Raw genomic sequence first — 121,896 nt, forward strand, 5'->3', positions numbered from 1 at the left:
CCTGAGAGAAATCCTAGTAGAGATTTTTTTCCATGCCTTTACTTTTACAGTGATATCTTATCTTTTCCAATGATATTCTTTGACACTGGCACCTTGGCAAACTGCCCAGATTGACTGGCCATTAATTGGGATCAGAAAAAAATCTCTAAAACACAGATTTTTAACATGAGTTTTTGTGGCACAGCAGCTGTTGGGGTAGAGGGATGAGGAAGGAAGGCAGAGAAGGGGCTATAAAAGATAGTCTTTATATCCTTTACAAAATTATGTCAAGGACAGGCTATAAAAGTGGAGCTTGGTGATTTTACAGGCCAGTTAAATAGAAGTGAGCATGCTGGCTTCTTCCCTTTTCTTGAACGTCTAAGTGGAGTTCTTGTATTCACATTGTGCTTCCTCTTAGAGCAATTCAAACAATTGATGGAGTAGGAGCAGTGGGAATCAAAGTCCAAATTCCAGAGTCCTCTCAAACAGAAATTCTCTCAATGATCAATTTCTATCATTTAATCAAATCATTTTTTAACTAAGCAGGAATCTGTCAACTGGTGTTCATTTCATGCGCCATAGCTCTGGTAGAAAGATTTTTTTTCCCCTTTCCTGTTGCTTCCTATTGTGTTAAATTGGCAATTTTCAGAGAGGTGCCTCCTGCCAATTATTAATGAGAATCAGTCTTGACTTTTGCAGATTCAATTTTATAAATCGGTTTTATTGAAAGTGAGAAATAGCATAAAGAACTACAGAAAGGAGAAAAATTAAGAGTGTACCCAAAGAACAGAGGCCTTGTTATAATCTGTCTTTAGAAAAGTGATTGTGGGTTTTGGGTCTGGACCTAGCACAAGATGGCTTACGATTCTCTTCCAGATTCAGACACTGACCTTTCCCACCCTGATCTAGACACACAGGACAGTAAATTATCATCACTACATAACTCTGAGGTATTGCAAGGATTAATAACTTACAGAGCAACCTGCGTGCTAGGATATAAAGGGTCTCATTGCAGAGAAAATTATTGTCATAATTCTTTCAACATTACATTGTTCACCCAAAAAGGTGATACTGAAGAACTCTACCCAAAGCTGAACCCAACAGAAACCTTGTCTCAACTTTCATTATTTACTGTGTCAAGATTATAAAGAAGTCAACTTTCTTTGTTTTTCTAATGTATATATATTTTTCATATTCTCTTTTAAAAAGTCAATTTTGAGGGTTGATGCTTTATACACAGAAATTTAAATTGGTCTAGCCTATCCGACTTGTATCTAGTATTTCTTATTTATCTTCAAAGAAGAAAAGATGATTTATGGGGCAAAATTTGACATAGAATATCAAATCCTGCTGATCTACTTTGACAAGAATGCTTCATCTCATCCAAATACATAAATCTACTTTATTTTAGCATGATATGATTTTCAACATAATGTTTTCATGAAATGTAAAAGAATAGCAAATACGTATCGAATACTTTAGTGTACTATGAGCTGCGCTAAGCAGGCACTTCAACTGCATTAAGTAGCTTTATACAACCCAATAAGGTAAAGATTAATATTCTCCTTTTTAAAAAAAAGAATAAAGAAACTGAGGCTTGGGGAGATTATATAATTGGCCCAATTTCACACAGTTATTTAGTAAAGGAGCTGAGAGCCAAACCAGATGGTCTGCCTCCAGTACTGTATTGCAAAATAAGGCTAGTGAACCTTGCATCCCGTGTGCGCTCCTCTTTGGGAGGATATGAGCAATGCCCTGTAGTGTAGAAGCCTATCTAATTTCCCTTTACCTAGCATTTCTAGAAGTTACTTCACTGCAGAACCTCTTCTCCCCCAGAGTGCTGACTAATATTAAGAATCTTCAGAACATAGTCAGGGAAGCTCTGCCTTAACCATCTGAGTACAGACTATCACACCACACATGCTCGCTCACACAACTCTCTCTGCCTGGGATGCCCCATCTCCATCTACTCGAACACCAGTCATTTAAAGCCTGGCATATCTTCTTTAACTTCCTTTGGGATATCTTTCCCAAGGATTCAGAGTGTTCTTTCCCTTTGTTTAACAAAAACCAAATAAGCAATAGCACTTTTCTAGCACTAGAACATTCTCTTGTTACTGCCTCGTTCTATGATTGTCTCCACTATATGACTGTGAGCTCCTTAAGGGTCTGCTTGAATTGTTGTATGACTAGTGGCAACCACAGACCTTGACACAAAATAGATATTCAGTGAACACTGATGGAATAAGTTATTGGTCCTCTTGTAAAGAAACAAAGTATTTCACAGTTATCCATTGTTCAAGAAAACAGAGGCAATAGAAAATGGTGAGAAGTTAAGAGAAGAAAAGAGATAAAAAAATCAAGCTAAACATACAAAATACTAGTATAATCTTTACTTTTGAGATTTGTAATTTTATTTTTCAAGTCTATAAATGTGGATATGCTGTAACTCATAACAGATGACAGGAATAGCATTTTTTGAGGGTTTACTGTGTGCCAGTCACCACTGTCCTCTTCACACATAGGAACTTATGGAAGACCAACCTCAATGAAGTAATTGCAATTAGCACACACAGTCTCCACCAACAAGGAAGAAAAAAGCGGAAATTTAATTCCCAGTTTATAGACCGCTCCGGTGAGTTCTGAAACAGCAGGCAAAACAGATGTTGCCCTGACTTCCACTCCCTGGAATGTGACAGCCACCTTGATTGCCCTTTTCCAGCCATTTAATTTGGTTATTTAGTGAGGCAGTGACATTCATGCATCTGTAAGAGGTAGGCTGACATAAATCAGATCCTCTTACATTTTCTAAGGAAAAACCTCCACCCTTTCCATCAGACTATTGCATTATTTCTATAGTGATGCTGAAAAGGGAGAGAGGTGATTCGTATTCATCAGGATTCTAAAATAAATGAAAAATCTGCTGGCCTGGCAAATAGGTAATGCTGCTATTCAGAAGACTTGCACGTATGACTGGTTTACCAACAGATGCCCATAAAATGCTCCTTCTCGCCTCCTGTCACCTAAGAATGAATTCTGTATGTTTCTTTTTCCTTTACTAATTTCCAGAACATCCAACTCCGTCTGGTGTTGGTGAGCCCTGAATAAAGGTCCTTGTCATCAAATCATTCACTATTGATTAGGAAAAGCAGATACACAAAGAGCTAACTACCATCCATACATATAACGGTAAAACTTCAAATGGCTCCCAGCCAATGAGGACCAACACTTTGCTAGGCTCAATAATGTATTAACTGTCCCATAATGAGGACGCCAGCTGTCAGCCACAGGAAATATTAAAACAGGGAACAGAATATTTTCAACAATTCAGTTAATGATTTCCATAATGTGCTTGCCAAAGCCCACGCAGCATCTTTGGATCATATTAAGGTCCCTGCTTTAAAATCTTCTCTGGCTCCTGATTGCACATGGGATAAAATTCTCACTCCTGTTCTGCATCCCATGGTGGTATGGTACTGTAATTAAGAGTTTAGCTTCTGGAGTCAGGCATGCTCTAACTTACCTGCTATGTGGTGTGTCAATTATTTATATTTGGTCTTCTCACCTGTAAAATGAGGGCAATACTAGTACCTACTCAAAGGGTTTGGAGAAATTTAAATGAGATAGTCTATGTGGAATGCTTAGTACATAATAAATTTAGAAATAATGGTGGCAGAGTAAGTTGTGCTGGTGGTAGTGGTAAAATAGTAGACAGGTAGTAATTCTAGTTTTTAGTTTTCTACAGTATAATACAATGTTATATTAACATATTTGTGTGCATGTATGTGTATGTCATATATTTATATATTCATATGCACATATGTATGTGCATATATGTATAATTTTAATTAGGCTATCTTAGTTTGAAATAACATTTCTTCCATTTATTTAATATTGGACATTTTATTTAACCTTAACTTTGCTTTGATTTATTACCTATAAACTGGAAATCATAATAATACCTACCTCAGGCTTATCTTAAGGTTTAAATGTCATGAAACATGTAAAGTAACTGACACATAGTAAGTGCCCAGTAAGTGTTTATTTTCAAAAATACCCTTTGCAAAATATCTTTTGAAAGATAAAGCATCTTTATTTCTATAGTAGGAAATATTATTATTATTCTTATTACTTCCCATTCATAAAAATTATTCATTTCCTGACTCTCCCCTTGAGTTTGCTAAATTCTAATAAATTTAACGGGCATACATGAAACAACATACCAACAACAGCTGTACTCCTAGGACACATACACAATTTCTGTAGTATGAGAAACTTCCAGTTTAAAGCCTAGAAACTCTGAGTTATTGAAGTTGAAAGTATAGAAATCTACTCTGTCACAGTCACTTTCGATGAAAACTACAATTTCTGGTAAGTTCCATAAAACCTTCTTAATTCAACATTTATGAGAGACACTAAAGATAAATGAAAGGTATAGAAATGGAAACCTTTTTCATCAGTCATTTGTCAAGAATAAAGGACAAGAATGATAGGCATGAGAACAGACTAGATGTGCATATAAATAACCTGCTGGAAATAAATGATTAAATATTTTTATAAATTTAGCCAAAATAGTCTTTAGTCCATAACATAGAGCTTAATTCACGTGCCAGTGAAAGATCAGGTGCACTGGTTCATTCAGCACACCTCGGCAGGCCCAAGTTGGGGTTTGGGAAAGCATGTACATTTCACATATTTCAACAGGAGTAAAAGAAAAGACAAGAAAGCTGATTTCACAAGACTAGAGAAAATCTCCTCTCTTCTTTAATTGCCATAGTGGGTGAGCTGCAGTATATAATTAATCCCCTGGAGGAAGTTTTGTAGCCATGTCATATTGTTGGAAATGAGTTAACACTGAAGCACAAAAACAACACTATTAAAGGAAGTGGATAGTTCCATAGAGTTAAGAGGATGTCACAGGTAGACCACTTTTTGAATGTCCCTTTCTTTAACCCAGTAGAAGGGGCAGATGCAGGAAGCTGGCATGGCCAGATGACTGGATCTCAGTGGGGAATGGGAATATGGTTTACCCTATACTGTGGGTCTTGGCCCCACAGGAAAGCTTTTGTGAAGCACCAGAGATTGGGCTTTCTCTATATGTTCAGTATCCATTTTCTCAGGACCTTAAGGAATGATAAATTGCTTGAGGAGTGATTTGATAAGTCTCCCAAGTCATGTTATTTTCCACCATTAGAACTTCTGCTTTCTCACACTGTCTACCCCTTGAGTGAGTCCAATGAGTGCAGTTGTGCTCAGTGTGAGGAGTGGCACGAAACCACCCAGCTCAACCCAGCCAGGCTTCTCCTAGCCCAGAGGTGCAGGTGCTTGAACACATTCCCCAAATGACTGTAATGTACACCCACATGGAGGAACACCGCCCAGCCCTTTCTTGACGGAAAGCTTCAGCCTCGGGCTGCCTCCATATCACTTAGCTCCATTCTCCCTAAGAACTGATTGTCCCTAACACCTGTATCTTCTGATCCACCAGTAAGTTTAGAAAGTCTTCCTACTATTCTAGTCCCTTTGGCCAAAATTAGCCTGACCTGCCTGTCTCATGGGCAAGCACTAATTTGGCCCAAGGTAGCTATCTTAATTTTAATTATTTTTAATTTACTTTTGGGCTGCAGGCTAAATACAAATAAAACTGATGCTTGCTTTTAGGTTTGTCTACATTCTCAAAATGTGCTCCCCAAATTAGCAGCATCAGCATCAGCTGGAAACTCATTAGAAATGCAAGTCTCAGGCCCCACCCAGGACCCAATGAATCAGAAACCATGGAGGTAGGACCTAGAAATCTGTGTGTTGACAAGCCCTCCAGGTGATGCTGATGCACAATCAAGTGTGAGAACCATGGTTTAGCCTCCCGATGGTTCTCAGATTATAGCTGGGTGGGGCTCAAAAAGGAAAGTTTGGCATGTTCCAGCTTCTTTAGAATTTTACAATGCCTACGAGAAACCTGAACTTTAGTAGGTGACCTTTTGTTTAAATTTTTAGACTATCAATCACAAACTCAAATGTTTATAGAGACCAAGAAAGTAAATAAGTAGATTGAGCATGGGCACATCACTTAGGGATGCAGTGGGATCCTGGTGAATTACAGAGCACTTGCCCCACTTGAGATATTGACAAAAGAATATTCAAAAACCACTATGCAGACAAAGCAAACATTTCCTCGGGGTCCCAATTTGTCCTGCAGGTAGCCTGTTTGTGGTCTTGATTATATATCATATCTCCTGCTATAAAACAGGAAATAAGGATGGCTGTTCGCTGGACCAAGTTTTTTGGTTCATACAAAAGGGAATGGTTATTTTAAAACAGGTTTAGTCCTCTAATAAGTTGAATAATTTTGCCTCAATATTTATAAATCCTGTGACCGAGATGCATGCTGTCCTGATGAATGAGGTCCTACAGCCCTAAGAGGAGACTTAAGGAAGAACGTTCTGCAGGAACAGTACATGGACTACCTTAGCTGTTTCTTGGGCATCAAAAGATGTTTCATTTTGCTTCATCTTCTCTCAACAAAATTTACTTGCAGTATGTGAGCCTCCAAAAAATTATAGTTAACTCACATGAAGGGGTAATATTTAGGATAATATGTTACCCACAGAAGGGCCATTTGCATTTAGAAAGGATGGAATCCTGGAGAAGGAATTAAGCATTCTCTAATTCCAAGTGTTGGCAGCAGCTTATAGTGAAGTTGTAATCAGGTCTATTAACTATATATTCATGTAGTGTCAGAATTTCTGATATTACTAACTTTGTTATGATTTTTTGTGTACAATTAAATGTTTTAGTGTATTCACAGAGTTGTATAACCATCATCACAATTTCAGAACATTTTCATCACTCCAAAAAGAAACCACACACCTATCAATAGTTACCCCTCAACACCTCTCCCCAACCCCAAAGCCCTAGGCTACCAATAATCTACTTTCTATCTCTATAGATTGGCTCATTCTGGACATTTAATATAAAAGGAATTATGCAACATTCAGTCTTTGTGACTGGCTTATTTCACTTGTAGTGTTTTCAATGTTCATTTGTATTGTAGCATATATTACGACATTATTCCATTTTTATTGATGAATAATATTCCATTGCATGAATATAACACATTTTATCATTCATCAGCTGATGAAAATTTGTTTACACTTTGTTTATTATGAATAATGTTGCTACAAACATTTGTGTACAAGTTTTCTGTGAACATATGTTTTCTCTTCTTTTGGATATATACCTGGGATTGAAATTGCTAGGTCATATGGAAACTATGCTTAACCTTTTGAGAAACCGACACTGTTTTCCAAAATAGCTGCACTATTTACACTTGCATCAGCAGTACATAAGGGTTCCAATATCTTCACATTATTTGTCTTTTTGATTAAAGCCATCTTAGCATCCTAGTAGGTGTGAAGTTGTATCTGGTAATCTTGGTTTGCTTTTACCTGATGACTAGTGTAACTTTGCTGGTATTAAATACAAATAGTTGTAGAGGATTTATGATGTACTAAACACTGGGAATACTAGAGTGCACAAAGCTTGAATGGACTGTGTACATGTCACATTCTATTGCCTTATGAACCATGTATATCTGAAAAATAGTAAAGATTTTGGTGGTTTAATGGAGCAACTTATATTCATTGGGTGCTTACTATATGCCATGGAGTATGCTTTAATGTCTTATAGGTATGATCACAATTATCTCCCATAATAATTCTGTTTTTAAGTAGTATTTTAATTCCCACCGAACATATAAACAATCCAAGGGATACAGAGTTTATGTGATTGTTCCAGATGACAGAGTCAAATGTTGATATTGCACCTACACAAGCTCAAATCTGCTTGCCTCCAAATTACATGCACTTTACTTCTAAACTGCTCATCTCATATTTTCAAGTGAAATTTTACATGTAGCAAAAATAAAGCAAGTAAAATTTGCTGCTTGACATTGCATTTGCTCATTCATTGCATGAGAATCAAACAAAGAGTTGAAGCTATGAGTTTGTTTACTTGGGCAAGACCTGAACCAAAAATTCAAGAACGTGGTCTTAATCTCATTCCTGGGTTTAATAGAAAATGAGCAAGTTTCCTTATCCGTCTCCCTCTCCACACAAGTGAGTGTGATTAAGCCCAAATTTCCAAGTCTGAAATAGAAAATATTTTGATATTGCTCAATGAATTACCCATGCTAACTTGTTGGATTTAAAATGGGTTTTCTTGGGTTTGTTTGCTATAATTTAAATTTAAATGATTTCTGTGACAGTAACCAAAGCACCATGAAATTTCATTTCATATCAGTTTTATTATTAAATTGACAATGTTACATATGTATTTACATGCTCATCTTCTGACAACATTCTCTTTACCCGCCCACCATTTGCAACCAGTTTACTGACTCGGAATGAATGACAGATTAATTCTAATTATAAATATGAACACCCTTTCTGAAGTTTCCATTGATTTGTTTTTGTCAGCTAAGATACTGTAAATGTCAGTGCTCCTTTTGATTCTCACAAAAATCTATGTGGATAAAAGGCAACAATTTCCTAAACATACTGATTATTCCCCATTGACCAATAACAAAAGGATTTATGATGTCAAAATAACATGGACAAAAGTACTGATGACAATACATTGCTTCTCTTATTTTTACACTGACTAAATTAAGCTCTCAGAAAAATTTTCTCTTAGTGCTTATTGCATTGATAATTTCTCCTTCTAACAGGCTAGGAATTTTTGTTTGCCATATTTTCGTTAGCAGTTTTCATTGTTCTGTGTGCCATTTAAATTCCCAGACTCCCTCATCTAATTTCTTCATGAGTGTCAGTTTGGTATCTCTGCTTGTTCAATGAGTTCACAGCTTAGTTAGGCTTACTTCTTTCAGTCACTGTAAGGAAAGTGATATACTTTAAAGTTTTTTAAAAGGCCGATTGCTAAAAATAACCTGAATAAACCCTTTGAACAGACCAAGCATATTTTGTGATTTAAAAAAAAAATTCTGGCATTAGACTAGCTAGTTGTAACTATAAAGTTTATATATTATTTCTATATTGTGTTTCTATTCAACATTTTATTCAATGTCACCTTCCTACTGAGATATCTCAATTCCCATGGTACATGTTCTTCTTCTCTGCAATGACTAATAATCTCCATTTGTTAATCACGGATGTGTTCCTGGTGGTCTTTGGCTAGAGGTCATTGCCAAGGGAAAGTTGTGGACTCTGCCAGAGATGTCCTTAAAGTACAGGGAAGATGTGACAGCACACAGTCGAAGGCAGTTATTGGAAAAAAACAAAACAAAACCGTGGACCATTTCATGCTGGTGTCCTGCCCTGTTCACACTGTTCAATCAACTGGTTATGCTTATTTTACTCTTTGTTCACTGAAACTGAAGATACAAGAGTAAACTCCAGTCTAGTTCCAACCTACAAATCTCAAATTGGTCATGTCAAAATTAATTGGTTGTGGCTGTCTGTTGCTCATTAATGCACTTCAACTGTTACAAAATATTTTTTGAAAATAAAATGTAGCGTTAGGAAAATTTAAAAGCATGAACACATCTAATCCTCACCAGCAGGAGTAATGGCTTTTATTTCTTCTACTTTCAATTCAAATCTGCCTTTGTCCCCATTTACATAATCACACGTAATAATTGTTACTTGACTTGCATTGGCATGTATAAATATGTGAAATGTACTTAAAAATCAAGTTTGCAATAACAATATCAATGAAATGAAAAAATTGGAAGAGCCAGGCCAGCTTGAAAGTGTGATCAATTTGATCGAACTTAATCCTTATTTGCATGCAAGTAACCTTAAAATTTCTCGCCGGAGCTCATTCCACCTTTCTCTTTTCCTCACTTCCTAATAAATGGACGGGTAAATAAAAATTAAGGTAAGCTTATTGTTAAGCTAGAATATTTCCCCTCTTTTCTCTTTTTTTAAAAAATCTTAGTATAGTACTTTTTCTCCCTACTCTCAGTTGCAACTCTGGGTCCCCAGTTTAAAATATTTTGGAGTTCTACTAAGATGTAGACCTCTCAATACCATCATTTCCAAATAGGCTATTTATCCCCCTCTTCCACACCCGCCACCCATAGCACCACTTTCTATTGTTTTTAAAAATGTATACACATCATATATAATTCTGGCTCTAAGTTATAAATAGACACAACCAAGTTATTCATTCAAATGGCATTCTCTTAAATTTTTTAAGACTAGAGATGGTGAAATCTGACAAACTTCAACTTGTTACTCTCCATATTCCTTTCCATATAGCGGAATACTGGGGAGATGATGAGTTTATGTCAAGAATGTATTTTTTTACTCAATAAAGCTAAATTTAATTTTCAATATAACTGTCTGCATTAACACTGCCAGGCTATTTGAAACCAATCTCAAACCCTTTTTGAAATAACACTAAATATAAATAAAATAACAAAGATTTTTAATAAGTAAATGACTGGAATGGATTTCAAGAAGCAAGCTTGCTATTAAATCAACACTTCTTGACCTTAGAATCCAGTAAATTCTGTAATTTTTTATCCTTCATTAAAAATATTGCTTTTTTTTTTGAAGGACCAAACATTTAATCCTAGAGAGTAAATATGAATTTTAAAGAAGTTATTTTTATCTCCCTCCAGATTTCTGGAGTAACTAAAATCCTCAAGGGGGAAAAGTAACTATTGCCCATTGAAGCTCTTATTCAGATAGGAATAGCACTGGGTAGTTGCAGGTGGATGGAAAAACCCAAAAACCAGCTAAAACAAGAACTAGGCAAAGAAACCACAGGATAATAGAAAACCCAAAATAAGGAAAAGAAAACAGTCAAAATCCCAATCAGGGTGACATGCCATGACTCTTCCAGGCAAACCCAAACAAGGGAGAAAGGGGGTGGCAACTGGAGGGGGGGTGTCCCTGAAATCCCCTCCTTTTCCAGAATACCTAGTAATTGATCTCACACCCTAATTAAAGAAACAACATAAAATTAGAAACCCAAACTCATTGTGAGTGACCCCTCAGGACCACACCTGCACTTCTCTGTTAAGTGTGTACTTTTGCTTTGCAATGAAAGCTTCTTCTGACTTATCCCTGAATTCTTTCTCAAGATGGTGTCAAGAATCTGGAAAACTGGCTGGGGCTGGAGTCCCACCAGCATCCAGAAGCCCTCCTGAGCCTTCCAGCAACATTATAATCATACTACTTTATGCATCAGGGTCTATCCAAGTACGATATGGAAGGATGTATTGCTAATGGGCAAAACCGTATGTTTGATTTGTCTCAGTGAAATATACAGTGTTTAGATTATTATGAGCCGATATCAGTGTGGACAGGCTGTCAAGATGGCCTTCCCTCTCTGTTTTGGCTCTGGTCTTGAAGCTGAGAACACCACAAAAAGTGCCAGGCCACCATAGCAGCATGCGATAAAAAGTTCGTAGAACTGGTTTTGTAAACTTTTAGCTTATCGGCCACTAACTAAAAAGGTATAAAAAAGTATTTGCAGACGCGAAAAAGAGGACATATGTTGTTTGACTCCACTCATCTGGGGCACCTAGAACCAGCAAATTCAGAGACAAAGTAGAATAGAGCTTACCAGGAGCTGTGGGGAGTGGAGAATGAGGAACACAGAGTTTGTTTGGGATGATGAAGAAGTTCTGAAAATAGATAGTGATATGGTTGCACAGCATCATAAATGCACTTAATGCCATTGAATTGCACACTTAAGAATGGTTGGAATGGTACATTTTATATTACATATACTTTATCACAAGATAGATATATAGACAAATAGATAAATGAATACATTAACAACATGGAAATTTAAAAATAAAAAGTGCCTGGAAATAGAAGAAACAGGCAGCTTTTTCCTCCTCTCAGGAAAAGACAACAGATACTATCTGTGGACGTGCTCCTTCTGAGTACGCATTACCCAACAGATCCCAAATACAAGCATGTGTAACTCTTTGACTGCAGGCTTTCTCTAGCTGACTTGTCCTGTACACAAGGTGGGCAGAAGTGAAGGGGATATAACACCCTCAGTGAAAGGCAGGGGATCTCTCAGTGAAAGGCAGAAAGGAGTTGGTGGATAAATGTCCCAGCTCATCTTTCCCCAATGGGGATGACTCCAAGCGTGTGCAACACTGTCTCCCAAAACTCCCCAATGAGAATGAGTCCCAGTTGCTTTCAGTGGTATAAATTGCTTGATAATTTGCCCCTTATTGGCTTCCTGCCCTTCCCTGTCTCAATCCACTAATAGTTCTTCCTGGGATCATCTCTCACACAAATAACTTGCACTTAAATCTTGGTCTCGGAGTCTGCTTCTTGGAGAATCACCCTGAAACTTGAAATGTTGAACTAGGATTTGAGGATGCAGGGTTGGTTCCTGGCACACACCAGAGAGACTTGCCTGGCAGGTGAGGAGAATCTGAGTTTACCGAAGAACAGCTTGCCTTCCCGAAGCATGGAAGTAGCAAATGTGCTCACCGATGTGGACCAGGGAAAAAGAATTATCATAAGAACTGCCCTTCCAAGAGGACTCCCTGGAGCCCAAAAGAAGGACGGTCTGGCAGAAACCAGATTCTGAGGGGCTGATCATATCTACAGTGGGCTATGCTTTTATTAGGGACATTTGCAAGGTTTCTGAAGAACTCACAAAATCACCCAAAAAATACAGAATTAGTTTTGGACATTTGAATACCAAGAGGTCACCAAAGTAAATGGTAGTTATACCAGCCTGATAAGGTATTTTTTGACACTGACTTCTCTCTCTCGCCTTCTGCTCCTGCCCTGGAGAAACTAGAGGCAGCCCAGAAAGTCAGACAGTGGATATAAAACATAAGGTGAAGAAATTACAAAAGAGCCGGTGAGACTTCCCCCAACTCCCTACTCCAAACTCACATCGGATTTATAAGCCCAAAGCAGGTCTGAATTGAAGGAGGGAAGTTGTAAGCTGGGTGAGAGTCTGGGATATTTATATGAGATGCAGAAAATTAGTGAGACTAACCTGAGATTTCAACTAAGAGGTGGAAAAGCACATGTTCATCAGAATTAGTGAGCAGATGCCATTGTAAGAATGAATAAGCTTATTTTCTGCTTGATTTCTATAGATTATGGTTTGCTCAACAAGCTACTACATAAATATTTTTTCCATTTTGATTCTTTAAAATAATAGCAAAATTATGTCTATAAAATGTCTAACAGAAATGTTAAAAAGTGTTATCAAAGTTGATTAACACCCACATTGTGCACAGAGAAAAACTGTGATGCTCTAAAATCTCATAATATTCACACTGTGCTTTTTGCCATAGTTGTACTAATAGAAAATGACCTGATTTTCCTTTGTTCCTTTGGAACATTTAATCTGTCTTCTACAGTATCTTCAATGAGCGTGTGTTGCTTGTATAAATAGAAAATAAAATAATATTAAAAAAGAATATCACCTTATAACAAAGAAGAGGAAATTGAGAAAGTTAAATTAATAGAAGCAACATTGATATCCATCATGTTATTAACCAGAACAACAAAGACCAACAGATTGTATTCCATCATTGGAAGAAATAATTCCTATTTATAATTTAAAAAAACCCTGAGGCCACTGGAAGATCTTGAAGCACCTTCTAATCTTTGAATGTAGATTAATTTCTAAAGCTAATTCTTTGAAAACTAGTCCAGTTTTCATACCAAAGGAAAAAAAAAAAAATACAAGCCTACTCGATTTACCAGAAGACCCCATAGCCTACCCTGCCAAATCACAGAATATATCTTCTTTTAAGTCCTAGTTGCACAAAAAACATTTTATGATGAGAAAACAGGCTTGTATTATCCAGAGTCCTCTACAGTTCTCTATTCTCAGAAATTCTACACATCATTTTGGCTACCAAACCTTCTTATTTGGACATCCCTTTTGTACAGACATCTCTAAATGTTCAGCTGGGAATTTCTGCTAATTAATTTTCTTCTTCTACAATAATTAAAGACCTTTAAAAGTCATGATCTTCTCTTTTTTAATTAGATGCAATGATTAGGAAATATTTTATATTACACAGCACTTTGCCTCTAATTGATTACATTTTCCCTTCCTTTAATTAATTTTTGTACAATGATAAAGCATTTTTGCCTTTGGGCCCTTGTAAATGTTTGTGTGCACATAAAAACACACATGTGTATATGTGTAAGTGCTGCTATTTCACTGACTTTGCCCCAAGAACAGTCTTGAGAAGAGAAGCAAATAAAATACATGTATGTGATATGAATATTGTCACCATATCTTATTGTTTGTTTGTTTGTTTATTTTGGTCTGGTTAGGGGTGTCTTTAGCACTGTTTTCATTAATTTTCTTGAAGCCCTAAGCATTTGAGGAGTAAGTGTTTATATGGCATTATCTAACTTTTTCCACCTCATTTTCTTCCCCAAACTATTAAGAACAGCTCATAATTTTGTGTTTGGATGCGCTCGCAATTTGGGGCTTTGAAATACCATAGAACCCAGTTCATACTTCAATGAACCCTTGTAGCTCTTCCCTGCCCTAGTGAGAGATGCTGAGTGTGGGGTGCCTAAACTACCACCTACAGCAATATTTCCCTCTCTCTGCATCTTCCTTCTCATCTTCACCAGAGATCTTGGTGACTTCACCTATAGAATTTCAGATTGCATGTCTCAGAGCTCTCCTAATCCCACCATTATTAGGAAGAGCTGTTTGTTTTGGCTTCTTGAGATGGGTCATTATATGTATAGTGGCCTATATGTGAGAAGAAAACAAATGCCTATGCAATAATCACCATAGTCAATGGAAAGACAGCAGCTTCCGTCCCCTTTCTGTCCTGTAGAAGCACTGATTTCTCATTCTGTACACTTTTGCACTTTATTTTATTCACCCTTGTATTGCCACATATACATCTTACTTACGTGTGCTTTGTCTTTCTATATAAGTTGTAAATTTCTCAAAGGAAAGACCTACATTGCATAGCTGTTGACTAATGTGGAGGTCAGGAAGTACTTGCTCAACAAACCTGACTGAATCAAGTTTAATAGTCCAATGGTCAAAGCACAGGATTGGAAAGCAAAAATTATTTCCAAAGAATACAATTACTGCAAAAGTTGCTATACTCTCTTTATTGTCTTCATTTGAGAAATGATCTGAATAATTTTTAGTATTATTTTTTAATTTTTTTTATTCGCAAAACTCGAGACTGTCAGTCATACAGTCTGTGGTCTTCAAACCAAGTGTATTCTTCAAACCAGCAGCATCAGCATCACCTGGGAGTTTGTTAGAGATAAAAAATGTGGGACCCCATTCCAGACCTACTGAAGTGCAATGTGTATTTTAACAAGATATCCAGGTGGCTTTCACATACATTAGTTTGTGAAGACCTGTTGTAAAATACATGACCAATGTTTTCCACCACCACCATCACCATCACCATCTCTACTAGTAGCATTACTAGCACCACCACCATCACCAACACCACCATGACCAGCAACACCATCACCACCACCACCATCTCCTATTATACATTGAGTATAAACACATGCCAGAAACTGCACTAAGCCCTTCATATGTGTAGTAGCACGTTCTCACACTGCTAATAAAGGCTTACCTGAGACTGGGTAATTTATAAAGGAAAGAGATTTAATGGACTCACGGTTCCACATGGCTGGGGAGGCCTCACAATCCTGGTGGAAGACAAAGGAAGTGCAAAGGGCTCATGGTGACAGGCAAGAGAGAACGTGTGTAGGGGAACTTCCCTTTATAAAGCCATCAGACTCGTGAAACTTATTCACTATCACAAAGACAGCATGGGAAAGACCTGCCCCCATGATTCAATTACCTCCTACTGGGTCCCTCCCCCAACACATGGGGATTATGGCAATTTAAGATAAGATTTGGGTGGGGACACAGAACGAAACCATAACAATATGCATTATTCTATTTGGCACACAAGTACTCTATTTGACAAATAATACTTTATTCTCATTTCACATAACAAGATACAACAGCTCATAAATGGAGGATCTGAGTCTCAAATACAGTTCCATTTGGGCCTGAAAATCTGCTCTGCATTCCAGTGCCTTTCATTTTCAAGTGAGAGTTTATATCAGTTACAAAGATGGATCATTTTGAGTGGAAAAACAATCTAATTGACAGAAAAAAAAGCTGTACTTGAATACAAAAGCTTTTCCTGCCGTATAAGTGTCTGATTAATTTCTGTTGAAATGTAACTTAAAATTTTTTAAATTATTTTTTCTCTTTGAGTTTTTATCCCCACAACCCCTTCTGTAATCAGCCTTCAGTTGTTATTTTGAGAAAAGGAAACACTAAAGAGTTTATAAATTATAAATTATCACAATCTTTAATCTTATTGAACCTCTCAGCTGTCATTGCTTCCTTTTACAGGTTGGTGCAAAAGTAATTGCGGTTTTGGCCATTATTTTTAATTACTCTTAATGGCAAAAACCACAATTACTTTTGCACCAACCTAATACTTAGGAAATTTATCTTTTAAAAAGGGAGGGAACAAATGCTGTGTCCTCACATGGCAGAAGGCAGAAGGGTAAAAAGGGGTAAAGGAGGCCTAGCTAGTTATCGCCTGCTCTTTTATAAGGCATTAATTTCACCTATGACAGTGGAGCCTGCATGGCCTGATTGATTACCTCCTAAAGACCCTTCCTCTTTATGTACTGTTACACAAGGAATTAAATTTGAACATGAATTTTTGAGGGCACACAAACACAAAAACCATAGTAGTAACTATGTGCCATTTTAATTGCAATATTCCGTAATAGGATCACTATTTTCTTGGTTGATGTCGTTTTGCATTCCCTAACTATCAAGAGCTAAAAACTTTCCAGTTCATCTCAAATCTAGTCAAATTCATAATCCTCTTCCAGACATTGTCTCCAGCAACTAATCTTGTGTCCCATTACTCTAGATTTTCATAATCTCTTGCAGTAATCTCAAAAATGATCTCTCTGACATTCCATACACCCAATCCGTACTTCCCAACGCCTTCAACTCTGTCCTTATCCAATACATATGACATTATCTTCCAATTTACAATTTTTTTATGGTTCCAGATTGCCTGTATTAGTAATAGCTAACGCTTTCCTCATACTAATTTAGTACTGCACTGGCTATATGTCTTGTGTGCATTAGGTCATTTACTCCATCAGCATTCAAGTAAGGTAAGATTTGCTATCATACCCACATTACCAATCAATCTCTGAGAAACCCAGTAGTTTGCCTAAGACCACACAGCTATTAAATGTTGGCTCTGGGTCTCAAACTCAATTTTGCCAGATTTCAGACTCCCACACCTGTAGCTCCCATACCTTATTGTCTGCAGAATAGATGGCAGCCCACATAATCTGTTATCCAATACTCTTCATGCTATGACTTGATGCCATCCTCCCAGCTGTGCCTTCTACAATATAGAGCTCAACATTTCACTGTCTTTGAACATCCCTTGGACTTTACTATGTCTATTATTTATTTATGCTATTCCTTCACCTCTATTGCCATTCCCCCTTTTATGGATGTTCAAATTGCCCACCGTTCTTGGATGCCAACACCTGTATTCTATTTTCTGTAATTTTTTTTTTTTTTTTTTGAGATGGAGTCTCTCTCTGTTGCACGGGCTGGAGTGCAGTGGCACAATCTTGGCTCACCGTAAGCTCCGCCTCCTGGGTTCATGCCAGCCATTCTCCTGCCTCAGCCTCCCAAGTTACTGGGACTACAGGCACCCACCACCACGCCTGGATAATTTATTTTCTGTAATTTTTAAGTTAAAATTAAGTTCCCCCTCTTCCATATCCTAATAGCACTTTTTTCTTGCAACACATGTAGTTTTAATTACAAGTGGATTTGCCATGTAAGGTTCTTGAAAGCACAGTGCCCAGTAAACACCTCTTGAGTAAAATTGAATAAAAATTTATTCTCATTCCACCTCTAATTTCTGACCTTAAAATGGATATAGTTTAATAGTTAAAAAAATAATTTTTGTTGGATGCAGTGGTTCATGCCTGTAATCCCAGCACTTTGGGAGGCCAAAGTGGGAGGATTGCTTGAGCCCAGGAGTTTGAGACCAGCCTGGGAAAAATAGACCCTTGTCTCTACAAAAATTAAAAAACAAAAAATTAGCCAGGTATGGTGGTGCATGCCTGTGGTCCCAGCTACTTGGGAGGCTGAGGTGGGATGATCATTTGTGTCTAGGAGGTCAAGGCTGCAGTGAGTCATGATTGTGCCACTGCACTCCAGCATGGGTGAAAGAGTGAGACCCTATCTCAAAAAAAAAAAGTAATTTTTAATATGCTGTTCACCTGGATTGTGTAAATTAGCAAATGGAAATCAAATCTCGTATTTTTACCTTCTCTTTTGGGATCTTCCTTACATTAAACTAAAAACTGACTTTTGATTAAGCTGTTATTATTACTTTTTGTTTTTCTTTTTTACAGTCATGAAATTTTACTAAAAGAATTGTCCCCTCAATGTGTAGAAATGTATTTAGTAGGTTCTGTCTTCTTAACCAGGAGGCTAAAAAGAAAATGTCAACACATAGAAATTAAAGAATGTACCTGTGAAGTCTCCCCAGATGTGGTACCTGGTGGTGGACAAGGGTCACTGGGATACTTTTCTGTTCTTTGTAACTTTATGAAAGCAAAAAACCTTAGTTACTTTTGATTTATAATAGTGGCAAGGTCATCTTTATCATGAAAAAAATAAAAGAAGAAAAACAAGGTCTATATTTTCAGACCCTGAGATTCAATTTATCATGAAGATCAATGACAGTTTTATTCTTTAGAGAGATAAACTATTCCTTTTGCTATAAAATTATCACCTTTGTTCAGACCTTGTGCTGTTGCTAAAGTACTGTGAAGCTGGAGTTGTAATAGAATAGTTTAACAATAGAAAAACATTACATTTGAACATTCGTTTGTATAGCTGTCTTCTCTTTCCAAACAAAAGATAGTATATGAATCCACTGCTTGAGTTGTGAGGACTGAGTGAGAAGCAGCCTAACTCATTAAACTGGTAATGTAACTAGAAGGTTGAGTATTTTCTGAGAGCCATCTGGAGGATGAGAAGGCAAGAGATAAGGCCAGAAGTATTTGGAGGAGAGTTCAGGGGGGCAAAAAAGGATAAAAAGTAGAAGAGAAATCCTTGCTGACCTAAAAACATTATAGAGCAAAAGAGAGAAAGAAAATAAATTAAAGCTGTAAATAGGAAGTATACTAAGTATTAGACATTGTTTCTGAATTTAAGAATTCACAGACTAATCGAGGAATCAGGTATACAGCCATTCTGTCATTTATTCATTCATTAAAAATTTACTTAGTGTCTATGTACTATCTACCAGGAACCAGGATGGGTGCTGGGGAATAAGATAGACACAATCCCTACCCTCACATCACTGTCAGTCTAAGGAGATGGACAGGCACTATAAATGTCATCTCAATAAGAAACATCACCAGCAGGGCCGATTCTAGCAGCTTGTCCCACATTTATATTGCCCAGAATTTACATGATCAGAAGAGCGGGACTCCACTTTTTTCCTCCAACGATTTTCTTTCCCAGGAGTCATGCCAAAGAATATAAGTGTAGGTTAGTCCTAGCTGCCATGTGCTCTTGCCAAGTAGATCTGAAATTAAGACATGGCCACTGGATGCTGAAAGAGTCACAGTTGATGTCAATGCTTGTAGCCTCAAGCATTGAATGTTGTTACTACTGCTTCTCTACCTCTTGATGTCACACATTGGTGAAATTACTGGTGATGGATACTCACTGCTAAATGTTATAACTCCTAATTAAAACTTTAAAAATCACTCGCACAGACTTTCCTGTAGGATGAGAGGCTTAGGAAACAATCTCTCTGACAAAACACCAACTTTTTGCTCTTCCATATAAAAGTTTTCGGAGAGATTAGTCCACTAGTCCCAATTCCTTCTACCTTGATTATGAATTATTTTAAGGGCCTCTGTGTACTTTCCTACTAGTAGGTCATGGTCAGATCCATCCCTGTTGATCTGATCCTTCAGTAATAAGGTCTCAAAAGTTACTTGATCATTCTCCAATCCCAGAAGACCTCTCTGCTCCTCTGTAATTTTATGTAATCTCCACTCAACCCTAGGCAGCAATATCCACACTCCATATTCCCAATGAATCTGCTAAAAGTGTGGTAACATATCTCTGTCTGCTTATAGATTCTGCGTCCTGATACTGGCTTACCCTGAATGTCCTGTCAAAAAGTGATTAGGGTTAATTTTTGTATAAGGTGTAAGGAAGGGGTCCAGTTTCTGTTTTCCGCATATGGCTAGCCAGTTTTCCCAGCACCATTTATTAAATAGGGAATCCTTTCCCCATTGCTTGTTTTTGTCAGGTTTGTCAAAGATCAGATGGTTGTAGATGTGTGGTGTTATTCTGAGGTCTCTGTTCTGTTCCATTGGTCTATATATCTTTTTTGGTACCAGTACCATGCTGTTTTGGTTACTGTAGCCTTGTAGTATAGTTTGAAGTCAGGTAGCATGATGCCTCCAGCTTTGTTCTTTTTGCTTAGGATTGTCTTGGCCATACAGGCTCTATTTTGGTTCCTATGAAATGTAAAGTAGTTTTTTTTCCAATTCTGTAAAGAAAATCAGTGGTAGCTTGATGGGAATAGCATTGAATCTATAAATTTCCTTGGGCAGTATGGACATTTTCATGATATTGATTCTTCCTATCCATGAGCATGAAATTTAGGCTGTGGAGAAATAGGAACACTTTTACACTGTTGGTGGGACTGTAAACTACTTCGACCATTGTGGAAGACAATGTGGCGATTCCTCAAGGATCTAGAACCAGAAATACCATTTGACCCAGCAATCCCATTACTGGATATATACCCAAAGGATTATAAATCATTCTACTATAAAGACACATGCACACGTATGTTTATTGCAGCACTATTTACAATAGCAAAGACTTGGAACCAACCCAAATGCCAATCAATAATAGACTGGATAAAGAAAATGTGGCATATATACAGCATGGAATACTATGCAGCCATAAAAAAAGAATAAGTTCATGTCCTTTGCAGGGACATGGACAAAGCTGGAAGCCATTATTCTCAGCAAACTAACACAGGAACAGAAAAACAAACACCACATGTTCTCACTTGTAAGTGGGAGTTGAACAATGAGAACACATGGACACAGGGAGGGGAACATCATATAGCAGGGCCTGTTGGTGGGGGAGGGCAAGGGGAGGGAGAGCATTAGGACAAATATCTAATGCATGTGGGGCTTAAAACCTAGATGACAGGTTGATAGGTGCAGCAAACCACCATGGTACGTGTATACCTATGTAACAAATGTGCGTGTTCTGCACATGTATCCCAGAACTTAAAATAAAATAAAAAATAATAAAAATGATTAGGGTGAGTATCTGTAGTACAACAGTAAAAATATACACATGATGGAATATAATCAAGTATAAAATGTGCAGGGCTGACTGTACATCTCCTTGGTCCTCTTCTACACCTTCACCATAAGGAGCTGTACTTTTTCTCACTCCACAAGTCACTATCACTGTCCTTCAAATAAAGCATCACTCTCTTATTTAAAGGACAGAAGAGTCATGTATAAGTCAGAGGCAGAAAGATGAGAACTGGTAGCTGATTCAGTACTTTTCCATGAGTCTTTCCTGATTGGTCCTAAGATTTTACGTAAATGTTGTATACTTGCAAACATAAAATAAGCCTCTAATAAATGTTTATTGAACTGAATAGAACATCACCAAAACTACTATGAGTATACAGATATACATTGAAGTTGCACCATCACATTAAATTTTATTAAATATCGTCACTTCTCCTATAAAAGAAAAATAAAGCAAAGAGACAACCAATTTAAATAATGCAAAAGAGGTAAATAATTAAACAATGCTGACAATGCCACCCAACAAGCACATGCCCTAAAGTGAATGGGCATGAGAAAGATGTAAAACTGCTCTGCCTAAGCATGATTTAGTCCCTATGGAAATACATACTGTTGTAATCACATCATGCTGAGTGTGAATGCGAGGGCTCACTGTAGGCACTGTTTATGCAATATGGCACCTCCACATGAGCTGGGTCCATAATCTTTAGTTGTTGCTCAACTGAAGAAAGCAAGGTCTGTTTCAGTGTTGGAGGAAAACTGACTCTGTTGGACTCGTTGAGAAATTCAATATCAGTTTCCAATGTGGTAGCCAATTTTGCATCTGCATTACCAAAAATATAGAGAACAGAAATTCATTAAGCTGTGGTGCCAAGCACTCTAATGACTACAATGTTGAGAAATGAAGTGAAAGACAATAGTAATTTGACCATATATGATTTTCACCTACCTGATATCTTTAGACTAACACTGCAAGGAGATGCAACTCCATCATATTTATGAAATTGTTCTAAATCTAAGCTTTGGAAATATGTTTTTCACCTACCTGATATCTTTAGACTAACAACCAGGAAGATGCAACTCCATCATATTTATGAAGTTATTCTAAATCTAAGCTTTGGAAATATGCACTTATTAACACATGCCTTATTTTCACTATAATTTAATTTAAAATACATATAGCATAGCTGTGTAACCTTGAACTAGTCACATAAATTCTGTTTCTTCATCTGTAAAACAAAAGGGCCAGACTTTGAACACTCATATCCCTTCCAGTAGTATCATTCTCATTCGGAATACATTAAATTCCATTCTATATGCAGAATAATCTAATTGGGAGATGATTGGTTGAAGCTTCATTATGAAAATCAGAGCTAGGAAGCCATTTCTGTGACATGGAGAATAGTCAGACAGAATTACATGTATGAGCTTGATGAGTGAACTATTAAGATTGATACTAATGAGATTCTATTTTTATAAGTTGTCCCTTGACAGCAATTCTTAAATAAAAAGATAGGACTAATGTCTCAGGCACAATTCAGTACACAGTCAGCAAATGAAGAAATACCTTTGTTAAATTACCTTTGAGTCAAAAGCCTGTTGTCTGTGAGATTAGTTCTCATAATCATTTTTTATTAAAAAACCAGCTGCCATTTACGGACAGGTGTTTAATTTGAGGTCATGTTAGAAAAATAACTATTTAAAACAGTTTTATATACTTGAAGAATTTATTGGACACATTTGAAATTCCATTCACAACAAATGCAAGAGGAAAGTAAAACAAAATTATGATTTCTCATTATTCTCTAGAAGCACTGGGAACTTAACCCTACCAGTCCCATAGTGAAATGATGAAGCCATTCTTTAGTTATGCATATTCTGCTACTCTATTAAGACATTTGCTAAAAAGTCAATTTTTCTTGAGCACATTAATATATATACGAATTGAGGTGTTTCAAATTATATTTTTATTGTAAAAGTTTACATTTTAATCCAGATTTCAGCATTGCCTATACTTAGAAGGAAAGACTGTCAGTCATGGAGGGAAAATACCATACCCTGTTAAACTCCTTGCAAGAAATTTCTTTTCTAGTAGTTATTTGCTTTGCTCTCAGAAAGCATAATTAGTCACATTTTAATAGTCCCTATGACCTCTTTCTATATAGACAGGTGTGGAAGAAAATATTGAAACTCAGGAATTTGTCAAAGTTAATTGAAAGCAACAGAACCAAAATTTCGAACTTGTTATTTGAAATTAGAGTTCAGATTATTCATATGTAATCAGATAATGCTTTGATGTCTTGACCTATGTGTTTTTGTTTCTAATATTTATTGCTATTCCATGGCTCTTCCCCATTTCGGCCCTAGCTTAAGTGTTTTATGTTCAAGATCTCAGTAAAGAATAAAAAGAATGACTCAGAAGAACACAAAATGATCAATTTTTGGCTTTTGGCTTTTGGCTTTTAAGATAGCATAATTGTGTAATGACAAAAGATGAGTGCTTTATGAAAGAATACTTTCTGATCTTTGGTCCTTCTCCCTAAACCCCACCACATTCATAACCAAGGGCTGCTAAAACAGGAGAATTAGTGGGGAAAAAGAATGTGGATATGGGTGGGCTTCAAGAAGGACCACTGAACCCTTGGATGAGCCCCAAGGTGGGGACAATGGAAAACCTAGAACAGCATGTTCTCACTCATAAGTGGGAGCTGAACAATGAGAACCTATGGACACCAGGAGGGGAACAACACACACCAGGGCCTGTCGGGTCCCCTCAGGGTGAGGGGAGAGAGAGCATCAGGATAAATAGCTAATGCATGTGGGGCTCAATGTGTAGGTGACGGATTGATAGATGCAGCAAACCACCATGGCACACTTTTACCTATGTAACAAACCTGCACATCCTACACATGTATTCCAGAACTTAAAGTAAAATAAAATTTAAAAAAAAAGAAGAGAAAAAAGAAAACCTAGAACAGGAAGGAAGGGCCTTGTCCCAGGTGTAGCAGATTCTCCTTGGTTACCCTCAATACATACACCACATCTATCTTCTCTCTCTCTCTCTTCGTTAGTAATAGAGATTGCGCATTTTAATCACCACAAAGCCTTTCAGTCAAAGGACTGTATTTCCTGGTATTCTATGCAGCTGGCTTTGATCATGTGACTAAGTATGGCCTATCTTCCCTCTCCCTCATGACTTAAACAAAAAAGAATAGTGAAAACTGGTCTATGAGATGAAGCCACAGCATGAGGATAGCAGAGCAACAAGGTAATGAAGCCTTGATAATGACATATTTAAAGGATTGTATCAGCCTTGAAACACCATATTAGCACAGAACCACCTTCCAGTATTTTCACATGAAGGAGAGATGAACATCTACCATATTCAAGTGACATTATTTTCATGTCTCATAAAACAGCTCAACTACTATCATAATACACTAGCTGAAGCCCAAAAGATGGCCAGATATTGTTTATTTTTTCCACCCAGCACAGTGTGAATGCAGAAAATTTTTCTCTAGACAGATGGGACTGAGACCTCCTCAGAGAGTTTCAGTGACCACCACAGAGTCTGGAAGGGCCAGGGAGCATAGGAGCAGAGATCCCCAGTACTCGGAGTAGTGCAGGAATGGGGGATGGTCTACCAGGTGCCACCAGATGACAGAGAGAAGAAGGATTGGAAAATGTCTGGCAGCTAGAAACAAGGAGGAATCACAGTAGCCACATGGACTAATGGCCAAAGTCCATATAGGAATGGCAACTTACCAGCAAATGCCAGTGCTGAGAGCTAATAATGACCCAGACAAGCTTGTGCCCACTCCCACTCTAAATTAATATGCTCTGACATTACAGACACCCACTGGAATTTAGATACAACCCCAGAAAGGGAGGAAATAGGGAAGCCCTGAATTCATTGAAATTAATTTTTTTTTACCACTTAGAAAAATAGAAACTTGTCATAGACATTAAGTTCTAAAACACTCAAGTTCGAAAAACTAAAATTGTTACCAGTTCTTACATTTCTTGGTTTGTGGTCTGTGACTTGTACTTGATACCAAAACAATTGTTAGGTGGTAGAGGACAGTGGAGTTAACAGTTATTAAATAATAACCAGTTTGTGGATTATTCATTGCATTCATTCATTTACCAGCCCTTACATAATGTATGAGCACTCAAATATTTCTAAATATCTGTTGAATTATTCCATTTCACTGACTGTGGTATTATATGAATAAACTTTCCTGAATAAATTATTACAAGTAAAACTTAAAATTTTCCTCCTCCTCTTTTAAATGTGGAGAAACTGCCTAAAGTTCCTTTAAACACTCTCTAATCTATACACCAACTAATTCCTTGAATATACATGTCCAATAGTAGAATCTTTTTTGTAATAGTCTAGTGAATTTAGTGCCAATATTGGGTAACATTTTTCTTTTCAAAGCTATTTGAGCGGTATTTTGCAGGTGATGAAACATTTAATATGGCATTATCCACAGGTAACCTTCCAATTTCACTTTTTGACCTAATAACCTATTACATATTGTATTAGTTATTTATTTAACACATTTTTTAGCATTCATTATATACCAGGGGCTGGGTTATCACTGCAAAGACAGCAAAGAACAAACCCATTGAGGCTCTTACAGATTCAATAACAAAGGAAAGTATTAAACAGAAGGAATAACAGTTTAAGATGAGGCCCGATAGTTGAATTACATTTACCAGGCCAATGGGGTAAAAGATGAGAGGAGGGGAAGGCAATATTTTCCAAAAAGGAGAACACATTTGAAGTCTTAGGTAGAGGAAACTGTGTCTGAGGAATTCCAATTTCCGTGTGACTGTATCATAGAAGGAGAAAGAAAGAGCAAATGAAAACTGAAACTGTTCACACAAATGCAGATTTGAGGAGCCATAAATCCCTAGAAGGAACCTATGGGAAAAGTCCATGTTCCTAAAAACTATTCTAGAAAAGTAGAGTCCTGCAATCACAAGTCAAATGCTTGCAAATTTGAAGCCCCCTTGAGGTGCCTGAGCTGAAGTCAATCGCTTTCCTTTCCACCTCTCAGGAGAAACTATCAAGAGATCCAGGGGGAAGAGTGACCAGCAGATTTTACCACTTTTACGACTGTATATTTTAGCAATTATTTAGAACCTTGACATATACTTTAGATTAATTTTATTTATTTTCACAAGATTTACAGCTTATAGATTTTTTAAAGAAAGTTTTCCCTATTCCCATTGCCAGTCCTCAATATGAGCCTGAAAAGCTTTTCAGAAAGGAGATCATCAGTTGAGATGAACAGAAAGGAAAACTGATTTGCCTTCCATCCCTCACACTGTTTTACTCCAGAAACAGGAAAAGGGAATGCCTGAATAAGGGATGATTGTTGGGGACAAAATTCTTAAATTAGAAAAGCTAATTCAGTTCATTAATAGATCATTAATAGATCTTCCCAAACCAACAGAATTTAAGATCATTCAAATATATCAAGAGATAGAAAACTTGAGTGTTCAAGGAAATAAGATTATACTTTAGGGAAAAAGTCATATTCCTCACATTCTAAACACTAACTCATCGTGGCAGGATTGCAACCAGATTCCTCTGATGACTTTTGGAGAAGAAACACCAATTAAACAGACAATGACAGAAGGAATCTGAACTTATAAAACAATCACATTGCACAATATTCCCTTAAAATTGCTAAACCAGAAGGCAGATCTATATAGGATGAATTTAAACTCCAGTTCAAGCAGAATTAAGGGGTGTAATGACTACTCCTCAAGGAAGACAGACCAGAAAAATTAGTATGGAATTCCAGAGTTTGTAAGATATTTACTATCCTAGACTACTATATCTGAACCAACTAGTTCACTGAATTGTAAGCATTCAAGGCTTAGAAAATAATTGAAAATAGTGAGAGAGGAAAGAACAGAATAATATTTAAATTCCCTAACTGTGCACAATTCAAAATCTGGCCATAAATAAGAAAAATATAAAATACACTACAAGACACCCAAAAGCCTTTCCCTTAAAAGAGGATTGTTCAAAGATTCAAAACTATAAACAAAAATAAAGTTTGAGTAACTAGGAGACTTTAAAAATTGACTTCAGGTAACTTTCAAGCAATATTCTGGGAGTAGACTCAACGTGGAAGTCAATAGAACCTATCCTGTCTTTTGTAATGGACTCAAATCTGAAATGGGGACTTGGTCAGAAAAATAAATGGAGTGAGATATCACCAGTTTAGAAGATCTGCAACAAGTAGCTGAGTATTTTCAAAAAGTTCTAGAAAGTAAATAAGCTAGAAATAAAAACAAATATCTGATTCTCAGATAAAACAACTGACCACCCAAAGAGCCAAGGATACTCTATTCTCTAAGAATCAAGAAACTGTAAATGAGGACACTTACAGATATCGCAAACAAAAGTGTTATTGGAAGACCCATGTCACTTATTGGTTGACAAACAAAAAGACAACTGTACAAATCTGTTGAAAGATACCGCTCCAACAAAACTATTGGAAGATGCCAATTCCTGTCCTTTCACTAAACTCCAGAGGGGAATTGTTTACAAATATAAATGAAGAACAATACACTTTTCTTGTTGATCAATGACACTCTGTACACCATCAATCCCACCATCAATCCCACTAAATCATCCTTTAGAGCACTAAAACTACTAAAATGCTGGGATTTTCTAGTGACTCTAAAGCTTTTCCAGTGTTCCAACATAAAATTGTTACTTCGAGATCAATATTGGAAAAACCCTCCTTTCTTTCCTGACACAACTTTTGCAAATTTAATAGGTAAACATCTACTTTGCCAGTGGAACTGCCAGATTAAACATACTACAGAAGTATTATTTTTAGATGTTTCAGGAAATTCTCCTGCACACAATCAAATTATGGCTGATATGGATATTAATATATCCTCATTATGTATGATTCAAAAAAATCTTAGAATTTAGCTGTGGTTCCAGAAACACTATGGACAAAAGATAGTCTTCTCTAGTTATTTCTTCTAGACTCTAGATTGATTTTTCTAAAACTTTACCTAAACTTTCTCAATGGCTTCTTAAAGCTGAAGCCAAAGAAGACCTTAAACTAATTGTGACCCCTACCTGGAACACTCCAATTTACCTATGAAATGATTGAAAAAGACATTTTACTGGTGCAGTTATTTATAAATTATGTAAGGTCTTGCCCCTTACTCAAAGTCTTCACTGTCTTTGTTATTCTCAATACTCAGAAAAAGTAGAAAAAAACAAGTAAAACATTAAAACTGAAATTACCTAACCAATCAAATGCCTTTCAGCTCCCATAGTCACACGTCCTACTCTAAGTTCTTTTCATCCTATCACCTTTTCCCTTCAGGATCTCAAAATTCTATTCTTGCGAACCATGAACTAGTCACTGCCAGACACATGTGCTAAGGGATAATGTCACATATACTTGACTCCAATCTTTTGCAAGTTCAATATTATAAAAAACTAATCCAATATACTTGGTCCTATCATTAACAGGCACAGGCTGTCTTTCCTCACCAATCACCTAATCTGTGTTTCACAACCCTAAAAGCAAGTGAGCTAGCATACTGGGAAAGAGTGATGTACATTCACGATCTCATACAAATCTTGCAGCAACTCTTTGAACTAGATTTTATTATTATCTCCATTTGACAAAAGAGAAAATTCTTGGTTAAATCATTTGCCCAAGCTCCAATGTCTGGTATTTGAACCCAGGTTGTACAAAAAAAAACCTTAACCACTTAGAAAAATGAAGCATGCAAGGATTTGGGCATTAATTGAAATCTAATTTCATTAACACTGGTTAGCTCTTCAAAAATGAAATTAAATTATGCTTGATGTTATATTCCATAGAACTATGGCCAAATTTATTAATGCTTGCCAAAACTCTTCAGTGTTTGAGGTAGTTCTTTCTTCTCTCCTTCATAGATTTGGCCACATTTGTTCATTGGAAATTGTTATTAAAAATGTTGTTTATCATGTATGCAAAGAACAGGGATAAGTCTTAAAGCTAATGATAAGAGAATGCACAATCCAGCTGTCATACAAGGACCTAACCAAAAATAATGTTGATTTTTGAGAATGGAGTGATTAGTAAAAGAAGAATGATCAGGTTTTCAGAGTCCCAGACAGTTCCATCATTTTGTGGTAGTAATTATGAAACATAACCTGACTTCTTGAGTACACACTTGGTGACTGTGATTGGGTGAAATTTCCTCCTCCAGCACTTTCTTCTAGATCTTCAAATATGTGACACCGACAGAAATGAAGCTGGCAAATCGATGCATAGAGAATTGTCTCACATATGTAGCTCTACCCAGGTCATACATATGCATATTGTTTTCTCATTAGCATGTACTGAAAGGAAAAGAGCATACAATAATAGAGGCACATTGGCAATCTGCAAAGAAATGGAAATAATGAGGGTCTTATCGCTTTTAAATTTCTTTAAATATATTTTTAGAAGGCAATTTTTGTTGATCTGTATATTCACTGGTGTGTGTGAAATAGCTCTCCTGGATTTGTTTTTGTTTTGCCATAGACATGACATACATTTCCCTTAAGTCTGAGAAATTAGATGCAGGCCCCACATGATTTTCTCATCCTGAAACTTACAAGCACTTGATTTATGGGTCTTTTAAAAGTGAAGAACACCCACAGATGTGCCAACTGACTTTTATTTATTATCAATTTTCTCTAGTGTGGACTGAAGTAACGCCATCAATTATTCTCCACCATTACCATATTCACTATCATCTACCTATATTCTTTTTCATTATGCAAACATTAATGTTCCTTTCAAATCCCTTTCTGCCCAGTGCTTCTTTTCATTTTCTTTCCCCATCTTTGCCTTTCATTTCCTACGCTAAATTTTTACTTACCTGGTGATTGCTTTCAAACCCTTTTGTATTAACCTTAGATTTTGAACTTTGTCATAAGTGTTTTATAGACCCATTTTCATTACCCAAAAAAAGCATACTTGGGTTTTCAAATCCATTTGATTATTGAACCCAGCCATTTGACTTCAACGGGGATATGCATAACAAAGGATATATTTCAAATGTAAAATATGTCACACAAAATATCTGGATTTTGGTGGGATCAGTTTTCTCATTATTCCATAGGCTCTAACAACTGAGTCAATTTTAACTGAATTTATCAAAGAAATATTCCTGAATTACTAATGCAATGTGCATCCTTCGCAAGAAGGACCTGTACTTTGTCATGAATATATGCAGTCCATGAATAAGCAAAATCATGTTCATTTAAAAGGCTTGTTAATCCTGAGTGAATTATTTAGATTCTGCCACCAGCCATTTTGTAAATCTAAGGTGTCACACTGATTTAATAAATGAATGAACAAATGAAAGGGCTGATAGAGCTGTGACAAAAATTTAAAAACCACAGACACTAAAGAAATAGCATATTTTAAAGCCTTTTTACAAAAACAAAGGAAAGACACTTTTCTAGGCATCTCCAAATTGTGATCCCAGCGTTTCCCCTACTTAGCTAATAAGTCTATCTAACTTCTGCTCATTATAAAGTTAATCATTGTGTTGTAGTATATTGTTTCTTTTCAATTCTGATATCAAAATTACCCTTGATAGCTGCTATATTTGAAGATGATTGAATTGAACTTTTAATCTGATTAATCAAAGAACTCAAAATATAATCATAGTAATTTTATATAGGAATACATTTTGCTAGAAATCACAGAAAAGCCTACCACAGTGGCTATAAACATATTTTAGTATGGTTATCCAGGAGTACCATGGCAGTTCAGTGGTATCAACAGGGATACAGGCTCTTCTGTCTTTTCATCCTCAACCTGTAGGCCTTAACCTTCATTTTGTTTGCCTCATGATCACAAGATAGTTGCTATGCTACTAAACCTCACATCTTAGTACCAGCAGGAAGGAAGAGAGAATGCAAAGAGGCATAGGTTATTCTTTTTTTCCTTGATGAGATTTTGCTTTATTTCAATAAAGAGAATCCTGCCTAGGAACGCTGACCTCATTAGCAAAAAATGGTATCACTTGACCAACTCAAAACTCTTCCAAAACCAAGAATATGAGTATTTTGGTTTTCTTGTCTGTCTACTTGAGGAAAACAAAGGTGAATAGGACTATGAATGACCATGGTGTAATCTATCTGCTGTATTTCCAGTTTGTTCCTATTGTAGAATCTAAAAGGAGAGCATGAGACACTAATGAAGATATTTGATAAGAAAGATAAGGGGATCACAAAGACAATAATAATTGAGCATAAGATATGTGGGTTAAGATTGGTGGAATATGGTGGGTGATGCAGCTAGGTAAGTTTGAACCAGACGTTGAAAACAGGTGAAACCAAGCCAAAGATATTAGCTGTGATGCTATGGACCACTATTCTCCACTGGGCTATATGTTAGAATCACTTAGGAGGCTTTCCAAAAATGTTAACGCCAGCTAAATCTGAAATTCTTGGGATAAGGCTTAAATATCTATATTTAACATTTTCTTCATGTTCTTCTTAAGTACATCCAGGGTTAAAAGAGTGACTCTGAAATTTATTTTGAGAACTGAAGGTTGTAGAGTAAGCCACCAACAGAGCAAACTATTTATAGATTCATTCAAAATATAAATATGGAGAAAAATTAGCTTGTCAATATAAGTGTCCTTTACAGAAAACTCAAATAAATATGTCCTTAATGGATAGAACTTGAATATGGATATACATTTAGATCTTGAATATCTCTTTAGAAATTATTTGAAAAAAATGTAATAGTATGTCATTATTTGTAGTTTTAATGCCATTAATCATGAAGACCGGAAAAGCCCAAAATTTATCAATGTCAATTCTGAATTACATATTTAAAGGAAACATCTACTTCAAACCACTTGAGATATTTTGATTTGTACAGTAGTCATGAGTATAATGTTTCAAGCTTTATGGATTATCTATTTACATTTACTCTGCAGATATTATTTTACATTGGTCAGGATAGGCTAACTTCTGTAACAAAAAACCCATATCTCAGGAAATAAATATTTATTATTCTAAAATAAGGGAAAACGGTGAACATGGAGAAGAGAGTGGGAAGTTTTAAAGAAATGGGCATGAACTTGGCCCACTATCTATTGTCCAGAGCTAAGTCAAATGGCCCCACCTAAATGCAAAGGAGACTGAGAAATACAGTCTTCTGTGCCCAGAAGGAAATGGAAACAGAATGTAGGAAACACATGGCATTGCATCTGCCCCAACTACCTAAACACTTTTGAAAGTGACCTTTTGAATAATCTAGAAAAAGCCATAGAACTTCTCCCTAGAAAAATGCATGCATTCACATCATTTTATATATGATTTCACAGGTTGTATGGATCCAGTTTAAAAAACCCCACTCTCCAACTCTGAGAGTTGACTACGTAGATTTGCCATGAGTACTTTCCATAACAGAAAAAAAATCACTGGACAATTTCAATGATTATAAAACATGTATACTCTAGTCTGTCTTCCATATCTCCCAATCATTCTCATAGGAGTGCAAATCCTACTGTGAACTGCACATATAAAAGATCTAGGTTGGATACTCTTTATGAGAATCTAATCCCTGATGATCTTTCACTGTCTCCCATCACCTCCAGATGGAACCATCTAGTTGCAGGAAAACAAGCTCAGGGCTCCCACTGATTCTAGATTACTGTGAGTTGTAGAATTATTTCATTATACCTTACAGTGTAATAATAATAGAAATGAAGTGCACAATAAATGTAATGCACCTGAACCATCCTGAAACCATCCCCTCCCACCACCCCAACCGTCAGTTCATGGAAAAATTGTCTTCCACAAAATTGGGCCCTGGTGCCAAAAAGGTTGAGAACTGCTGTGTTAAGCCTTCCAAATATTTGAAGAATTTTTTCTTTCAGTTGCCTAGGCCAGAGGTTACAAACCATCTAAGGACTGGAATGGGCTTGCAGACAGGTGTTATTTAGACTGAACTCCTTTTTTAGGCATTGAGCTTGAATGCCTTCACACCAGGCATTTTCTACTCGTTTCCACCACACCTTAGTTTATACCCAATGACTTTCTTCATTAAGTTCATGCCTGGTGCCTGAAGGCATGTGAGTTTGCAACCCTCTGCTTTAAGCTACATCCTTTCCAGGTAAATCAGGAATGGTAAATAAATTTATCTCATGTGCCAATTTCGTGAAAAATGTCGAAAGTGCATCCAGATACAGTGGCAAAGAATCTTGTGGCTGAAGGATCATGTCTGCTGTGAAGACAGGAGATGGGAGGAATGGCTTATGTATCCTTGTTTATAATTCCTGTGCTAATCATTTACTGTCCCCTCAAGCATCTTTTAATAACTTCATTTCTAGACTTGACTTTTCTCTAGTGCCCTAGTTTATCAGTGAACCTTTTTAAAAATGGTTTGAAGAATGTGGATACTACATGTGGTACAAACAGCAAATGAGATAAAATGGACTATGACTTCTGTAGACCTGAAGGTATTATGCTAACTCAACCTAGGTTGCATACTTGGTATGAATGACATATAAATAATTTGTGTCAAACAGATAGTGCCACAATATCCCGGAGTATTCTTCACACAAACTGCAATAGCATCTGACTTTTCTTTATGCCATTTTTGGGGTTTGATTTTAAATATTTTATATATATAATATATTATATTATATAATATATCATATATAATATATATAAAATTATATATTACATAATATATATAAATTATAATATATTATATAATATATTATATATATAAATATTATATATACATAATGTAGCCCAATAAACTCTCTTTGGATCCTATGATTTTTATCTAAGTTATTTGCTATCTTTTCTAATTTTACGTTTTTAAATTATCTGTTAATGTGATGACCAGGCATCATCATTTAAGATGTTTTAGCTGCAAGAAAAAGAAAGGCAAGTCAAATTTGTTTAAATGGCAAAGGAGACTATCAGCTTATTACCAGAAGTGCTGGGGTAGACCTTGCTTTGGAGATGGATGTTTGATCTGTGTTATAATATGCTATCCAGGACTCAGGGGTTTTCTACTCTTCCTTCAGCAACAGTGTCAGCAGCATCCTATGGCTGTTCTTCCTTAGAGTCATGGGTGCCTGCTATAGCAATTGGGGCTATACACTCCTACGCTTATGTATAAGAGATGATACACCTTCTATTCTACTGACAATTTCCCAGAAGTTCAAAGAAAATATCTCATTGTTTCCCATGGGGCCACCTTCTCTCAAACCCTGATGTCAGGGAAGTGCCATGAACTGAATGACATAAGCCTGGATTCCAAACCAATCATTGGCAAGGATTATAGGATGGTTATGATGGATTTAACTAATCAAGTCCAATGCCTGGAAATGGTATCAGCATCTAGACCACTTAGTCTTTCACAATGAAGTTGGTATGCAATGAATATAGGCAAGGCAACATCAGTGTCCAGTATACTGGTCGCTTCCATCTTTATCCAAGTCATTGATGTATTTTTTTCTCCCAGGAGTCACATTCTTCCACATTCACCCTTGCAGTTTACCTGGTTCTGTTTTATTTACCTTTTCTCTCTCATTCAAGACAGCATTTTCTCCATAAAGCTTCCTTAAGCTTCTATTACTTTCTCTCTCTCTTTGGTGACCCTATACACCCTATAGAACCCTAATCCTGTCATAGTATGCACGCTATAGTGTAGTATGTATCACTTCCTATTGTTAGAATGTTCTACTTTCTTTGGTTTCTCACAATGAACTGCAAGTATCTTGAAGGTGACACCATGTCTTAATACCTATGGCATCCCCAATGCCTACCCCAAGCACCTGACACATGGTAGGACATCTATAAATATTCATTGAAATGAAAAAATGTTGAACAAGAAGAAACTACCTTCAGATTGTGTGATCACACCACCTAGAATGTTTCTAAATTAACATTAGTTAATTAATTACTTAAATTCAGTAATTTAATTTAAATAATAATAGTTGAAGTCTGGTTGGCCAAAGAAGTGGCAGTATATCTAACTATACTACCACCCTACCCAAATTTCTTCAAATGGATATCCTGAAAACCTAAAACTAAGCCTTCACTGAAATAGACTATAATTGGCCCACATTTCAAATTTAGCAAATGTCAGAAAATGAAATTCATTTGTGGGACTTGTTCTTAGTAAACCTATTCCAGTTTTCTCTTTTTTTTTTTTTTTTTTTTTTTTTTTCCGAGATGGCGTCTCGCTCTGTCACCCAGCCTGGAGTGCAGTGGCACGATCTTGGCTCACTGTAACATCCACCTCCCAAGTTCAAGTGATTCTCCTGCTTCAGCCTCCTGAGTAGCCGGGACTACAGGTGCATGCCACCACGCCTAGCTAATTTTTATATTTTTAGTAGAGACAGGGTTTCACCATATTGGACAGGCTGGTCTTGAACTCCTGACCTCATGATCCGCCCACCTCAGCCTCCCAAAGTGCTAGGATTATGGCATGAGCCACTGCGCCCGGCACCTATTCTGGTTTTCTAAGATTATTGATGGTTTCTTTTCTTTTATTCCTACGTGTCCACAACTAATCTATTCATTAACAACATAAATAGAAATATTCAGTATGGTATCACAGATCTACATCGAATGTTTCCAGCCATTGTAATGTAAGGCCAGACTTAAGCACAGACAAATAGTGGATGCAGCAGTTTGTCATGTTGCTAACTGGGTCTGAAGCGCGGTTTTTACATTCTATTAGTGTTACTTTCTAATTATTGATTATCACCCTTCTCCCCTCAGATTGTCAGCATTCCTGCCTGTTGTTATGTGGGGGAAATTCGAAGTGTATGAATAATCTATGCTTTTCTTTTGTTATAAAATTTTTCCTGGATTTTTCTCACGGAGACTAATTTCACGTAGTATAAACTGAAATTACATATTTCTATAAGACAATCCAGAGCCAAAGAAAAACCAAGGAAAGCAATGTTTTACACGAAGCCAATAAAAAGCAGGCAGATTAGCTCTAAATCAACTTGCGGCATGTCAGAGAAGTAAATTTAACTGCTCAGAGTCACAGAGGGAGAATCCATCTTTGTCTCTGTGGTTTAAGTAAGATTTTGACAAGAAATTTAATAACATGGAAGAATAAATGTGATACTATACACAGTGGTTTGTTTCATGAAAGAAAAGGATGAAAAAGTCACTAGATGTAAGTCATTGTTCTCAATTCATTGTTTCTAATTCATTGCATCTATTCATGAAAACAATCCTCACTCAGCCTCTATGACTTTGGCATTTGGAAATAAAAATGGAAGGAGAGAAGGAGTTCCCCAGAGCTTTTGACTGTCTGAGTGTTTGAGGCCATAAACAACAAAGCAATACATTAAAAAAATACTGCACCATGAAATGCAATACATTCTTATAGACTGAAATTAAAAATAGATTAATTCTAGATTTTCTGATGGTAAAATTTTGGATAAGTACATCAAAACTAAATGTTTATCTTTTCTCTGGTATTCAAGTTTTACAGGTCTAATAAACATATGCCTGCCAGTTTTGCCAATTGTGTAATACCACACTGGAATTTCTATTTGTTCCAATGGGTTTCTACTGTTTCTAACCATTTCTTAGCAATGGGAAAGATACCTAAAACATCAAACATCTTGTCACACCTAAAATGTGCTGTGTGGTTTACATGCATGCTTTATGACTATATGCTTTATGGAAGAATTGCATTATTTTTAGAGCTTTCCTGGAGTAAGATGTTTCCTAATGAGAATGTGCAGTTTTCAAAGATAAGGTGAAGGATTTTCTTGATCTCTGAATTTCTTAATACCTAATGTAATGTCTGATACTCTGTGGTGCTCAATAAACATTGCTTGAATAATAACAGAGAGTGGAAAGACCATGGTTTCAAAACCATTAAGACTTGAGTTCAGATTCTAACTCTTCTACTTATTAGCTCAGTGACTTGGAGCGATTTCCTTTTGTTCTCTGAGCCTTAAATGAAAACAATGACATCACCTTTGCAGATTGTTCTGAACACTTGAGACCATATGTGAAGGGAAAAAGAACAGTAGGTATGTTAATTGCAGCTGTCAGTTGCATTGTGTCCCCCCACATTCATATGGTGAAGTTCTAACCCCCAGTACCTCAGAGTGTGTGATCTTATTTGCAGATAGAATCTTTACAGACGTAATCAAATTGAAATGAAGTGATTGGTGGAGGGAACCTAAGCCAATATGACTGGTGTCCTTATAAAGAAAGGAAGTCTAGACACAGAGATTTGCATAGAGGGAAAATGATATTAAGAGATATAGGGAGAAGACAGCCATCTACAAGCCAGGAGAGGGGCCTGAAATGGGTCCTTCTTTCATAGCCCTGAGAAAGAACCAACCCTGCCAACACCCTGATCTTGGACTTCCAGCCTCCGGAACTCTGAGACAATAACTCTCAGTTGTTTAAATTACCCAGTTGAAGCCAGTTTGCTATAGCAGCCCTAGCAGATGAAACTGGTTTATTCCTCACACATGACTCTTTGGTTTCATTCTTTTATTGAATTTCTCATTCTTTTATTGAATTTCCCTTCCTTGAACTCCCAGCATTTTCTCTTTGCTGTGTCTGTGGATGTCGTCTAGGAAATGACCCAGAGTCACCAAATCTTGCTCCGGTCCACACTGAATCTTGTGGCCAACAGAACTTAATCACCATCATCATTTTTTGTGTCCAGGCCATATCTGTTTCAAGCCAATTAAGTGGCTCCAATTTAGGCAAGAAGGTCAATAAATGGAATACAAATCAATGGTTCTTGTGTCTAGAAATAAGTAAAAGGTTTAATATAATTTTATCAAGATATAATTAATAACTCCACTGTGGTATAGTGCTACATTTTCTAAAATTCATGTCTAAGAATCACAATTAAGAATTAAAGAAGAGTTTAGAATCTCCTGGATTTGGCTAGCTTGATTCAAGAGCCCAGATGATAAACCACTCTCTCATCCATTTTCTTGAGTTCAAATTTCTTTCCTGTATACTTTTTCGTATAAAGATAAAAATTGTAACCCTGTCTAGTGCCTTCCTTAGGTAGAAGTAAGAGATGAATCACAGCTTAAAGATTCTGACCCTGCACTAAAATTGCATTTTGTCCACAGCAAATGGACTGAGGATTTAGTAGTCCTGAATTCAGAATCTTTTAGCTGTTCCAACTTGACACAAATGTGCATTTAACTAGCATCCTGGCAAAGAAGCAATTCCCTACTAGGAATTAACTAAATGATATCTGTTTCCATTATTTGTATTTGCCTCCTTCGGCTAAATGCATTTTCATTTCCCCTTGGGTTTCACTTCTTTCAATATTTCTTGGCTGTGATTGGTTTGATTTCTGACATTTTGGCAGCCTCAGTTCAAGAGATGAATGCAGCTAATTTGGTAGATAAAATTCTAATCTTCTCTGTCTTGAGTGTCAATTTTTGAAAGGTAATCTAAGCTGATGTCTCTATCCTGTAATTTATTTTGTCTAGATTTGACTAAAGCCAGGTTTGAGCAGTTGATTACATTCTCTGATCCAATCACCTGAAGGCTAAGACCAATGACACAGGCTCTAATTGAAGAGGGGGAAAAAAAGCACGGCTCTAAAATCTTTTGTGACAAAACATTAGGCCTAAATTTGCCAGTTGAAAAAAAGTGTTGATGAAGTTGCTAATGAGTGAACTTGGCTTTCTTCCTTGAGGTCTGCCTTCCTCTGCTCTCCTTGGTCCAGCAGAAAACTCTGTTGGCATATTTATGAATAACTAAGAAAGATTTTCTTTCAGAGAGAATTCCTTTGGCTCCAAAGAAAACTCCATTCCACAAAGTAAACTTGATTTCAGCCTAAACAGGTGCCAGATGCTGGTATCTGGCACTAAGAAATATATTTATTGAGTTACACTTTTAGTTCAGAAGCCATTGAAAAAGGTTTCTACAATTTTAAGTCATCAAAACTGCTTGCATAGCTCTCACTTTTTATTTTAAAATTATGTGTGTGTATATATACAGATACATGTATGTATATATATATGTGTGTGTGTATAATATATACACACACACACTCCTTTGGAACTCACTATCCCTTAAATCCTTTAATCTCTTCATCTTAGAAGATTGTTTACACAAATGACTTTGAATGTTTTCACTCAAATTCTGTGCTTTTCTATTTAATCCAATAATGAGCTTACCCATCCTTCTGCATTGCTAAATGGAAAAGTACCCCTGGTGTCTACTGACATGGTCACCCCATGCTAGGCCAAGGCAACATCGCCTCAACTTTCTCGGGTTTAACCTTTAATGTAGTATGCAGCATCCTGAGACCTGCATGCATGATGAATGGAATCTCCGGTCCGTCTGAAAACGAGTTTGTGTCAGCAAGAAGATTTAGTATCCCCTGTGCACCCTCGAGATAAAAAATCGTCTGGGCTTGTGGGAGCAATTTGTCTAAGAAGAGTAATTTTAGAAATTCTTGCAATGACTTTAGAGGGGCAGAATTCATAGTGGTTTTCCCCTTGATTTTATTTCAAACACCTGTTCCTCATGAACAGGCATAATTCGAAGCCAAGGTAATGGGGACCCACGGATGCACAGAACACACAGAACTGACTCGTGTCCTTTGTGAGGTTTCTCTCTACAGATCACATGTGAGCCCGTGTGTGCTTGAAGAACATTTGCTAACGCTGGTCCTTGCGTTTTCAAAATTAGAGTCTATTATGAGGCACTCTCAGTGTGGTAAGTCTAACTGATAAATTATGGAAACAAAAATAGAAAATTGATAGCTGCGATAAGTTTCCTTAGTGCACAGCTGGTGCAAGCATCTTGCTCTCCCATCTGTGTGTCAGCGTCTGCATCCCTTTTCTACCACCACAGGCACTTCTTTTCTTCTCTGAAGTAAATCTCTTTGCCAAAAGTCTGTTTGTTTGTTCTGCTCAACAAATGGCACGTTCTTAGTATGAGCCCTCTCCCAGTTTTTCACAAGAACGCTTACAAACATTTTTCCCCCTTTTACTTAGACTCTTGACCATGTACAGAAAACTATGTCTTCTCCAGGTAAGGCAATACTGTAAGCAAAGTGTGTCTCTGGCCTCCTTGGCATTTCTCTCAAAAGCCAAACACTGCGACAGTGAGCCCATGCAGTTTGTCCTACTGCCCTTTGTGAGTCGGCCAGTCTTAGAGACCATGAGCACAGGGTTCTAAATCTGGAGACAGGCAGTCTCTTATGTTTGCTAAGTATGTGATCTCAGAAGAATGACTCCATCTGTCTTTGGGCCAGGTTTCCTCATCTGTCATTGTTCACAACATGACAACAATGACACTTGTCATATATGAAATATAGGCGGGAGATTAATTTAGGCTAAAGATAGGCTTTATAATACAAAGACCTCATGACATTAACCCAGTGGCTTAATTAACAGAGAAATTTGTATTTTCCACAACTAAGTGTCTGAAGGGAACGTTGCAGATTAGTGGGTGGCTCTATTCCATGCAGTCACTCGGAGATCCTTCATTCCACGATATTACTCTGCTATCCCCTTGAAATTCATTTTTATCTTCTAGGTTCAAACAGGCTGGATTTCCATGGGTTCTAGCTTGCCGAAAGGGTGACAGAACATCAAAGAGACCTGCCCATAGTGTTATGGCACCAGCCTTGGCACCAAACATATCACTTCCATTCATTTTCCATTAGAATGAACATAGTCACATGACTACACAACTGCAAGGGAGGCTGGGAAATATAGTTTTGCCCAGGAATATGGAAGACAGGTTAAGCATATAGACATGGTTAAGACACAGTTACTGTATCTCTATCACCATAGGAATAGATTCTATCTTAAAATCCCACAAGATTAAATGAAATAACATATATTTGACCTTGACATATAGTCAGTGGTCAATAAACGTAAACACACATTACTACTAGTGGTAGTATTTGACAAACTCAAGTGTTAGAGTGAAAACAGACTACTAGACGACTTAGTTTCACTTAGTACTAGCACTAATACAACCCACATCTGACAGGCTATTAGGGATTTCTGCCCCATCCAAAAAGGGATCTGGAATGAGTCTACATCTCAATGCTCACTGATCTGGAACACATAACTTGCCTAAGCTTCCGATATGGCTCAGAGTCCCTCTTCAATTCTTTGCTAGGCTAAGACACTTCCCACTCCACCTAGTTCCTGCCAGTTTTTTTTTTTTTTCTTCATGATATGGATCCAGCTTCCTCTAACCCCAAGCATCTAATTGGGCCCCCCTGCCTATTTGGCCACCAAGTATAGATTAAGATGGAGACCAGCAGACTAGTTCCTGTGCTCTTTGGTGCTATCATGTCACATGGTTCATCTTATTGTAACTGCTTACTCACTTGACTGTCTTCTGCCCAAAACAATGAATTAGCTGAGAACTAGGACTCGGTATGCCTTATTTACTATATATTCCCAATGCTCATCAAAGGACCTAGCATATAATAAGTGCTCAAAAACTATCTGAAAGAATAACAAAACAAAAAAGTAGAAAAATATCCCTAGAAACTCAATATATCAGTTAGCATTCTTAGAGATACTAGCAGCTAAAGTAGACAGTGTAAAGATTAAGGCAGATAGAGAATTTATTTGAAAAGGCTAACACAGGGGAAGTCACGAAATTATTGAAATTGGCCAAGTGACCAACAGCACCCAGATCCACACTAGAACCTTGGTCAGAGGAGAGAACTGGCATCACCACTGATTATGATGACATTTATGTTGCTGCTCTTTCTGCTGTCAGAACCTGATTGTGAAACAACAACCAAACCATGCATGGCAGCTTCTGATTGTTTGAGGCTATGTCACATGCCAGGCACCTAGGAGTGCTCAGCATTTGTGGTGTAATTTTATATCTGCTGTACCCCCAATAAACTCAGAAAGGGTTAATTGGCCAAAAAAAGATAATTATTTATTACACTCAAATATACCTCTTGCTATTTTCATGCTCCAATCCAGTCCAAAAAAAGCTGACCTAAGACTCAAGAAAAGTTCCAAGGTCCTATTTCACTTTGTCTTACTTTCTCAGCTCTACATGAATGAATATTTCTGAAAGATTTCTTAATTTATTCATTGTGGTACCAAGCCATACTTCAACTCTCTCTGGACATAGAGAAGAATTGCACAAAGATTTATCAAAATCCACTACTTTACAAAGACAAGTGCTTATTCGTATGCACAAAATTAAGATGGAGGCAAAGTCTTGGCATGGTGGTATGTTTCCTCCATGAGAGAACACAAGACATATTTTGTATTTGTATATTTATGCTTTTGTTTATTGCCTTGTCCCTTACAGAATACAGTCTTTATAAGGGCAGGGACAAAGGCATTTGTTTTTGTTTGTTTTTCTTACTGCTGTATCCCCAGAACCTAGAACAATTTGTAATATGGGGTTGGCACTCAGTAAATGAATGGTGAATAAATAAACAGATGGGTATCTGTTACAGGAGTGGAGTGGTTAGCACACAGGTGAACATTCTGACCGGATTTGTTTCTTCTTCACAAAGTGTTGGTCTTTATAAGTTATCTTTCCATTAAGTTGGATAGGGGATTATAGGAACCCATGAAGAACTTAAGTCCTGTGCTCTCTACCTCTGACATAGCACCCAAACCCCAAGTCTGCAGTTCTGAAATTTCCTTCTCTGAACAAAGGCCCCCTGCTCCCACTTCTCTCTCCCAACCTCCAACCCTCCTTTGGCTCTCCAAGGCCTCTAGGTTTTTACTATTCATCATCACCCTTGTCCCTTCTTGACTGCCCTGGCAGTACTCTACACTACTCATCATGTCAAAGATGCTCTTACCAGCAGCACTAGGTTGAGTAGTGATCTCAAAACCTCATGTTAACCCAGAACCTCAGAATGTGACCTTATTTTGAAATAGGGTTTGCAGTTACGATCAAGTTTAAATGAGGTTATATTGGATTAGGGTGGGCCCTAAATCCAATGACCCATGTTCTTATAAGGAGAGAGAGAGATCCAGAGTCACAAACAGATATACAGGGAAGAAGACCATGTGAAAACAGAGAGAGACTGGAGTTACGCTGCCATAAACTGAGGAATGCTAAAGATCTCCAGCAACTACCAGAAGCTTGAAAAAGGCAAGAAATCATCCTCCCCTAGAATCTTCAAAGGGAGCATGGGCCTTTTGACAAACTGATTTCAGACTTCTGGACCCCAAAATGTGAAAGAATGAATTTCTGTTGAAGCCACCCCATTTGTGGCACTTTTTTAAGGCAGCCCCTAGGAAAGTAATATGCTAGCCCTGGAGTCTTCACCACTCTGCCCTCCAGCCACTGTCATGATTCCCATCCCCAGCCCTGAATCCTTCCTGTTTCTACTGCTGCTTCCTTTTAGCTGAGGAGCCTGCTGGTAAAGGCACACATAGGCATATTTTGTTTTTGTATAAATACAAAATCCCTCCCTCCAGCATCTTCTTCCAGCAAAATACCCACCTCCCACAATCCTGCTTCATCTAGAATGCCTCTCTCTCACTGGCCCATTTGTAAGCTTGCTTACCCTGAAAAAAGACCTCCCTATGTCCCTCTGACCTCTACAGGACTGCCTTTCTTCTCTCTCCGTTTGGCCAGGCTTCTTAAAAGAATAAACGTATACCAGGCCCGGTGGCTTATGCCTCAATCCCAGCACTTTGGGAGGCCGAGGCAGGCAGATCATGAGGTCAGGAGTTCGAGACTAGCCTGGCCAATATGGTGAAACCCCATCTCTACTAAAAATACAAAAATTAGCCAGGCGTGGTGGTGCATGCCTGTAGTCCCAGCTACTCCAGAGGCTGAGGCAGGAGAATCGCTTGAACCCAGGAGGTGGAGTTTGCAGCAAGCAGAGATTGCACCACTGTACTCCAGCCTGGGTGACAGAGCAAGACTCCATCTGAAAAAATAAAATAATAAAATAAAATAAAATAAAATAGTGCCATCTACCTCATCCTTTAAAACATCAAAACAGCCCCATAAATGTTCTTTACCATCCTTGACAGCTCTGTGGTCTTGGGCACTACTGAACCCTCTCTTCTTCCTAAAATCTCTCTCATACACCCAATTCTGAGACTGTTTTGTCCTGCTCTCTTCCCACCTTGACAACTTCTTTTCAAATTATTTTTCCTCCCTCCCATATCCCTTAATAAAGGCATTCCCTTAAGTTTGGCCTTTTACCTTATGTTTTTTATTGTTTTCCTTGATGATCATACCTATTTTCATGAATTTCTCTGTCCTTTCTGCTTAATTTATCATGTACTTTGGAAAGACCTCAACACATGTTTGAATAAATAAATGAATGAAACCCAAAATCTTGATCTTTAAGATCCACGTTTCTAAATGTGTACAGAAATAGGTTTTGTTACGTGTTTCTAATGCCTAGCTGTGTTCTTTACATGCTAAACGAATGAGAATAAATGAATAGCTATTTTTACGCAAATACCCCGCTGGCAAAGAAAGGTTCAATAAATCCGGATTTCTCCATCTGTACCCACAAGCCAGCTCTTCCTTTTGACTTTTTCCCCCAGCTAGGAGTGTTTCACCAATACTAAGGGTTTGCAATCTTGGGATCATTTTTCATTTTCTCTCTTTCTCTTATGCTTTATCTGTTTCATAATCTTTTAAATTCCATATCTTTAAAATATTTCAAATATCTCTTTTTTTCACAATCCCAATGCTTATGCTCTAGTTTAGCATTCATTTCTCTAGTGTTTTCCATGTTCATTTTCCTCCATCTTAAACATCATAATTATAACTCAATGTATTTATCTGGTTTTTATTGCTTATAATAGAACACCCAAAACTGGGTAATTTATAAAGAAAAAATTATTTATTACAGTTGTAAAAGCTAAGAAGGCCAAGGTCAAGGGGCTGCATCTGGTGAGGACCTTCTTGCTGGTAGAGAGCCTCTGCAGAGTCCCAAGGCAGTACAGAGCATCACATGGCAACGGCGCTGAGTGTTCTACCTCAGGTCTCTCTTCCTCTTCTTATAAAGCCACTGTTCCACTCCCATGATGATCTATTAATCCATTAATCGTGAATGGAGTAATTCATTCATCAGGGCAGAGCCCTCATGATCCAATTCTGGGACTCCAAGTTAAAGACCCCACCTATCAGTACTGTTACTTTGGGGATTAAGTTTCAACATGAGCTTTGGAAGGAAAATTCAAATCATAGCACCAAAATTCTCATATCTTATCCTTTTCTATCCAGCCTGATTGTCAAGAATATCAGTTATGGTGTAAGCTGGACTCAGACAGAATCTCATCTCTGCCACTTACTAGCTATGTGATCTTGAGTAAGTAACATAATCTCTCTGAGCCTCAGTTCCTCTTTTATAAAATAGGGGAAATAACAGTCCTTATTTCCCAAGTGCAGGACATGTTACCTGGCATATAGAGAGTGTTCAGTAAATAGGGGGTTCATGAGGGTGAAGGTGGTGGCTGTGGTGGTGGCAGCAACAGTAGCCAGAGGTCTGATCTCCATCCTCATTTGTTTATGCAGTAATCTTTCAGGAGCTCCCGAAAAACTTGCAAGTAGTGACCAACTACCATTCATTCACTGGTAGCCTTGCAGATCCTGTGAAGAAGAACACAAATGTCAGGAGTCGACCAGCTAAAACCAATTGCTAAAACCAATATCAGAGAATTTTTATAGGAATTCAAAGAGAAATTTTGTATTAAAAAGGTCAGCCCAGTGCCTGGCCTAAATTAAACAGTCAAGAAATGAAATTATTCTTTGAGACATTTTAGAGGGGTTTGAATTGTAGTACTAAAATGAGGATGTATACTTATGGTAACCAACTGAGGAGACTGTAGCAGATGTGAAAAGATTTGTGTCTCCTTGCCCTCTTAAATTTAGTCATGTCCAAGTAATTTGCTTTGGTCCATGAAATGCTAGCTAAGGTGACCTTTATTAATTCCAAATAGAAACATTTAAATGCTAACACTTAGTTCTCCAAACTTCCCCTGCCAGGCAGAAACTCTCTCTTCACCTTCAAATGGAACATTTAGTGTGAGTAAAAAATAATTCTTTGTTTTTCTAAGCCACTGCAATTTGGGGGGTGTTTATTACTGCAGCATAATCCAGCCTATCCTGACTGTTAGGGTTGATAACCAGTGTCAGGGAGAAATCCTATGGCCTCAGAGAGCCACTTAAACATTCTTCTCACCCTTGATCTATTCTTATTAATAAAGTGGGCCACAAAGTTTTCAAAGTTGAATTAGTTAATAAGATCCTTGAGGTTTTGTCTTTAATGAGAAATAACACTGTCATGAGAACTGGAACTTGCTAGAAAACCAAACACTGCAGGAAGCTCATCTCTGCTCTTTAGCTTTTATAACTATTCCACTGCTACTCCAGAGTTTCCTTTTGGCTTATGTCTCCTGCTCCCCACTTCATGTCCACCCATTCTGCCATAGCTCCTCAAGTTACACTAGATGAATATTATCCTAGTAACTCCATATTTCCTTCCTTCCCACATGCACACTCACTTTTCCCTCTACCTGGAAGGCCTTAAGAAAAAAATCATTCCTTTATCTGCATGACTAAATCTTACCAATCATTCAAGGTCCATCCTAAGTCCTCTCTCTCTAGAAGACTTCTTGCCCTTCCCAGCAGGGAGTTATAATCCCTTTGTGATATCCCTATGGCATTATATGTATATTTTCTTTGACTTACTATTTTTAAATCTTGTATTATTTTTTATCAACTTATATATTTTAAATGCCTTAATAGATTGAAGCTGTTCAAAGGCTTGATCCATGACTTACATATCTTATCCTGGGCAATTTAATAGATTTCTTTGGCCTTAGGATGTTCTCATAGATAATTGTAATGAATGATGATAAATGGAGTATTAATATTTAGCTGTATGACAAGACTTGGCAATATATAACACAAGAAATAAACTGTACTAAATTTTTTTAATGTCACAATTTGTAGAAAACCTAACCACTCATCATTACCTCTTCCAAATTCGGACTCAGTTTTGAAGTTGGCCCAGAAGCTTTGAGTGATCATCTTTATTAGTGGTGAAACTGAATTGGAAAAGGTAATTTGAATTGAAGGCCAAAATGGGGCTTCCTACAACAGACCTCTGGAACTGATTGTGTCCAACCAGGTGCAGATACAGCAGCTAGAGGTGTGCAGGCCTCCCTGGCAGACTGGACCAGGAGGGCCTGGTCCTGGTGAGATTATGACATAATGGCCAGAGTTACAGGGAGAGCATGCAACACTTGCTGCAGGCTTAAGAGAGAACCAGGCTCTAGGCAAGACATGAGCAATGACCTTCATCCAGACTCACCAATGAAATAAGAAAGGAATAAGGTTTAGAGGGAAGTATTTCCTGCTTGAGAGGATCAGGAAGAAACTCAGGAAGAAAAAGAGCAGGGTTTTCTAACAAAAGACATGCTCATAAGCTTAGGTCATAAGAACTAAACTAAATCACTTAATCACAAGACATAAGAATACAGAAGGAAGGACACACAATTTTTCAAATTTCCTGTGGGTTTGATGTCAGATTTTTAAGACATAATACATATGCTAAGAAAAATAGTCTTTAGATTATGTTTGGAGTATCGTATATGCTTGCATTCTCCAAAGTAAATTATTTAAAAATATCAATTTTGTACTGTTTAGTTATTCACTCACATACAAGTTTTGCACTTTAATTAAAGGATTATATTGTTAGAGGTCAGAAGATGATACCCCGAAATGAAGGCCTCAAAAGCAAAAGATTCTCTCCAACCTTCCCCTGCCTTCCTGTCTCTCAGTCCAGTTCTCCCTTAAGGCTAGCCATTGAAACTAGAATCCCTCTTCCCCAAGGTGGTCACAGACCCCAGAACCCCTTTTGCCCAAAGCCAGCCGTAAAATCTAAAATATTACTCTAACTTTTGTGCTTTCCTTTCTGTGCAAAAACTGGCCATAAAGAAATTATCTGGCCTATCTTGTTTGATTATAGGTCATAAGACCTTCCACCCAATACCCAGAAGGATGACATGTTGCATAGAGAGGCCAAGAAGAATCTAGACAGACAGACCATGCTGGGATCCCCACTCAACCTGTTAGCACTAAATCATATTTTTTTATCCAATCATATTTCTACACAGCTGCTCCAATTTTGTTGATTCTAAGCATAAAAATGGACAGTTTCCCCTGCATGTTTTGGTCTTCATTCTGAAGGCTCCTATGCCATGTAAAAGTACGATTGAATAAATTTGCATGCTTTTTCTCCTATTAGTCTACCTTTGTCAGTGATTTGCAGTGAATTTTCAGGGGGCAAAGGGGAAATGTTTCCTTGGCTTCTACAATATTAACTGGGCTGTATTATATTGACCAAAAGTCTTAAGAAAAACAACAGCTTTGAATAGGCACCGCTGTCTACTGACTGCCCAGTAGGGCCCAGGAAGACCATGGTGGCATGTATACACAAATGAGGTCACATGTTCATACTTGAAATCTGCAACATTTTCAATTCTGACACTACAATCTTCCCACCTGACCCAGAAATGCAAACATCCCATGTTTTTCAGGAACAATGTCAACTCTAGAGATGTGGCAATTCAGCAAGTAGATGGCTTCTCTGGTGAAAAACTACATTAGATCTCAATAAAATACATTCCATTAAAACTTAGCAGCAGGACAAAAGTGTGTTACTGCTTTTATTGTCTTAATTGTGTCTCCTATGTGGGTTTGTAATGTAATATTACATGTTAGAGCATTTACAAAGAGTTTTCAAATCATTAAAAGGCTATTGTCAATAGAATGATGGAAAAAGAATGAGAAAGCATCCCCTTCCCCTCCGCAATCCTCAGCCCTCCCCAAATACCAGCACCTGGAACAAGCCATGCTGTGCCTTCATAAAAAGCTGTTGGAAGCCTGAAAAAAACAGGCAAGATAGAATTAAGAAAAATGGACATATCCCACTGACCCTGAGTATAGAAGAGAAATGTAGAGAATGTATGAGTTATTAGCACAGTAGAAAAATATTTTATTTAAGAACCACATCTTCACAACTCTGTCTGAAATGTTTCACTCAAACTGCAAAAAAATAAGCGTAAAGATTCAAAGCTCAGGATACTCAAGGATCTATCATGTTGTGTGTAAAAGAATCATAAAATCATCAGCAAAAAGGACACAGTAGGAGTCCCAACTTGTAAACCATTAAGCTCCTAGGCGTGTGTCATACTTCATCCTAAGTGATAAAAAGAGGAGTTTCAAGTGAATTCCCCAGCTTTGTTTATGGCACAGCTCTTTCTGACTATAAGGTTTATCTTTCAAAAAATCAAAGTCAAGGTTTGGCTTGGTTTTGCTTGACATTCATCTTCAGCAACAAATGAAATACATTTGCATTTTAGGTCCTCAAGATAAAAGATTTCAGAGAACCCATTGCCAATTGTTATCAAAGAATGAAAGAGAGAGGAAAGAAAACAAACAAAAAGCTATATCTTGGCCATTAACATAGTGAGTCCTTGAATGACAATTCATGAGTAACCAGGACAAGGGCTATGTCTAAGAAGTATACACAGCTGCCCAAAAAACTGAGAACCTGATCTTCATCTATGTTAAATGGTATGTCTGTGTTTGCTCACTTCATCTGCACAACAATCCTGTAAGCTGGTACTTACAGAGAGATAAAACTGTCTTGCTTAAGGTCACACTATTTGTAGAAGGCAGAGCTGGAGTTTGATTCCCATCTCTGACTCTAAAGATATGCTTTAAAAGAGGGTTTCTCGACCTCATCAGTATTGTCATTTGGGCGGAATACTCCGTTGTTGTGAAGGACACTACAATGTAGGGCATCCTTGGCTTCTATCCACTGGATGCCATAGCACCTCCCACTCAGTTGTGACAACAAGAAATGTCTCCGGACACTGCCAGATGACCTCTAGGGGGCAAAAATGCCTCCAGTTGAGAACCCCTGCTCTAAACTAGTTTCACTCAAAAATGTAGACTATGCACTAGTTAACAGACTGTGAACATAAGGAGCTTGTGCCAGCATGCAAATCAACTATGTCACTAAGCATACTGTTTACTTCGAATGACATTTTTTTTTTCAATAGCAAGACTTTTTTAGTAAGGAAGAACTGTGTGGATTTTCATTTTGGAGCAAGCTCTTTATCTCGTCAAAGACCAGCACTATGGAAAGTGCTGCTATAAATTATTGTGGTATATTGCCTCCCTGAAATGGTAATATTCAGTAAGGATTTGATAAACTACTTTTAAAGTTATTTTCCCCCTTAAGCCTGTATTAGATAGTCTTTATTCTGGCAATACACTTCTCATCAATGATCAAAAATTATTGTAAAGCTGAGTTTAATAAATGGCCCTTAGGTTTGGTTTGAGTGTTTGATTGTATTACTCTCTCCCTGACCTTCATGTTACTAGATGACATTCCTGATTGGAAAAGCTCAGTGCCCAGCTAGACAGCTTGCCCCACATTAGGCTATTACAAGGTCTGACAACTTGGTCCAGAATAGTCATTGCAATCTACAAGTAACTGGAGGCTGTGAGGTTCCCAACCTTTCCCACTCCCCTTAGGGACACTGCAGTTGGGGAAGATGGGAACCACAGAGTCTCCAGTTACCTGTAGATTGCAATAACTATACTAGCTCTTTTCCCAATAAGAATTCTATTGTCATATACTCCTTTACCATCTCAGCAACTAATACTCATAAATAGCAACACCTTCTGAGAATTAAAGTACTAACAGCAGCAACAACAACACTATTTAAGAATAATTGAATGCTTCATTATGTACTAAGCATTAAGATCTGCATATACATTAACTCAGATAGTTTTCAGAATAACCATATGAAGTAGGCACTATTATAATATCCATTTTACAGATAAGGAAACTGAGATCAGAAAAATCCAGTGCCATGACAGAGGTATTTTGGCTGGAATCAGCCCAGATAGAACTCTGAAATTTGTTCATTTTTTTCTTGAACTTTTTATTACATAGAATTTCAAACATAGAAGAAATAATAGACAAAAGGATATAATAAACTTCATAAATAAGTCACCAGTTACAACAATTAGCAACTCATGGGCAATCTTGCTTTAATCCAAAACCAAATCTGCTTTCTTTCCCTTACTACTGGGAAGCAAATCCCACACAGCATCATCCATAAATATTTCAGCATGTATATCTAAAATATAAGGACTATTTTTAATAAACATAAGTTTCAAGCCATTATCAGACATAAAATGTCATTGATTATATCTTAGTATTATTAAATAGCATCAATTGTATCATAAATGTTATGAATGTTTCTTTTTCTATTTTATGGTTGTTTAGTTTGCATCAGAATCTAAGTAAAATCAATTCATTGCAACCAGTTGATCTATGACTTCAGTCTCTTTTAATCTCCTTTCATTTGCAATTTATTTGTCATAAAAGTTGGGTTGTTGGACAGGTACGGTGGTGCACACCTGTAATCCCAGCACTTTGGGAGGCTGAGGCAGGCAGATGACTTGATGTCAGGAGTTCAAGACCAGCCTGGCCAACATGGTAAAACCCTATGTCTACTAAAAATACAAAAATTAGCCAGGCGTGGTAGTGTGCGCCTGTAGTCCCAGCTACTTGGAAGCCGCTGCAGGATAATCACTTGAACCCAAGAGACAGAGGCTGCAGTGAGCCGAGATCACACCACTGCACTCCAGGCTGAACAACAGAGCAAGACTCTGTCTCAAAAAAAAAAAAAAAAGTTGGAATGTTAATCCTATAGAGCAAGCATCTGTGTCATATATTGTTTATTTTTTCAAACTTTTAAAAATTTAAATACATACATACATACATAAATACATAAAATAGATCAATAAAATTTAAAACAATCTTTTAACCATTTTTAGCTTGAGGGTGTGCAAAAACAGTCAAGGGACAGTTTAACCACTATAGTAGAATATTCCACAGTCTGAATTTTGAGGATTGTAACCTCATGTTGTCATTAACATGTGTATTAGTCCATTTTCACACTGCTATAAAGATACTACCTGAAACTGAGTAATTTATAAACAAAAGAGGTTGAACTGACTCATAGCTTCACATGGCTGGAGAGGCCTCAGGAAACTTCTAATCATGGCAGAAGGTGAAGGGGAAGCAAGGCACATTTTATATGGCAGCAGGAGAGAGAGTGCAGGGCAAACTGCCACTTTTAAACCATCAGATCTTGTCAGAACTCCTTCACTGTCATAAAAACAGCATGGGGAAAACTGCCGCCATGATCTAATCACCTCCCACCAGATCCTTCCCTCCATGCTTGGGGATTACAGTTCAAGATGAAATTTGGGTGGGGACACAGAGTCAATATCAACCATATCAACGTGTTTCTCTATTCTTTGTATTTTCTACAAATTGTGGCTGGATCTAAAGCTTGATGAGATTCAGGATCAATACTTTTGACAAGCTACATCAGAGGTGGTGTATTCTTCCACCAAAAAGGACATAATATCTGGCTTTTATTCTTCCCAAATTTCGTTTTTAACATTAATGTTCTGTGTAAGTACTTGACTTCAAAGAACTTCAAAGTATCTTATGGGCACATAAAATACATATATATATATATATATATAAAATATATATATATCAAATAAGTGGTTTCCTTATTCTTACAGTGTTTTTTGAGTGACTTCTCTGCTAGGCATTGAATTAGGTATGTGGTATATCGAGATGAAAAAACCAGAGGCTCTACCATCAAGGAGCTGTCTTGTGGTAAGTGTTTCACTGATGCCATGTAGCACAGCCAGTCAAATAACGAACCTGGCTTGTAGTGAACCAGGGAAGCTGCTCCCAGCAAGAAGGAAATAGAATGATAAACATTTATAGGAAATAGAGATCAGGTTCTCTTGCTCTGGGACAAGGATGCTTTGTAGAATTATGATGTCAGTTGGACTCAAGACAATGAGAAAGATTTAGAGAGATGAGGTCAATCATCTGAAAAGGAATCCTATGAGCTGCAGTACCAGTGCAGAGGGACATAAGATGTGTGCATGGCCAGGAAGATGAGCAGCTGGGTGAAGCATAGGGGCTGTTTAAGGGTTATCATGGGCAGACCTATCATTTTAGGCAATCCCATTTATAAAATCTCCAGAATCAGACAATCCTTTGGTAACCATCTAGTTGAGTAACAACAACAACAACAATAAAAACAATGATATCAAGCAAATTTTTATTATTTTATTGAGTCTTCATAGCAATATCATTGGGTAAGCGTTATTAGTCTCCATTTTACAGCTGACAGAAAGGAGTTCCAAAATTCTTCATTCTCCCTCTACTCAAGTTTACCCAAGTTGTAAATGCCAAGGCAAGGATCTGAACTCAGGTCTGTGCTATGATTCATTTATATGGGCACAGATTTCCCCTGAAAGAATACCATGTTGACCCAATCTCTCATGAAGGATCTCTCATGTTGGGGGTTGTTCAGGATTCCACATCCCAGGAGGGGCTACCACATTCCTTCTTCAGATACTTATTTCTGCCCCTAATCATTTAGATGACTTTTAAAAAAATGTTTTTTCAAGAGAAGAACAATATGGTAAAATAGCAAGCTTGAGAAAAGAGGAGTAAAGCAAATGAATTGTCATTCTGGTCAATACAGTTGCTCTGATATAAAATCTGTCTCTAGGCACCAAGAAAAAAAAGGAAATAGAAATAAGAAGTAGAGAAGAAACTCATATTTATTGAGACTGTCTGCACCTGGCACTGTCCTGGCACTAATTATTTAACATAATTCATATAATGTCAAAACATCCCTGTGAGGTAGCTGAGAGATGATAGTTTTTTTTTAACTTTTAAGTCCAGGGTACATGTGCATGCTTGTTATATAGGTAAGCTTGTGTCACAGCAGTTTGTTGTACAGGTTATTTTATCACCCACCCAGGCATTAAGCCTAGTACCCATTAGTTATTTTTCCTGATGCTCTCCCTCCTCCCACCTTCCACCCTCTGATAGGACCCAGTGTGTGCTGTTTGCCTCTATACGTCCATGTGTTTTCAGAGAGATAATAGATTTTTTAAAGACAAAGATCCTACATGTAGACCAAAAGAAATTTCTCACGTAGCAGGATATTATGTTGTATAAGAGCCAGTGCTACAGTATCAGCAAAAACTTTGAAAATAGCACACACAGGGACACCACTACCAGTTAATACCCAAATCCCCATCCTCGGCCACCTTTGCCTGTTTATACCCACATATTGGCAAACTCATGTGAATGAAATGATCCCACTGTGCAATTTTAGTCTGTCCAAGATTTATATGGGTTCAGACTGAGGTGAGTAGTAAAAACTAGCAAGAGCCAAGAAAACTGGTAAGCAGAAATAATAAGCAGAAGAACAATAATTATAATACATGCAGACAAGCAGGTAGTCATCTGAAAAATAGAGTGGAGAGTGGAGAGCAAAATAAGGAAAAAATGCAAACCTGTATAACTTGAATTCCAAAGGCAGATTGGTGAGGCCAACTTCTCCACAGCAGACAGCCTCAAGAGAATGGATTTCTCTGGTTCAAAGTTGGATTCTGAAAGACAGTTTTCCCCACAGATATTTTTCCTCAGTCCAGTCAGTTTAGCCTCAGTAGCATCTGGTGGTAGGAGAACCATGGAGTATCCTGTAGAGACAGAGAGGATGATTTGATTATTCCCGTAAGAATATTCATACACAAGAATGATATGGCTAGATGTTAGAGTTGAGAGGGGAGGCTAGGCGCAGTGGCTCACACCTGTAATCCCAGCACTTTGGGAGGCCGAGGCCGGCGGATCACGAGATCAGGAGATAGAGACCACCCTGGCTAACACGGTGAAACCCCGTCTCTGCTAAAAATACAAAAAATTAGCCAGGTGTGGTGGCACACGCCTGTCGTCCCAGCAACTTTGGAGGCTGAGGCAGGAGAATCGTGTGAGCCTGAGAGGCGGAGGTTGCAGCGAGCCAAGATTGCACCACTGCATTCCAGCCTGGGCAACAGAGCAAGATTCCATCTCAAAAAGAAAAAAAAAAAAAGTTAAGGAGGGGGGGAATGTCCATTAAAATATCTAGTTCAAAGTGTCTCAAATTAAAGTATTTCCCAAACAAGCTGAAAATAACATTTGTTAAATGAAATTAAATATTTGTATTGAATTTGGCCATTCCTTAAATGCTACTAAACTCAACATTTCCTGTGGTCAGACCATGGAGATCTCCTCTTATGATAAACGGTAATTGCCGAATGATTATGGGTAAATATTCCCCTGTCATTTCTTTTGAGAGGGAACCTACTAGGTTAATGTGAACTGGGCTAAAAATATTGATTCCAGAAATGAGTATGAAATGTTGTGATTTCCAATTATTCTAAGAAATTGGTCTTTGAAATCCTGAATTATGAAAGGATAAAGTGGCTCCAATTTAATCCGTGAAACAGGACTCTATTTAGACTCCATGGTCAAGTTCCTAGGAAAAAACTTTAGACAGGAATAATGGTTGGCATGTAATATTGTTGACTGGTGCCCTCCAGTGGCAAAACTTGATGGACTGTTCAATCCAGTAAAATTCAAAGTGTCTTCTATTTCAATTCTCAGGTCTTTTGAACATATGAGCCTAAACTTTTTAAGAGCCCAATAGTTGGGAATAAAACCACAAAGGCTTTAGATTGTACTTGGTTTTACACTGTATGGTCATAAAATGCTAGAGAAAAAGGTTGTTTGCCTTTAAAGTAAGGCTGGAAAAAGACTGAGAGCCACAGGAGATTAAAATGACTTGGCAGGAAGATATTAGGCAGGCATTTTAGAATCTTCAGGCTGTATCCTCACCCTTTCCCTGTTGTATCAAACTCCTTTATGGTATTTCCTGTTTAGCTGGAAGGAATGACATATCCCCAAATGCGCAGGTCCTGGGCATTGAGGAGATACCAGTTATCCTGCCTGTTAATATAAACATACCCTGAGGATACTGATGTTTTTCACATAACAAATGTCTAGCTTTGGATGTCCTAGTCATACTGTGGGTCATTTATTTTCTTTCTTATTTTAAATTCTTTTCTTTGGGAGGCCAAGGCTGGTGGATCACTTGAGGCCAGGAGTTCAAGACCAGCCTGGGTAACATGGTGGCCCAGCTATTCAGGAGGCTGAAGCAGGAGAATGGCCTGTACCCAGAAGATGGAGGTTGCAATGAGCTGAGATCGCACCACTGCACTCCAGCCTGGGCAACAGAGTGACACGCTGCCTCAAATAATAATAATAATAATAATAATAAAGTCTTATCTTGACCTCCTCAGGATGCCATGTCCCTGGGCCCTCTCTGTTTCCTTTCTGATCTCCTACATTGCTTTCCCCCACCCCCACCGGGGTCTTCCTTTTAGCATCCATCCATGTCCTCACTTCCCTTTGGGTCTGAAGGGGAAGACAAGCCTGTCAGCCATCAAGAGAGGACCAGACACCCTCTAAATTCTTGAGGATCTTGATATATTAAAATACAAAGAAATGCCAAGTTATATTTAGTGGTATATTTTGTTTCTGAAATTGGAGTCTGTTTTCCTGTTAATAATTTTGACACAAATGCAATATAATTGTCTTATTTGTAAGATGATCACAGAGAGTATTTTTAAAAATCTAGCTGTAGTGTACTAAGAGAAGGGTGCTCCAGAACTAGGTCACAGGTATGAAAGTATATGATGACATCATTCTCCTTCAATCCTGTCAGTACATCTCTCTGATAATAAGTATGAATTTGTAGAGAAAATATGATAGCATTAAAATGCGGTTGCAGGGGGGCACGGTGGCTCACACCTGTAGTCCCAGCGCTTTGTGAGGTGCAGTGGGCAGATCACTTGATCTCAGGAGTTTGAGACCAGCATGGGCAACATGGCAAAACCCCATCTCTACCAAAAATACGAAAAATTAGCTGGCATGGTGGTGCATATCTGTGGTCCCAGCTACTCAGGAGGCTAAGGTGGGAGGATCACTTGAGCTGGGAAGGCAGAGGTTGCAGTGAGCCAAGATCACGCCATTGCACTCCAGCCTGGGCAACAGAGTAAGACTCCATCTCAAACAAAAAAAAAAATGTAATCACCTACTGGGTTCATCTTCCTGCCCACTGCATGGACAAATTGATTAAAACTGAGACTGCAAGCATAGCAGTAAAGAGTTTAATTGACACGAGGCTGGCCACATGGACATAGTTACCACTCAAATCAGTCTCCCGGAAGGCTTGGAGATTAGGGTTTTTGCAAGCATAATGTGGTAGGCAGGGGGCTAGGGAATGGGGAATGTTGATTGGTTGGGATGAAATCACAGTGATGTGGAAAATATTCCCTGTGCGCTGAGTCAGCCTGTGTGGAGATCACAGGACCAGTTGAGTCACGAGTTGCCAGTCTTGGTGAAGTCAACTGCTTGTCAGAAATGCAAAAGTCTGAAAAGAAATCTCAAAAGGCAAATCATGGGTCCTACAATAGTGATGTAACCTACAGGAGAAATTAGGGAAGTCACAAATCTCATGACTTCCAAACGGTAGCTCATTATCACTTAACTATACCAACATCTTAACAGAACTCAGGTCCCTCTCATAATTCTAACCTTGTGGATTTTCATTGCTTTTACAAAGGCAGTTTAGTCTGGGGAAGAGCTATTATCATTCTTGCTTTAAGGATAAACTATAAGTTAAATTCCTCCCAAAGTTAGCTTGGCATATGCCCAGGAATGACTAAAGGACAGCTTAAAGTTTAGAAGCAAGATGCAGTCAACTATGTTAGATTTCCCTTACTGTCATAACTTTGCAAAGGCGCTTTCAAAAGTCGAAAATTATATATCAATAGTCTAAGCCCTTCCTGAATGTGAACTGTGGCCCAAAGAGTGGCTCAACCTGCTCTGGGAGAGTGAGTAAGAAGTAGGTATATCTATGCGACTAAACAAGGAAGCCAGTTTGGGCACAGAAATGTGTCGGTATTGAGGAAAGTATTTCAATTAGGACAGATAGTTAGAAGTCTCTTAGTAATATCCAACCACAGAACCCACAGTTAATTCAGATTCAAAGTGCACAAATTTTAACTGCACAAAAAGAATGTGAGTCTCCTCACCCCTGCATCACAGATTTGGGGAGAGCATGTATCATTACAGTGAAAATAATCACCTGGAACTGGAGCCGATGGTTAAGGACCTTTGTTTTTAAATGCTCACATCCACTAGAGATAGTTTATATTCTAATGATTTTATCAACTCTTCCTAATATTTTATACCCTCTAGAGGAAATAGGAAAAGCTAATTATAGCTTACCTTCATTATCCTTGTCATCATAGTTAAACCACTCCAGTCTGTGTTTGCAGATTGACACAGGCAGTTAAGCAGACTTTTGAGTGTGAATCAGAGCAACTGTTTTAGAAAATAACGTTACTATTCTCCGTACCAGTTATCTCCCTTCCTTCTCAGCACCCTCCGAGAAAGGATGGGGGTCATTTTCACTCAGCCTAGGTCACACAACTGCCTAGAAGATGTGAGTTCCTTGACTCCCAATCTCATTATCTTTCCATTTTGCCAACTTAAGAGTTCAATAATAATGACTCTCCCATTGCTAAAATGTTACACATAGTCCCTCTCCATTGGTGTAATATTTTAACTAGAATCTACCCCTTCATGGATTTTCTTGCTAAGTAATGCTTGAAGAGAAATTTTCAAAATCAGTACTCCAACACTAAGGAATCAAGACAGAAAAGCAATGGTACAGTTCAGAAAGACCAAAGTTTGGGGAGGTCATTATGGGAATTTATTTCATTTTGAAAGAATACAGGCAAATGCTTGTATTTAGGGTGTGAACTAATTGGTGATATGCATATAGTGGCATAATTGAACATCTCTTTCTATTCAGTCAGTGATTCTTAGCCTGTTTTGGATCACAGACACCCTTGAGGAGTTATAGAAAGCCATAGACCCTTTCCTCCCCACTTCACCCCGACCCAAATCACGTAGGCACTAAAGGTTGTATTCAGTTCCAGGGGATTTACTGACCTAGTTTTAGAACGCTTATTCTAGATACATGGCTCCCGACTGGACAATGTTTCCCTTGGGGGACATTTAGAATGTCTGAAATATTTTTGGTCTTCACAACTGGGAAGGCACTACTCACATCAAGTAGACAGGTGTCAAGGACATCTGCTAAATAGCCTATCATGAATTGTGCTGCCACCGCAATCAAATACGTTTTTGTTCAAAGTCTCTAAAGTGCCAAGGTTGAAAACACCTGCTATGGATCTGCACTGTCCAATACAGTAGCCAGGAGCTACATAGAGCTGTTGAAATTGTGGTTAGACTAAATTGAGATGTACTAGAAGCACAAAATACACACCAGATTTCAAAAACTTCATACATAGCTGTAAGATATTGTGTTAATGACTACATGTTGAAATAATATTTCAAATTTACTTGGCTAAATAAAATGTACTAACATAAAGTTCATCTGTTTCTTTATATTTTTTGTAATGTGGCTACCAGAAAATTTAAAATTACATATTTGTCCATAGCTGTGGATCACATTACATTTCATTGGATAGACATGCTCTCGGTGCTTTATAAAATTGAACTATTGAAAACTAATTAAGATTCTGATTCTAAAGCAAGGGTCAGCAAACTAAAGCTAAAACTCGTCCACTAGCTGTTTTTGTAAGTAAAGTTTTATTGGAACACAGTCACACACATTTGTTTGCCTATTGTTAATGGCTGCTCTCACAACAGCAGAGCTGAGTAGTTGTGACAAATATTGTATGGCCAGAAAACTCTAAAATATTTATGATCTGGCTTTTTACAGAAACGTTTGCCAATCCCAGATCCAAGGTCATGTCCACTACAGGGGTGGGATAAAAACTTAGCCATCCTGACAGTAGTAATATTTTCATATTTAAAGTAAGCAAATTTGGGACATTTGAAGAAGAGCTGGCTGAAAGGATGGAAGGCAGGTGTAACAGAACACACTAATTGGCTATGCTGTCCTCATATGACTGTATTTTACGTTGCTATTCAACTGGAATATGGCTCTCTGTGATGGAGAATAGGAAAGATAATATCTCCTGTTAGAAATGGGTCATTGAGGCCAGGCACAGTGGCTCACGCCTGTAATCCCAGCACTCTGGAAGGCCGAGGTGGGCAGATCATCTGAGGTCAGAAGTTCGAGACCAGCCTGACCAACATGGTGAAAACCCACCTTTACTAAAAATACACAAATTAGCTGGGCATGGTAGTCCCAGCTACTCAGGAGGCTGAGGCAGTAGAATCGCTTGAACTCGGGAGACAGAGGTTGCAGTGAGCCAAGATCACACCACTGCACTCCAGCCTGGGTGACAAAGTGTCTCAAAAAAAAAAGGAAAGAAAGAAATGAGTCATTGATTCAGCCAACAAGTATTTAGTGAGCACCTAATATCTGCTAGGCACTGTTCTTAGAGTTGGAAATACAACAGTGAACAGAAATAAAGTCCCAGCACTCCTGGGGCTTATAGTCTACTGTGACAGAATACCTGTCTGAGATAGGTGAAATATCGAGAATGTCAAGTATATCAAGAAGAATACTCAAGTATATCAAGTGGTGATAAGTGCAAAGAAACACAGAACAAGTTAATAGAATAAAGAGCCTTGGGGTGGAGGTGATACAATTTGATTCGGAATGCTATGGTCATGGAAGTCTTCTCTGAGTAAGCACATTGGAGGGTGTGGAAAACACAATTGTAAGCCTTCCCTGAGGACAATCTGATACTATGTGTCTAAATCTTAAGTGTGACCCAGTAATTCTACCTAGTTATGTAACACAAGCATTTATGGGAACTAGTGTTCCAGAATGTTCCCTGTAGCATTTTCACCATAATAAAAAAAAAAAGGAAACTACTTAAGTATTCAACTAAATTTATTAATATAAACAATGTACATGGCATAGTAAGCTTTTTAAGAAAAAAGTATTGTATTAATACTTATATAATTCCAGTTTCTTAAAAATATAAAAATATTGTATTTGCAGAGAAAAAATTCTTAAAGTCTTAACCCAAATGTTAGGATCCCTAAAAGGTCAAATTTTAGGTGTCTTTTACATGCATCTGTATATCTCTCTGTAGCATCATCTTCTAAAAATAACTCATAAACAAATAGTTATAAAAAAAAGAAAGGAGACAAGGCCTCGTGGCTCACGCCTGTAATCCCAACATTTTGGGAGGCCAAGGAGGGCAGATGGCTTGAGCTCAAAAGTTTGAGACCAGCCTGGGCAACATGGCAAAACCCCATCTCTAGAAAAAAATACATAAATTAGCTGAGAGTGATGGCGCATGCCAGTAGTTCCAGCTACTTGGGAGGCAGAAGTGGGAGGATCACCTAAGCCCTGGAGGTCAAGGCTGCAGTAGGCCTTGACCACACCATTGTATTCCAGCCTGGGTGACAGAACAAGACTGTTGAAACTGCCTTTGCAAAATTATGACTGAGACAGTGAAAGAGATCTAACTGACTCCACCTTGCTTCTAACCTCCAAGCTGTCTATTCACTCCTGGGCATAGGCTGAGCTAACTTTGGGAGAAACTTAGTTTGTAGTTTATAGTTTAAACAAAGATGGTAACAGCCCTTTCCCAAAGCATATCTCCTTCTTGCCTGGGGACTAGACTAACATTATCCACAGGATTAGAAATTATGGTTTAGGAGTGATGCAGCTGGAGGCTGCAAGATTCTGACCCTCCCTAAATTGCTCCTAAGATCAGTGCTTGAGATATTTTGCAGACCCTGTGCTTGATGGATCAGCTGGTACCACCCAGATTGGTAAACTGGCTCATCTGATCTTGTGGCCCCCACCCAGGAACTGACTCGGCGCAAGAAGACAGCTTCTACTCTATGATTTCACCCCTGACCAATCAGCACTCTTGGCTCACTGGCTTCCCGCTACCCACCAAGTTGTCTTTAAAAACTCTGCTCCCCAATGCTCCAGAGACTGATTTGGGTAACAATAAAACTCCAGTCTCCCACACAGCCGGCTCTGCGTAAATTACTTTCTCTATTGCAATGCCCCTGTCCTGACGAATCAGTTCTGTCTAGGCAGTGGGAAAGGTAAAACCCTTGGGTGGTTACACTGTCTAAAAAATAAATAAATAAATAAATAAATAAATAAATAAATAAATAAATAATAAAAATACAAATAAAAGAGAAAGAAGACTGAATTTGTCAAATATGCACATTAAAAAAATTCCCTTTAATGTTAATCCTAAGTATGATAATCTTCCATTGAACCATCAGGAGCTGACAATGAGGAGTAAGAGAATTAACTTAATGAACACAATGAATTGTCTTTTTAAGCAAATCTAGTAGATTCTAGGACACTGTTCTCTTATATTATCTACCAGAGAATTAAGGTCAATCCAATTAATTCCCTATCACACGGCCATGTTAAAAGGCCCAGGATATCAATGAACCAATGGGAAACTCCAGAGAAAACAGACAACACCCACCAATTGCAACTGGCAGTTATAGATACTACAATAACCAAGACAACTCAAAGTTTCTAGAGCTTCTCAAAGTTCAGTCATGGGACCTCTACAGGAGCATCATTTGACAATGGTGATGGTTAGGGAGAGGGAGGAGAAGATGTGTGTTTAAAATGTGGAGTCGGCCAGGCGCGGTGGCTCACGCCTGTAATCCCAGCACTTTGGGAGGCCGAGGTGGGCAGATCACCTGAGATCGGGAGTTCCAGACCAGCCTGACCAACATGGAAAAACCTCGTCTCTACTAAAAACACAAAATTAGCCAGGCGTGGTGGTGCATGCCTGTAATCCCAGCTACTCTGGAGGCTGAGGAAGGAGAATCACTTGAAGTCGGGAGTCGGAGGTTGCAGTGAGCTGAGATCACACCATTGCTCTCCAGCCTGGGCAACAAGAGCAAAACTCCATCTTAAAAAAAAAAAAAGTGGAGTCTTGGGTCCTACCCACAACATTACCCAGGTCCATATTTTGCATGTTTCAAAGGTTCCTTGACTAATTTTTATGCAGACCAATCTCTTTAAGCTTACAGCTGCTTACACAGGGCAGAGAAAAAGGAAAACCTCTTCTGACTATCTAGAGAGATGTTATTTCTGATCAGAGTCCTTGAGAAAAGAAAAGATAAATTGAGACTTGCCTAATTATCAGTTAATTGTTGAAGGAAGGCCTCTTGCTTATGTATGTATAAGTCTCAGTTCTCCCTACAGGGCCATTGTAAGCAAGAGTCCTTTGGCCTACTTTTGAATATTGCTGATACATTTTGTCTGAGAACTGACACCAACCTAATTTCCTGCCCCTGGTGAAACAATTCTGGGACCAGGCATATTTTCTCATGTGTATATTAAACAATACTGAGAACAAGCAAAAATAAATAGCTGCCTGTTTCTGGAAGGAAATACTTATTCCTGGAAGCTAGGACTGCCTACAAATTAAAACAGCTTACTTATCAAGATGCATGACTTGCTCATTAAGACTTATTCAAAGCCAGGTGCTGTGGCTTACACCTGTAGTCCCAGCTACTCGGGAGGCTGAGGCAGGAGGATCGATTCAGCCTGAGAATTTGAGGCCAGCCTGGGCAACAAAGCGAGACCCTATCTCTTAAATAAATAAGTAAATTTTTTAAAAAGACTCAATATAAAACCTTCTTCTTTCTGAGTCCTCCAATGAAAGCTAATATGTCATAAAATATGCCCAATCCCAACCATTCTCTACCTTGCAAGACTCAGCTTAAAAGCATTCAAACCCTCCATCTCTTCCCTGTCTTTCCTGTTTTAAAACACTACAAAGATTCTGCCATGTTGGGGGTTTCCCTTATGGCAACAGGCCTACTACACATGGTTTGGCTTAATCAGCAGCCTATTCTGATGGCCCTTGAGATTTTGAAGGTCCAGATGTTATCATTTCAGTTAATGTAGGTTGGCATACTTCAGTCTCCCTGAGGTGCCCACTGTATATAATTCTTTTTTTTTTTTTTTTTTTTTTTTTTTTGAGACAGAGTTTCATTCTTGTTGCCCAGGCTGGAGTGCAATGGTGCGATCCTGGCTCACCACAACCTCCACCTCCTGGGTTCTAGTGATTCTCCTGCCTCAGCCTCCTGAGTAGCTGGGATTACAGGCATGCACCACCACGCCTGGCTAATTTTTTGTATTTTTAGTAGAGACAGGGTTTCTCCATATTGGTCAGGCTGGTCTCGAACTCCCAACCTCAGGTGATCTGCTCACCTCGGCCTCCCGAAGTGCTGGGATTATAGGCGTGAGCCACCACGCCCGGCTATAATTCTTAAAATTCGGTTTTCCAGCTTCACTGTGTCCCTTTCAGGAAGATTTTTAACTTCTCTTATTCCCAGCTAAGGCTCTTGGCAAACATTCCCAGCTAAGCTTGTATATATCAAAGTATCCAAATAAGGCCAGGCGCAGTGGCTCACACCTGTAATCCCAGCACTTTGGGAGGCCGAGGCGGGCAGATCATCTGAGGTCAGGAGTTCAAGACCAGCCTGGCCAACATGGTGAAACCCCATCTCTACTAAAAATACAAAAAGTAGCTGGGCGTGGTGGTGCCCAACTGTAATCCCAGCTACTTGGGAGGCTGAGGCAGGAGAATTGCTTGAACCTGGGGACAGAGGTTGCAATGAGCGAGATTGCGCCACTTCACTCCAGCCGGGGTGACAGAGCGAGACTCTGCCTCAAAAAAAAAAAAAATCCAAATAAAAAGCTGAAAAAAAAGGAAAGAAAGAAAGAAACCAGATTTGTTGAAGTTCCTCTAAGAGTCTCTTCTAGTTTAACTTCTAAAGATGCTTCTGAGCAGGGGCAGCTGAGGTCTACCTTCTGTTAACTTTCGTAGTTCCACAGCTGTGTTACTGATGCTTAGGAATTAGAGTATAAGCCCCAAGCTTAGTGGAGAAGACAGACGAACATAAGAGAAGTAATCCCAGCCCTTTGGGAGGCCGAGGTGGGTGAATGGCTTGAGCTCAGGATTTCGAGACCAGCCTGGGCAACATAGCAAGACCCTGTCTCTACAAAAAACACAAAAATTAGTGGGGCATGGTGGTGCAAGCCTGTAGTCCCAGCTACTCTGGAGGCTGAGGTGGGAGGATCACTTGAACCCAGAAGGTTGAGGTTGCCGAGAGCTGAGATTGCACCATGGCACTCCAGCCTGGGTGCCAGGGTAAGACCCTGTCTCAAAATAAGTAAATAAAATAAAAGCAGCAAAAAAAAAAAAAAAAAAAAAATGCACAAATGAAGAGCTTGGGCTTTAAGTCAGACATATCAATAATAAATATTTGTCTCTCCTCTTTGCTGCCCATGAGATCTTTGGCACCTCAATGTTCCCAAACATCAATGTATTCAACTTTAGAATGGGAAAAAAAAAAAGTACAGTAAGGAGGATTACATGATAAAGCTTAAACACAAGCTCTAGAAATGGTAGCTATTATTTTATTTTTATAAACCATAACTGAAAGCTCTCAGATGAAATTTGAATGCTGTAACTTCAAATTTATATTTTAAATATTGGTTCTGTCTCCTACTAGCCTTGTGTCCTTGAGTAATTAATCTCTTTCAGTCTTAGTTTTCTCATCTACAAATCTGAAAACACTACTATCCCCTTGCTATGGTCTGAAAGTTTGTGTCCCCGCCCCCATCAAATTCACATGTTGAAACCTAATCATTATTCAGAAGGAGGGACATCTGTTTTTTGTTTTTTAGGGAAAAGAAAAGAAACCTAATCATTGATGTGATGGTATTAGGAGGTGGGCCTGTGGGATGCAATTAGATCAGGAAAGGGATTAGCACCCTTTAAAGGAGGCCCCAAAGAGGTGCCTGACACTTTCTCCTATATGAGGACACAGTAAGAGGGTGCCCTCTATAAGGCAGGAAGTGGGCCCCCACCAGACACCAAATCTGCTGATGCCTTGATCTAGGACTTCCCAGACACCAGAATGGCTGGAAATAGGTTTCTCTTGTTTATAAGCCATCTAGTTTATAGTAATTTGTTAGAGCAGTCCAAATTGACTAAGACATCTCTCAATAATAAATAAAATAATGTATTTAAAACACTTAGCACATTGATCCATTCAATCAACTTATATTGAAAACACAGACTCTAGAGTCAGACTACTTATATATAAAATTCCTGTTTACTTCACGTACCTTGTTCAAGGTACATGAACTTTCTGTGCTTAATTTATAGATTATCCTGTGTACTGAATTTCCCTCAGAAATGGAGATTTTTGGGATCACTGCAGTGAAACACACCATTGTAGTAAGGCAAGGTTCCTCTCCTCCCTCCCACAAGGTCTCTGATGTACATCAGTTTGAACTCTAGCCCGACTTTCAAAAAACAAAGAAACTCCTACAGTTCTAAGTCTTTGGCTTTTCTCTGTGAATCACAGCTACCTTATTAGGTTTCTCCCCTTTTGTCCTCCTTCTTTTTCCTTTTTCTTCTATGCTGCTGCATGCATGTTTTAATCAGAGATTTTTAAGAGACTTATCCACAAAGTAGTCAAGAAAGAGAATTTTAGGACCAGTGATCTGATACCTCTTCCATGACTGAAAATTATAAAATTGGAAGTATGTTAGGAAGAAAATATTTCCACGGTCTGTTAAGATATTCAGAAGCTTTTCACTAGAACAAGTTTGCATTATTTAACTTCTCCAGGAGCAGGCAAGAAAAATATCAAGAGTCTGCCTTTGGGGAGATGCCATTTCATGAGCGATGAAGCAGTAATGAATGGTAAAGATGGAATATCACGGAATCATTTTTGAGGGAGAAATGCAGCTCTAAAGCTATTTGGTTCAAGAGACTGACATAGGATGTCCTTACTTTCAACTCTATTTTTTCCAACCACCTATCTGTCCATGCATATTCATTTAGTGACTACAGCAGGCAGTGTAGTATTGAAAAGAAATTACAGGCCATTCACAGTGGTTCATGCCTGTAATCCTAGCACTTTGGGAAGCTGAGGCAGGTGGATCATCTGAGGTCAGGAGTTCAAGACCAGCCTGGCCAACATGACAAAACCCTGTCTCTACTAAAAATACAAAAATTAGCCAGGTGTGGTGGCCGGCGCCTATAATCCCAGCTACTCAGGAGGCTGAAGCAGGAGAATCGCTTGAACCCAGAGGGGTGGAGGTTGTAGTGAGCCAAGATCATGCCACTTCACTCCAGCCTGGGTGAAAATGAGAAACTCCATCAAGAAAGAAAGAAAGGAAGAAAGGAAGGAAGAAAGGAGGGAGGGAGGGAGGAAGAGAGAGAGAGAGAAAGAAAGAAAGATAAGAAAGAAAGAGAAAGAAAGAAAGAGATAGATGATAGATAGATAGATAGATAGATAGATAGATAGATAGATAGATAGATAGATAGATTACAGCAAGTGCATTGAAGTTGTGTCCAGAGCAAGCACAATGAGACAGCCCAGGAACCTGAGGCTAGAGTCAATATTGAGTATGCTGGGACAATGACAGTAAAAAGGAACTGAAGGGAAATTATACACAGGACGTACTTCAGATCACCTCAGTCTGATGGAGGACAAGGATAATGTCCTATTACAAATTTACAAAATAAACTTAGAGGCATGATTCAGTAAAGATATGAGGTTTCACCTATTCAAGCACATGATCTGAATTTGCATCTGATCCTAAAGTCCTTGCTTCTAACCACTACACTAGTGTCCCCTTTAAAATATTTTGTATGTCTGAACAAAAAAATCATTGATAAAGTCCCTTTTAATCACACTTTGGTATCTTTTCTTCTCCCATGAAGGCTTCCCAGATTCGTAAGTCTGTTTTAACTTCCTGCCTTTGTTCTCCCATAGCAGCCAGTTCCTCTTCTAAAATGACTCCGATCATTTCGTATCATTACTGCCTTGTCTGTCTCTCATAGTGGGATACAGTCTTCTTAAGACTAAGGACCACCTCTTGTTCTCTGTAATCTCCCCACTGCCTGCCATATTATGAATGCTCAGTAAGTGACTGTTGAACACGGAGATGGATGGACCAATGGGTGGATACATCTGTAAATGATCAACACACTGAGGGAAGTCACCACATAACTGTTTACCTAAGAGATGTCTACGATAATTAACATAAAGGTAAATAGTAGTCAAATTGGCTACTGTTTGTCAACTTAGATGTTAGTTATTGATTGAATTGGAATTTGTATTCCAAGGTATAATGGTAACTTTAGTCTAAGCGAGGAGGCGGTAATTTGATGGTTACTGCTCCATTCTGTCATCTCCAGAGCCAGGCTCCCTGCCCCATAACCGCAGCTCTACTGTCATCCCCATGCACATGAGTGCTTTGAGTACATACAACTCTAACTCAAAGTGGCTACTGCTCAACTTTCTCCCTATGATCTAGCCTCAGGCAAGGAAGCAGCTGGAGCTCCTCTGCTGCTCCTTTACAACTCTTTACACCATGCTAATGGAGGAACAAGGCAAGTCATAAAACACCATTCACTGTAGGACCCCACTTGAGTTAAAAAAAGAAAGAAAGTCTCTTACATGTGTGTAAAAAAAATAGAAAGGGTATGCCCAAATGATAATGGTAGGTATTTCTGGAAGTAAACAGACAACAGATGGAGAATTTTCTGGCTTTTTATCCCTATTTCCTAATATTTTCTGTAACTATACTAGATTTCTGATAAAATAAAAACAACACTTAAACAATAGCAATTCTGAATTCACAGCAACAATTGTGATGACTATTGCTTTATCATTCAATATATACTGCCTTTCCAATTCACAGTAAGTTCCTTGGGATCCGGTCACGTGATGCCCTGAAGTGTCAACTTCTTAGCCCTTAGCAAAGGGCTCTGCAGAGCAGGGTCTAGATAGCAAACAAACGAACTCTCAGTTTCTGTTTATAATTCAAACACTCATGCTTAGGAATTTTTCAGATTCTCCTCCCAAACTTTGTGAATGTCTAAAGGATATTTGTACATTTGGTGATTGTCAGTCCTTGGAATAATGTTGGCTTGAGGTCAGAAAGAAGAGAAAGTAAATGCCCAGTCAGTTATGCAAAAATATGCATTGATTCTGATCAGCTTTTAGTGGTAATCCTTTTTCATCTTTTTTCCTCATTTTTCATAAACACATTATTTTCCATTGCAAAGCAGATGTGTCTTCATGGCGTCTTTGTGCACAGGCTGAGAATCCAGGGAGAGACAAGGAGGCCAATGTTTAATTTTAAATTAATCCATCTCTTCTGAAAATGCCAAATGTGCATGGCCATAGCAAGACTGGCAGGGTCTTACTCAGAATGCATTTCGTTAGGACTGTCATTTTTCCTGGGCTTCTGGCAGACCTGGTAAAGAGCTGACCTCAGGCCTCAAACAGGGTCAACTTCGATCATATACCAAAGATGAGTACAGTACAGGAGGACTATCACACGGCTGGATCTTGATTTGTGCCTCAAAAATTAGGGCTACGTATATATCTTCCAAATAGAATCAAGAGAGACTCCTCACACAATACGGAAAGAAACTTCCAGGAGAGCAGGGAACAAAGAGTTAACAGCACAAGCTTTGCCATCTGGTAAACTTGAATTCAGTGCTGTGCTCCACTGGACCACTGTAGGTCAATGTCTCTTAACCTCATTTTCCTCATCTGTGAAATGTGGATATTGGTGGCCATTCCACAAATTCCCTGAGAGGTTTAAAACAGATGACATGTGTGTTTCACTTAGCAAACTGGGAGTGCACAAAAGACATTTTTATTAACATGAGCAGTTGTAGCACATCAATGTGCGATAGTTGAAGAAAAAAGCCAAAACACCATAATGAGAGAGGCTGTGGGTCCAATCTCTATTTTGCCACTAACTACATCATCATGGACAGTTGTGTAATTTCTGGTTCTCAGTTCCTTCATTGGTGAAATAAACAAGTTGGCCTGAATTTAGGATTGCAAACTGGCCGACTACCGATGTGCTTTACTTGGAAATTGGAGAAATTCCCCCAAAACTGAGAAATTTCTCTAAAATACCTATATGCCTGGTTTCTGACAAAACTCAGGAGAGCATTTCCATATGGCTATAACTGAGCAGCGGAAAGCTTTTAAACAGGGCATCTACTCTCCAGTTCACCACAGTCTCCAAAAGATCTTATACAAAGATCACCTAATTAATTTGCATTAATTTCCTGCTCCCTGTAAACCATTTAGGTTTGCAACCCATGGATGAGACCAGTGGTTCTTAACTTGGGTGCATGTTAGCATCACCTGACAACTATTTTAAAAATAATAGTGCTGCAGCCTCCCTGAGACCAGTTAAATCAGAATTGTCAGTAGAGTCTGGACATCTGTATTTTTCAAAACCTGTATTGTTAAAAAGCTCTTCAGGCATTTGAAATCCACAACCAGGGTTAAGAACTGCTAGACAAGGTGTTTTCTATGATTGTGGCAATGAGGTAGTATCTTGATTTCATAATCATTAATTTTTATACCACTCTAGCCTACATGTATAGACAACTATTATATAAAAATTGTAATACTTGTTCAAAATATGACTACTATTCATTAAAACATGATGAAACACAGCAAATGAGAATCTAAGTTAATTCCTTCTGTGTCTTCCCTTTAATAGCCACAAGAACTTGGAGATTAATTTTTTGCTTATCCCCAAAATTATTTTATTTTTTAAAAAAATACAATCTTTGTCACTTTCATGTTCTCTTTTTTGCATCTTATTAGTTACCAGTTCCTATATGAGGCTTTGAAACTTTTTCTAGATTTAATGTTTCGATGTTCTCCTGTAATTACTCTAGGCAAGGAAGAAAATGCATGCTATTACTCACATGCCCCATATTGCAAAGTAACATTAAAAGAAGACATCAATTTCTTTAGAGAGGGACACCATTTCCAAGTTCCAAAATATTTTCTTTACCCTCCCTTTTTCCTTTTGGTTCTTCTGAATATCTAGAGAACTTTCTAATAAATTTTCTCATCTACTTACAACTTTTAAAGTTTATTTCAATGCTCTTAAACTTTTAATTAAGAAAAGGAACATGTCTCATTTTATTACTTTAATTCATTTACAGTATAATTTTTCATTTCTATCCACTGTGCTGTCTACAGAGTTTGGAGCAAAAAGTTCAAAAGCAAAATTAAGGTTGTCATAAAGCAGTGATTATCAATCCAGGGAGATATTGCCCCCTAATGCCCCCAGGGGGCATTAGGCAATGACTAGAGGTATTTTTGGTTGTCATGATTGGGTGTTGATGCTGCTGGCAACTAATGGATAGAAAATAGAAATGGGGTTAAACATCCTACAATGTACAGGACCTCACAACAAAGGGTAGGCTGACCCAAAATAATAACGGTGGCTAAACTGAGAAACCTGATATAAAACTTTTTTTTTTTTTCACTTTGCTCCACATGGGTAACTAAGTTGTGGGTTTTCAATCCCTGACCATGGAAAAATCGTTAAGAATACGCCTTCAGTTTAAAAACATGAACTGTTATTCCGCCCCCCTTCAAAGAACTTTGTGCTCTAAAATGAAGGGATATGTACAAATTCTGGCCAATTAGTCTGTGGCTTATTTAAGAACAGGAAGAGGACAAGGTGTGGCAAGGACTCAGGAAAAGAGGAAACCAAAAAAAAGTATTTCATTATATTTATGCTAATTCTTCATGCTTTACGTCTTCATAAACATGGGAAATTCGTGCGGAGAATGATAGCTCTTTCATGGGAAATGAGAACTTGCTGGTATTAACTGGCATAATTATAAACTGGCATGGGGGATCTGTGCATTACACTGTTTAAAAAAATGCATTATCCACAAAGAATGACCAGAGGTCTGCTCAAAAGACATATGGTCAATTTCTAAGACTTGAATCCTCTGGCTTTTAAGATGATGCTATGTTGAAATGCACATTCTTGAATTAGGAGTTCTCACGGACCACAGTTATACAAGATTCATGAATTTTTTTTTTTAAGATGGCTTTTGAAATGTGACCGGGATAAGATGAAAAACACCCTATAACAGCTTTTTCTTTTTCTTTTTGCTTTACTTTTTTTTTTAGAGACATGGTCTCACTCTGTCACCCAGGCTGGAGTCCAGTGGCATGACCTTGGTGCTCACTGCAGCCAAAGCCTCCTGGGCTCAAGCGATTCTCCCATCTCAGCCTCTAGAATAGTTGGGAGTACAGGCATTCGCCACCATTTCCGAATAATTTTTGTATCTTTTTGTAGAGGTGGGGGTCTCACTTTGTTGCCCAGGCTGGCCTTGAACTCCTGGGCTCAAGCAATCCTCCCACCTTGGCCTCCAAAAGTGCCTGCAGGTGTGAGCCACCACACATGGCCCCGAAACACCCAATAACCAGTTTCCTTTGGTCAGAACTGCTAAATTTATTTGGTAAAGGGTTCTTCTTGTCTCTAGCTCTACCTGGCCATTTCACTAAGCTCAATGAATACATCAGGAGTACAAACTACAAATCAGGGAGTGCATGTTTCAGATAACGATTGAAAGAGTTAAGAACAGATAAGACACATCATGGGACCAAACCAAAGAAAACACACCTTTGGGCTGGGTCTAGCCCACAGGCCACTAGCTTGAAACTGATAGACAAATAAGCTCTAAAGTCTCTTTCAGTCCAAAAATTCTATGGTTTTATTTTTAGCAAGAAAACTCACTGCTGCTAGGCATATTTTTAAAATGCAGTGATTTCCCTTATTGTGTCATTTCCCTGCTCAAAAGTCTACAGTTGTTCCCTACTGTCCCTCAAATTAAATCCAAGCTTCTAAAAATGCAGAGCTCTACAATCTGGTCCAAGCCTCCCTTTCCCCTCTAATTTCACAGCATCTTCTGACATTCATTCTAGCTTTCAGCTCCAGAAGATTTCACGTTGCCTCAACAAAAACATCACCTTCCTATCATACTTCCCCTCCCGGAGTCTTTCTTTGCCCAATCACTATCTCAAAGCAGACTGCTCTCTCCTACCCTGTCTTGTCCAAAGCCCCATCATGCTCCATTCTCAAATGCCTTCCTTTTCAAGGCCTTCCTAATTCCCCCAGAGAGATGACTATTATCCTTAACACTTGAATACACCTCTGGCCACAATCTACCTGACAGGGTGAAATAGATAAGAATTTAGTCCTGGGCATCAGCTTTACCATTCGCTAGCTCTTAACTCAGGGCAATTTATTTAACCTGTTAAACCTCAGCTCCCTCACCTCGTTAATGAGCATGTCACCCAGGTTTGAGCTGTAATCCTTGTTCTCAGCAGGTGACTGCTTAATCTCTCCATCAGTTGTGCTTAGTTCACAAGCTGGTTTCTATAAGAAATCTAGTTATACCATGCACTGTAGAAGCTCATGCTTTTAAATAAACACCTCTTTTACTTAAACAAGTATTTATATCATCTTCAAATTCTTCTCTCTACCTAGGCTTTCTTCTCCCACCCCACCTCCTCAGCACTTTAACCACTCCCCCACTTCTGATTTTTTTCTCTCTTGGTCTCTTCAGACATTGTAGATGTATCCACTTTGATTATGCAGAAAATTTCACTCTGTCTGTGATCCTACATTCATGCTTACAATCCTGAAGTCATCTTCCATTTTCATAAAACAAGGAAATTCTTGGCTTCTTAGAAAGTGTTGGGATTTCAGTGCTATTTACAATAGAAAAGGCATGCAATCAACCTAAATGTCCATCAATGATGGACTGAATAAAGAAAATGTGGTACATATATACCATGGAATACCATGCAGTCATAAAAAAAGAGCAAGGTCATGTCCTTTGCAGGGACACAGGTGGAGCTGGAGGTCAATATCCTCAGAAAACTAACACAGGAAAATAAAACCAAATACCACATGTTCTCACTTATAAGTGGAAGCTAAATGATGAGAACACACGAACACATTGAGGGTAACACACACTGGGGCCTTTTGGAGGGTGAAGGGTGGGAGGAGGGAAAGGATCAGGAAAAATAACTAGACTTAATGCCTGGGTGATGAAATAATCTGTACAACAAACCCCCATGACACAAGTTTACCTGTGTAACAAACCTGCACGTGAACCCCTGAACTTGAAAGTTAAAAAAAAAAAAGTAATGGAGATATTAACAATTTTTTTCTACTAACAACAGTAGTACCCATCTTGTGGTATTGTCATACAGAGACGTAACCCGTATCTATAGTGTTTAGCATAGATCCAGCACATAGTTAAGTGTTCAAATCTTAGGATATTGTGATTACAGTTCATCTTGTTTTGTCTTGTAAGATTATAGACACGTTAAGGGGAAGACCCTTATTTTATTCATCTTTCAATAAATAGCACAAAATTCTGTTCTCTGCCTTGGCTCCACATCAATCACCTAGAGACTCTGAGCAAACGCTCAGGACCCCATTCCACATCAAGCACATCAGAATGCCTCAAGTGGGGCCTGCGTATCAATGTTTTCCAGGTAACTTCACGCAACAACCATTTAACCTATTACCTCACGTGCAGCAATAATAACTGCTACTGCAGGTCACACTCTTCTTACAGGATAAGTATTATCCTAAGCACTTTTTTGTCTGGATTACCTCATGGCAGTAGTTGCTAAAGATCCCCAGGTAATTCCAATATGCAGCCGAGTTTGAGAACCGGTTCCTTATTAAACTCTTACTACCGCCTCTTGCAGTAGAGTGTGTTGTTATCCACGTCTTACAGTGGAAACTGAGGTTTAGGGAGCTTAAGCAATGTGCTGGAGTCCTTAAGGCAGCAAGTCAAGGGTGAAGATAAAATTCTGACTTCATTCACAGGTCTCTCCAGGCTTTCTTAGGAGGAAACAAGTAAGTGTTGCTAGGTTGAGTTCTCTTGCCCTTAGCCTCACAGCAGTTGTTGCTAAGTGGGAGAAATGTTCTTGTGATGCTCCATTTTCTTTTCCCTGTCACGACTCAGGTCATGTTTTTCGCTACCTGTTCATATTGGTACTGCATTTCTACGCTCTCCATGATGCTTCTTAGCCAAAGAGATTTAAAAGCCCTGATATGTTATTTTGTACCGTAAAATAAATCCTGAGATCTTGGCATAATTAAAGGAGGACATGCCTTGATTTCAAATCCATATTTGCAAATAAGAATATTCTCCCATCCTGTGCATTAAGATATTTGGTAATAATAATGACCTACTTTTATTATAGTCCTTTATGGATTTTAAATGAGGTAAGGTGGAATAATGTCTCTTGAACTCTAAAAGGTTTGCAGTTTGGGTTCTAGCTATGTGTGTGAGTAAAATTTTAGTTACCTAAGAGATTTAGCTTAATCTCATAAATGATTTTAATGTAAGAGAAAGTAGAAAACAATCTGAGCCAACATTTCCCTTAAAGTCTTGATAGAAAAAAACCATAATTATCTAGCTGGAAGAAAGAAGTAGCCAAGTCATAATGTTGCCAATACATAAAATATATGTTTACCAAAATGAAATATTTTTGATTTGCTAATTTATGAAGCCGTGAAGTTGGGCTAGGCTTTTCTCACTGGTTCCTCCTTCTCCCTACACTACTGTAAGCATGCAGGATTCGCCTTATCCCCCATTCACCTGCTCTATAGAAGCCCCCACTTGCAACATCCAGATCAATGGTTCTCAAGCTTTAGGACACATCAGAAACACCTGGCCAGCCTGTTAAACCACAGCGTTCTGGACCCCACCCCCAGAGCTTTTGATTTGCAATTCTAGGAAGTCCAACTATTTGCATTTCTAAAAAGGTCCCAGGCATTGCTACTGATCCAGGAATAACACTTTGAAAACCATTAAGTTATATGATCAAATGATCTATTAAAAGCTGAAAAATTTGTGCTTTTTCTGAAATTTCAATAATCAGGAGTATGAAGGTAAAGCATGAATATCTTTTCATGTCTAAAGAAGCACTTTGACTAACAGCTGCTGACTATAATACATTAACAAGAAAGCAACAAGTATTTATTGAGCCCTGCTAGAGTCTAAGTAGATGCCCCTGCGTCTACTTAATATTGGCAAAAGCAACTAGGTATTGTGAGAATTGTAGCAGCCCTGGTTACCCGTAGGTGGCAGAATATTCTAGCATAAATGACTTTTTAAATTTTTCTCGTAAAATGATTGATAACTTTCAGAAAGATTTACCAAAATCGCTGTTATTTTTAAAAAGAGAAGGAACCATTTTAAAGTATAATGGATATAATATTCTACACAAGAAAAGGAATGTTATAATTTGCATCATTTATTTGGTAGGTATTGAAAAAGCAATATTTAATAGTGCTTATGAAAAATAAGTATTAAATACTATATGCAAAGCTATGTATTCAGTGTTCTACATGAGTTCTGTGGCTTAATGCTCGTGGCAAGCCTATAATGTTAATATTCCGGTTAAATAAAAAAGAAATCTAAGGTTCAAACTTCTACTCATTCTTCAAGTCCTGTTACATGTAGGCTTTTAGTTGTTTCATAAAGCTTTTCTTAGCATCCCTTTATAGGAAGCAATCTTTTGCCTTCTTCCTCCTCTCCATCTCTCATAGTAGTTTTCATATTGTTTGTTGGATTACTGGTGTTCGTGTAGTCATCATATTCCTCCTTTACAAGAATGTTGTAAGAATTAAAATTTTAAATGAGGCAATGTATACAAAAGTAATTTGTAAACACACACACATACAAACTATTACAAACATATTCTGTTTAGTGAGTTGAATGGTGGCCCTTGTAAAAGAAAATCTCAGAACCCCAAAAGGAAAAAAAAACTAAGCTGAAAGCTGAGTCCTGCAAGAAACTGCCTTTCCTTTTGTTCTTAAGCAGATAGTTACAGATGAAAGGTAAGATATCTCCACAGGGAGCTGCTCTAGGTTCACTTAATCTTTATGTAAAGTGATGATTTACTGAGCATGAGGCAAATACACAATTGACTATTCTGCTCCTTTTCTCTTGCAACATGTGGATTCAGTAATATGACCATACCCTCCCCCTTTCCCCTCCAGCCTGCTTTTCCCCTTTAACTATTGAAGCCCTCAAAATCATCTTTGGAAAAAGGAACGGACCATAGACTGCTTCTGTGATTGTGTATTTCTTTTCTTTTCCGGGCATGTTCTTAACCTTGGCAAAATAAACCTCTAAATGATTGAGATCTGACTCAGATACTTTTGGGTTTAAACCCCAAAAATGGTATGTTCACATCCTAATCTCCGGAACCTGTTAATGCAACCTTATTTGGAAAATGAATCTTTGCAGATGTAATTAAATTAAGGATCTCAAGATTAGATCATCCTGGATTATCCCAGCAGGTGCTAAATCCAATGACAAATGTCATTAAGAAGACATACAGAGAAGACAGACACAGAGAGAAGAGAAGGCAATTTTAAAACAGAGGCAGAGACTGGAGTTAGGCAGCCAAACACTGAGGAAAGTCTGGAGCTATCAAAAACTGGAAGTGGCCAGGCACGGCGGCTCATGTCTGTAATCCCAGCACTTTGGGAAGCTGACGCGGGAGGATCACTTGAGATCAGGAGTTCAAGACCAGCCTGGCCAAGATGGTGAAACCCCATCTCTACTAAAATGACAAAAATTAGCCGGGTGTGGTGGTACTCACATGTAGTCCCAGCTACTCGGGAGGCTGAGGCAGGAGAATAGCTTAAACCTGGGAGGCGGAGGCTGCAGTGAGCCAAGATCATATCATTGTACTCCAGCCTGGGTGACAGAGCAAGACTCCATTTCAAAACAAAAAAGACAGAAAAGAAAAAGAAACTGGAAGAGGCAAGGAATGATTCTCCTCTAGAGCCTTGAGAGAGAGTATGGCCCTGCTGACACCTTGACTTTTGGACTTCTGGCCACAGAACTTTGAGATAATTAATTTCTGTTCTTGTAAGTCACACAGTTCATGGCAATTTGTTACAGCAGCCCTAGGGAATCAATCCACACTGTAATAATAAAAGCTAAGATGTATGGAGCTCTCAGTACATGTGTGCCAACCCAACGCATATGTTCATTCAATCCACATAACCAGCCTATTAGTTGAGTCCTCTTAGAATCCATATTCTATAAACGAAGAAACTGAGGTCTAGAAAGGTTAGGTAACTTGCCCCAGGTCACACAACTACTAAAGGGCAGTTAAGAGACTCCAACTCCAATTGCCCTGACTCTAAACATCCGTCCAGCCACTACCTTTAAAACCTTTTGGTGTACTATAGGAAATAAAAGGTGAAGAGACATTCCTCCTTTGTTTAATGAGTAGGTTCATAACTTTTTAATGAAGGAGGGTTTAACAAATTCAGAAGCAATGTTTTCTTAGTAACATTGTCTTAATGGCACAGTCATTAAGATTGTTAGGAAGAAATTTTGTTTTAGATCTATTAGCAAGATGACATTGGAGCACAGAAATTGTCAAACCAAACACAGTCCCCACGATGCGGAGAAGAAAAATCAGAATCTCCATGGGAAGGTGATGCAATTATAGTTTGAAGGAGCATATTCAAAGTTACAATTTTATATTTCTTAGGTGAAAAGAGTTACTTTTCCTTTTAATATTTGTTTATTAGATGGGGTCTTGCTATGTTGACCAGGCTGGTCTCATACTCCTGCCCTCAAGCAAAACTTTCATGTCAGCCTCCCAAAGTTCTAGGATTACGGGTGTTAACCACCTTGCCTGGCCAATTTTTTTAACTTAAGGGATTTTCTTCTGGAGTCTTCCTTTAAGTTCATGTTCCTCAAAGTGTAGCCATTGCTTGTTTGTTTGTTTTTTAATTTAAGAGATAAGGTCTTGCTATGTTGTCCAGACTGGTCTCGAACTCCAGGCCTCAAGCAATCCTCTAGCCTCAGCCTCCCAAAGTGCTAGGATTGCAGGCAAGAGCCACCACGCCAAGTTAGTGAAGCCATTTTACTCCAAGTGCCTACTTCACCTGAGTGCTTGGTTTGTTGTTCTTGTTGTTTTTAAAAAAAGAAAACTCATGCCCAGACCTACTGAATCAGAATCTCTGCATGTGAACCTGGGTATAAGCCTTTTAACAAGCCCTGAGGTTGAGCAATAAGTTGGAGAACTCCTGCCTTCACATTGTCCACAACTATGTTGCCACCAAAGGAAGATTTCATATTACAGCAGCCCTAGGGAATCAATCCACACTGTAACAATAATAAAAGCTAAGATTTATGGAGTTCTCAGTACATGTGCACCAACCCTACACATAAGTTCATTCAATCCACATAACCAGCCTATTAGTTGAGTCCTCTTAGAATGGAATTGGTTTTAAGTCAGTCAGTGGATTTCAGATAGGGTCTTAATGCCACTATTCACTTTCTAATCTTGGACATCAAAACCCTGAAACTCAATACAGTGAGTGGTGTATCATCTTTATGCTAGGAGAGTAAGGGTGGTGGATGGTAAATTTTAATGTAAAAACATAAAGCAAAAATCAGTGATATTTAAAATTACTCTTGAAAAAGGAAAATAATTTCAGTTGCCCAGCATTGAGAAATTTCTGCTTCTTCCATTGTAAATGAAGACTTTTTGCTTTTAAGGAGTATGTGTGTGTGTGTGTGTGTGTTGGGAGGGAAGGTGAATGCATCTGTGAACACTTGACTTGTTCTCACCCCAGTGTGATTTGTTTTTCACCCAGTGAGAGGAACAAAGTGGTGGAGATTAGGGGCAGAATAAATAACAGGTCTACCTGTTCTTCACACCAACTCCTGGACACAAGATCTTTATGTAGAACATAGAACAAATTTGGAACATCATTTTTTTCTCCCTTCTTCCTTCAGCTTCTTTCTCCCTTTCTCTTTTTGCCAAAGGACTGTCATCAAATTCACATCAGTGAAACAGATTATGGGATTCCAATACATTCTCCTCTGAAAAATGGATATCACACCTTGAGAGGGTTTTAAATTACATCCTTAGTGCAGTGTCTGGCATGTCATAAACATTCAGTAACAGGGAGTGATCTTTTTCAAAGCTGCTCTTGCTACTGTCATTAGTGTCAGGGATGTTTAAGAATTAAACAAAATATATGTCTAAGAAACCTAGACCATAGTAGATGCTTTCAAAAATAGCTAGTATAATTATTTTCATAGCATGGCCAAATACCCAGGCCTTGAAGATGCTGAAGACATCCCTGCAGATTGCCATCCTGTATATGGGAGGAACATGTCATACTGGCTACATGAAGGAATTATGAGTTTGTGTTTACATAGAGGGTTTTTTTTCATCTCATATTATAATTTCTATCAAAAAAGAAGTCCTTGCTTTGAGAATAAAATACCTAGGAAGGCAACTTACAAGGGATGTGAAGGACCTCTTCAAGGAGAACTACAAACCACTGCTCAATGAAATGGTTAGGAAGAATCAATGGATAGGAATCATGGATAGGAAGAATCAATATCATGAAAATGGCCATACTGCCCAAGGTAATTTATAGATTCAGTGCCATCCCCATCAAGTTACCAATGACTTACTTCACAGAATTGGAAAAAACTACTTTAAAGTTCATATGGAAAGAAAAATGAGCCCCCATTGCCAAGAGAATCCTAAGCAAAAAGAACAAAGCTGGAGGCATCAGCTACCTGACTTCAAACTATACTACAAGGCTACAGTAACCAAAACAGCATGGTACTGGTACCAAAACAGAGATATAGACTAATGGAACAGAACAGAGCCGTCAGAAATAACACCATACATCTACAACCATCTGATCTTTGACAAACCTGACAAAAACAAGAAATGGGGAAAGGACTCCCTATTTAATAAATGGTGCTGGGAAAACTAGCTAGCCATATGTAGAAAGCTGAAATTGGATCCCTTCCTTACACCTTATACAAAAATTAATTCAAGATGGATTAAAGACTTAAATGTTAGACCTAAAACCATAAAAACCCTAGAAGAAAACCTAGGCAATACCATTCAGGACATAGGCATGGGCAAGGACTTCATGACTGAAACACCAAAAGCAATGGCAACAAAAGCCAAAATAGACTAATGGGATCTAATTAAACTAAAGAGCTTCTGTACAGCAAAAGAAACTACCATCAGAGTGAACAGGTAACCTGCAGAATGGGAGAAAGTTTTTGCAATCTACTCATCTGACAAAGGGCTAATATCCAGAATCTACAAAGAACTCCAACAAATTTACAAGAAAAACCCCCATCAAAAAGTGGGCAAAGGATATGATCAGACACTTCTCAAAAGAAGACATTAATGCAGCCAACAGACACATGAAAAAATGCTCATCACCACTGGTCATCAGAGAAATGCAAATCAAAACCACAATGAGATACCATCTCACACCAGTTACAATGGCGATCATTAAAAAGTCAGGAAACAACAGATGCTGGAGAGGATGTGGAGAAATAGGAACACTTTTACATTGTTGGTGGGGCTGTAAACTAATTCAACCACTGTGGAAGATAGTGTGGCAAATTCCTCAAGGATGCAGAACTGGAAATACCATTTGACCCAACGATCTCATTACTGGGTATATACCCAAAGGATTATAAATCATGCTCCTATAAAGACACATGCACACGTGTGTTTATTGTGGTGCTATTCACAATAGCAAAGACTGGGAACCAACCCAAATGTCCATCAATGATAGACTGGATTAAGAAAATGTGGCACATATACACCATGGAATACTATGCAGCCATAAAAAAGGATGAGTTCATGTCCTTTGCAGGGTCATGGATGAAGCTGGAAACCATCACTCTGAGCAAATTTTCACAAGGACAGAAAACCAAACACTGCATGTTCTCACTCATAGGTGGGAATTGATCAATGAGAACACCTGGACACAGGGCAGGGAACATCAAACACGGGGGACTGTCATGGGGTTGGGAGCAGGGAAAGGGATAGCATTAGGAGAAATACCTAATATAAATGACGAGTTAATGGGTGCAGCAAACCAACATGGCACATGTATACATAAGTAACAAAACTGCACGTTGTGCACAGGTATCCTAGAACTTAAAGTATAATTAAAAAAAAAAAAAAAAGAAGTCTTTGCTTTAGAATGTTTGTCAGACCAGCAGTCTCCTGAAATACTGATCTACTCCTTACAGGCCATTAACCCAGCTAGATATTTTTTCTTCTTCTTCTTCTTCTTCTTTTTTTTTTTTTTTTTTTTTTTAGAGAGAGGGTTGCCCAGGCTGATGTGCAGTGGCACAATTATAACGATCCTTCCTCCTTAGCCTCCCCCAGCTAAACATTTCTAATTGGCTAGAGAAGAAAAAGCTAGTTTGAATGACCAGGCTCTTTCCTAATTTCTCATTCCTAAAGATATCGAGGAAAGAAGAAGAGATGTCTTGACATGTCTGTACATTACCATGATCAGTTTCTCCACAGAGCTAAATTTGACTGGTCATTTTTGGAAACATAATATTATTTATTCATTTACAAAACCACAGATCCCTGTCTGCAGTTCTGTTCTTGTATCATTAGCCCTCTCCACTGGATGGAATTATCTGCTACATAATTGCATTCTCAGACTCCTCCATGCTTGGATCCCTGATGTGATTGACCATAATGACTCCTCTGGTGCCCGCTGGTATATTTACACAAGCCAATAAGAGATGCAGCAAATCACTCAATATGATATCTGGTTTTAGGCACTGCATCTGGGATATAGCACATCATCCTTAAAAACTGTAAAGAAACCTAGAAATGTAAGAAATCCAGGATGAGGTGAGATCCATCAGTCTATTTCAGTTTCTTTGTTATTTTTTAATCTTTGAATATTCCCCACTTCATGAAGTCATCTTAAATATTTCCTCGAAAAAAATCTATGGAAAAGAAAATAAGAAGGAAAGCTGAAAAACATTCAAATGAACTTCCAATTGACAAAAGGCAATAATGAGAACAGATATTTAGACCTCACTGTAGACAAACTACTGAGAGGGAAGAATTTAGAACAGTTAAGACACATTGCTGTTTTTTAAAGAGCTTCATTTGCTTTCCTTGACTTAATTTATTTTAACATGTAAGCTGTATCATCTATTTCGGGACTAACAATTCTTTAGTTTGTGGAAGCAGTATTTCATCACAGCATTTCAAGGCCTTACACACTTAAACTCTAAGGACATACCATACATACCAGATAAGTGCAAAATGGAACAATGTAGGGCTCAATTTTCTTTGACAAAGTAGATATACCCATTTAAGTAGCAATTAGATCAAGCAATAAGACATTACTAGCACCCTAGAACGCCTACCCAAGCCAAGGAGCTACTGTCCCTCAACAGGTAACCAGTGACCTCTAACACCAGAGATTTACTTCACCTGTTTCTGAACTCTTCTTAGACTCATCAATTTGTGTTCTTTTGTGCATGACGTCTTTGCTTGACATTATATTTCTTTGATTTTCCCATGCCATTACATTTGCTTGTTCTCATTGCTTTGAAGGGTTCCATTGTGGAAGCTATAGTACTTTTTACGCATTTTATTATGGATGGACATTTGGATTGCTTCCAGCTTGGAGCTACTGTGGATAGTATTGTTATGGACACTCTAGTACAAGTCTTTTATGCACAGCCTGGCCAATTATTTTGGTTATATAGATAGGAGTGAGTTTGCTTACATATGTTTAGCTTTACTAAATATTGTCAAAGAGTTTTCAAAGTGGTTGTATTTGCACTTTTACCAGCAGTACGTGAAACTTCCAGTTGTTCCATATCCTTACCAATACTTCGTATTATCTACCTTTTTAGCATAGACTTTCTGGTGGTCTGAAATAATCTCTTAGGTTTAATGGCATTTTCTTGACAACTGTTGAAACTGAAAACCTTTCCTTGTGTTTTTGAATTTTAATTGACACTAATAATTGTACCTATTTATGGGGTACAAAGTGATATTTCAATACATATACAAAACCTGTAATGATCAAACCAGAGTAACTGACATTATCCATCACCTCAAACATTTATTATTTATTTGTGTTCAGAACTTTCAAAATCCTCTGTTCTAGCTATTTGGAAATGTACAATAAATTATTAATGATAGTCACCTTACAGTGCTAATGAACAGTAGAACTTATTCCACCTATCTAGCTGTAATTTTGTGTCTATTAACCAATCTCTCCTTATCACTCTTATCACCCTTCTCAGCCTTTAGTAATTACTACTCTATTTCTCCAAGCTCAACTTTTTTAGTTCTCATATATGGATAAGAACATGTAGTCTTTCTTTCTGTGCCTGACTTCTTCCATTTCATATTATGTTTTCTAGGCTCATCCATGTTTCCACAAATAACATAATGTCATTTTTTTCTGTGGCTGAATAGTATTCCACTGTATATATATACACCACATTTTCTTTAGTTGTTCACCTATTGGTAGATTTAGGTTGATTTCATACCCAGTGCTGCAATAAACATAGATGCAGAGAGATCTCTAATATACTGATTTCCTTTCCATTGGATAGACACCTAGTTGTATGATTGCTGGATCATATGGTAGTTTTATTTTCAGTTTTTTTGAGAAACCTCCATACTGTTATCCATAATGGCTTTACTACTTTACATTTCCACCAACCACGTAAAAGATTTCTGTTTTCTCCACATCCTTGCTGGCATTTGTTATTTTTTGTCTTTTTGATATAGCCATTTTAACTGGGGTGAGATGATATCTCACTGTGGATTTGACTTGCATTCGCCTGGTAATTAGTGATGTTCATCATTTTTTCATATATTTGTTGGCCATTTGCATGTCTTCTTTTGAGAAATGTCTATTGAGATCCTTTACCCATTTTTTAAAAATAGGATTGTTTGGTTTTTTGCTATTAAGTTGTTTGAGTTCCCCTTATATTCTAAATATTAATCTCTTGTCAAAGGAAGAGTTTGCAAATATTTCCCCCCATCCTGCAGGTTGTCTCTTAGCTCTGTTGAATGTTTGCTGTGCAAAAGGCTTTAATTTGATATAATTCCATTTGTCCATGTTTGCTTTTGTTGCCCATGCTTTTGAAGTATTAACCATGAAAACTTTGCCCAGGTCAATGTCCTAAAACATATTCTCTGTTTTCTTCTGGTAGTTTTATAGTGTTTGAAATTAACGTATTTAATCCATTTTAAGTTGATTTTTATATATAGTGAAAGACAGAGGTCTAGTTTCATTATTCTGCATGTGGATATTCAGTTTTCCCAGCATCATATGTTAAAGAGGGTATCCTTTCCCCAGTTTATGTTCTTCATACCTTTGTCAAAAATCAGTTGACCATAAATACATAAATTTATTTCTGGGTTCTCTATTCTGTTCCATTAGTCTATATGTGTGTTTTTATACCAGTACCATGCTTTTCTGATAAATATGGCTTTAGAGTATATTTTGAATTCAACCAGTGTTATGTCTCCAGCATTGTTTTTGTTTATTTATTGTTTTGGGTTTTTGTTTTGTTTGCTTAGAATTGCTTCAATTATTTGGCATCTTTCATGGTTCCTTACAAATTCTAGAATTGTTTTTCTATTTCTGTTAAGAATATCATTGGAATCTTGGTAGATATTCCGTTGAATCTGTAGATTGCTTTGGGTAATATGGTTATTCTGACAATATTGTTCTTCCAATCTATGAACATGAAATGTCTTTTATCTTTTTCGTGTGTCTTCCTTGATTTCTTTCATCAACGTATTATAGTTTTTATTGGTAGAGATATTTCACCTCCTTGGTGAAATTTATTTCTAGGTATTCTTTTTTGTAGTCATTTTAAATAAAGTTGCTTTCACAATTTTTTGCAGCCAGTTTCTTATTACCATATAGAAATACTACTGATTCTGATTTTTGTGTATTGATTTTTGTATCCTGTGATTTTACTCAATTTATTTATCAATTCTAAGGGTTTTCTGGTAAAGTCTTCTAGTTTTTCTCTGTATAAAATCACCTCTTCCACTAACAGGGACAACCTGACTTTCTTTCCCAATTTGGATATCCTTTATCTCTTCTCTTGCCTAATTGCCCTGGCTATGACTTACGGTAATATGTTAAATAAGGTGGAAGTGGGCATCCTTGTCCTATTCCAGTCCTTAGAGGTAAAGCTTTCAACTTTCCCCATTCAGTAGGATGTTAGCTGTGGTTTTGCGATATATGGTCTTTATTTTATTGAGGTACGTTCCTACCATATCTAATTTTTTGAAAGTTTTTATCATAAAGGGATGTCAAATTTTATGAAATGTTTTTTCTGTATTCATTGAGATGATTATATGATTTTTGTCCTTTATTCTGTTGATGTGACTTATCACATTTTTTGATTTATGTATGTTGAACCATTTTTGCAGCCCTGGGATAAATCCCATTTGATCATTATGTACACTCTTTTTATTGTACTATTGGATTTGGTTTGCCAGCATTTTGTTGAGGATTTTTATACCTATGCTTATCAGGAATAATGTCCTGTAGTTTTATTTTTCTGTTGTGCCTCTTTCTGGTTTTGATCTTAGGATAATGCTGGCCTCATAAAATTAGCTTGGAAGACTTTCCTTTCTTCATTATTTTAGAATACTTTGAATAGAATTGGTTTTAGTTCTTCTTTAAAAGCTTGGTAGAATTCAGCAGTAAAGCCATCCAATCCTGAGCTTTTCTTTGTTGGAAGACTTTTTGTTACTGACTCAATCTCATTACTTGTTATTTGTCTGTTTATGTTTTCTATTTCTTCTTGGTTCATTCTTGGTAGGTTATATGTTTGCAGAAATTTATCTGTTTCTGCTAGGTTTTCCAATTCTTTGGTATATAGTTGTTTATAATAGTCTCTAACAATCCTTCTTAGTTCTGTGGTATCAACTGTAAAGTCTCCTTTTTTATTTCTGATTTTGTTTATTTGGCTCTTCTGTCTTTTATTAGTCTAATGGTTTGTTGATTTTATCTTTGAAAAAAAACCAACTTTTTGTTTCATTGATCTTTTGCATTTTTTTAAAGTATCTATTTCATTTACTTCTGTTCTGATCTTAATTATTTCTTTTCTTCTACTAATTTGGGGTTTGGTTTGTTCTTGCTTTTCCAAGTCTTTGAGATGCATTATTAGGCTCTTTATTTGAAATCTTTCTACTTTTTTGATTTATGTTTTTATTGCTATAAAATTCCCTCTTAGTACCACTTTTGTTGTATCCTATAGGTTTTGGTATTTTGTGTTTTTAAAACTTCCTTCTTAATTTTTGTACTGACATATTGGTAATTCAGAGGCATGTTGTGTAATTTCCATGTATTTGTACAGTTTTCAAATTTCCCCTTATTAATTTCTAGTTTTATTGTAATCTGAAAGAGTATTTGATACAATTTTGATTTAAAAAAATATTGAGACTTGTTTATTGGCCTAACATATTGTCTGTCCTAGAGAATGTTCCATGTGCTGATGAGAAGAATATGTATTCAGCAGCTGTTGGATAAAATACTCTGTAAATATCAGTTAGATTTATTTGATCTATAGTGCAGTCTAAGTCTGATGTTTCTTTATTTTCTGTCTAGATCACTTGTCCAATGCTGAGAATAAGGTGTTGAAGTCTTCAACTATTATTATATTGTGGTATATCTCTGCCTTTAGCACTAATAATATTTGCTTTATATGTATATGGGTGCTCCAGTGTTGGGTGCATATATATTTACAGTTATTGTATTTTCTTCCTGAACTGATTGCTTTTTCATTATATAATGACATTTCATTATATAAATGGCACTCTTTGTGTTTTTTTATATTTTTTGACTTAAAGTCTATTGTATCTGATATGAGGATAGCTTCTCCTCACTTTTAGTTTTGATTTGCATGGAATATCTTTTTCCAGCTCTTTACTTTTAGTCTATGAGTGTCTTTACAGGTGAAATGAGTTTCTTATAGGCAGTATATACTGGAGTATTGTTGTTATTGTTTTTAATCCTTTCAGCTAGTCTATATTATTTAATAGGGAATTTAAACTACTTAAATTCTAGGTTGTTATTGATAGGTGTAGACTTACTCCTGTCATTTTGTTAACTGTTTTCTGGTTGTTTCTGGTTGTTTAAAATATCCTATTTTCATTTCTCCCTTTCTTTCTGTTTACCTTTAGGGTTTGATGGTTTTTTGTAGTGGTAAGGTTTGATTCCTTTCTCTTTCTCAGTTGTATATCTGTTTTACCAGTGAGTTTTATTCTTTTGCATGTTTTCATGATGGTAGTTATCATCCTTTTGCTTTCAGATGTAGGACTCCCCTAAGCATTTCTTGTAGGGCTGGTCTAATTGTGATGAATTCCCTCAGTTTTTGCCTATCTGGAAATACTATTTCTATTTCAGTTTCAAGGAATAGCTTTGTTGGGTATAGTATTCTTGGCTGCCAGGGTTTTCTTTCTTGGCCTTTAAAGTTTCTGCTGAGACATCTGCTGTTAGTCAGATGGGGATTCCCTTATATATGATTTAATGCTTTTCTCTTGCTGTTTTTAAAATTCTCTTTGTCTTTGACTTTTGACAGTTTGACTCTAATGTGCCTCAAAGAGGATTCAAAGGCATTTTTGAGCTTTATAGATCTAGATGTTCATACCTCTCCCAAGACATGGGAAGTTTTCTGCTGCTATTTCATTAAATAAGTTTTCTATGCATTTTCCTATCTCTTCTGCAATTCAAATGCAAATGTGAATATTTGTTCTCTTAACGCTCTCCCATAAGTCCTGTTGGCTTTCTTCAATTTTCTCTTCTTCCTCCTCCTCTTCTTCTTCCTCTTCTTCTTTTTCCTCTGCTTCTTCCTCTTTCTCTTCTTCTATCTCTTCCTCTTCTTTATCTGTGTTATTTCAAAAGATCTGTCTTCAAGTTTAGAAATTCTTACTTCTGCCTAGTCTATTGTCAAAGCTCTATTCCATTTTAAAATATTATTAATTGAAATCTTCAGTTCCAAGAGTTCTGTTTAATTCTTCTTTTATAATAGGTATCTCTTTGTTGAATTTCTCATTAAGATCCTGAATGGTTTTTCTGATTTCATTGAATTGTTCATCTGTATTTCACTGAGTTTCCTTAAGATTATTTTCAATTCCTTTTCTGGAATTTCATAAATTTTATTTTCTTTGGGGTTTCTTGCTAGAGAATTATTGTGTTCCCTTGGAGATGTCATGTTTCCTTGTTTTGTCATCTTTCTCGTGTGGTGTAACAGTCACTTCTTTTATGAAGTAGCTTTCATAGGGAAATACCTTTTCCTGTATATGTGCCCTATAGCATTTGTTGGGTAGTATGCTTTGACATTGGTTCTGGCTGGGCACAGGAGTGTAGTTTCCAACAGTATCAGACTCCAGACAAGTGGACTTCTGACCCTTTTCATATGGGTGAGATGCACAGAAGCTCTGATGCTGGGTGGGGTTGCTGGCAGCAGCAGGCCCAGGTGGGTCAGTTCTTAGGCTCCTGGGTTGCAGGACATGGGCACTCAGCAGCTCCACTACTGAAGTGGGCAAGATTGGTGGTTGTGGGCCCCAGGCAAGCTGGCCCTTGGGCCCCTGGGGGTGGTATGTGGATGCTTAGTGGCAGAGTGTGTGAGGTTGTCAGTGAAGACAGGCCCCAGGCTCTCAGCTCTCAGGCCCTAGAGAGTGCATATATTGGCTCCCTCTATCTTTGAGGTTGCCTCCCTGCTGTGCTGGACAACCCCAAGGTGCCAGGTGCTATGTGGGCTCAGGTGCCAGGTTTATGGCTGCATTGCTGAGTCCAACAGAGGTGTGCCCCTGCAGCCTTTTGTGGGTGTAGTAGGATAATGTCAGTACTCCAGAGATGTGGAGACACAGGGGCTATTGGGCCCCTGGGCAGAATGCCTTACATATATTAACCTTTTGGGTAACTCTTTTTGGTCAACTGCCTGTTCAAGTCTTTTGCCCATTTTTCTATTAGGTCATGTAAATTTTCTCTTATTAATTTGTTGAAGTTATTATATATCTGGTTCCTAATCTTTTAATTATGTTCTATAAATATCTTCTACTTTTTCACCCTTAAGTGGTATTTTTGGATAGACATTATTTAAATATGATTCAAATTACTATTTTTGTTTTTATAAGAGCACTTTCTGTGTTCTAGACCTACTCTAGGTCAAGGAATATTGTTTTATTTTTCTAAAATTTTTATCTTTTCCTTTTTAAGTTTTATCTTTCACATTTGGACCCATAATCAATCTAGAATTGAGGCTCTTTGTATGTTTGTGTGTGCTTGCAGTAAAGTGCTGGTCAAGATTCACTATATGCTATATAGATGTCTAATTCCACACAAATTTTGTTCTAGTTACTTAGACCATTTCTCCACTGAACTATATAAATTATAACTCATTTTTCCTATCATTTTGCACAAAGGATATTTTCAGAAATTGAATCACATTTTACTTATTTTTATACTTTATATTTTGTAACCTAGATTTTATATCAGTTTGTCATAAACCTCATTAGAATATAGATCTGCATTACTATTTTTTATAACCATATAATATTCTATTGGATGGCTGTACAATAATTTATTTAATCCATCTTCTATCAATTGATATTTAAATTGGTCCAAATCCTTCAGTAAAATAATCAGTGCTATCAAGGTGATCTGTGAATATATAGTTTTGCATATTTATTAAAACACTTATTTTTAATACAACCAAGAATTAGGATATCCACATTTTCAGGCTTTTAATCAGAAGCAGCTATATATACTGTGAATCTAATGAAGCTTAACCTTCAGGGTCCTTCATTTACTCAGGCTCTTTTCACATTCCTGTGCCAAATTTCTTATTTATAATTTTGTGTCCTTTAGCAGTGATTAAGAGTGGTCATTTTCCGCCATCTTTGCCCCATGCGGCATCATCAACTGAAGGTATCATTTACAGGGTCCATTGTGGCTTTGGGTGTAGGCTACCTTGGGCTTGTTAAGTCCACCGATTACTTTTCCCTGCGCTTATTGTCCAACTACTAATTTGTTAATGGGAAGAAGAACTTAGCTTGCCCAGTTATACAGTGTGCCTCTCTAAAGGACTTCTGGTGACATTTTGTACAGATCTTTTCATAATAACAAAGAATGTCATCCATTTCAATCCCATTAAGAAGGAAATAGTGAGTACATGCTTGTCATTGTGTTGCAAGGAAATAACAGTATTCAGAGGTGTATGTGTGACAGTGTAAATAGCAAAACTTTAAAAAATACAATTTATTTTTCAGAATTCAAGTGATCTGAGCTTGATTTAAAATGAAAGTTAAAGTCAAACTACCATACCATCTGCTTATGTTGCAGCTTTATGTCTTTACCCATAAATTTTCACTATAAATTTTTTCTTCTCAGGCAGATAAAAATATGAGAAAAGGAGAAATAAGAGTATCTAGCCTGTTTTTGCTGAGAGGTGTGATAAATACAGTATAATCTGATCTGCTTTTCTGTTTAAATCATTAAAATTTTTATCTAATCGCAGTCACTGGGTAATCATAAGAAATGAGTGATAGAACTGCTCTCTGCCCCATTTAAAACATATACTCTAACTACCCTTCACTTAAAACTTAGAGAAAAAATAATTTAAATTTTGGAAGCCCTATTAATAAAAAGGATACTGTGGGAGTCATTCACTTGGAACATTAATACAAAACCTACTTGATTTATAAAGCATTCCAATTCGTGTTCTCCCTCATACTTATCAAAACTTTTATTTCCAGTTGGTGGCTTTTTTTTTTCTTTTAAATGCCCTTTTCCTCTTTGAGTTTATACACACCACTCTTTAACAGAACAGCTTGTTGGCCATTTGTGCAAGAAGTAAAAAATGCTTTCATGAATACAAGTTACTCATTTTTTGATGTAGAGTTTGACTTTGACCATAACTTTAGGTAATCATTGCAGTCAACAGATGTTAGAGGGTGCCGTCCATCAGGATGAACAAACCCACGCAGTCAGATTAAGTGAAGGCATCTGGAAACAGCACAATTGAGAATAGGTTTCATGACACCTGGCAAGCAGCCTTCTTTTCTTGTAACACCTAGAAGTTTCTAAGTAAAGAGGGCATTGGCTGATAAGTTTTGTAGAAATGTCACCCAATATTAGGAGAAATGATTTCCTTTCAGAACAAAGACCAAAATGATAAAACAACTCAAATGGAGAATGATATAAATAAATAAATAAAACCCTAAGTTTTTAGGGGACCTCTTTTGAAGGTGGATTTTTTTTCTTGTCAGCTGAATATTTCCTAAATTCTGTTTTCCATTTTCATAGCCAAATCTACTTATATGGATAGCTTCACTGAACAGGCACTTCTCTGGGCTGGGGATGGCATAGAAAAGAACTAGAAAGGCCCTAAATTACATCATTTCCTTCCACCATAAGAATTTTTTAAAAATATTCCTGAAAACACTGCATGTTCAATTCCATCCAAGTCCTGAGGGTTCTTGATTATTTTTAAAAGGTGTTACTGTGAGATATTTCAAACATGCTGGTAAGAACGAATAAAATTATAAGGAATACCCATGCATTCTCCAGTCAACACTGTTATTTCATTACTTCATTAAAGAATTAGACAAAATATAATTGAGCTCCTCTTGTGAATTCCTCTCTCATTCACATATGCTTTTACAATTTTATTATTTTATATTCATAAACATTAACTATTGTTCTGATATTTTAAAACACTATGTATAGGGTATATTGTACTTCTATTTTGTAACTTGGTCAGATTTTTCAATGTTGAATGATTATGTAATAATCTACACTATTTATTCATTCTTCTATTAACAGACATTTAGGCTTCCAATATTTTGCTCTCACAGGTGTGTATAAGAGAGGAGATGGAATTGCTCAGATGATAGGTATGAGCATCTAAACTTCAGAAATGTTGCCAAATTGGAAATATAGCTGAACAATGGGGTTATACCAATTTTTCCTCCTTATCTCTTAGATAGTTTCTACTGTTTCTATTTGAAAGTCAGCTATTACTAGTCTTCTTATTTATCCTTTGGAAGTACCACGTCTTTTTTTTTTCCTCTGGGTGCTTTTAAGGTTTTCTCTTGTCCTTTTGTTTTCAACAATTTAATGATACTAAGTCCCAGAGTGGTGGTTTTTATTTATCCAGTATAGGATTCACTGAACTTATGGAATCTTTGAGTTGAGGTCTTTCACCAGTTTTGAAGCATTCTTTGTCATTATCTCTTTAGCCTTTTGTCTAGTCACCCAGCATCCCATATGTACTCCAGAACAAACTGTCTCATGGGGAAAACCAGCCAGATCTCCACAAATTTCCAATCCATCCGCCAGGATCAAGCACTCATAAAAGTCCTCAAATTTGTTCTTTCCTCTAGTAGAGTCACTGTGTTTGGATTAAGCCGTACCCTGTCTGCAGCCCAAATCAGCAAATATCCCAGGAGAATAAATGACTGGTCAGCTCGGGTCTGAAAGTTTTCCCCACCCCTGAATTCCAAGTTATCTAGTCTTTGTTACTTCTATAGCTCCCCAGTATCTTTAACTATACGACTTTGGTAACTTATCTAGCTTTTTCTAGTTTTTGCACTGGGAGTGTTGATCTGCTACGAGTTATATCATCCTACCTGGAAGCAAAATCATTCACTACATTGCCTAAAATTTGACAGATCCGAAAGTTGGCATAAACACTTTACAACTGCCTTTGATGGCTCCTGCCATCAAAACCAGAAGCTAATCTCGACAATTGAATATTATGAAAAAAAATAATAAACTGGGCTTTAATCAAAATTTTAAACTTTATTTTTTTAGAAGCCTCCTTAAAAAACAAGGAAAAGGTAAGCCACAGACTGGGGTAAAATATTTCCAGTAACTACATCTAACAAAAGGTCCATATCTAAGATTTATATTTAATCTATAAAGACAACTAAGAGGACAAACTCCATTTTTTTAAATGGGGAAAGGTTTTGAACAGATATACAAATGACAAATATGCATTCGAATAAGGGCTCAACATTATTATTCATCAAGTAAAACCACAATGAGTAACACTACAAGCTCACCAGAATGGCCAAAATTTAAAAACTAACACCACCAAATGTTGGCCATGATATGCAGCCACTTGAACCCTTTATTATAGCTCATGGGAGTGTAAAATCATGCAAATACTTTGGAAAAAGACTGAGATGTTTCTCTTAAAAGTAAACACAAGACTGACCTGGAACCAAGCAATTCTACACCTAAGGCATTTACCCAAGAGAAATGAAAGCCTATGTCTACACAAAACTTGTACATGAATGTTCATAAAGCTTTATCCTAATAGCCTCAAACTAGAAACAACACAAACATCATCAATAGGTGAATAAATAAATGAGATATAATCCCCTTTAAAAGAGTTACATGGGCCGGGCATGGTAGCTCACACCTGTAATCCCAGCACTTTGGGAGGCCGAGGCAGGCAGATCACGAGCTCAGGAGTTCAAGACCAGCCTGGCTAACATGGTGAAACCCCGTCTCTACTAAAATACAAAAATTAGCTGGGTGTGGTGGTGCGTGCCTGTAATCCCAGCTACTCAGGAGGCTGAGGCAGGAGAATTGCTTGAACCCAGGAGGCGGAGGTTGCAGTGAGCCAAGATTGCGCCACTGCACTGCAGCCTGGGCAACAGAATAAGACTCCGTTTCATAATAATAATAATAATAATAATAATTACATGCTATATTTTTGAAACATCATTAATCAAATGACATCATCAAGATTTTTTCCTTTGGAGGAGTAAGGAAGAATCATTATTCATGCATTGAAATCATTTTGTTGTTGCAAATATCCATGATTCCAGATATTGTACTTGGTAATGGTTTAGATATACAACGATGAACAGATTGGGTGTGGTCACTGCCTTCACTTACAATCACATGACAAAACTTCTGAGTTTACAAAGACAAAAGTGTTTATGGACTGTTTATATTTGTGTGTTTGTTAAACAGCAAAGGGGATAGTGATTATTGATCTTGATGTAGCATCTGGAAATAAGTCTCTATTTAAGAATTTGCACTCCACTTAAGTTGGCCTAGGTGAACGTTTTATAGTTTGGGTAGAGAGATGATGGCCACTGAGAAGCTTGGAGCTTTGATGCTAATCTCTGCAGCTTCCTTTAACAAAACTTAGGGTCATTTGATCTTTTTGTGTTCTCATCCCTCCTTCTTTAAAAATAATCCCGATTTTAGGTGTGGGGTGTTAAAGGACCTTTAGCCTGATATAACCACCCACCTTGTATTTCTGACTTTAATAGCACTGGATTGCTTATAATCTGGGCAATTTCTCTGCTTATTTGGCTGCTCACTTCAGCTCACTTCAATTCCTTCTCTTCCTTACACTGCACATGTGTTTAGTTTTTTTTCCCCAGGCTTCCTTTGCTGTTTAACTGTACTTCATACATGCAGGTATCATCTCTTTGTGAAGGTTTTCAAATTAAGGAGGGTACCACTCCCCTCTGCCCACCTCTACATACCTCTGTGTGCCTAACTTCATTATATCAATGGATGAAAATCCCACAGCTGAAAATAGGCACTAAAGTACTTCACAATCTGAAGCTGGTCCAACAACATGCTCTAAAGGCTTATAAGTAGTTGCCCAAAAAGTTCCTATCACAATCAAAAACTCCACCTGCTATTTCTAATTCACAAAAACTGACTACTTGAGAGGAGAAGGGAGTCAAAGTCAGATGCCAAATACTTTCCTCAACAGTACAATCCCTTCCCATGTCCCCCCGCAAGGACTTCATCACACTCCACCATCCAAGTGAGAAAGGTTTTGAGACATCCATGCACAGAAAGAAGGCATGTATGAAATGAGGGAGAGACTGGCAATTCTTGCCCTGGTTGGATGTCTGCTTAGGCAATACACATGGTTTCTTTCTACTGAAGGGAAAAGAAATCTGGAGAAAGAAGGTGCAATCACTTAATTATCACAGTTTAAGCCACTTTACTATTAAATCGCCCAAGAGAGCTGCCTCCCAGCCAAGAGAGACACAGCTGGAGGTTGTGGGGTGGGCCACCAAGAATAGAAGCTGAGGGGGTGGAGGAGGGGGCTGAATCCAAATCTGACTCTGGGGTCAGCTGCTGCTCCCAAGTACCAGTTCTGTACCTCACGAGCTATGTGAGCTTGGGCAAAACATTTAATTTTTCTGAGTCTTAATTTTCCCATCTGTAAAAAGGGATAGTCTAAGTATTGATGTTATAGGATTTTAATGAAGCTTACACAAAATACTAGAAAAAAAAAAGATGATTCACACAGCACTTAGCATGAAATGAAAGCGTATTTAATGGTACTAAATATAATAATTGTGTTCTCTGCTTCTAAAACAGACTTTATCTCAGACCTTTATTGGAGTTGGATTCCTGAACCTTCTTTCCCTCTCCCCTCACTCCTGGCATGCCTCATCCAACCAGTGCCCAGCTTAGTTTCAATGTCTCGGTCTTTCTTATCCTATTGCTGTATATCCTACTGTAGTTTAATTAGCTATGTCTGCCTGTGTCCACATATCATTAAAGAGCTGAGTTTGGTAGTGCAAACATTTTTATCCTACTTTCTAGAATACTCTGAATTGTGTGATAAGAAAGTACTCTGGAAACTTGCAACAGCCAGACATTTAGCAAATCCCAGTGCCCATATTTTGTAAAGAAAATACACACCCTGAGTGTAGTGGTGCTGCAAAACTCATAAGACAGAGCACAGTAAAAATACTAAGAGGCTGAATATACCAATGGAAAATGGCTAGGCCATGTATAATAATAGAACTTTGACCTGCAATCTGCAGCAGCAGTCCAGGAAGCCAGGCTGTTCTAAGTCAGACTTGTAGGAAGCCAAATTGCTATCTCGTTACAATCCAGGAAGCCAAACAACAACCCCTGTAGCATTTGGCCCCAAACAACCAGGGCTTGATTAGTACCTGACAGCTTCCCTAATTGTCATCCCTGCTTACAACAAACCAAAGAAATCCAAATGTGCACCCCTAACCAAATAGATAGGATGCACTACCTCTTAGCTCACCTACAGCTTCCCTGTGTCAACAGCTTCCAATCAGGGCATACTTGAAGCCTGCCCTTGTTGCCTACTATAAAGTTTTCCCACTCTTCTGCCAACCTTTCAGCCTCTGCCAAATGCGAATGACAGTGGCTGACTCCTATACTACAGCAAGCTTTGAATAAATAGTCTGCTTGTCCTGATTTGGTCTCTGTTTATTTCCACAATATTTAAGTAGAAAATCTTATTTCAGTTTTATCTTAATGAAATTTGGCCACATATTAAGCTTTGGCTATGTGGTATCATGCATAATGGCTGGTCTCACTGTGGGGTACCACAGAGGCTTAAAGCTTAACCTTTGGCATCTCAAAGGCACCCAAAAGTGAAACACAGCTGAATAAGAAATATTAAGACCCCAGAGTACCTGCCGGGAAGGAATCAAATATTTAACAAGCTCTAAAAGTGAATGAGGACTTTGCCCTATTCTAACTAGGTTAACTCTAGGAGAAGATGACCTGGCTGATCTGTAAGGTAATTAGCAAGTGTCACATTAAAATTAGTTACACAGTCTGATGAACCATTGAGTCCCACTAACATCATAATAAATAGTCAACTCATTTTCTCTATTTTTATGTTACCCATAAACCCCAAATGTATTGGGAATTACTAAACTTTCTGTAACAATTTCTATTGGCTATTTTTCCCTAATCTCTATATAACATCATTTTGAAAATAATGGAAAGTTAGGCCAATCTATTATTTAATAAATAGAGTATTTGGGCCTATTAAGAAATGTTCAACTTTGTTCAAATAATTACCTCTATTTCTTTTATTTTAAGGCCAAAAGAACTAAGCTGTTTCAGAGGGCTAATTGGTATGAGCGAGAAGGGGAGACAGGAGACCAATCGTACCATAACGTGGAACTTGGAAGAGAATTACTCTTAAACTTTTTTTCAAAGTATGTTTTGACAATAATATCCCCAGGCTATAGAGCTAAATTGCTTTGTTCATTTATGAGGATCTGTGTCTCCTCAGTGTCTTTAACTCCCACAGGGGAACAGTAAAGCCAGAAATAGTGGTCATTATTAATCCCCTCTACAGTGGGGAGTTCAAAATAAGGCCTGATTGTCTTAGACAATAGTTTCATATATTAAGTTATTTTATACATGTATATAAAGAGAGAACGAGATTTAAATTTGTTCCATCTGCAGCCTCTTGTGCCTACACAGGGAGTGTCAGCGAGTGTAGGTGGCAGCTAACAGCACCTCCCTCTTACTCTTTAGGTCTCAAACTCTGCATGACCATCATTTCCTCCCAGAAGCCAATCTGCTTCCCCCCATCCTCCATCCCCTAACCCCACAAAGTTCTACCTCTCTTTCCCCCTTCCCCCACACTTTACATTGTTTCACTTTGGCATTTGTTTAGTATGACTGTATCTTTAACATTTGTTTCCCTAATAAAACTGTAAGCTCCATCATGGTAAACACCTAGCACAGTTCTGCTCACTTTTCCACAGTGCCAGGTTCTTAGAAGGGACTCAAATATCTTTTGAGTGAATAAATATATTAGTGCCTGTGGGGTGTGGCTGGAGTGGTAGAAGACTGAGACAAAGAAAACTAAACTTTTCTACTTCAAAAAGCAAGAACTGAGGAATTAATACAAGCCAAACAGCAAGGAGGCCCTGGTGCCCAGGTAATGGATTAAAAAAATGGTGGATGGGCAACATGGCAGTTGGCATGGGGGTGCAATGGAAGCCAGGGTGTTAGTTGAAACCACTTATATGAAATAAATAGCTCATGTTCAATTTGTTGGTTATTTGCTAGTTATGAATGATGGGAAGCCATTTCATATCATGAAAGGACCAGTAACATCCACTATCAACACAGTCTTGAGTGAGTAGAACCCAGCGAGAAAAAAGAACACAGAGGCCCAAACAGAACTGAGAGGAAACCTTAGGAATAAACTGGGGACAAATGTTTTTTCCTCACATCTCCAAATATACTAGAGAGAGGTGACCAGGGTCGATGCTAAGGCAAGTATGGTACAGAGGTACTACTTGTTAAAGTACAAAATCACTTTCATACTGGCTAGTAGAATCACTGATGTTGACCTTTTCCTCAGGATTTCTTGGAGGACTTGAGCCCCTTCCTGACTCACAGGGCAGACTCACAGCAATCACATAGAAGAGGGGGTCCAGGCCAGGTATCTATCTTTATTACTGCTCCAAGGGGCACCCATGAAGGGAAGACAGAGGCTAATATCTAGGTTTTACTCCGAAGCTGCCTCAGACCTTAGACCATAAAGAACAGAGTACCAGTGAGTTTCGGTGGTATTTCCACAATGCTTTTGTGTCCGGAATTGGTGGGTTCTTGGTCTCACTGACTTCAAGAATGAAGCCGCGGACCCTCTCAGTGAGTGTTACAGCTCTTAAGGTGGTGCACCTGGAGTTTGTTCCTTCTGATGTTCGGATGTGTTCGGAGTTTCTTCCTTCTGGTGGGTTCATGGTCTCGCTGGCTCAGGAGTGAAGCTGCAGACCTTGGCGGTGAGTGTTACAGCTCTTAAGGCAGCGCGTCTGGAGTGCGTCTGGAGTTGTTCATTCCTCCCGGTGGGCTTGTGGTCTCGCTGGCTTCAGAAGTGAAGCTGCAGACCTTCGTGGTGAGGGTTACAGCTCATAAAAGCAGTGTGGACCCAAAGAGTGAGCAGTAGTAGCAAGATTTATTGCAAAGAGCGAAAGAACAAAGCTTCCACATTGCAGAAGGGGACCCGAGCAGGTTTCCACTGCTGGCTGGGGCAGCCTGCTTTTATTCTCTTATCTGGCCCCACCCACATCCTGCTGATTGGTAGAGCTGAGTGGTCTGTTTTGACAGGGCGCTGATTGGTGCAGTTTACAATCCCTGAGCTAGACACAAAGGTTCTCCAGTCCCCACCAGATTAGTTAGATACGGAGTATCCACACAAAGGTTCTCCAAGGCCCCACCAGAGTAGCTAGATACAGAGTGTGGATTGGTGCATTCACAAACCCTGAGCTAGACACAGGGTGCTGATTGGTGTGTTTACAAACCTTGAGCTAGATAGAGTGCCGATTGGTGTATTTACAATCCCTGAGCTAGACATAAAGGTTCTCCAAGGCCCCACCAGACTCAGGAGCCCAGCTGGCTTCACCCAGTGGATCCCGCACCGGGGCTGCAGGTGGAGCTGCCTGCCAGTAATGTGGAGCTGCCTGCCAGTCCTGTGCCATGTGCTCACACTCCTCAGCCCTTGGGTGGTCCATGGGACTGGGCGCCATGGAGCTGGGGGTGGCGCTCGTCAGAGAGGCTCAGGCTGCACAAGCGCCCAGGGAAGCGGGGGAAGGCTCAGGCATGGCGGGCTGCAGTCCCGAGGCCTGCCCCGCCGGAAGGCAACTAAGGCCCAGCGAGAAATCCAGCGCAGCGCCAGTGAGCTGGCACTGCTGGGGGACCCAGTTCACCCTCCGCAGCCACTGGCCTGGGTGCTAAGTCCTTCATTCCCCGGGGCCGGCAGGGCTGGCGGGCTGCTCCCAGTGCAAGGCCCGCCAAGCCCACACCCACCCGGAACTCCAGCTGGCCCGCAAGCACCGCACGCAGCCCAGGTTCCCGCTCGTGCCTCTCCCTCCACACCTCCCTGCAAGCTGAGGGAGTGGGCTCTGGCCTTGGCCAGCCCAGAAAGGGGCTCCCACAGTACAGCGGTGGGCTGAAGGGCTCCTCAAGTGCCGCCAAAGTGGGAGCCCAGGCAGAGGAGGCTCCGAGCGAGCGAGGGCTGTGAGGACTGCCAGCACACTGTCACCTCTCACTTTCACTTGTTCCACTTTTAGAAATATTACCAATTGATCATCAATGTGATTGTGCAAGTTATCCTCCCACCTACAATGTATGAGTTTTTCTCCACATGCTCATTGTATGTCCATACAAAACAAAAATGAATGTCCATCACAGCTTGAAACATAAAGGCCCCAAACCAGAAACAACCCAAACATCCATGCACAGATGAATGAATAAATGAGATACATGACCTATACAAGGATTATATGTTGGATTTTTATTATGCTTTTATGATTATTCACATCTATCCTCAAGTATTTGAAGTTTATATCTAGAAGAAACTATCAAAACTTTTTCTAAAGTGGTAGTACTACTTTATACTCTAATGATGTATGAAAATTCAAGTAACTCAAAATAATTACCAAATTTTGTAGTGTTAAACTTTAATTTTTGTCATTCGGGTGGACATGTAGACATATCTAATTGCAGTTTTAACTTGCATTTTTGATAATGAATTAGGATACTGATAACTTTTCCATGTTCTCCCCTTTCCTTGTTTCTGTAAGTTGGGTTATTTGTCTTCTTACCATTGAGTTGTAATTCTTTATATACACTGGGCAAAAATCTTTTGCCAGATGTATTTTATATATGTAGTGTGTGTATACACACACACACACACACACATATACACACAAACACGAAAAATAGAAAGCAAAGGAAATTAGAAAATCTTAAAGGCATCCAGAGAAAAAAGACTCTGTATTTTCAAAGGAGAAACAATAAGTCTAAGAGCTGAATTTTTAGCAGAAATTATAAAAATATATATGTTACACACACATATATAGTAACATATATTTTTTATATATATATTACTGTATATACTCTATCTGAGTTTGGGGCTTCTCTTTTTATTTTGTCAAGGTGTCCTTTAAAGAGCAAAATTTTAAATGTTGGATTAAAGTTCCATGTATCATTTTGTTTTATAACTCTCAAATTTTGAGACTGATGTATTGTTTGCATGGGGACTTTAATCTCAGAGACAGTTGCAAAATGTTTATACTGTCCTTATACTAAAGATATCAACTCACAGATTCTGTGAGCTCAGTGATATCCATGCAGGATAAATAAGGAAAACCATGGCTGGATACACTATTTTCAAACTCTTGAAAAGCAAAAGAAAATGGAAAATCTTAAAAGCATCCAGAGAAAAAAGACTCACTGTTTTCAAAGGAGAAGCAATAAGTCTAAGAGCTGAATTTTTAACAGAAACTATGAAATCTAGAAGAAAACAGAATGGTGGCTTCTAAGTACTGAAGGGAAAAAAATCATGCTAGAATTCTATCTCCAAGAAAAGTATCCTTCAGATATTGGTATAAAATTGAGACAAAAGCACTGAGAATTCATTACCAGCAGACTTCTATTTCCAGAAATTATAAATGGAAGTTCTTTGGCTAAAGGAAATAATTCCAGATGGAAGCATGAAATAGTAGTGAGGAAGGAAGAGCAACATACAGGTAAAAAATTAGAGTAAGAGTGAAAGAATATTTACTGTTACAATATTAATCCTACTAGTGTCTTGTGTAGATTATAAAGTCTGATAAAATAAGTGGCATTCATAACTCAGTGGGCAGAAGGAGGATAGAGTTAAGTTCTCTTAAATTTTTTGCTTCGTTTGGAAAGTGATAAAAGTACTAATCTAAGATAAACTGTCACAAATCAAGGATGCATGTTGAAATCCAGGGTAACCACAGAAAGGATTACAAACAAATGTACAATTCAAAGCCAATAGGAGAGAAAAAAATAAAAATAGAATAGTCCTCTCAAAAAAGAAAGCCAACAGAAATAGCAGAATCAAACTGTGAATAGACCACAGAGGTCACCATAGCTAATAAAATATTGTATTTCTTTCTGCCAAAGTATGTAATCACAGTTCCTAATCCATTACCCACCTCATGGCCTGCATTCATCCCAGCCTGGTAGATGAGTGTTTTTATGCTGAACATGAAAAAGAGGATTCCTCTTTTTCAGACACTCAACTATAAACTTCATGGTCAGAGGCACCAATACTATGATAATCTTCTGGCCAAACTTTCCTCTCAGTATCCATTTTTAAGTGTTGATTATAGATAAAACAGGAAAGAGGAGAACAGAATAAAATAAACACACTGTATTAGTTAGGTCTCTTTAGTTTATGCTGCAATAACAACCCTGAAATCTTAGTGGTTCAAAAAAATAAAGGCTTATTTCTCACTCATGTAACATGACAATGGAAGTCAACATTAGCTCTCCTTCAAGTTGTCTTCATTTCTGATCCTAGCTGAAGGAGTAGCAAAAGGGTAAGAGAGATTACTGAACAAGGCCATAACTTAAAGTTTCTGCTCCAAAATGCACAGGTCACTTCTACTCACCTTTCATTGCAGAAGCAACTCCCATGGCCAAGACTGACATCCAAAATGTTAAGTATTGTTCTCCAGCAGGGTCAAGCCATATGGGGTGGTGTATTAGTTCGTTTTCACACTGCTATAAAGAACTACACAAGACTGGGTAATTTATAAAGGAAAGAAGTTTAAGTGATTCACACAGTTCCTCATGGCTAGGGAGGCCTCATGAAACTTACAATCATGGCAGAATGTGAGGGGGAAGCAAGGCATGTCTTACATGGTGGCAGGAGAGAGACAGAGCAAGGTGAAAAGTGCCACACTTTTAAACTATCAGATCTTGTGAGAACTCACTCACTATCATGAGAACAGCTTGGGGGAAACTGCCCTCGTGATCCAATCACTTCCCACCAGGTCCCTCCCTCAACATGTGGGGATTACAATCTGAGATGAGATTTGGGTGAGGACACAGTGCCAAACCACATCATTCCACCACTGGCCCCTCCCAAATATCATGTCCTTCTCACATTCCAAAACACAGTCATGCCTTCCTAACAGTTCCTCAAAGTCTTAACTCATTCCATCATTAACCCAAAAGTCCAAGTCCAAAGTCTCATCTGTGACAAGGCAAGTCCCTTCTGCATATGATCCTGGAAAATAAAGAACAAGTTAGTTACTTCCAAGATACAATGGGAGTACAGGCATTGGGTAAATGTTCCCATTCCAAATGGGAGAAATTGGCTAAAACAAAGGGGCTAAAGGCCCCATGCAAGTCCAAAACCCAGCAGGGCAGTCATTACATCTTAAAGCTTCAAAATGATCTCCTTTGACACCATATCTCACATCCAGGTCATGCTGATGCAAGAGGTGGGCTCCCAAGGCCTTGGGCAGATGTGCCCCTGTGGCTCTGCAGGGTACGGCTCCCATGACTGCTTTCATGGGTTGGCTTTCATTGATTGCCTGTGGCTTTTCCAAGCACACGACACAAGCTGCCAGTGAATCTACCATTCCGGGGTCTAGAGGATGGTGGCCCTCTTCTCATAGCTCCACAAGGCAGTACCCCAGTGGGGACTCTGTGTAGGGTCTCCAACCCCACACAGTTGGGAACCTCTGCATTGCCCTAGTAGAGGTTCTCCATGAGGGCTTTGGCCCTGCAGCAGACTTCTGCCTGGACATCCAGGAATTTCCATACATTCTCTGAAATCTAGGCAGAGGCTCCCAAAGCTCAACTCTTGCCTTCTACACACCCACAGGCCCAATACCACGTGAAAGCCTTGAAGGCTTGGGGCTTACACCCTCTGAAGCAATGGCTCAACCGGTACCTTGGCCCCTTTTAGCCATGGCTGGAACTAGAGCAGCTGGGACACAGGGTGCCATGTCCTGAGGCTGCACAGAGCAGCAAGGCCCACAAAACCCTTTTCCCTCCTAGGCTTCCAAGCCTGTGATAGGGAGAGCTGCCTTGAAAATCTCTGACATGTCCTGAAGACATTTTCCCTATTGTCTTGACCATTTACATTTTTCTTCTCTTTACTTAGGCAAATTTCTGCAGCTGGCTTGAATTTCTCCTCAGAAAATGGGAGAAATGGGTTTTTCTTTTCTACCATATGGTCAGGTTGCAAATTTTCCAGACTTTTATGTTGTTTCCCTTTTAAACAGAAGTTCCCATTTCAGACCATCTCTTTGTAAACACATATGACTATATGCTTTTGGAAACAGATAAGTCACATATCAAATGCTTTGCTGCTTAGAAATTTCTTCTACCAGATACCCTAAATCATCTCTCTCAAGTTCAAAGTTCCACAGATCTCTAGGGATCTGTGGGGAAGAAGCAAAATGCCACCAGTCTTTTTGCTAAAGCATAGCAAGAGTGACCTTTACTCCAGCTCCCAGTAAGTTCCTCATTTTGATCTGAGACCACCTCCGTCTGGATTTCATTGTCCATATCACTATCAGGATTTTGGTCAAAACCATTCAACAGGTCTCTAGGAAGTTCCAAACTTTCCCACATCCTCCTTTCTTCTTCTGAGCCCTCCAAAGCATTCTAACCTCTTCCTGTTATCCAAAGTTGCTTGCACATGTTCAGGTATCTTATAGAAGTGCCCCACTTCTCTTGGTACTGTTGTTGGTGGCCTGAGAGGAATGGGTCTGGAAGAGAGAAGCAGTGACTATTTTGAACAAATACTATGATCTACCACATATGCGATATTTCCTAACCATTATATTTTTGTTATGTCATCATTCAACTATTATTTAGAAATTATTTCAGTTCATGTGAGATTGTGTGATTAAAATACTTCTTCTGTAAGGCTGAGGCCAACATGACATTGTTTCCCATTGTCTTTTTTCCTTATAGATTCTTCTGCTCATTTCTAAACTTGATGTTTCTATATAACATGTATATGTGTGTGTGTGTATATATATATGTGAAAAACTGTGTGTGTATATATATGTGTATATATACATATATATACACACACACAGTTTTTCACATATATATTTTTTCCTAAGAGATATATTTGAACTAAATGTGTTTATCAATCAATATCTTTTTAAAGTACCCATTTTAGGCCAGGTGTGGTGGCTCACACCTGTAAACCCAACACTTTGAGAGGTAGAGGTGGGAGGATCACTTGAGCACAGTAGTTTGAGACCAGTCTGGGAAACATAGTGAAATATTGTCACTAAAAAAAAGTAACTTAAATAAAATATCCATTTTATGTACCAATTCTACCCATGTAAACATGAAGCAGACATATTTTCTCATTTTTACAAGAGCTATTTATCATGACTGTTATTTATCATGACTGTGTGAGAGCAGAGTTCTCACTTGAAATCATATAACTTATTTTCCACATAGTTAATGAATAGAGTAGACACAAAACATGGACTATATCATAAAGAAAAAATTTTACAGCTGACATTTACTGAAAGTGTTGAACACAGATGCATCTCTTTTAGTAATCAACAATCATGAGCTTAAAACTGACTTCCAGAGTCAAGACATCAATCACCTCGGTAATTCTCTGCCCCATATTTCCCATAAAATTGCTACCCATGGCATCAGGAGCTAGCCAAACCAGACAAGGAAGAAGGGAGAAGCTGTATAAAAACAATAATAATGGTATCTTACACATACACCATGCTTTGTAGTTCACAAAGCAGTTACATGTCTATTTATTACCTCATTTCAACTTGAACACAACTTCGCTGTGAGCAAGACTGGTGGTGTTATCCTCATTTTATTCAAGAATGAAACAAAACTGAAATATTAAGTGACTTGTCCAAGGCCATCCAGCTTTTTAGATATAATATTACCATCCAGTAAAACTCATATGGCAGAAATGCCCTGTGCCCTGTCATTCCTTGGAGACAGCTCTAGAAAGGTCAAATGCCAGGCCTTGATAGGATGCCAATTCACTGATGGACATTACCAACTAATACTCCCCTTATCTAAAAATCCACATTATAGACAATTAAGCACTTCTGTTTGCTTAACTGAGTTTTCCTTTCCCCTTAATTCTTTTAAGATGATTTTGAACATCAGGATTTGCAAACCAGAATTTTGTAGGACTAATACATGTTTAACAAGAGAAGTCAAGAATAATGTTTTAGAAAGATGTTTTTTTACTTATCAGGCAGGTCAATATCAAAGAAAAGTCTCTTAGTGAACAATGACCTGGTGATTTTTCAAAAATGAACAAGAAACTTTCATGTCACCATGAATTTAATACTGTCTCTTGTGTTTTCCTTTGCAATCTCTTTGATTGGATTACGTTCAAGGATACACGGGGCTCTTGTCTTTTGAGTGCATTTAAGAGTTCATTTTCCAGCTTTGACATTCAGCTCAGGAGTTTCAACAGCAATTAATCAGAACTATCCATATCAGAAACATTGTTAATCTTTACCAGACAGAAGTGGTTATGTTTGCAACTAAACTTCAATAGACTCTTTGGACGTAGGATTTATTGTTTTGCAAATGTTTTGAAAGGGAAGACATAGCTTTGAAGCAGAGTGGGAGAAACAGTTTGAAAGAGTTAGAACCAAAATCCAAGAGTCACTCAACCAGACCTGGAAGGAAACATTTGTTTCTGCTGCAGGTTATGAGAACAGTCACTTCAAGGTTGAACACCATCCAAGTGTGCATTAGGGCACATGGTTATTCATCCTCCAAATTTCAGTCCTCAACCCTTCTCTGCCCTCTCCCCTGCCTGAGCTCATTTCTTCCTGATTTCAATTATCACCTCAATGCCTCAGTGTAGATGACTCACAGATTCATTGGTTACCCAGCAGGTATTGAATTCCCACTGCAATAATATATGGCATCACAATAGTTTCCATTTGTTGAGTTCTCACTATTGTCAGATGCTGGGCTAACCCTCTCTGTGCACTGACAGGAGTAAAGTATGGTGGTTGGGATGGTGCATGGTCTGGAGGCCAGCTGCCTGGGTTCAAATCCTGACACTGCCACTTGCAAATTTTCTTACTTTGGGCAAGGTATTCAGTTCTCTGGCTCTGCTTTCTTATCTCTAAAATGAATATGAAGAGTACCTACCCATAGGGTCTTGTTTGTTTTGTGCTTAGAATTAAATAAAAGATTCCACATAAGATAACTTACTCATAGTAAATTTTCAAACATTGGTTACAATAATTGTTACTAATTATCACTCTTATTTTTTATACAATGACACAATATTCCTAAGATGAAGGCACTATTTTATCCAATTTAAAAACATGCCTGTCTTCTTAATCAGCATGATAAGGGCCTCTCTAAATTATGGCCCATGGGAATAACGCATTGTTAGAAAAGATATCAGTCCTAGACTGAAATTTGCAAGAATATGCAAATAAGAGGACTGAGATAACCATAACAATCACACAAAGTGCTATGAGAGCTCAAGATCCTAAATGTCTATGTGTAGCCTTGTTCCCCTAAGCTGTTCAGAGTCACAGAATGTCAGAGCTGAAAGCACAGTAAACACAAAAACATAGAACTGTAATCACAATAAAATGCTCCATTTACAACAAATGGTATTCATCTCAGATGGTCGAGGGATGTGATGACAGTCACACAGTTAGCCACACAGGCAGAGCTGCAGACCCTGGCCTCTAGTAACTATGTGGATGTCCCACCATCAACACTTTCCAACATGTCGAAATGTAAACATATCATTAAACACATTCTTTACCTATTTGCTACTGTTTGGAAAGTCCCATGTTTAGCAAAATGCTCTCTTTCTTACATATGCCACATTGCAATTCACCAAAACTATCCACATTGGAAATATTTTTACTGTTTACCAGACAGAAGCAGCTATATATGCAACTAAATTTTAATGGGGTTCATCATTTTGCCGATGCTTTGAAAAGTGAGGTGATATGGTTTGGCTGTGTCCCCACTCAAATCTCATCTTGAATTCCCACGTGTCATGGGAGGAACCTGGTGGGAAGTAGTTAAATTATGGGGGCAGGTCTTTCCTGTGCTGATCTCATGATAGTGAATGAGTCTCACAAGACCTGATGGTTTTAAAAATGGGAGTTTCCCTGCACAAGCTCTCTTTTCTTGTCTGCCGCCATGTGAGATGTGCCTTTCACCTTCGCCACGTGGAACTGTAAATCCAATACACTTCTTTCTTTTGTAAATTGCCCAGTCTTGGGTATGTCTTTATCAGCGGCATGAAAACGGACTAATACAGGAGGCATGGCTTTGAATCAAGGTGAGAGAAGTGCTGCTTTTTGAAGTGCTCAGCTAAAACAAAACACCAAATTGTTTGTTGAACTAGTCCTGGAATGAATCTTTTGTTACTGCTGCAAGATATGAGGAGCTCATCCCCTCATATCCTGTCCAGCAGGAAATTCTGTTGGCTGGTAACATCTCCAGAATCTGACTGCTTCTCACCTCTTCCAGTGCCACCACCCTGTTCCAAGCCATGAGCATCTCTTGCTTAGTGTACTGTGGGGCTTCCTACTAATACAATCTGCCTTTACTTTTACACCTTAAAGTGTATACTTCACAAAGAATAGACTCCACAAGTGACACTTTAAAACAAAGTCAGATTATGTACTTCCCATATAGAAACCCCCAATGCCGTCCCATCAGACTCAGAGAAAAACTCAACTCCCTTCTGAGGACCTAAGGTTCCATACTCTCTGCTCCCTACCCCTACCTTCCCTGACCACATATCCTACAGCTTGCCCCTCATTAATTCACTCCAGCTGCATGAACCCCCCACTACACACCCCCAGCCCCACATTCCTTAAAACTTTAGAACCTTGCCCTAATTGTTCCTCTGCTTCTCTGCCTGGAGCAATCTTCACTGAGATACCTGTGTGGCTCACTCTCTCACTTTCTTCAGGTCTTTGCTCAAGTCCCTCCTCAATGAGACTTAGCTGGATCAGCATGTTCAATTATTGTATGGGGCCTGGAATGTGCACATGTACACACCTGATTCCCATTAACTGCAGTTATGAATTTATATAGCATCTAAAGTAAACCAGGATATGCTTTAGAGCTAAAGGGGATGCTGCTAATAGTTATGCTGGCACAACAGAAATAAACTAAGGCTGCCTTGGGCAAACTGGGACATATATCCACCCACATATAACATGCTCTGATTTTTTTCCCTTGGCATTTATTGCCTTTTGACAAACTGTAATATTCACATATGTCTGATGTGTTTTAGTTATTGTCTGTCTCTCCCTCTTAAAGCATAAGCTCCATGAGAGCAAAGACATCAGTCTCTTTCTTGATGTATTCTAAGTGTCTAAAATAGTGCCCAACAGCCTGGAACAGAGTAGATTCTCAATAATATTTTTCAAAATAAATGAATAAATGATACAAGGAAGTCCAAGATTATCTCAAAAGTTCTTTCAAACTTTTAGCATCAGATGCATTTTTCAGTTCAATTCTATCAAAAATGGCGAAAATGAACAAGATGAATATGCAAAACCAAAATTGGCATCAGAGCCACGAAATTCTAGATTCTTAATACTGGATCTGGAAGAGAAATGAATGGATGATCTGGCTCTATTTTCATTCCTTGAAGAAAGCAAATATTTAAATTAGTATTCTCCAGGTATTTTCCTGCTGTCCATCTGTATTAGTCCATTCTCACATTGCTAATAAAGACATACCTGAGACTGGGTAATTTATAAAGAAAAGAGATTTAATGGACTCACAGTTCTGCATGGCTGGGGAGGCCTCACAATCATGGTGGAGGGCAAAGGAGGAACATAGGCACATTTTACATGGCAGCAAGCAAGAGAGCTTGTGCAGGGGAACTCCTCTTTATAAAACCATCAGATCCCATGAGACTTATTCACAATCATAAGAACAGCACAGGAAAGACCCACCCCCGTTATTCAATTACCTGCCACTGGGTCCCTCCCCATGACATGTGGGAATTATTGGAGCTACAATTCAAGATGAGATTTTGGTGGGGACAGAGCCAAACCATATCACCATCCTTGAATGTCTCTGACTTGCTCCTTTTCATGTTTAAAAAGCTCAGGTGGAAATTCTTTCCTAAAATTTCCCATTTTCTTCACTCCCTCAACCTAAGAAAAGTCATACTCACAAGACAATGTTACTGTTCTCTTATGATGTTATTTCTGTACCTCATACATGTTCTACAAATGTATATGTCTCCTTATATACATTCTGCCCTGTCACTTTCCACAGTTTACTATTTATAATATCTTCCATGTCTTCCCTGTGCCTTCAGTGGACTATAAGTTTCTTAGAAACAGGTGCTCTAACATTCATTTTTGACTTCACAACAACTAGCACAGTACATGGTACACAGTGAGCATCATATGTGTATTCATCAATCTGAATTGGACTTCATTTGATGACTATTAGATTGGATTCCATGACAACTGCACTAACCAAACTACCCACCCAAACCTGGCTCTGTGACTGCTACATTCCAGTTTAACTCTTAAGACTTTACATCATTGTAATATCAAAGGCCCTTTCTAGCGCAATATTTTCAATTACTTATAATTTCTTTCCCTACAACTGACCCCACCCCCAGCTATACATGATCTTTAAACACTTGTTGCCATATTAGAGAGGTCTACTGTTTTCCTTGTAATACTAAAAATAAGGAGTCTAAATTGGGTTCTTCTATTTATTAATGAATAAAACAATTATTAAAAATGAATTTGAAGCTATCAAATCTAATCTATCTTTACATGAAAACTCCTGCAGTTGTATTGTCAGTCATAATTTCCCACATACATAATGGAATACATACACACCCATGTATCTATCCCTAAAATATATGGAATAGATATTACCAAAACACATATTCTAATTCCTTAAGATTATTTTTTGACCCTCTGATATTTTGATGCCTGTTGGCCAAGTCCTTATTGACTGTGTAACTGAATAATTTGTCCATTTCTACTAATATTTTCTGCTTCTGAGTGATTCACCATATTTCATCCTGAGATGCTTTTACCATATGTTTAGTACCACTCATCTCTGTTTCACATTAATTATACTCAATGTCTACTGTATTCTTAGCTGGAAACCATCTTCTTTTCATCCCTCAAAGCCTACTTTAGATCTGACTCTCCCAACAATTAAATGCCCAGAAATACCTGAAATACGGCATATCATCTAGGCAAGACTATTAAGACTTGCCATTAGCTGTCAAGTTTCATGTATTTCGCCTTCTACAAATCCATCCCTGGAGCCTTCTGCCATGAAAGTATCCAATGTGAATAGGTGTTAATCTCCATCATTTTAAAATCTCCCCCCATTTGCTCCACCAGAGAATATAAAATATAGCATATTTTCCCCCAGACTTTCCCAGCATGTTTCCTTTGTTCAATCTAGAATCAGGCAATTTAAATGACAGGTACACTTGATTTAAAGTCTGCTGACTCCCCTCCCCACCAGTAATTCCAGATTCTATCTCCCTTAAATCATCATTCCAATGAGGAGTGGGGAGAAATAGACAAACATTACTGAAAATCACAAAGGCAAGTTTCTCACCAGGTTGTGTATATCATCAGATGATCTTGACAAAGTCCAAAAGCCACCAGGGGTATATTGGAAATAGTTGCAAGGGTCAAGCCCTCACAATTACCAGAAATTCAAGCTGCCTTATGTATGTGTGGAAAAGATGTGTAAACTACTGGCTCTCCAAAGCACCTTCAGGAAAACATCCTGTTCACTCAGATGATATCTGTATTTCAGCAAATGTCAGCAAGTCCACATACTTTGGCAGAACAAATGTTATTTTTCCTTTCATTACTGTCCTAAGAGGAATTGTGCAATCCTATAGATTATCGCATGGAGCTCTCATTGGCATATGGCCAAGGCTGAATACTCTTCTCCAGAGGAGGCAAATTGTGAATTAGGTTCACCGCTGGCAAATTGCTTTTTGTGTTCGATTTAATTTTGTTTTCATGATTTTTCCTGAGGGCTCTTCCGGCCTTGCTCAACTAACTGGTTTAACAGATCAGTTTAAGTTCAGAAAAATCTCAGTATTTCCAAGATTTCAGAATGCCTTTTTATTGAATTCCTGATTAGGACAAGTAAGAATAACAAACATTTTACAGGTGTTCAATTCTCTAACACAGATATTGTTTAGAAGAAGGGGGAAAATCACAATGAATTACATTGGGCATAATTTTACTCAAGTTTGGGAGCTGGGGGGACAGGGGGAAGAAGGGGAAGGAAGAGAATGAGTAAGCAGCTTTTCACTTAAAGTGAAAGTTACATTATCTGGACAGTGACTTCTTTAAAAGTACATTGAACAGTCCATGAATAGCAATAATAAGACAACAAAGAAAATTAAGGATACGTGTTCAAAAGAAGAGACATGGAGCCATGACTCAAAATGTACAGAAACTTGTTTTCCATTCACACTAACCAGGTAGGACAGTTAGCTGTGAATAAACTCAAGATACCAGACTGGTTCCATTAATGAAATATTATTATTGGAATAATATAATTCATAGATTTTAATGATAAACTTGGGGGATGTGTTAGTTGCCATTAGATTCAGGTGCGTAGAACACATACATGGAAATAAAAATTGAAGTAGTTGAAATGAGGCAGAAATGTATATCTTCTTTACATCAAAGAATTCTGGACATAGGTAGTCCAATATGGAGGGAATAATTCCCTACTCACCAAGGACCCAAACTCCCCCTATCTTTACACTCTACAATACTATTATGTGTCTTCAATTCTTAACGTTGCTTCATGTTCCAAAATGGCTGCTGAAGCTACAGCCTTTATGTCTGCTTTCTGGGCAGGAACAAGAGGGAAAAACAAAAGGCAAGCACCTCTTAGTTGAGTCAGCATTACTTGTAGAACCTTCCTAGAAGAAACACCCTACTAGCTATATACATGGAGAGTGGAAAATGTAGTATTTTAGCTAGACATCCTAGCCAAAATATTGCTGGGAATTACATCCTAACCAAAATGTTGGTTCAGGAATATGGCTATTGATTAGGCAGCTTCAGTCTCTGTCACATGAGTAAAGTAATATTTTTATGAAACCAGAGAGGAGACACTTTGAAGTCTGTTGGCCTCTTTCAATCATTGTCTTTATCATACATAAATAGTTTCTTAACGCAAATGCTTATTTGGTTCTTTTTATTTTATGACAAAATCATCCTATGAACAAGTAAAATGTCATGCAAGAGGACACATTGCTGGCTTCTCACAAAATGGTAGTGTTACCCTCAACATGGCACCAGGAAGCCTCATCAGACCAAAACCACCCATAATGTATTGCCTAAAGCATCCATCATTAAAGTTATTGTTTCTGCATCAAGATGATGTGCTTTTAAAAAAATCTCACTTAAAGTGAGTATGTGTTAACCGTTATGCCATTCAATTCCATTAATCCATTTATCTGTATTAGTTTATCAAATTAAATATCGTCATGGAAAATATACAGCAAGGCTCTGAAGGAATAGAAACAAGTTAGGTACATTTCCAAGAGGTAGGCGGGAGAGAAGTTGAAGGCAGGGTGTGAAAACGAGGGTGAATCTGGGAGAATCCACCTAGCAAGGCAGAGTATGTAATAATAATTTCATTTCTGAATAAATGAATGAATGAAATAAAAATACATGCACAGAATAACTTCTCAATAAACCTTTCTGGTTGACTATCAGATAAATGCATGAAGAGATAGATTAATATATGAATAAATCCTCAAAGGTGAATTTTGTCAATGATGATTCTTTTATTTCTTCATGCCACTATCCTTGCTGTATATGTGCTCTCTATAGCCATCATTGGGAGTTGTTGATTATGCTAAACATTAGAGTAACAAATACAAAAAGGACACTCAGAACCATAGATCACATCCCAAGCTAAGTGCTGAAGCACCAATGAGGCTGGCCAGAGAAGTAACCATTGGGTTATTACTATCAGCTTTAACATGTAATTATTTCATCCAGCACTGAAACAGAGAGGCACTCAAAATATAAACACTCAGCATAAGACTAACAGACAAAGACTTTCTATGCACTTAACTATGCACTATATCATAACTTTGAGTAGGACTTCCTTTTCTGGTCTGGAGGCTGTGTGGTATAATAGTTAAACACATCAGTTATGGTTTCAGGAAAATTTGAATTCAAATGCTGCATCTTCACTTGTTGCACAGCATTGAGCAAGTTACTTAACTGTTTTACATCTAAGTTCCCCCATCTTTAAAATGGAAGGAATGCTATTGTCTACCTTGTAAGTAATTGTGAGGAGTAGATGAGGACTCAATGATGTCAGCCACAGTTATTAGTCATTATGTGCTGGGATCATGAGGGACTGTACAAGCCAGAGTTCTTCTGAGAAATGGAACCATTAGGAGACATATATGAGAGAGAGACTTAGTTCAAGGAATTAGCTTATGCAACTGTGGGGGCTAACCAGTCTACATCTGTAGGGCAAGCTAGCAGGCTGGAAATTCAGTTGTGTTGGTGTTGCAGTCTTGAGTCTGTAGGCTGGCAACTCAGGCAGGGTTTGTATGTTGCAGTCTTGAGTCAGAATTGCTGCTTTCTTGGGAAATCTCAGTCTTTGCTCTGAAAGCTTTCAACTGATTGAATGAGGCCCACCCACATTATGGACACAAATATGCTCTACTTAAAGTCAACTGATTTAAGTGTTAATCACATCTGAAATATTTTCATAACAACATATAGACTGGCATTTGATGAAACAACTAGGTGCCATAGCCTCACCAAGTTGACACATAAAATTATCACAGGGACACAATAAATATGCCCATCCACACCCGCATTCTTCACAGAGAAACAAGACATAAGAGTTGCAGATTGGAAAGTGCAACTCTAACCTGTATGACAGATAAAGACTAGGATGGAAGCTGTGGTTTGTATTTGCAGGATTCAATGGCTTCAGATACTCCCACCCTCAACCCTCTGGCAGGTAGGTTAACACAACCAACCCACGCAGTGGTGCCACATAAGACTTACAGCATGGAGAAGCTGGGAAGGACTCACATTTCTGCTGATGAGTTCATATCTGAGAGGACAAAAAGGAAGAGCTAGGTTTTCTTCTGAAATTTTCCAACCAGATAAGTCCCTCCTCCTTGCTAGGGTAGAGACAGTGATGCCACAGGTGAAGCCCCCACTGTTTCTGTCAATTGCACCCTTTCACAGAAAGGAACTATCATGAGCCAAGAAGAAACATTTCCCTCAATATCCTCCTCTCCTCACTACCACGATTGTTTTTATCACCAGCAGACTATACTGTTTATATTTCTTATTGGGACCCTCAAAGACTTAGCCTCTGAAATTGAAACTCTGGAGGGTTCTGAGGCTTCCAAAACCTAAGGAAATTTTCCAAGACATATCCAGAGAAGTACAATCCTATATTCAACCAACAGCATATTTCCTCTATCCTAGAAATCACCCTCCTTCCCCAGCCCCCAAAAACTTCAGTTGAGAACCATCTGGAGTTTACAGCACCAGGCTTAGTGTGGATCTCTTGACACCTCTGAAACAAGTTCCCCATCACGTGGGAAAACTGCTCTGTCCTTCTACACCAGTCCTGGGAGCCTCTGCCAGCTTGATGCTAAAGAAGCCTGACATCGCCCAGGTAGGGGACAGCCGAGATCTCTTGGGATCTGTTGGGGCCTGCTTAACTGTCCTTTTAAAGCACGCACCTTTCCCTCATCTGTAAAGAAGTCTGAGGGCAGAAACCAGATGTGCTGACCTCACCTCTCACCTCTCTCCCCCTGGCCTGGAATCCAGGGTTGTTCACTTCCTATTCACAAGAAGCAGCTTGCCTGGGCAAGACTGGTGTCATACTTCGTTTCAGTCAGCACAGGAGAATGGAAAGTTGCCCGCAAAAGGCAGATGAAAAATTAAAGTGATTTTGGCCAGCAGATTCGTTCAAAATGCAAATCCACTCAGCAGCGTAGGAACAGTATGGCACAGCCCCCATGTGGGAGATTAGAATGCAGCCTTTCACCACAGCTCTTTATTCCAAAGCCGGCAGAAACTGGCTAGGCTTGGCATTTATCTTTTTGCCCTAAAGCACGTTGGGGAAATTCCTGAATGAGTCCCTAAAATTCCCAGTGACTGGGGAAACCTGAAGGAGTCTAAGGAGCCACTATTTACACCCAGCCCAACCTGATTTGAAGAGCTGTATGGAACCAGGAACCAGGAAGAGAATGTGGGCTTTTGAGCTAGTACCCCAACTTACCAGCCCTAAAATCTTCAGCTGATTATTTTACCTCTCTGAGAAACATATTAACCTCTCTAGGCCACATTTTGAGGGGACTCTAAAGCTGACATTTTTGGAACTAACGTTTCCCCTTCCAGGAGAAATTACACGTGTATTAGTCCATTTTCATGTTGCTGATAAAGATATACCTGAGACTGGGAAGAAAAAGAGATTTAATTGGACTTACAGTTCCACATGGCTGGGGGGGCTTCATGGCAGGAAGTGAAAGGCACTTCTTACATGGTGGCACCAAGAGAGAATGAGGAAGAAGCAAAAGTGGAAACTCCTGATAAACCCATCAGATCTCGTGAGACTTATTCACTATCATGAGAACAGCATGGGAAAGACTGGCCCTCATGATTTGATTACCTCCCCCTGGGTCCCTCCCATAACATGTGAGAATTCTGGGAGATACAATTCAAGTTGAGATTTGAATGGGGACACAGCCAAACCATATCACTCTGCCCCGGCCCCTCCAAATCTCATGTCCTCACATTTCAAAACCAATCATGCCTTCCCAACAGTCCCCCAAAGTCTTAACTCATTTCAGCATTAACCCAAAAGTCCACAGTCCAAAGTCTCATCTGACACAATGCAAGTCTCTTCCGTCTATGAGCCTGTAAAATCAAAAGCAAGCTAGTTACCTCCTAGATATAATGGGGGTACAAGTATTGGGTAAATATAACCCAAATGAGAGAAAATTGCCAAAACAAAGGGGTTACAGGGCCCATGCAAGTCCAAAATCCAGTGAGGTGGTCAAATTTTAAAGCTCCAGAATGATCTTTGACTCCAGGTCTCATGTCTAGGACATGCTGATGCAAGAGGTGGGTTCCCATATTCTTGAGCAGCTCTGCCCCTGTGGCTTTGCAGGATACAGCCTCCCTACCAGCTGCTTTCACAGTCTGTCCTTGAGCGTCTGAGGCTTTTCCAGGTGCACATTGCAAGCTATTAGTGGATCTACCATTCTGGTGTCTGGAGGACGGTGGCCATCTTCTCACAGCTCCACTAGGCAGTGCCCCAGTAGGGACTCTGTGTGGGGACTCCAACCCCACATTTCTCTTCCACACTGCCCTAGCAGAGGTTCTCCTTGAGGGCCCTGCCCCTACGAAAATTTTGGCCTGGGCATCCAGGCATTTCCATACATCTTCTGAAATCTAGGTGGAGGTTCCTAAACCTCAATTCTTGACTTCTGTGCACCCACAAGCTCAACACCATATGGAAGCTGCCAAGGCTTGGGGTTTCCACCCTCTGAAGCCACAGCCCAAGCTGTACATTGGCCCCTTTCAGCCATGGCTGGAGGAACTGAGACACAGGGCACCAACTCCCTAGGCTACACACAGCACTGGGCCCTGGGCCCAGCCCACGAAGCCAGTTTTTCCTCCCGGGCCTCTGGACCTGTGATGGGAGCTGCTGCCATGAAGGTCTCTGACGTGGCCTGGAGACATTTTCCCCATGGTCTTGGGGATTAACATTAGGCTCCATGCTACTTATACACATTTCTGCAATTGGCTTGAATTTCTCCTCAGAAATAAATGGGTTTTTCTTTTCTATCATATAGTCAGGCTGCAAATTTTTCAAACTTTTATGCTCTGCTTCCCTTATAAAACTGAATGCCTTTGAAAGAACCCAAGTTACCTCTTGAATGCTTTGCTGTTTAGAAATTTCTTCTGCCAGATACCCTAAATCATCTTTCTCAAGTTCAAAGTTCCACAAATCCCTAGCACAGGGGCAAAATGTCTCCAGTCTCTTTGCTGAAACATAAGAAGAGTCACCTTTACTCCAGTTCCCAACAAGTTCCTCGTCTCCATCTGAGGTCACCTCAGCCTGGACCTTATTGTCCATATCACTATCAGCATTTTGGGCAAAGCCATTCAACAAGTCTCTAGGAAGCTCCAAACTTTCCCACATTTTCCTGTCTTCTCCTGAGCCCTCCAAACTGTTCCAGCCTCTGCCTGTTACCCAGTTCCAAAGTCACTTCCACATTTTCGGGTATCTTTTCAGCAATGCCCCACTCTACTGGTACCAATTTTCTGTACTAGTTCATTTTCACGCTGCTAATAAAAACATACCCAAGACTGGGAAGAAAAAGAAGTTTAATTGGATTTACAGTTCCGCATGGCTGGGGAGGCCTCAGAATCATGGCAAGAGGTGAAAGACACTTCTTATATGGTGGCAGCAAGAGAGAATGAGGAAGAAGCAAAGGCAGACACTCCTGATAAACCCATAGGATCTCATGAGACTTATTCACTATCACAAGAATAGCACAGGAAAGGCAGCCCCCATGATTCAATTACCTCCTCCTAGGTCCCTGCCACAACACATGAAAATTCTGGGAGATACATTTCAAGTTGAAATTTGAATGGGAACACAGTCAAACCATGTCAACATGGTATAATGGAAAGACTAGTTAGCTCTGGTTTAAATTTAAGATTCACCATGTGTCCCATGTGACCTTAGACAATTGCTTAACCTCTCTGGGCCTCACTTTCCCCATCTATAAAAGGGGAACAAGTGGCCAGGTGCAGTGGCTCATGCCTGTAATCCCAGCACTTTGGGAGGCCGAGGTGGGTGGATCACTTAAGGTCAGAAGTTCAAGACCAGCCTGGCTAACATGATGAAACCCTGTCTCTCCTAAAAATACAAAAAATTAGCCAGGCATGGTAGCACGCACCTGTAGTCCCAGCTACTTGGGAGGCTGAGGCAGGAGAATCGCTTGAACCCGGGAGGTGGAGGTTGCAGTGAGCCGAGATCGCACCACTGCACTCCAGCCTAGGCAACAAGTGAGACTCCATCTCAAAAACAAAAGAAAAAGGGGGTGGGGGGAACAAATAAAACTATCTCGCAGAGTAGCGTCAGGAGAATTAAAATAATAAAGCTCTTGGTAGTCTTCCAAAAAGTGTGCTTGCTTGCCCTTTGGTTTCTTTCTTAAAGACTTTGATATTTGGAGATCTGAGATTAAAGTTTCAGGTACAGACAACCACCCTTTTCTGTATTTCTTGATTTTTTTTTCTTTTGGCCTCTAATGTCTTCTATTTCTCTTGTGCTTGTCTGGGATACTCACAAGAGGATCTGTGGCAATAGTAATCTGCTTGATTTCTTAATTCCCTAGGGTCAATTTGTTCATTGGGTTCTTAAGGAAGGAGTTGAGTAGGTAAGACAAAATGTTCCCCATGTTTTTGCCTAAGCAGCCTGGCACTGATGAGTAATGGCAGCAGCTCCCTGAACTGTGTTATAAATTTCTGACTGCTGCACAAATGTACCACGTGGGTCAAAGACCAGCAGAGTTGCCCAATTCTCAGAATAGAGTTCATCCTCATCAGAAAACACCCGGAAGGCCTATAGTCCCGACAAGAGGCAGTCTTATACCTAAGAAGGTTATAAAGTAAAAACATTTAAAGACAGAAACAGGCTCCAATAAAACGATAGTAATATTGGTTAGCAGAGTTGATGAGACTAATGAGATCAATGGGATTAGTATCTTTATAAAAGGGACCCCAGAGAGCTTTTTAGACCTCTTTGGGCTAGAATTGTTAGTGGTATTTTTTAAATATTTTTAAAAGAAATGAAAGAATTTGTGTATCTGCGTACTAATCCACATCATATTTTTAAAATACTAGTATGCCATATTTATCAAGTGCTTAATTTTTGTGGGGTGCTTTTCATACAAAACCTCATTGAATCATCATAATGATTTTAAGGCACAGGCATAGTGACGGTTCATTTTTAAGATCAGTAAATTAAGGCATAGAGAAGTTTGATGACTTTCCCAAAGTCTTATAGCTACATGTAAACCCATTTTATAGCCACTACAATGTAGCACCCTCAAAAATAGCAACTACCATTGATAGAGATACAATATTGGGCTTTATACCTACTCTCTGAATTCATTTAATGTAATTATCTCTAAAAACTCAGAAGATGGTGCAATTGACTGAATGTCTGTGTCTCCTCCAAATTCATATGTTGAGACTCTAGTCTCCATGAGATGGTATTTAGGAGATGGAGCCTTTGGGAGATAATGAGGTCACGAGGGTGGGGACTTCATGACTGAGATTAGTTCCCTTATAAGAGAGACCCCAGGGAGGTTTTTGACCCTCTTTCTGAAATAGAGGAATACAATGAGAAGTTGACAGTCTGTAACCCGGAAGAGGGAACTTACTAGAGCTCAATCATGCTAGCACCCTGATCACAGGCTTCCAGCCTCCACAGCTGTGAGAAATTTCTGTCATCTATAGCTTATAGTACTTAGTCAGTTTAGGCTGCTATGCTAACAATGACAGATGATATTAGTACTCTAAGTTATAGATGAGAAAACTGATACTCAAATATACAGAGCATTTTCCCAGTACCACACAGTGAGAAATCTGGGACTCGAATCCAGGCCAGATGGCAGGCTTCTATCTCCACAGAACATCTTGAATTTCACACGGACTTTGCTCCATGTTCCTCACGCACAGAGTGCTTTATTATCGTAGATAAGGTGTTCACAGGTGACCCAAGGCAATTTCACACGTGCAGGAATTACATTCCACCACTCAGTTTCCACAAGGCTAGCAAAAGGAATCAGTAGTTCTCACTAAGTATTCCTCAGCCTCCGCCTTCTGCACACACAATAGGATCACACCTCCAAGCCCTTAAGGTTGGATGAGGCCATGTGACTGGTAGTGACCAATGAGCTATGAGCACATGCAACATGTGTCACTTTTGGGCTCAAGCATTTAATTGTCAGTTTGACACCATCCAGAGCTCTTGCCAGCAGCATTTGAGATGGCAGCTGGTCCATCAGTCTGGATCCCTAAATGACTATCACAGCAATCCTGATGGGCATGTTTCATGAGCAAGAATTAAACGTCTGTTATTTTAAGCCATTGTGATTTGG

At 38.4% G+C, this 121,896-nt stretch overlaps 1 long non-coding RNA gene across 1 annotated transcript; it reads right to left on the reverse strand.

The window, feature by feature from the left end:
* Window positions 1–45,181: 45,181 nt before the first annotated feature.
* LOC112132751 (uncharacterized) lies at window positions 45,182–116,629 on the reverse strand. Its single transcript, XR_002914479.3, has 4 exons — window positions 116,517–116,629; window positions 115,763–115,811; window positions 54,841–55,026; window positions 45,182–45,996 (listed from the first exon to the last, which is right to left on the reverse strand). It is a non-coding gene; the product is annotated as an uncharacterized LOC112132751 (long non-coding RNA).
* Window positions 116,630–121,896: the final 5,267 nt, after the last annotated feature.

Source organism: Pongo abelii, chromosome 2 (assembly GCF_028885655.2).
Source record: "Pongo abelii isolate AG06213 chromosome 2, NHGRI_mPonAbe1-v2.0_pri, whole genome shotgun sequence".
NCBI lineage: Eukaryota > Metazoa > Chordata > Mammalia > Primates > Hominidae > Pongo > Pongo abelii.